We start from the raw sequence: 144179 nt of genomic DNA on the forward strand, positions 1-144179 counted from the left end.
GATTAAATGGTGTTTTAATAGGATCTATTTGATTTGATTGACTTATTGGCTTTCTTGCCAACTGTTACATGCTAAGATCAGTACCCTCCCATGTCTGCGTACTACTAACTATTGATATGGAGCCAGGAGGCAATTAAGCATTGATTAGCACAAAGACTGGAAACAAGGGGAAACAGCTAGCCAGTAGGTCTGAAACTCAGTAATTAGTACGCATTACATCTCATTTGTTTAAGGAGAGTGTAAATCTACATTTCCTGATCCCAAAGCAATAAGGAACCATTTCCAAACAAGTGTTTTGTTGTCAGCACTCACCTCTGAAGGCATACATGTTCCCAGCATGGTCAGATGTGATGGCATCCAGGTGGACATGGCTACAGCGCTCTCTCTCCACGTGCTCGCTCTCTTCACCTGAACAGCAAATATAAGCATAATGGTGAGGATACATATGTATTCATCGTCTTTGTCTATGCTCAGCATGGCTTCCCAACTGGCTCAAACATTCTTACCAGACCATTTCATCATCACTCGCCACTGGGTCTGATTTGGGGGCACATGCTGTTCAGAGATAAACATCGATACAAGACATTGATTCATCACTTACTGAACTTGGAGCATCTCATGAAGTAGTCGCGTGCCTCTTTTGGGTATCTGCCATGCACTTCGCCAGTCTTTGGATCAAACTTGGAGAACATATGTCCATGGAAGCAGTAATAGTGGTCCATAAAGCGCAAAGCAGACGTGCAGTTCGGCATGGACTTGAACTCTTTCTCATCTACAGCCTTGGTTTTGATGTTGTAGTGGTAGATCTCATCTCCTATAGAAAACATTACACATGATGTAAGAACATGGCCTTATCACTCTACATTATTCCATTTGATGTAGATATAACAAACAACAAATAATGTCAAATTAAACCTGAACATAGTCATAGTTTCACTTTCAAAATGTAAAGAACAGGAAGAAGTGGTCTTTATCCCACAGTTACCCAATCAAAAGTATGAGCAGGGCTTTACAGGATGCAGTAACAGTAAATTAAATGTGTGCAAAAAAGTAAAGGCTCCAAAAAATAGGTATTTCAAATGTCCAATCTTTGAATGTTAAGACATAAAAAAGGATCCAAGCCAAGCATTGTCCATTTGCTCTGTGACTTAACCTTTTACCAAATTTCATTAAAACACACTGACCCTTGAAGAAGATGACAGAGTCGTGATCACACTCTGGATTGGGACACTCCACAGCAGCGTCCAGGTGGTCAGGGATTCCAGGGAAGACTTCAGAGATGTTCTTGGGGTAGCCGTCCTCAAGCTTGTGTTGGTAATACCTGAATACCATGTGGTCCTGTATTGAAGGATCACCGAGATAAGTATACACAGTTAAAATACAGAAACATATAAATCTGTGGTGACACCATCATGTGTATACCCTGGGAGGCTTAGGAGAAGTTGATAGCAGAGGTGTCAAAGTTCTTAATTCTCTAAAACTGGGTATGCCAGCCTCAAGATATCTTTTCAGAACCTGCAATTCCCTCCTTGTCCAGCAGTAGTCCCCACTATCATCCAGTCACCTTCACAGTCCCCTGCACAGCCTTTGCTAAAACTCTTAAATTGTAACTTGCCTGTTCTGACTAGTGGCTGCCTGTGTCCAAACAATCCTGTAAACTTTGTTAGAGTAAACTTAATAATCTTAATTTTGAGCTCAGTAATTTACAGTTCAGACTCCAAAGTGATTATCTCTTCAGCAAGATGGTTCACTCTAGGACATGAACCTCATATCTCTAACTCGTGAATTCTTCTGCAGCCACTGCAGGTCTTTACCCATAAAGTTAATTTTAAGCATGAAATGCTTTTAATCTTAATCCTGAGAAAGATTTCACTGTACCAAGAAGAAGAACATGTGGTCGTGGTGAGAGGGGGTTTCCTTGTCGTGCATGTGGAAAGCAGCATCTACATGGCCCAAGTGGTGATGGTCATCCAGCTCAGAGAAAGACTCATTAGACAACTCTGCATGGCCATGGAAGCCCTTGAACAGATGCTCACCTGGTAGGAAACAAAGCTCACAACTTTCAGATAGAACAATCCAAATTTTCTTTGTTGATACTTGAGAACTTGGCATGAAATTATAGAAGTCTCCGCTTAGTAACAATGCTCTGCAATCATTTGATGCATGTTTAAGCATGATTTATTTTTGAGACAAAAGGCAACGTTAATTTATGATGAATCCCACCCATGATTCCTCTATATGTAGCGACTTACCCTTGAAAAAGTATGGGACTCCCTTTTCATTCACTGCAACAGCGTCCATCTCAATGCCATGACAGCGGTCAGGGGCAGCTGCTGAATATCACAGTCATGTGAAATTAAAAGTTCTGAATGAAGTATAAATAGTTTCTCTAATGGCCAAGATGTCAAACTAGTGGTGTCAAAAAGGGTATGAATGGTTTCCATCAACTCACCTGATGCATGGTCATGTTCATGTTCATGTTCATGTTTATGTTCATGTTCATGCCTGATTGAACAGAACAGAAAAAGAAAATTCTTCTCATTTCAGATCTTCTGTTCATTTTGCAGAGTATAAGCTGCTTCACATTTAGGATGTGAGATGCAGTTATCGGTGGTGTCTCTCCAGGTTAAGTGCAAGAATACTTACGACAGAGAGATTGTCAGAGCCAGGGCCAGGCAGAGGATTTGGGCGAGCAGCTTCATGGTGAGCAGTCCGAGTTCAGGAGAGGCTGGAGAAGGCAGTACCTTAGCAGCTGCTGCAGCAACCATTTATATTATAACCCAGTTTACGTGGGCAAGGTCATGTTGGGTACCAAAGGAGGTGGAGCTGAGAATGTGCAGCTGTGCTGGGCTCATCAAAAACGCCCACGATATTTGATGTGCCACTGAGGTGTGCCCCAGAGAGTTGTACCCCAATCATGCCATTGCTCAGACCTGCTTCCAGGAAAGTGAGTCCTGGGGCAGCAGAGATTCATAGAATTCAGGAGGATCCCTTTTCACCATGAAAATCTAATCAATAGATGTGTGTCTGCTGCCCCTTAAATTATGCTATGTCCTAATACATGCATACATCTTCAAATATTTGTCACATTTAAACAAAAGAACTTCGGTGAAGGTACAGCAGCTGTTTACGAAGGAACGATTTCCATGGTAAACGTTTGTTGTCATATTTTAACATTGAGATGATACCAACACACTATATAGATTATATCTGGCTAAAATGAAATATTGTGTAATTTTGCACATAAGTTTGAAAAGTAAAAATACATTTGAATTTGGATTATTTGATTAAAGTAGCCTATACACTATGCTCATAGAAATGTTTGATGTCCCAGAACATTCCAGAAGCAAGACTGATCAAAAACCCAGACCTGGTCCAACTGTGAGAGGTAACTAACCCAGTGCACCAACAAAAATAAATAAAAGCTGCTGACCACTGCACTTCACAGTCCTAGAAAACCAGTGTTGTATAATGTTTGTGGGGTGAACATTAACAGAATAGTGGATTCTTGTCATTGTATGTAATACTGAAATGACAGTGTACACACTCTCATTAAAATGCTTAAAATGTAGGCGCTGTATATTTAGTTTAAACTGTGGACAGAAAACACCAGTTCCATGTTTTTGCATTTCAGAATGACTGATGAAAAGGAATCAAAAAAAATGTACGTTAAGAAAAATCAAAATGCAGCAAAAGAATGCAATTTTTAAAACTGGCAGAATCTTAAATGGAGTTCTGTCCCTGTATAACCCGGGTGAATGCAGACAGTGGTGGTTTTATTTGTCTAGATTTTTGCCACTGCCTCATAGAGGTGAATAGATTTTTTTGTTTTTGGGGTTTTTTTACAATTATTTTTCCATTTTTTCCAAAACTTTCTTTGTGTCTCAAAGGTGACAGCAGCACAGCTCAACAGATCTTCTTTTAATATTAGTTTAGAGCAGGGCTGTATGAAAAGTTCCCCAAGATAACCTCTGTTAAAACTGACTTGACTTTCTGGAGGCATTTTCTGGAAGCACTATTGTAGGAATTTCAGTAACTTTACTTTCTCCTCCCATCTACTCCTGAATTCCCTCCCTCCTGGCATGCTTTTCCCGTTCCTCCCTAGTCATTGTCTGTCGTCATCTCTCTCCCTCTCACATCCTACCTCCATCTCTCTCTTCCCTACATCGATTTGTTTGAAGAGTTCAAACATGGGCTTCCCTGCATGGAAAGTAAATCCTCCCTCCACACTTTTTTTCCATGTTGGTATCAGAGAGGGTACGTATGTGTTCATATGTGTGAAAAATATACAAAGAAAGTAACAAATTGGTAACATTACATTGCAGAGCAGTAAAACCCCTTTCTAACAATATGCCGGCTCAAAAGACAGATGTGTTTTTATTGAAAAGGGTCACCAGTGGCTACAGATGACCATGTTGGGGGAGACAGAACCACACGAACATTCAATGAGTCACCGTTTAGCAACGATATTGAGAGGACTGCACACATGAGTAATGTTGACTTGGGCTGAGACCTTGGCTGACTCAGACAGTACTCCAACTCTGTCACATTGTGCACAAAGGTGCAGCAAAGGTTTGGTGCGCTTTCAATTAATAGCAACACTGTCTTGCGTTTTTTGTTGTTGTTAGTATTTGACAAGTCACGGCAGGACACATGTTGGCCTTTGGGAATTTATTGATCATTTTGGATATTAAAAAAGCAGGTATGTTAGATGAAAAACATTGCTGATGCAAAGATTTGAGCAGCTGCATTGATTATTTATTTTATTTAAACTTTTTTGATAAGTCAGACGGCCTCTAGCTGATTGGCAGCATAACATTTTGGCATTGTTGTTAAATTTGTCTTCGGAAGTGGAAGCATTAACTGAACTAATCACATAAAATATTGTGAAGTTGTCTTGCAGCAGGAAATACGGGAACACAGAGTCTGGATGAAAAACATAAACTTGTCTACTGTTTGCGAAGAATCAGGGTAAGTATGAGCTCTAACTAGCTACTGTTACAAAGTGTCTCGCAGGTGAGTCCAGGGTGTTTTGCGGGCCCTAATTTTCTGGTTGTGATCCTGAAAGATGATGATCTTGTTAATCTTCTATAAAGCTCTGAATGGGTCATTTGTTTTCCAAGCATGGAAACAGCCATCAATGAGCACACCAGACCCACTTGAATCAGTGGAGTATGGAACCAGGGCAGGCCAAAACTAAAGAAGACCCAAGCTGTACAAAAGCAGATTGTCCACTTTAGATGCAGGTAGTAACTACTAACTTATTCATTTATTCATTCCTTCATTCCAGTGATTTCTCTCTTTTGCACATAATTTTGATACATTTTTGCAAAATCTAAACTCATCAAGAACAGAAAGCAGCCTTTCATGTCATCTGGTTGAACCTCCAATCCCAAAACCTCCCCTACCAAACATGTAGAATGTGTCCTTCGACATGTTGAGGTGAAGAAGTAGATGAGCCTGAAGGCAAAGCTCTTCATCTGCCCTCTCACCCTCACCTGTATGAGACTGAGACACACTCAGGTATGCGACTTTGCCAGCCCCCCTCAGTGAACTGCCTTAAAAAACCTTCCGACTCTGCCTGTGTGTCTGCCTCCAGCATTACTGGACCACTATAGTGTGCATCACTGTACAGCACTGACAAGGAGTCACCTGCCCAGGCCTGTAAAAGGACATGTGAGCTGGCCAGCTCACTTTTAGCCAGTTTTTATGGATGAAATTTCCCATTCAGGGATGAACTCGGGTAATCTCGGCTGGATTACTGTAATGCACTTTATTTTGGAGTCAGCCAGTCTTCCCTCGCACGCCTCCAGCTGGTGCAAAACGCAGCTGCTCGCCTGTTAACTGGAGTGCGTAAGAGGGAGCACATAACTCCCATCCTGGCCTCCCTCCACTGGCTGCCTGTGAACTTTAGGGTCCATTTTAAGATTCTTTTATTCGTTTTTAAATCTTTAAATGGTCTCGCCCCGCCTTACCTCTCTGAGCTCCTTCACCTGATCTACTGTACCTGGAGGTACCGAGATCAAAACGGAAGCTCAGAGGGGACAGAGCTTTCTCTGTGGTGGCTCCAAAATTATGGAATGAGCTACCACCAGTCATTAGGCAAGCCCCATCACTGTCCATTTTTAAAACTCGTCTTAAAACCCACTTTTATTCCTTGGCTTTCAACTCCACATGAGACTCCGCTCTTGTTTTAGCGTCTTATGGTTTGTTTTTACTTATTGTTTTATTGCTTTTAATTGTTTTTAAAAACAATAAAACAATTATTTTAGTGTTTATTCCTGTTTTATTATATTTATCTTATTCCACTTTTATTGTTTTGTCTATAAATTGTACAGCACTTTGTTTCAACTCTGGTTGTTTTTAAAGTGCTATATAAATAAAGTTGAAGTTGAAGTTGAACTGGAGTAAATAAAGCCATATACCTTACCTTACCTTACATTAATCTATATCAAATGACACCCAGCACAGTGTAGCAGCATCTGACTGAGCATCAAAATCTGAACTACTGTTTACACAAAACCTCCCAGGAATGTTATTTAAAGATAATTCACTTGATAGAAATAAACCTAGAAGGCAAAAAAGAGCTATGCTCCTCACACACACACACACACACACACACACACACACACACACACACACACACACACACACACACGCATGCACAGGCACACACATGAGGTTATGAGATCATAGCTAGTAATTTATGGAAGATCATTATCGACAGAAGCGTTGAGGCAGAGAAAATGAATCTGCAGTCAGAGCTCCTGGGGACAGATTTGTAACAGCAGAGCAAGTTTTGTGGGCGAGCACAGACAGCATCATGAGCACAGTCACATTTTTCACCTCACAAGATAACAGCGATTAAAGACAGCATCCATAAAATCAGGATTTTAAAAATGAAACCTTGTTAACTGCTTAAAAATCTGTCTTTCAAGCTCTGAAGTCCTGACTTACAGATTGCACTGGATTTGCTTTGTTTCATCACTAATAATATTCTGCAGTTCTTTAAAAAATTCACAAAAACAACAGAGCAGATTGTTCTCTGATTTTTTTTATTGATTTTTTTATTTTTAGAAATGGCATCAATAGTGTTAAGACTGGCAGCATACAATCTCGGAATCCATCAGCTATTATCTTATGATGATTCAGCCTCTGGGTGGAACAAGTATGTCTCAGGGCTTCCAGTGAAGCGGGTGGATGTTCAGATAATGTGTGAGCTGAGTCTTCCTCTTGTGTGCGCTGGTCATTATTTGCCGTCTCGTAAGCAGCTTGACTATCAAACTCAACAACAGCTTGACATTTCAGCTAACCTCTGTAAACAGATATCTGCACAGGAACGAAGATTAACTTTTAAAAAAAGTCAGTGAAAGCTATATAGTTATAATAGCCTATGGGCTCCAAGATTGCTTTTCAGCCAATGTGTTCCATGTCTTTTGCTCTCCACATGGACTGTTTACCTGCATGCAACCAAAACCCACCAATACTTCCTTGAGCTATCCAGACATGCTAACAGTTTGAGCTTATATAAGTGAATAAACACATTGCTTTTGCCTTTTCTCTTGAGTTTTTGGTTTTGGATTAAAAATAGAGACCACTGTTCAGACTCTTTAAATGCAGAGTATCGCTCTTGTTCTACTCCAGAAAGCCAAAGCTTGACGGCATTGTATCCAGCTATACTGCTAAGTTATGATTGTACAATTGCCGTTCAGCAGAAGGGTTTAGCAAATGGTCCATTTGTCTGGCTCTTCCTCTTCCTCATCATCATCTACTTTTACACCTGCTCTTTATTGTCAGTAGCCTTTTAATACATAAACAGCCCACCAGCAGCTCACATTACCTAGCTCACATATCCACATTATTTGTCATGCTACTGAATCCAGCCCTATTTTGTCTGCCTGCATATGTTAGTTTTTGGTTTGCCTTCAGTTCCTTTCCTGTATGCTGTCTCCCTGTTAAACTGCTCTGTGCACCTTCTGCATCCTGCTTTTGGGTCCATACAACACTTACCAGAACTGTCACAAATACATGCATGTGCATCTTACCTGGATATTATTGTTGTGCTCTTTTGTGTAGTCTGTGATCATGGCCCTCCTGTGGTTATGTATATTTCAGAATTTCCTTTTCTTTCTGAAATAATAATGGCTGTATTTACATACATATGATACTTCCATTATGGATCATTTCCTGGAGACTCTATAGGTATCACTGACATCCAGCACTTTCCAAAGCAGTGGCTACATAAGCCTTTATAGAGGAGACAAAGAAAATCTATAGAATAATAAAATCATAAAAACATGGCAAACAAAGTGCACAAAAAAACTAAGTTACAAGATCTCAAAAAGAAGTGTTTTTAAAAATGTGCCCTGATTTGGCATCTGTTGACCTTGAAAACCTTGTAAAATAAAAAAAGTTAGGCAGCAGAATATTTTGTAATTCTAACAAGGACAATGATATTCAGCATCTGTGAATCTGTTCTTTGCAAATAAAGTCTTAGAATTTTGCCATCCACGTTGAGTGAGTCACTGTGTTGTTTGGTGCAGGTATCTCACGTATTTGTGATATTTCTGTCTGTGACCACTTTGAACCCAGATTATCACCCTTCATTTGTTGACTCTCAAGAACAAACATGTCAGCAATGCAAACAGGTCCACAAGTTCATGTTTATGTTGAAGAGGTGTGTATTTGGATAAAGCTGATTACATTTGAAAGGTTCCAAAAAAGTCATGGACATTTTTTTGGAGAAGAATCAGCAACTGTATGGTGGTCCAGTGTTTGATTTTATAACAGAATTACACTCCAATTGTGACCTAAAAAGACACTTTAAACTCAAGAGACCAATATGACAGAAGTACCTCTCCATCAGTAAAGATGAGAGCAGCGATCAAGCAGAGAACTGCTTCATGCGGTGCAAGGAGTGAGTTGTACTAACAGCAGGTAACAGAGTGTCTGAGTCATTTATGTTTGGCAGGTTCAGGAACAGTCTGGAAAAAGAGCAAACAAATGCAAGCCCTCGGATGGCAGTATGTTCATTAATTCTCTTCACCATCTTGTCGCTGTAGTCAGACTGACAGAGAACAGGAGTCTGTCGAGCACGCTCAAAAATGCTCCTCTGATCTTTCTGCACAAAGTTCACATTTCAGTCGTCACTGACTGTGTTATGAAAGAAACATACCTGGTCTGACCCTTCCGTACAAAATAGTGACAAAATGTAGATTTGCATCAGAGGGCAGAACCCTCCTCTCTGAGAACGACAGGAAGGACATACAAAGACAGTAAGGATTAGTTCAACAAAGGAATAACTGCAGAATTGAACCCAGAATCTATTATTATCTGCAAAGTTGATGTTGAGCAGTTTACTATGGAGTCTGAAGTGTGCCATGGGTATAATTACACAGATCAACTATTTCAGCTATTTCTATTAATTTGTTAATACATTGATACATCTTAAAGATCCGTCTTTAAATTTGCCAATAAATATTATGTACATCAAATATTTTCTGCTCTTTCTTCATTGTCTTTGAGTATTGCATTAACATGATTTCTTTTCAGGAAAAGTCATCTTGTTGTTTGTGCTGCAGGATAAAAATCCACCTGAAAACAAAACTGAAAAAAATAAAGTTTCAAGGGCTCACTGTTTGTGTGAGCTGTCGAGCAGGCCCAGTGTACCTGCAGAGCCACAACAAATGCTCAGTGGAAGGTGAGCACCCCATCTTGGATGAGGACATAATCGGGTGGAGTAGAGGGAAAGTTTGATACAGCACTGGGGTAGATACCCGGGCTGTTTATGTAGACTTTACAGGGGCATGAAGGTTCTCTGAAACATTGCCATCTTTTAAACACCACCACAAGAGAAAGTGCCCTGCACACTGTGTGCAGAGCTGTACCACTGAGGACACTGCGGTCATGCATCCTCTGCATTTTTTCAGGGAATCTGGGATATTTAGCAAACTATAATTGAAATGCATTGAAATGGGTAATTCCAACTGATTCAGCTTAATTAGATTTAACTGCTTTTAAATTTAGTTTTGTCTTCACCTGAATAGGTTTGACAGAAGTCTGTCATTACCACAGATATCCAGTAGAGGTCTCCCCTGTAAATGTCGTTGAAGACTGTGATCGACTTCCTTTTTAAAAGAGATAGCGTTGATTAAAACGTATTCTAACGATTTACTGTTTATTTTAGAGTTTGTTGTAGTAGTTCTAAAGTGAAACAGTAGCATTCAGTAAGTCTGAAGATGGAAACAATGCTGGTGTTGTGCGTTTTTGTTGGATGTGTCTTTGGTGTCTCTTTCTACATGTAACTTTGCACAGAGCTGAGCTGCATCATCATATCTTCATGTAAAATCTATTTCATTGATAAAGCATTTAGTGGGAAATATAAAAAGCATTATTTAGCAGGAGATATTAGTGGAATTTCTTATAAGTCTAGAAAAGTATGTTAGAATGTGGAGAATTGGCAAACAGGGTGAAAAGGTCATTTGTCATTTCATTGTGAGTTCAGTTGCGAGCCTGGGGAAGTTTGGGGCCCCTGGTAGCTGAGAGCAGAGTTCACGAGGTTTGGGCGAAACACTTTACGTCTCCAAATTTCTGTGAAATCTGATGCAACTGTTGGAGGATTACTTCAGGAAGAGCTTAAGGCATCTCAGTGGGAAAGTTCAGTAAAGACTGAAGACATACTTACATAATACTGGGAAATAATAACAACAGAAAAAACACATTGCAAATAAAAATTTCAGAGGCAAAGTTAATATTTTGACTTTCTAAGTTAAAATTCTGAGCTAGTAAGTCAATATCTTAGATTATTTTATGTGGTGTATATTAATAATTAATGTTGGAGGTTATACTATTTGGTAATTTGGACACATTTTGTGAATAATACAATATGACATAAAGATTCAAATTATGAGGTACCAGATCACAATTTTATGATACCAAAAGTAAAGTAAAAATCATAAGATACTAAAATTGACTTTCTAAGCAAAAAGCTAAGAGACTATGTAACATTTACGACTAGTTTGGGCAAAAATGGGGAGATTTTAAGTAAAACATTGACTTCCTCTTACTTTTTGACCTATTACCTCAAAAGTTTTATGTGGCAAATCAAAATTTGACTTAGTAAGACAATTTCTTGACGTTTCTTGACCTGTGTATAATGCAATCTTTGATTGTTTTCATTTTTGTCTTTTTCCGGAATCAATGGGCGTCCATACTCATACAGTATGGACGCATGCAGTCCACTCTCACACATGGAGCAAAGCAGCCCTGCAGAAGATGTCGGTGTAACAGCCCTTTATTCCCCCCCCCCCCCAACATTTGAGAGTGTGCAAGGCAAGACAGCAGACCCCTGAGAGACAGAATGAGAGAAAATGACGGCTCTTTGAAACATCTGCACCAGAAATAACAAGTTCACCTTTAACGTGGTGCTATGGAGGCTTGTGGGAGTGGATAGCTCATACGTGATTCAATCCGGTAAAGTGCGGCCGTTTGACGGAAAGCAGGGAGACAGACGGAGAGCGTATGTGTCAGGTAAGATCATGTTTGCTGCTGGTACTACTCAGTCATGGTATTTTGCGGGAAAATAAACGGTATTAATGAGTTTCGGAGCTTTTTTCAAAACAACCTGACAAAGTATTTGGGCAGCGCATTGTGTTTTTGTTTACAATGGCGTCGACTGCTGCGCCTGATCAATGAGGTCAGTTAAAACACACATTATCATGAAGATTATAGTTTCATTATTCACGCCTGTGCGGAACATCATCACACAGCAGCAGCAGCAGCAGAGGAGACAGGAGGACAGACAGGAGGACAGACAGGAGGACAGACGGGAGGACAGACGGGCTGTAGCCGATCACCTGTGAGACGGATGGCACCATGGTGAGGAGCTGATGGGCAGCAATGTTTCAGCAGAAGACAGTTCACTCAGTGCCACCTTCAGTCCCCAGTGAACTGAGTCTTTTATGTTGAGTAACACTGAGTGAGTCGGGGTTAAAAAAATAATAAATAAATAAGTGGCGGGGGGAGAGATTCCAAAAATCATTCCCTTAGCGATTAAAAATCCCTCAAAAAAAATGTGGTGAGTTAATTTAAAACATGTCTTGGTAATGTCTGTGCTTGCTTTCCACAATGCCATTTTGTGGTTCAGGGGGAGTTTTGAGCTGTAACTATTAATTTTTGACAAACAATAGTTTATTCATTCTGTGAAGTGTCAGCCTGCCGGTTGCCTGGCAACATCAGTAGACAATGTCACTGTCTACTGGTTTTTTGTTTTTTTTTGTTTTTGCCAGGAAATAGTCTGTTCCAGCACATATATCTCCCTCCTAAAACCACAAATTGTCATTTTTACATGTGTTGCAGTATGTTTATTAGTGAGCTTTAGAACTGGTAGTAAGTGTATTTTTGAACTTTGGACAAAAGCAGGGTCTCTGCTTCCAGTTATGCTAAGCTAGGCTAATCGCCCCCCAACTTTAGGTTTATGCTTAGTGTATAACTCGCACAAAAAAGTGAACAGACGTTTTCCCAAAATGTCAAACTTCTTTTTCCTTTGAATATGGAGCTAGAGCCAGAAGACCATTAGTGTATAGCTTCGCATAAAGACTAGAAGGACAGGGACACAGCTAAGCTGGGACCAGATGACTAGCAGAGACACCAGGAAGTTAATGGTCCTAGCTGGGAAATAGTCTGGCATATAATCACCCATACAGGAGTGAGTTGCTGGTTTAGAGGTGCTGGTGGTCAGATCCAGGCTAGCTGTTTCACCAGTTTTCAGTCTTTATGCTAAGCTACACTAGCCAGCTGCCGGGTCCACAGCTTCATATTTAGTGTGCAGACATGAGCGTGATATCAAGCTTCTCATCAAACTCTGGCAAAGAAAAAAAAAAAAAATGAATAAGTGTATTTCCCAAAATGTCAAGTTGAGACTTACACAAACAAATGTAAAAAGAAATGCCAATTTGTGGTTTTACAGGGAGTTAAGTGATGTTACTATTTCTTGATGGAAAACAGTTTGTCCTCCAAGTATGTCTGTGCAGTGTCTTCACTGGTTGCCTAGCAACTTCATTCAGTACATTGACATGCACTCAAGTAATCAGGTTAGACTACAGTCTGCTGTCTCTTGTAAGCTGATTTCTCAAATGTGAAGGAAAAACCTGCTTTCCGAACTGGGATTAGAGAAAACTTACTTCTCCCTAGATGACTCCTAGAGAATGCCTGTTTCTTTGCCGTGTACACGCCTTACCAGGTCTCTTATCAGCTTTTCAGAGTGTGCATGTGCTTCACGAAATCTGGGTCAGACTGGGAATGTATTGCCATAATAGCAGGGCGGCAGAATGAAAGTGGAGATCATTACATGTAGCGATGCATCATTGTGTTCAAAAATGAATTCTATCTGAAGTCAGACACAGACACAAAATAGCCTCTAGAGGTCTAAAGAAGTTATTTTCCACTACAGAAGATGTGTCTTTTTGTTAAAAGTGAAGTACAGTACAGTAAAATATGTAATGCTTCCAAACTGAGGTCAGGGCCAGGGGAGAAATCTGACTTCTGCCCTGTTGTATGTACAATAGACAATACATGTAAACATATACAAAAAATAGTAACCACAAAAATTAAATTGACTTGATTTGACTTCTGCAGGCTGCATGTTGGGTGAAACGCTATCTAGATGCTGTTGCTGGCTTTGGTTGCAGCAGCATTTTTACAGGTTTAGAGGGCTTTGTAAATACCACAAGTAACAACAAGAATGTAGACAGCTTCACTGCCTGCTGTCAGTTCTCCTCATTACTGTTTTCAGTGTCCTGCTGAAACAACACATCGCTTCATCTTCCCATTTTCAGTATTTGGTGCTTGTCAGCTGACTTTATACAACATGCCTCCTCCATCTGTTGGAGGGTATATCTTATCAGTGGGAAAACTATATGGGCTAAACGCTGCACATGAGAAAATACATTAGCTTATATGAGATTGAGCTGGCTGTTTCATTACGTTTCCAGCGCGCTCTCTGAATGACAGTCACCGGGCTATGATGTTGTAGACGATGTGCACAGCAATTTGGGTTTTTCTGCACAATTCCCTCAAGTGTTAAATCACAGTTACAATCCGACAAATTGGGCTTGGAGTGGCTGATGTTTGATTAGTCACTGACTTGAAATGTAGACCAGTGTTCACTCTCATTACCCTGTTGACTTTGTCACAGAAGCCTTTGACATTCCTCGTCTGGATTTTTGTCAGAGGTTCAGCCATCTTGTACGGCTTTTTCATTGTCTTTTATGTAGTTTGTTCTTCAAAAGAACTTACAATATAAAAATGTTTGCAGCGTTCAGAGAGCTGAGAGGTGTAGATGCCGCTGTGTTTCATCCTAAAGGCTTTTATCACATTCTCCTCCTCAATTAGAACCACTTGATTCATGTACAGTAAATCACAGCGCTCAGTGTATGTGTGATGGGTGTCCAGTGTGTGCACAATGGATAAATGACAAGATGAAATACAAATAGTCGCATGTAGTCTTAAATTGTTTGAATTTTGAATATGTTATTGGTTGCACATTACCTCAGAATGAAGCACATGGTGGAAATTGCTCACAGTTACTCACACCTGATTATACAGTGTGGAAAATATGTGGATGGTGGTGTGATGCCATGTAAAACCAATTCTTAAAATTTGATGTTGGCAGCAGCTTTCTGAACACTGAGTTTTCTTCACATAAATTGCGGAGTATCATATCCTCTGTAGTCAGACTGGTACAGTGGGTTTTAAGCTTTGTTTATAGTTGCAGGGGACACCGTGGCTCAGGCCTCCCTACTCTGCAGCTACCAGCATGCACAGTGAAGTTTATCCTCAATGCATTGTTTGCAGCAGTAATTCTTTGAAACGCAAGGAGGCGAACAAACAAACATTGTGTGAGGAAACAAGAAGTCAACATGTGTTTACCAAACAGCCCAAAACTCAAAGATATTCCATTTACAATGATCTCGACTTAACATAAATTCATCATCTAAAAGTAAGTCAGAATGATATTAATGTCAAGGGTCATGCTGTGGTGACAGAAGCACCTCAGAAGACTGAAAAGTACATGGAACCATCAGCATAATGTGGCTTTTGGTGGATAAATCACCTTAAAAGCAAAGCTTCAGGTGTAGTATTGACCTATGTCTGAACCTTGACCCCAGGTAACCCCTCCCACCTGTCAGCTGTAGAATTGCTCACAGCCACAGGAGTCCTCCCTCTCCCCTCTCCTCCCTCTCTGCCCTCCTGTGCATGTCTTGACATGCCGAGAAACACCAACGGAGGGAGGAGACAAAAAAAAAAAAAACAAGAAAAACCAGAGAGCACGAGAGACAGAGACGTAGAGGGAGGGAGGTGTGGGCTGTGAGCAGAGGGTTTCAAAGAGCTGAGGGCGTGAGAAAGGAAAGGGAATTTCATGCTAAAGCTGCAGTTTGGGATCGATGCTTGAAATCTGAAGAGGAGTGGGACGGAAACTGAGAGGAGGGAAGACTGTACTGTAGCTGTAATTGGAAGTCGGAGGATGGCTCAGTCAGGGGAGGGGTGAGATACTGTGTCATTATATCTGTGAAAACCATGCTGTCAGTTCCTCCCTTGACTCATTCCTGTTGCCTCTTTCTGATTTCTGACTGCACAGCTCCACCATCTCCAGGAGAAGCATGATGAACAGTGGTAACCATGGATCCCCCTCTTCGCTTTGGCGTGTCAAACTGAGCAGCGAAAGAAACATGACAAATCTGAATAAAGAAACTGAGGAGGTGAACCATTAGCTGACTTTACCTTTCTCCGACTCCTCTTCCTGCCAGCCATACACCTCAAGACCTGCAGGGGAAGGACAGCTACAGATAATAATCACCTGATGCAACACTTTCAGGAACTGACAGTGTAAGGAAATACCCAGGCATTGCCCAGAGCTGTCATCAGCTGCAGCTCTACCTGAAAGTAAAGTTGCTAGAGGAGCATGGGCTGTGGAGTTCGGAGTACTGAGTTGTCCCCTGGATGTCAGATCCCCAGGAACAAATGAGTAGCAGTGGATTTGGCAGCTTGCTCCAGGGCAGGCGTTTCTATTGCCGGGAATGGGCCCTGGACAAGCTGCGGCGCTGCCTGGACACCCGCTCCGTGCCGGGGCATCCGTCGGGGGTGCTGGTGATGGGGGGCCCTGGAGCTGGCAAGACCGCCCTGTGCACTGAGGTGGTGTGGCCCACCTCGAAGTCAGGCCTGGCAGTTGGGCTGGCACCGCGCTGCCTGGCCTCCCACTTCTGCCAGAGGGAGGATCAGAGGAGTACGGTGCTGTGGAGGTTTGTCCTGGGCCTGGTGGAGCAGCTGATGGCCTCACCTCTCCTCTCTCCTGCCTACAAAGACATCCTCAAGAGCCCGTCTGTATCCTCTGCTCTGGAACCTCTCACCTGTCAAAGAGACCCTGATGACACCTTCAAGAGGTTTGTATCTTAATCTTTTACATTTTTATTTCAAAAATTGAGGAGGTCATTTTTGGGGGGGCGGGGGTGATGTGACAGTCTGGATCAAAGGAGGGTTTCTCTTTATGGGAAATTTCAAGGGTGCCAAATGTGAGAGAGTAAAGTTAACGAAAGGTAGCAAGCATGAAACCCATCCAGGCACTCGGCATGTGTGTGCATGTTCCAGAGCATGGCTCATTCCCAGCTTGGCACTGCAGTTTCTGTGTGGTATCACACGATGTAGATGCTGATATTGCTGATGAAAGCAGACGCAAGTGAACGAAATTACTGACGTGTAGGCAGCAGGCAAACGAGTGGTTTGTCAGTTTCATTCAGAATGGAAACACTGATGAAAAACCTGTGCCACAAGTTCCTTTTTCAACATGTGATTGTGGTGACCAAAATGTGTTTGTAGCCATTTTAGACTGGATAAGCCTGGTCACGAGAAAGTAATCTGGTGTACTGTCTGACTGACAGGCTGCGGTTTGAGGTCATAGACACAATGACCCATTTTGTCTTCTGTACCATAAAAGCTAGCTGGACGATTTTAATGCTGCACAACATGGAGGATATGAATTAGATTTGTAGCCTATTGCTGCAGTTCCATTCAGGGCAAATCTGTGTCACAACAAGAACATTTTCCCACCATCAGTAGGGTTGGGTAATATGACATGACACGTGTATATCATGACATTTAATACATTCGTCAACTATTAAAAATTACCTTAATTGATTGATTATATTATATTTTTTAGATATGATGTTGATGATGATGATGATTTTAGATGTGCTCATATGATTGTTACATCAACATGATTTAATACATTGATTTGTTGGGTATTTAATTTGATTGATTTAACAGAAAGCACAGAACACTTTTGGTTTACCATATCACATGTAAGGATATCACAATATAAACTGACATATACTATTATAAGGGATTTTATATTACCTATGTTGGTATGCACTGCGTAACATTATATAGCATATATTGCAAAATGTTGTGTATGCAAAATCAATCCAATTGATGCTCAGTACAGGGAACTATGTTGCATTGTTTGCAACAAAAGAAAACCTGAAGAAAACCTTTGCTTCATTTTGTTGAATGATAACATGAAATTCTGATATCATGGTATAATTCCACTGGATGTTGCTAAACAGTACTATTGAATTTTACGTGATTTGTTTCATGAAAATGGCTTTCTAACATTCTGAGGTGCCTTTGTCATCACAGCATGCCCCTTGAAATTCATTTCATTCTGACTTTTAGATGATTAATAACCTGCTTGCTATGTCAGCAACATTATATCACTGACAGCCATTTAAAAAGCTCAGTCCACCTTTAGAAAAAAAAGAGCAGAACATGAGCAGCAGCTCCAGCTCATGTTGTGGGAAAAAGATCCATAAATGCTTTCAAGCTGCACCCATTTGTTTCTAAATAGAGGTGGTTCTCTGCAGGTGTTTAGATGATCAACAGACAAAAAGTTTCAAGGCCCCCCCTACATGCAGCCATCACATCTCACAGCAAAGAGAGGCCATTACAGTCACAGGAAAAAGACGGCAGCGGCTATTCTTCCTCGTCTTATATTTATTTCTCCTCTCATAATGCAGCCCATTCACTGCACACACAATGGGCCTCCAGTGTGAATGAATGCTACAGTGTTATTTACGACACAGCATCCTTTCAGAGAGGAAAAAAAGACTAAAGAGGTGAAAAATGCCTCCAGTACCACAGTGACCATCTCAGCACCAGTCAGCGAGGTCACTCTCCTCTCCAGGACTTTTTCACTGTCTCCCGGTGTGTTTACTCAGCAATGAGTCTGAGGCCTTTTACACTCCTCCTGTGTTTGCTTACCTCTGGTGTGAAGTACTGAGCTGGATTCCACATTCCCCTCAGACTGGCTCACAACCAGCCGCTGTTTGTGTTTGTAGCTCTTGTGAGAGAAAGTGGCTGCGGGCGAAACATTGTCATGTGAGAACAGCCGTTGACAAACTGATGAAACAGGGGTTTGAACTGTCAGTGAAGGGGCCATGTGAAGCAGCTGGTAGCCGGCTGTGGTCAGCAAGTCATTAGCTCATCGCTGAATTTTTATGTGGTGCTGCTGCCTCTGCCTGAAACCATCAACAGAGATTTAAAGGTCACAAAGTTGGCCTCTTTCTATGAATTTAAGTAGATGGTTTGATAGCTTTAGATTGATGTCATACATCTAGTTTGGTTCACTTGGCCCGGGAAAAAAATGATTGCGTTGTATTTATGTTTCTACACAGCATCCCAACTTTTTGGGAATCAGGGTTTTATGTTGCTTATGCAGATTGTTTGCTTGACAGTTCACAGTTAGCACATGGCAGGAGTTAAGTTTTTGAATTCATGCTAACATCTCATCATGCAACCATGTGGTTAGCCCACTTTGCTTTTAAAGCCCATGCTGATGGAATTAAGTTTAATTCTGACCTTGTAATATTTTCTTTTAACCTTGTTAGTATTCTATTTGTTGTTACTCTTATTGCTGTTAAACGTGTAGTGTTGCAAAAGCAGTTTTACAATCAGGTCATCCCCGACTGTAAAAGAAAAGAGCTGCAAATCTGTTTTTCTCACTGATTTTTGCTCCCAAACTTCACTCAGTAGCAAGACCACAGTAACCTAAAGCACTCTCACCACATCTGGATCTTATATTCTAGGTTCAGTTAGAAAACCACCACCTGATGGTCTGAGAGGTCTGGTTGGATTGTAGACTGTGAGCAGGCCAGAAAGCCACTGAAGTGACATGAGAACGGGAAATATACAATATGTGTGCCATTGACACAACCTCCTAGTTATTGAAGGCTTGATTGTGACATGCTCCCCACTACAGTTCAGAGGTCAGCCACAGACCTGTGTCTGGGACATTGTGGGCTTAATGTAGTGCAAAACCTTAAGCAGCAATAAAAGGTTCATCAAACTTCCTCTTCTGTTGAGCTGAAAGTGTGCCCGGTGAGGGAGTGTCACTTTAATCGGATGACTAAAGCACACAGAGGTATGATAAGATTGTGGCTGCCATGGTCAAGGCAGGGTTTGACTGTGTTTTTAATTACCGGATATGTTCAATGATGTAAGTCAAAGCTGCTGCTACTACTCTAGTTGCATCCCTGAGGAGGTTTTTTATGCACTATTTCACACAGCAAGTGCTGTATGTTTTGCCATATAGTATATGTATCTGGATGTGGATGTGGGTGGCTTAGCACCTCTGCTGAATAATTCCCTTGGTTGCAGTCTGAACTAATATACATTGCCATTAATAAACACCTCTCAATAAGCACCTCTTAATAAGTGACACTAGTCAAAATGGCCATTAAGTGAGGACATTTATGGGCAGTTTAATGGAAGAATAGTTCATTTGTGTGTTTCAGAACCTGATGCTTGCAGTCATGCAAAATTTCTTAGCAGCTGATCAAACAGGACAGATTAGTTGGATTTGCCCTGTTTGAACATTGTTTACCAAAGTTTAATCATTACGGATGACTAAGTTCTGTGATGTTGAATTTTCACGCCCCTCTCTGTAGGCAAGACAGTGAGACTGATAGTTTATCGTTGACCTCAATGTTTTCAGTTATTGAGCCTGCTGCTTTTACTTACTCTTTGAACTTCACACTTCTGTTTGGTTAATTCACCAAGCTTCTGTAGTAAGATAAGATAAGATAATCCTTCGTTAGACCCACAGCAGGGACATTTGCAGTGTCACAGTAGTAAAAGGAGCATCAGTTTTATCAAGAATTATAAGTTTTTTAAAAAAACAGAAGATATGATAAGTAAAAAAAATTGATAAGTAAAACAAGGTAATGACTGAATTTACATTATTGTACATAGGGAATATTGACATTGCACAGTTTAGTATGCGCTGATAATGCACATGAGTGAATTTGTCAGTTCCGGTGTGTTTAGTCTACTGGGAGCAATATTGACTGTAAAGTGTGACAGCAGCAGGAAGGAAGGCCCTGTGCTATCTCTCCTTCACACACTGTGGGTGAAGCAGCCTGTCACTGAAGGAGCTGCCCAGTGCTGTCAGAATGTCTTGGATGGAGTGGGACATGTTCTCCATCAGGGATGATAGCTTAGCCATCATTCTCCTTTCTCCCACTACCTCCACTGAGTCGAGGGGGCATCCTTTTTAACCAGTCTGTTAAGTTTCTTCTTCTTAGCAGTGGAGATGCTGCTGCCCCAGCAGACCACTCCATAGAAGATGACTGGTGTCATCACTAGTTCAATCCAGTTTATTATTCAGGTGAACACTCAGGTACTTGTATGATTCCATCATCTCATTGTCCATTCCCTGAGCATGGTCCATGCTGTGAGGTGGTGGTTCACCCCTGTGCATTCCAGCCTTTCCTCAGGAGACGTCTACTGTGTGGTACTGAAGTCACTGGAAAAATCAAAGAACAGGATTCTCATAGTGCTCTCAGCCTTTTCCAGGTGAGGGAGGGATTCAGATGACAGCATCATCCACCCCAATCCCAGATTAATAGAACTGTAGCAGGTCTATAGATGGATAAAGACCAGCCTATCTAGGGTCTTCATCGGGTGGCAAGTAAAACAGAGTAAACAGAAATTCTCATTAATTTCTGGCATAATATTTTACAGGTTGAATGGCCTCTTTCTAGTGTTACATAAACATTTCTGGAGCTGTTTTCCTCTTAGTAGCAGCATATTCTGCTTTTAAAAGATTGGAAACATTGCTTGATTTGCTATTATTAGGCACCAGAAAGACATATTCACAATACTGTTGATCATTTTGAGGCTGAAAAGATGCAGAATTGTTTCCAGCCTTGATTAAAGGTTCTTCAGGTTTTCTTAAAACCAGGTTTAAAGAAAACATGTTTGGTGACTGAAGGTGACTGGGCCTTCTGGTCAGTCTTAAATACAGACATTAACACTAATAACAGCACACGCACAGACCCACACCCTGTGTTTGTTGCAGGATAGTTGACTGACGTTCAGCCTCTAGGTGACCCATTCAGACCAGACTGCTGTCACGGGTTAATCACTGTTTGTCACCTGTAAAACAAGATTGTAGCTGTAGTTCTGTAACACAAAATTAAACCAGACCTGGTACAAATATTTATTAAACTTTTTGTTGTTGTTGTTGTTGTTGTAACATTTAGGATATTAAATGTAGGTTCTGACTTTTTTGTTCCAGTGGAGTTTTAATATGCTGCTATAGGCACAGTGGTGTGCATTTGTATTTGTTGTATATTGACATTGTCAGGGATAGTGCAATGACTATTTCAATTGTTGTCTCCTTTGTTGGAAACAAAGGACTAAAAAAATGAAAACCACGAAAATAAATTCAGAAGCAAACAAGATGGAGGGTTTCCTAGAGACAGAAACAAGACTTTCTGAGAGACAGAAACAAGAAAAAGAATCTACAGCCATGCTAGCAGCTCTGTGAGGCTATATGAAAGCACATTGGTGCTTTGAGCTAAATACTAACATCAGCAGGCTAACATCCTCACAATGAGAATACTAACCTGCTGATGTGAAACAGATACAAAGTTTACAATTTTCACTATCTTATTTATGCATATTAGCATGCTAACATTTGCTAATTAGCACCCTTTTTTTATATACTTGTTGTGTTTTAACTTGCATGCACTTGTTGTCTTTTTACCATTCTACCCACTTTATTGGTGCTGCTGTTAATTTGGAATTTCCCCTCGCGGGACGAATAAAGGAATATTGAATAATGAATTGCATGGTGGTGCAGCAAGTAGTGCGCGTGCCTCACAGCAAGAAGGTCGCAGGTTCGATTCCCGGGTTGGGCCTTTCTGTGTGAAGTTTGCATGTTCTTCTCGTGCATGCGTGGGTTCTCTCCGGGCACTCCGGCTTCCTCCCACAGACCAAAAACATGCTCATTAGGTTGATTGGTGACTCTAAATTGCCCCTAGGTGTGAGTGTGAGTGTGAATGGTTGTGTGTATGTGCCCTGCGATCGGCTGGCGACCGGTCCAGGGTGTACCCCGCCTCTCGCCCGTTGACAGCCGAGATAGGCTCCGGCCTCCCCACGACCCCGAAAGGGATAAGCGGCATAGAAAATGGATGGATTGAATTGAACACAAAGTACAGCTGAAGCTAGTGAGATTATTATTTGCATGTACTTGGTTGTAAATCAAGTTATTGAACAAATTGACCTCACGGCACCTCTCTAGTGGCACTAGAGAAGCTGTCAAGAGGTCACTAAAGTCATTAGGATCATCCTCTTGGGATCATGATGGAAATGTGGACCAAAGTGGTAGACCAGACCAACACTGCCATCTGTAAAGTCATGCAGGGCAAAAGAAAATGTTAGAGAAAAGATTGTTATTAATTTGATCTCTATGAAAAGTTCGATCAATGTTCTGAAATTCTTGAATATATGTGCTTGGTGATGCTTAAAGTTGTCGTCACTATATGCTAAATTAGTAATCCAACTGCTTTACAATCTTCTCCTAACCTAGATTGAAACAGGCCTGGCACTGTTTGGATTTGTTGGCACAGGGAGGACATGGGTTACTATAATAACTAGGATTACTATACAGTTACCATAACATTATTATAGGTGTCAGAAAACAGTTGTTTTTTGTCTTTGGCTCAGGTGTATTTTCACTGCAGCCACAGTAGCTATCTCATAGCATCCACTTTTTTCTGAAGAACCCCTGCTTCCCTCATAGAAGTTGCACTTTTAGTGCTCAGATAATTCTGCTCAGATAAACTTCCCTCATGTCTTAAGTTGATTCAGGAATGAGAGCCCAGAGGTTTAACTGGGGTCCTTTGTTACTCCCACGCTGGGTTCAGGCCCTTGTTCAGGACATTTGTTGGTCTGTTCTATCTGATGCATTATGTACAAGTGGTATACTTTTTTTAAGCATGTTGTATTGTTTTTACTGTTTTAAGGTTTTCAAATCACCGCTCTGCATAAAGGCTGAAATCATTATAATTATTAGGATTGCTTTTATAGGTAGAGATGTGCAGGTATGCTTGGATATGTTAGGTGTCTGTGTGCTTATAACCTATATACACACACAACAACCCACGTGTGTGTGTGTGTGTGTGTGTGTGTGTGTGTGTGTGTGTGTGTGTGTGTGTGTGTGTGTGTGTGTGTGTGTGTGTGTGTGTGTGTGTGTGTGTGTGTGTGTGTGTGTGTGTGTGTGTGTGTGTGTGTGTGCACCCAAGGTGGAGCAGGAAATTCCAGAAGTTCCAATAACCTGAGTCACCATCAGATCCCAGCAGGGTGTGGGTGCTGACTGTGCTCTTTAAAGGACAGTAACATTGTGATTTAGGTTTTTGCCAAGTGTTGAATCACAGTAGAAGATACAATATTTGCCATGTTTGTTCGCTAACCACTGCTTTATCTCAGTGTTAAAGGTTCAAGATCTTAATATTACTCACTGTTCTCAGTAATGAATAGTGTACCAGATCTGAGCCATGCTGCCTGCTAATGTAGTTGGAAACTGATAGAAGCATTTTTCTTTGATTGTCCATTGGCTCTGTTGCTTCACATCTAGGCCAGCCTCTGTTTCACTAGCTGTAACCAGTGCAATCTCTCATTCAGAATTACTTTCATTTGTGCTTCTGAAATCACGAAGAATCTTTCAGGGCTTTACTTTCCATATTCAGAAACAGGTCAGCCTTCTTCTATGAGGAATCAAAACCTTTATGAATTTAATTAAATGTTTGGCTCTCTGTTCTGACAATTTCGCAATAGAAAATTTGTTACATCTTGATGAAAGAATAAACATCAAGTTTTTTATATACTGTTTGGCTCAACCACAATAAAACAGACTAGCCCCATAAATAGGCCATCGCTCTTTCAAAATGAATATGTTAGTTAGTTACGTATCCTAACTCCAGATTAGAAGAGAGTATAATTGTGGCATTGATAGTGGGTTCATCCCTCGCTCATGTTCACACTGGACTGAAGATTTTTAGGCTATGCCCACTCGATCACTTGTCCCACCTCGGTCTCGGTCTCACCTTGTCTATGAGTTGAGCTGACACTGAACATTCAGCTCCCAAAAACAGTTTTAGAATTTAATAGATCATTGGAATAGGTTGAATTAGAATAAGTTCTCAACGAAACATTTCAGATCTTGAAGTGGACTTGGCTCAGGTCAGGCGTTGATTTAACTTAGTGTCAGAGATTTATGTGCTCAAGAATTTGACCTGCTGTGTTTATCTGTGATGTAATTACACTGCGACTCCTGTGACACATCCATTTCATCTCTTCCTTTGTGTCTGTCTCTTTCTAAAATGTCCTTAGAACAGTGTTGGGACCCCTGTTGGACATTCCTCCTCCTGCCCAGACTCTGATGGTGGTGGTAGACTCCTTGGATGTGGGATATGGGCCAGGTGAAGGAAGTGGGAAGAGCGGCTCCATTGCAGAGCTCCTGGCCGCCAATCAGCATCTGCTGCCCAGCTGGCTGCTGCTGGTCTGCTCTGTCCGCCGCCACAACAAGGCTGTATGCAAGATGTTCTCAGGTATGAAGAAATAATAACTCATCTTAAAGGGCATTGCACTTTTATATTATTATGTTATAAATTTTAGTCTGTGTGGGGCTGGACAGGTACCTACATGAACTACCTCAGGCATGTGTGTGGTGGATATTGAGCAGCCATGATTTGGCAGTGAAATCACTGTTTGAGTGACTGTTATTTATTTGCAAACTAATTTAAAATCATCCTTTTTCCAATCTGATAAAAGGGAGGTGTTGTTTTGTAGCTGTGGATGACCAAATTATACAGTACAGTACTGTATGTGGTTCCTCTCCTCAGGTCTAAAATCACAGGTCTTTAACCAAGGTTGTCTTTATCATAAACAATTGTGCAATGCAGTACATTCCAAAGGAAAAAGAATACTTCATGTGTATACAACAACTACAACAACATGCTGTTGTGTCAAAAAAAAGAAAACAGAGCAGGAAAATACTGGTACCACCAGATGGTTGTCAATACACGTATTAAAGAGAGAAAGAAACTGGACTCTGTAAAACTTGTGTCCAAAATGTGATAATTTGCTCATCCTTTCTGACATATACTCAATTCGAAACACCATAAATATCTGTGTGTCTGTTTGTTTTGTAAATTTCTGCTTATTCTGAATTTGATGGCAGCAACATGTTTCAAACAAGTTGGAACAGGGTCAACAAAAAACTGGGAAAACTGTGGAATGTTCCAAACAGGTATTTTTGGATAGGTAAGCAGGTACATTGGTAACAGGTGATAGTTTTATGATTGGGTATGAAAGGGGCATCCTCGAAAGGCTCAGCCATTCACAAGCAAGAATGTGTTCACAAATGGTTCACCACTTTGTGAGACACATGACTGTGTAAAGGATATTACTACATGGGAACAGGAATATTTCATAAAGCCATTGTTTTTATGTTTTACACAGCATCTCAAATTTGTGAATCAGGTTTCTGATAAAATGTGGCAGATAAATGTTTGAAAATATGGGGTTAAAAAAATCTATCTAAAACTATTTTTGTCTGTGTTGTAGGTTTTCGTAAGCTTTGTCTGGATGATCTGCGGAAGCCCCTGCCAGTCCGTGATGTGCAACAGTACATCCTCTGCCGACTGGATGAAGAAGCAGCACTTCGCCGTCAGCTCACCCCTGACACTGCTGACATGCTAAATCTGCTGCACATTAAGAGCGGTGGCTGCTTGCTCTTCCTTGAGCGTGTGCTGGATGGTGTGGCAGGTGCATTGGTGGGTCTGCGGGAGATCCGGGACATCCCTGGGACTCTCAATGGCCTCTACCTGTGGTTGTGCCAGAGACTGTTCCCTCGGGGCCTCTTTGTCTATGTCAGGCCTCTCCTCAATGTCCTCTTGGCAGCCCCAAGCCCCCTCACACCCCAGCAGCTGTTCACAGCAGTCTGGACACATGACACCTTGCTCAGTCTCCAGGACTTCCAGAACAAGCTTCGAACCCTCTCTCCTCTCCTGATTGATGGCCCCGGTGGCACCAAACTACTTTTTCATGCCAGTTTTGCTGAGTGGCTGACAGATGTTAAGTATTGCACACAGAAATACCTGTGTAGCAAAACAGAGGGTCACAGCATGCTTGCCATGGCTCTAACTTTGCAGGGTCCCCACCTGGACATTGACGACACTTGCCAGCTAGCCACACATTTAGTTTACTCAGGGCACCACAAAAATAATCCCTCATTATTGGCACTGTGGATGCTGTGGATAGGTGTGCCTGCTTTTTCTCCCAGCAGCAGTAGTTCCCTCACCACATCCTTAAACCAGCCTCCTGTTGTGCTCAATCAGGAAGTCCTTCAGTTGTTAATGAGGAGTGGACTAATCTCTGCAGACTTTTTTTCAGATGCTGATCCAAGTGTTGAAGTGCATTGCATAGGTGATGAGGAAACTAATTTACGACAGGCGTTTGAAAGGGAGGTGTCTGTAAAGAAGCTGCTAGACAGTGGGGTGTTTGTAAACCACCCTAGTTCTACAGATAGACAGACCTTGCTTGCCAGTGCAGCCCACGAAGGTTCTGCAAATGTAGCTGAACTTCTCCTGACACGTGGATATGATCCACTGGACAGTGATCAACAAGGTCAAACACCACTGTCTTTGGCTTCCAGGCAGGGTCATGTCAAAGTGTTGTGTGTGCTCCTGGAGTGGGCCAGGAGCCAGGAGCCAGAAACTGCAGTGCGAATGATGGAGCATGTTGACAATGAAGGCTGGACAGCACTGCGCTCTGCAGCTTGGGGAGGACACAGTGAGGCTGTCCGACTTCTGCTGGATGCAGGAGCAGATGTGGATGGATGCGACAGTGAGGGCCGTACTGCTCTTAGAGCTGCTGCATGGGGGGGTCATGAGGAAATTGTCTTGACACTGCTGGACTATGGAGCCCAGGTTGACAAACCTGACAGCAAGGGCCGAACACCACTTATTGCTGCTGCCTATATGGGACATCATGAAGCTGTGGAGATATTGCTGGACCATAATGCAGAAGTTGACTTAGCTGATGGAGATGGGCGCACTGCTCTGTCAGTTGCTGCTCTCTGTGTGCCAACAGCAGCTGGGGTCAAAGGTTATGGTGAGGTAGCCAGTTTGTTACTGGAGCGTGGTGCAGATCCAGGACACAGAGATCATGATGGAATGACACCATTGCTTCTTGCAGCCTACGAGGGCCATGACGACGTAGTTGAGCTTCTGCTAGAAGCTGGAGCTGATGTAGATGAGACTGCTGGCCCGGATGGCAGTGTCTCTGCTGCAGCTGCTGTTACTCCCCTGCTGGCAGCTGCAGCAATGGGCCACATGAAGACAGTGTCACGGCTGCTTTTCTGGGGAGCAGCTGTAGACGCCATTGATTGTGAAGGAAGAACAGCACTCTGCCTGGCAGCAGCAAGAGGCAGCGTCGAAGTTGTCCGTGCCCTGCTGGACCGAGGCCTGGATGAGAACCACAAGGATGACCTCGGCTGGACTCCATTGCACGCTGCTGCCTGTGAAGGCCATCGGGCTGTATGTGCTGCTTTGACAGAGCGAGGCAGCATGGCACGTGTTGGAGAGATGGACATTGAAGGACGCACCCCTCTTATACTGGCTGCCCAGGAAGGTCACTGGAGCACTGTCAGGCTGTTGTTGGACAGACGTTCTCCCATCGACCACAGGGCGTATGATGGACATTCTGCCTTGAGTGGCACCCTGTTGGAGGGCCATGCTGAGGTTGCAGAGCTGCTTATGAGGCGAGGAGCTGATACTGATGTCCGGGATGCGGAAGGAAGGCCTCTGCTCTACCTCCTGGTACTGGAGCGTCGCCTGGAAATGGCTGCTCTCCTCATAGAGAAGGGGGGCGTGCCGCTGGAGTCCAGAGACCCTGAGGGCCGTACAGCACTTCATGTGGGTTCATGGCAGGGATGTGTGGAGATGGTAGACTTACTTCTGAAGCATGGGGCAAACCCCAATGCACAGGATACAGAAGGGAGACCCCCAATACATTCAGTGGCTTGGACAGGACATGCTGAAGTAGGACGTCACCTCCTAGAAGCCAGTGGTGTCAATATAGACCTTGCTTGCTGCCAGGGGGCAACAGCTCTGAGCATTGCTGCCCAGGAAGGACATGCCAATATTGTTGCAATGCTTCTGGAAAGAGGTGCCAATCCTGATCACATGGATAAATATGGCCGTACTCCAGTCAAAGTGGCTGGGAAGCATGGGCACTATAACATTGTCAGGCTCTTGGAAAGCTATGGAGCCAAGCCATATGTAGGCCTGTTGTCTAACTCTCATACTTTCTCCCCTGCAAAACCCACCAAGATCCTCTCTTCAGGCATCTCAGAGACTAATGGAGGTGAAGTCACAGCCACAACCTCCTCCTCTTCAGTATCTTCTCCTGGCTCAACTGCAGAACGATTCCACTCGATGCAGAGCTCCCAGACCTCATCTACCTGCCACTCGCTGGCCACAGTGCAGACAGTGCCAGCTGACAGCCTCAGCTTTATTCAGCAGATCCAACAGCACTCACTGCCCCGCAGTCGTAGCCGTCCTTCCACCCTCCCCCCACCAGGGAGCTCAGGCCTGGGCAGCCTCCATGGAAGCAGCCAGAGGCATCCCAAATGCAGCGCTTCTCCCACTATTTGCACAGTCACTGCGATGGTGCACAACTGTGAATTGCCTCAGAAAGGCTTGTCGTCTGGACATGAATACCACGACATAATGAACAAACAAAACTCAAACTTTATAAAAACAGACAGGACTAATTTCGCTGGTGGTAAATGGCACTCAGTCATGGCTTCCCTGGGGATCATGCCAGGGCAAGACAGCCCTGCAGTAGGTGCTAAAAACAGAGAGAGTCCTCCTTTGGGCTACCCATACAGGCTACAGAGCCCACTTCAAGGGGAAGCCTGGGATTCTCTACCCCAGAAGAACATTTTGCCACCTGCTTGCTACAATTTTACCCCAGTCCCACCTTGTAGTGCCTTGCCAGAAGATGTTATGGTCACTATGACAACTACAGACCCGCAACTTAATCTGAAACAGGCCATCAAACTGCAGTTTGAGGGTCCCACCAGTGCAGCCTTATACAAGAGAGAGACACCCCTGTGACTGGTGTTCTAGTATGTAACCAAATGCTACACTTTCTTGACAAACCTGTTTCTTTTACTTTGGGACAATATGTGGGTTTGTGCTGAAACAATGAGTTTTTGAACAGCAACAGTAATTTTGAAAAAGTAACTCATCAAGCAAACCTGCCAAATACTCTCTGGTTCCAGCATTTCTAATGGGAGGATCTGATGATTTTGTTTCATTTATGTCATTTTAATTTAAAATATTAGGGTCATTTAGTGATTTAGAAAAAAAACAAAACAATTGATATTAATTGATAGTGGTGCAAATATTACTTAGCTGCAGCCCCAATGTGGGTATTCACAGATTATTTTGTGGTATCAAATCTCAGTCTCTGGTGGCAAATATTTAGAGCATTTAGAATTAAAATTCTAATGACAACCCCTTTGTTGTTGGTGGAGTTGGACTTTTTTTCATTTCAAGGAGAAAGTGGTTTTCACAGTGTAAAATGACTTTGTGGGTTCAGATGAGAGAGGAAGTGATTCCTTTCTCCACCCCTCTTCAGAAAGCCAGAGGAAAAGCAAACTGAATGACATGAAAGCTTGCATTCCTGCCTTTCCGTTGCCTGTTGTGTATGTTGAGAAGGACTCTCACAGACAATGTCATGCTTATTCATGTAAAGTGTGAAGCATAACTGTGTTAATTTTCAACTTGGACCTTTTTCCCATTGTGCTGAGGACTTAATTAGCGCCAGTGAATAATACACCCTATTATGGAACACGTGTCTAGGTTGGGGTTATGTTTTAAATTATTTTTTGCAACATCCGTTTTTAAAGCAGAAACCAACCTTGTTTACGAACTTTAAGCTTGTGGCCTTGATCTTTATTGAAGCCTTTGATATTTACTATAAACTGGCCTTCATCCCCCATACAGTAGGTCTATCACTGACAGCCAAATACAGTGATATGATACAAACTATAAAAAACAGCCAAGTTTACTGAATCAGTTTGGCTTGTTCACAGTGTGTCTGTGAACAGGCAGGAAGGAAAGTGAAAATTGGGCCATAAAAACTGAGGGTGGATGTGGGAGGGTTGTTGATTCCAAACTTGTTCTGTTTGTGGCCTAAAGAAATGTCTAGTTCTTTATTATTTTTCAGTGGATTCATATTTAAATACATTAATTCATTAAAATGGTAAACGATGCCATAAGATTGCCTACCTCCCTTTATTTGTGATTGTGTACATGTTTAAATGTTTTATTTCATGTACTTTACATCTAAATGTCACGGAAATCTTCTGATGCCTCCATGGTGGTAGCATCGTGCAGAGATAAAAGTCTGACGGCGGGCTGATGGTGGCCATCTGGGATTATGAAAAGAAACTGTAGAAGGAGGGTCTCTGCGGACAGATCCAATAGTGATTTATCCTCTAATTTTGTGATTCGACGTATCTGTTAAATGCTTCAGGTATTTGGGAACTACATTTCTAAACTACATTTGATGTCATAATAAGGTCTTTTTTCACCATTCGCCCTGATCAAAGTCTAGTGCCTGAAAAGCATTATTATTTAATACTTGTGTTAGACATAAGTGCACAGAGCCTTTATTTCTCCATATTTGATGTTTAGATCTGCTTTCACCACAGCATTGTCATGTCCTCTCAAACAACATTTTGAAATAAAATACTGCTCAATTGCTTAATTAATTATGCACAAGAGTTTCTCACTTACCTGTACTTGATATGGCCAGATACTCGTTGACAGCAGGTTAAATCTTTCCTTTGTCCCTGTCACCACCTCTCTGTAATCACTTATTTTGTGTTTCAGTACAAAGCCTCCCATCTTTATACTAAGCCTCTGGCTATGCTGCTTACTGTTTGTAATTCAGTGTATGTACTCATAGACTGTTAGTTTTCTGTTTTGCTGAGGCATGTTTCTGGGGTCCTTATTCAAATATATGTGTATCTATGTTACTGGACAGTAAAATTTGAATGCTTTGCCATTTTGCTGACAATAACTGACAACTGGCTCACGTTAACTGTTGTTGCATAAGGAGTTAAATTTGTTCTATCCAGTACAGTAGCAAATACCCATTTAGGTGTTGTCACTGACATGTCTCTGTGTTTATGTTGTCAGACAACTGCACAAATGAGCATTCACAGAGTGTTGGAGGCAGAATGTCTCTGATACATTTAATTCTCAACCATGTCTGTGAAGAAACTGAAAGGCTCTTTTTTTGTTTGTTGTTTGTTCACACTGAAGAGCATTTTGAATGTCAGCTTGGTGTGGCAGGAGGGCAAGGATTTATGTACTTTCTTAAGATGTGCTCTTTATTTTAGTGCTATGGTCAGTACTGTCACCAAGGTGACTGACAAAGAGATCGCAAGGTACACAAGCTATATGTTTGGATGCATAGGCAAGTCATGCTATTCCAAGTTGTGCTGACAGCCTTGTTAATTGCTTTTATGAGCTCGAGCTTGAAAGGTCGGCAGTGGCTTTCAACAGCTCTGCCTCTCTTTAACCTCTCCAGGACACCATCTCTAACATAATGAAAATACAAAAGCAAACTTGTCGAGGAGATGTGTTGAATATTTGTGAAAAAGATCACAAATTAAGTAAGGATCAGGTGAGCAGACTTAGAAACTTATGAGCCTGTTATACTGTTCAAACCGCAATTCTTCCTGCACAGTTCATCAATGAATATTAAGGCCACAAGGTTATGACATTTTCATATAAATGCATTTAATGCAAATGCAATTACTTGTAAATTTAAATCCATAATTTAGGCATCTTGTGAGAGAATTGTTCTTCCTTGGTATCTATATATATATAAAAAACTAATGTTATATGGAAAGAATGGACATGGAAGGATGTTTGGTAAGTGAGGAAAAGGGAGGCTATCTAGAAGCATGCAAAGTATCTCCTGTCGAATTGGCCAAGTAGAAAGGGGAATAAAGGGCCATTAGGAATAGGAAAACTGGATGACAGGATGACCAGCTGGCTAGGAGACAAGAAGGCTTGCTGACTGGAGAACAATGGAGAAACAGGATAGTTTCATCAGCTAGGAAACAGGTGGACCTGCTGACCGGGAAACAGGAAGATTTACTCTGCAGAGAAGGAGATGAAGTTTACAGTGAACAGAGCCAATGAATGAGTCCAGACAACAAAGCAGGGATTGGGATCATTTGTCAGAGAGCTGGCCCAGGCTTTAAAGGTACAACTAGAAAAATGCGTTTCTTTAGTAACATCTAGTGGCAGTGGCAGAAAATATAAGGGGAGTTCACCAAACATAATGTCAGTTCTATGAAGGGAAAACAGTGAGGATTCAGAGGGCCTGAGATATACAGTAGAGCAGTTCTTTGCTCAGAGATGGGGGATAGTTGACAGGACGGGACAGGGAAGCAAGGGAAGCAAGTCCTGACATCCAAGGCAATAGTAGATCATACTGAGGCTCAAGCTGCTCGTCATGGTGCTCCAGGAGGGTGCTGACAGCTTTTTAACACAGTGTTTGTAATTCAGTGAGAACATTTTTCATCTTACAGCTCTCTGAAACATAATTTAGTGCTGTTAGATCGACTGCACCTGCTGAGACCACTGAATATTGAAATCTGAACTGTACAGTATAAATCATAATGTTCTGAGACAGATGACTGTAATCAATTTAATAACAGCTTATGTGTTTTATTTGATATTGTTTTTTTTGTAGGGGGTAAAAATGCAATGCTGTTTTTGTTTGAGGGTGAGACACACTGGTCTGACCCTCAAACAAAGGAAGGTAGGAAGGTTTCAAAATGTATCAGAGAGAATGATTTGGTTATATAATGTTTTTTGGCACTGAAGCCTTCAAGTACACTGCTCTTATTTGGCTAAAACCAAACTTCCATATGATGTTTGATACATAACATGGTACATTAAAAACCCCTAATAGATGTAGCTTAGCTATTTTATTTCAAAGAGAGGACAAACTTAGAATTCTTAGAATTATATAACTCTTATTATGACAATAGCTGTTTTACATGAGGCTGCATAGTCCTGGTCATGAGATATGTCCTATAAACCCCTGCATTTATAGCACTGCATGGGCCCAGACTCGAACAGCACCAGCATGGATGATGAAAAGGAGTCTGCACACACTGGCCAGTGGAGAGGTTGGTATCTCTCAGATGTAGAGGAAATTGACTTAAAATACAAACAAAGCTCTTGTGTTATTCTTCACTTGGCAACAGATATGATTACGTGGGTGTGAGACCCAAGAGACTCCTCCTTCAGTTCTTTCCGTGTGCAGGTTCATTTTGTGGTTATTAATTTTTATCAGCATAAAAATTCAAATTATGCTGTACAATTCAACTTAAGTTTTCCCACTAGTGCAAGAGATGGCTGGCATATTGTCTAAGATAAGTGTCAAATGACTGATTGTTAATGTCAATAATGGTAATGTGTATAAAATATAGAGAATGGCAAAAATAATCCCCCCCCCAAAAAAAATGATTTGTAGATGCAAATCAGACCACTCTATAAACAAATTAACTGTGATATTTTTCACACGGTGTATATCTGAGACAAAACAAGCTGTGTGAGGAAAAGATCACAACAGACAAAATTTCAGCCAACATTTTTTTTTTATTTACTCTTATCATGCAAGCCATCACAAATGTAGATTTTCCAGGAGTAAACATGTCTATAACATAATAATATCTCATGATTCATTAGTCATAAAAACAAAAACGATAACCCATGAAACCAGCTTGTCTTTTCAAATAATGGCTCACACCCACAACTATACTCCCTGCTAAGATATCTTGACATGTCAAGGCTTAATCTAAGAGAGCATGGGGACATTTTGGATGTACAGAAGCAGTCCAATTGCTTACTTAGCTTACATGCTTTCATGATATGTAAAAGTCTAGAAAATTGTTTTTCAGATTTTTCAGAAAACTGTCTAACCTCTTTCTGTTTCTAAAATTGATGGGATTAGTGTCTATCTCACACTGAATGAAAATGTAATCTGAAAAATACAACAAGTAACCACAGCGGTCAGATTAATGTTGTGAAATAAAAGGGGAAAAAAATAAATAAAATTCAAAAATCCTGAGCAGTAGTGGAGTAAAAGTAGAATGTTTGCCAAAAATGAAATACTCTAGTAAACTAACATCACCACAAATATACTGTACTTGTGTAAATTTACTTAGTAACTTCACACCTCTGCCTGATCCCAAATAAGCAATGGTCCCTTGAATGAAATATCTGCCATAAACACACATTTCCAGAATAGAATTTGGATGACAGTCTGGTTTCACTGCTGATGATTCACCCACCCTGTGCTTTCTGGCATCAATGTATCCTCATGTTAAATACAGAATCCATCAGAGAGTGGTGGATATACAGCACATGACAGAGATTGCTGGTGAAAGAAGGGAGTGGGAGGAGTGAAAAAAGCCACCGAGCTCTACTCATTGTCTGTGAAGATCAGTGACTGCGTGAAAAATTTTAGAATTTGAAGGAATTACTGAAGCCATTCGTGACGAGATTCCATTAAAACATTGAAACCACCCTTGTTTGAACACATCAAAATAAAAATGCTATACTGGAAAAGGAAGTAATCCCTGCTCCACTTGAAATTCACTTTTTAACTGTAAAAAATTCTGACAGTTGATGTGAGTGCTTTCGTATTTGTCTCTGATGTTGCTGAATTTATTTAATCCATTGAATATTGAATTGATTTGTCAGTGCTAATCTCTGCATGTTAGCAGCTGTGGGTGAAAACAGCTAGTATGTCCTAGAGAAAATTAATGACATCCCACACAGACATTGCCCAGACTATAATTAAGCTATAATATATATATGATCTAGAAATCATATAAGCAATCAGCAATTCTATTTGATTATGAACCTTTAAGATACGCAAAGTAAAATAAAACTAAACTTAACTAAACTAATGCCTCACTGAAATCTGTTTTTGCTCAGTCTAGCAATAGCTTGTTTTTGTCTTTATAGCTTAGCTTCATATCTCTTGCTTTTATGATTAATGGAAAGCCTTTGGCCTTACAGTACAGCTATACCAAATATCATTTGTCTTAATGCTGTTTGTCTAGTTGCAGTTCAGCAATAAAAACTACTCAAATTAGTTGTATTAGGAATAAATGCAGCATACATTAAGTCTCCGTTGTAATTGTTTACCACCTACTTTTCTTTAGACACAGTGTATCTTTAAGCACCAACTCATTCTTCCTAGTCATGGTTCTCTTTGTACTGGTATATCTTAATGCAATGGTGCATGCTGTCTGACACAGCAAGCTGGCCATCAGGTAGCAGAGTAAGACCACGTGGACTACTCAGGCCCTGGGTTACTATGGACCAACCCACTCCCTGTGCTGGGTACAAAAGGACTCTGTGCTGTTCCCCCCAGTCCGCTACCAACACATTACCATCTGTATCTATAGAGATTCCCCAGGGGCAGGCCAGGACAGGTCCCATACCAGCACATACACCCAGAACTCTCACTGTGTTCCAGCCTGGCTCCAGCACTTTGATGCAAGGCACACGACCTGTTTCATTGCCCCTTTCGGAAACAGCTACCATGCCTGAGCTCAAGCAAGCTGCCACTAAGTAGGGCCGGTGGAATCCTGTCACAACTGTGCGCTCGAGACGGGAGCCTGTCTTAGGGTCAAGCTTTAGGGCAATGAGGGTACCTTTCCGGATGTCAGCTACCAAGAACTCATCCAGCCTGGTTACGGTCACACCCCTGGGAGCCTCAAGCTCATCCTTTGTGGAGCCCAACCCTGAGCCTCCAAAAGTCTGGAGCAGGCGACCATGCCGATTGAACACAAGTAGGGCTCGCTCAGCTGCACAGCTTAGAGCAATCAAACCCTTAGCATTAACAGCAAGGTCAAAGTAGTTCCGACATCGTCTGGCAGAGCCTTCAGAAGTTGGGGATGTCACTTGCTGCAAGACATTGCCCCGAGGGTCAGTTACCTGTTTCAAAGTTCAAATTTAGTTTTTACATCAGTGTAAACTTTATCTGCTGTACACATACTGTACGTTTTACATGTGTGAAAGACTTTTAACACAACACATACCTGAATACGTGCATTTCCACAGTCCACAATGAAGAGTTGGCCCTGTGGTGTGGCGTGGATACCACTTGGTAGGGTGAGGTCAGCCCGCCCTGAACCCTGCTTGCCAAACTGTCTGATCAGATGGACTCCTCTGGGGTTTAATTCTGCCAAAGATGCGTCTCCCTCCTCCTCCAACTCCATCAGGGTAGGCTCTCCTCTCTCTCCTCTGCCTCTCCTTGGCTCTTGGGAGGAACCATCTATGACAGACATGGACAGAGACCTAGCCACCAGGGGCTGTTTGGAGCCAGCCACTTTTATTTTTTTCTGTGGCTGCTGCAGAATATTATGACTTCCATATGTGGGGAATGAAAGGGTCTGACTCATGTCAGAGGTCCTCGCCCCCCTACCGAGAGTTGGTGAGGTTGATGTGGAGCTTGACAAAGAGTTAAAGTTGCCACACTTCAACCTCCCCACTCCTTCATGCTGATTTGTCCCACCACTAATCAACGGGCGTGTCTTGTGTGTCAAGTCCACTGCAGACTTTGAAAGACGGCAACTGTAGTTCAGAGAGCCTCTGTTGTGTGTGGTAGTCATGTTGTAGTCATGAGATGGGCTAACAATGAAAGTATAGCTGGAGTCAAGGCTGTCAGTTGGGGATGGTGCTCGGCCAGAGTCGCCATGGGTCCCAAGAGAGTGTTCATCAGAGGACTGGCTGAGACAAGAGTGAGGTCTGCCTCTGCAGGTGAGGTCTAGGCAGCTTTGGCTGATCTGTGAGTCTCTTGGAGTCATCCTGGGAGATGTTAATGCACTGTTACCATACCTCAAAAGTCTATTATTGGAGTCCTGACTCACTTTTCCTTTATCTACATCCTGGCTGTCTAAACTCAAACAGTGCTTAGCATGCTCCCATGTTCGTTCAGATGAAGGGGATGTCTTCCTACCAGAGACCACTGTAAGCGACTTCCTCTGATTCATGGGAGAATGGTGTTTTCCATTTCTATTCATCTTGTACTTGTGATCCTTGCCTTCAGTATCCATGTTTTTAAGTACCGTAGGGACAGTCAGAAACACATCCTCCCCTTGTGGCTGAAAGGAGGCTGATTCTATCTCGTCATCTTGGGATGACTCCCAATCAGATTGTTCACACTTCGGAAGCCAGTGACATGTCTTTGTTGAAGAGAACTTTTGTTCCTCCTCTGATTCCAGGTCACTTCGGTTAGAGAGGCTAATCTTTCTAACAACCCTGCCTGTTGGTGAGGTCCACCCCTGTCCTTGGATGCTTTTTTCTCCCCCAGTTCCTTGATGGTTTCTGTTTTCATACTGCATCTCATGTGAATGGAGAGCACACAGCTGTCCCTGTGGCCCACAACCTCCAACATGCAGGCACAGCCTTTGCTCTTGAAGACGAATATCTCCAAAGCTGACAGCATTAGGCTGGGAGCTGGGTTTGAAGTTCACTTTCTTTAGTGAAACTGAGATTTCCCAGGGTTGTAGGAACTCTGCAACTTCCTTCAGCAGCAGGTTCTGGTTTGTCCCACTTTCGACCAGACCTGACTGTTGACCCACCTCTTGAATCCCCTGCTGAAGTTGAACCAGTTTTTGGAATCTTTGGTCCAGCAGGGACTGGCTGACCCGGGTTGCTGCCATGTTCTCCCTCTGGACCTGCTCCAGATGCTGCTGAGTGTCCCGATGGTCCTGCTCCACCCTTTCTAGCAGACGCTGCTCTTCTCTGCGTGCTCCCAGGATGGCCCGCTCTAAACCCCGCTTTACTAATTCAGTCTCAGTTGTGTGGTGCTCTTGTATGCGACGCAGCTCTACTTCTGCCTGGGCAAGGTCACACCGTGCCTGTGTTGCCCAGCATGGAGGGGACTGAGGCAGGAGTGCAGCGGAATGACTGTCTGATTGACAATCAGCACTGAGGCTGTGGGCTGAGATAGGAGAGGTGGGATTGCTACCCAAAGAAGTTCCTACAAACATCATGATGGCTGGATAGATATTATAGCATTGACTTTGAATTCCTGCAGAAAGACATAATAAAGAGAAAGGTAAGATAAATGCACAGATATTCAACAAAATCCTAAACATAACAAATGCTTAATGAACCATGGTAAGCCAGGTAATTAAGAGGTTAACAGAGAGGTTAATATCGAGTAATCTGTCCACCAAATGATAATGTGAGTGGTTAAAATGATGTTGTACTTTTTCCATTTTTTTAAATGTTTAACTGAATCCAAATCAAGCAAAGGCTTAGATCCTGTAACCAGAGGGATTGTCCCTCTGAAATTTGATTGACTACCCAATAAGGACAAGGGTTCCACTTATTCTGAGTCAGATAACTTTCAGTGTGGCTTACCGAATCATGATCCTGAAGACTTTCACTTCTAACAGTTACAGAGGTATGTAGTACATTAAGCTAGCATTAGCTCCAGTAGCATCAGTAGATCTGTTGAGTGGACCCATCTTTTCCAAAATTAAATCCTGTTCGTGTTTATACTTTGTTCTGTTGATCATGTACTTTAAACAGTGAACAGTACATGGTAAACTAATCCTATCATTTTAAAACTGTGTGGTACAAAAATGTATTGAGTATGGTCACCAAATGTGGCTAAATGTTCAGCTGTGACCCAGTCATATACAGCCCAATTAAATATAACGAAATATCTTTTAGTTAAGAATATAATCTGAAAGCTATTTTTAATGTACTTTTTGAGGCTGGAACTTGGGGTGTTGCAGTATTGGAGCAGAATCATATGCAGCATATTGAACTGTGTACCTGAGCTAAGCATTGTGACACCCAGTATGATACATTTCACTACAATGAAATGACTTTCATCAGGCATCATTTTCTCTATGCAGAAATATGTGACAGACAATCAAAGAGTGTAGTTTACCGAATCTGGCACACTCCAATTCAGCCTGACAAAGGCGACAGCAGCAACCTCTTATTGTACTATTGCTCCAGATAGATCTTTTATTAGAGCAATTTCTCTGCTGCCAAGCCAACAGCTGCTTATGGAAAGGTGATATAAGGAGGCCATAAGAGAGACAAGGCTGTGGGCAGAAAGAACTAGCATGATGGAGAAGAAAGTTTTGAGTTATGCACAGAGCAATCTATTAGCATTTCAAATGACGGGAGACAGCCAGAAGCATCCAGAGTGAGGTGAGAGTGGGAGGTAAATAGACAGCCCAAGTGTCAACACAACAATACTTCTCATCTCCCGAGTTCGGCAAACAGACCCGGCTTTGATATTTTATTCATGAGCAGAACAAAGTGATGTCGAGAAATGGCAGTGAAAGATGTCTGTCTGTTATGTGATGTATTGTGATGATACCAGAATCACAGGGAGCCATCATACTGTATAATAAACAGAAAGTAGCATTCTTACCAGGAATACATTAGGAAGTTAATGGGCCCAAACACTTTTTCTTTTTTTTTTTACAGGGGTGGGTACGGTTACCAGTCCTATGCATGAAAACTATTTCATGCTTTTTTGCTACTTCTGTATTTCTAAAATGGAAAAAAAAACAGCTAATTTAACAAATAAGCATTTGGCACACCTGTACAAGGTATTCGCCTGTAGTAAATGCAGTCTGACACTAAGAAAATGACTGAAATTGCAAAATACCTATTTAAGTGAAGAAAAATAAGAACGTTCAAGTAGTCAGTGACAGCGTTTGGCACTTCTTAATTTTTATTCCTCAATGATTTCGACAGAAGTGTTCAAAAATGATAAAAAAATGCATAAAAATGCACATGGGCTACAGTCCCTAATAAATCTCATATCTCAGACCCATTGTTACAATAAGGGTAGATCTCATACTTCTGAAGGCTTATGTCTTTAAATCTGTTTGTTGAAGCTCAACAAGTAGTTTCACCATACATATACATACAGCTTCAATAACAAGTGGCCAATACTGAAAGGTAAACAACATATTGTATTTGCTTTTATGTCTGCTACATCCACTGACTTAACCTTAACTGGTGCCTTGTGATTGCCAGAAGTTGTCCAAACATGAGCAGATACTGTTACTGACATTATCATTTTACACGTCATGTCACAGTCTTGTGATCACCAAAGCATGAAGCTATTGGTGAGACAATCATTTTACCTTATCATTAGCTTTTGTATGGGCAAACATATGCTAATGTGACCAAAAAAAAAAGAGGAGAAAAAAGTTCATTGTTGCCAAAATGTAGTAGTGCTACTTACATTTGATCAAGTTTCATTTTAGCTGTGTTACAGTTATCAACCACTGATTTTAAAATTTAGGTAAACGTTTTAGGCCATTTGTGATGGACAACCAAGCACCTGCTTAAATGTTTTCATTTTACCTTAACGTTAGCCTTGTGATGGCAAAACTTTGTAATTAATGTTAATGAGATTGGAAAATGAATAATCCATTGGATTATAATGGACAAAGTCAGCAGCCAACATTAATGATACTGATTTATCATTTCATCATTTTAGTCATGTGAATACCAAATACCATTATTATGCAAAAAAACTTAGAGAACACATCAGTGAGCCACACCATTGCCTTCATAACATGAGCCACGAAAATACACACTGCAGATAAGTACATACACTGTCATGATGATGTAATTACTGAATAGAGCACCAAATGCATATTAATCCACGGATGAAAATAGTCCTCAACAAATGCAAAGTTACACATTACTAATTAAACATTCGGAAAGTGTAGTTACTATTTGTATTTATTTATTTTAGAAGTCTTTTATGTTGCAGACAAGGGACAGGAGCATCTGAGACACTGTGCCAGTCCATTCTCTTTGTGTCACAGACCAAATTTCCACTCACATTACCGAACTACATTATAGATGAGGAGGGTCCAGTTGCTCATATTGTGAGTGCTGTGGGATAAGCGCGTCACAATGACCGTCTCAAAAAGAAAACTTTAGAAGATAATAATTAAGCTGTGAAACAAATTAAAATATTTGTAAACAAATAACTTGTAAAAACCATTTTCACATAAAATACATTCAAAATGAATTTAATAATAAAACGCTGAAACCTGATGCAGAATGGAAAAAACATCACTGTCTTACCTGTAGTCAGGCCCCAGTGCTGCTATGACCCCATGCAGTTGCTCTTCTTCACCTCGTCTCCTCACTCCCTCACTCTTACCACCAACCTCTGGACCTCCCTTCGTGCTGTTTCCCCTCCTGTTGGCTGTTGCTAGGAGACCAGCAAGCTGACTTCAGGTCTTCTATATGCAAACTCAAACTGTGCGTCCAGAATTGCATTTTTTCCTTGTTGTTTGTGTGCTTTTACGCCATACTTGGAACCTTGCTATGTGTTTGAGAGAATAACACTTTTAGAGTCAGATGAGGCGCAAATTCATTTCTAACACAAACCACATGGGCTGATGCCTGCGGAACCAACACTTTTTTATGTTGACAAGTACACGTGTGAGCTTTTTGTGCAATGCATGAAGCAGTTGTGTTGAAGTGTTCCTGTTGTGGCTGATTTACTTGGCCATCTGCATTAAATATTGATTTCTTGGGTCGGTTAGTGTTTGGCACTTTACTCGGCTCTGGGTTTGAGCCAGTTCTTTCTGCAGACTTAATGTGTATGCTCAGTGCCATGCTTCTGTGAAGTACTGGTGGCGAGAGCTGCAACTAACAATCCTTTACATTATCAGTTAATCTACAGGTTAATTTCCCACATGATCAATTAATCATTTTGTCCATAAAATGTCAGAAAATAGTGAAAAATGCCTGTCACAATGTTGCAGAGCTTAAGGTGATGCTATCGAAACACAAAATCCTCACACAGGAGACGCTGGAGAACTGTTTGTAATGGATTACTTGACTACTTGTTTTATCTTGAAACATTGTTCAGGTTTCTGATCGTATGTGCATCAGTGCAGGTGTGTCTTGATTCCTCCACATTCAGCATCTTGTTTCATATGTGACTTGACCTCCTTTAGCAGTTTCACTTGTGGATTCTTCACTGGAAATGGGAGATGAGAATGAGAATAAAAAGAATTATCATTTCCACCACATGACCAGGTGATGCATCTTGGCTTCTATCACAGGACCCCATTTGTCAAAACTACATGCCAGGTCTCTGAAACCAGGATGCGTTTTCATATAAAAGACACTCCTGAAATAAACCTGAAACTGAGACAGGCCTACTAGTGTGCCGGTAATCATGCTCACTATGTGCTGGGATGAGCTCCAGCCCCATGGATGAATAATAAATGAATGCTGCTTGGTATTTATGTGGTGAGCATGCTAACATGCTTACTGGTTCAGTGTTTTCAAGTCATTCATCACAGTGGTTTCACTCCTGAAGCTCAGGCTCAATTGGCCTCAAATATTTTTTGCCATTTTCCTTATTAAATGTTAGTTGAGGCCTCTAAAAATAAGAGGGAGAATTTCCTCTTTGGTGTTAAAGCCATACATAATCTGATGAGAGGTCAGAAGTGGTCATGTTGTACAGCACAAAGCTTTTTGGCTTGTGCAACAAGAGGTTGGGAACCACAGTTTGACCTTACTGGAGATCGGATGTTTGCGTGGAACACAGCTGACACTCCTCTCCACTTGAGTTCATACAGTCACAAGACAAGAAAGAAAGGACACCGGGACACGTGCAATATTGCTAGGCAAAGAATTTATAAATTAATAAAAACATTCCCTTTGTAGTGTTCTTCTGACAGCTTTTCCCCCACTTTGTATTTTTGTCCTTTTTTCTACTGATTTCAAAATATAGAAAAATATTTCTGACAACATTCATCATTACATTATTTTTAGCATGATTTTCATTCTGTCCTGTTGGTTGTTTCACACACCTCCGCATTTTCGACCCATTGCTTTTTACAGTATTTACACATTAAATCCACATCGTCGTTCTGCTTCAAACAGGGGACACCAGAGCATGTTTTGCATAGATCACAGGGGAGAAACCAAAGTCAAAGCTTCAAAGAAAAAGCAAGAAGATACTGTACATCCCAAATCAAACATGAGAAACAGATTTCAGACATGGCACAAAGCGTGTTCAGAAATCAGGAGTGAAAACTAATTTTACACGGCAGCTGAAAATTAAACAGTCAAAGCTGTTAAAGTTATATCCATTCTGTCAAAATCACTTGAAGTTAAACTGGAAGCCTGATTTGGCACTCAGCTGCTGCTAATTGCGTTGCTGTTTACAAAGTGAAAGTGTTGATTTTTTACCCACTTTGCGTTGTGTTGGGGTGATAGAACGGCTAATCATAACGCACCTGAAACAAGAGGCTGTGCCATGAATCCAACAGCTGAACGCCTGCTGTTCGCAGTGTGTTTGTGTGTAACCTTAAAGATAACATGCTCTGAAATGTTGTGTTCAAGTACATCTGTCTGAAACTGAAAACAAAAAAAAGAATCTGTGCCAATAGACACTTTCTGAAGCTTAGCTTTGGGTCCACCGCTCATCACCTTCTTTGTCAGTTAACAGAAAATCAAATCAAGTAATAAACTGAGTCTATCTGAGGTGAAACAAGGAAAGTGCAGCCACCACGGCCGAGATGCCTGTTTATCAAGCCAACATTCACAAACTAAGACTGGATGCTTTTTGATGCATCAGTAAATAGACAGAACCATTAGGTTTCCTCTGTGGCTTCATTACCAGAAGATTTTTTTCTGCTGACAGCTTCTGGTGGAACTGCAGTCAGAGACATTTCTGCGCTGGCTTCAGCATTGAGCCGTGCAGCTGCTGTCAAAAGCCAAAATAAAAGAACTTAAAATCAATACTGTGTGTTTCAAACAGGTCGTCCCCCTGTCCACAATCCCGACTGGTGTCTGAACAGTTTGGGGGGCTCACTGTTCTACCGGCACAAGAAGCCGCCTGCTGCAGTTCATTCTTGTGCAGTATGAAAAACAACTTCCATAAAGCTAGGAAATCCATCACAGTAAGCATGCAGCCTTGAGTCTGGCTGTCAGACTCAGCGCTGTGCTAAACTAATCTATGGTCACGGTCTGTCATCTGACAACTCAGGTCTGAAGTCCACGGTGGGAAATAATCCCTTATAAAAGCACCCCGTTACAAACTTTGTCATATCTACGTCTTTGTATTCTTAAAAATGAAATACAATATTGAACAAAATAAAAATACAAACAGTAAGCAGTGAAAAATGACTGCGGGTGATGAAGGTGATGAAGGCAGGTGCACATGGGCTACAGTCCCTAATAAGAACATTTGAGTCTCAGAGGACCAATGCCAACAATTTCAGTTTTGCCACTCAAGGTTTGTGAGCAGCTTCCCTTTTATTTATTTTATTCTATTAAAAAAAAAAAAAAAAAAAAAAACAGAATCTCAAAAACACACCTTGCCCTGTCCAACAACCTTCACCTTTTTAATTCAGATCTTCATAAATTTGGCGATTGAATCAATAACCCCGATTCCAAAAATGCTGGGCTGCTGTCCTTTTTTGACATATACTCAGTTGAAAACAGTCCAAAGACAATATATTTAATGTTTGACCTCATCAGGCTCATTGATTTTTGTAAATATTGGCTTATTCTGAACTTGATGGAGCAACTAAAGACTGGGAAAGATGTGGAATCCTCCAACAACACCTGTTTGGAACATTCCACAGGTAAACAGGTTGATTGGTAACAGGTGATAGTATCATGATTGGGTATGAAAGGGGCATCCTGGAAAGACTCAGTCGTTCACAACCAGGGATGGAGCGAGGTTCACCACTTTGTGAACACATGATTGGATAAAGGAGATTAATGCATAAACACTTTGTAAAACCTTTATCGTTTTGACTGCATTCTATTTTTTTTTTTTTTCATTTCCAACAACATCCAACTTTTTTGGAATCCGGGTTGTATCACCTGTGTTGTAGCACTTATAAACTAGGTGAGTACAATTTTATCATGTTTGTCCTCATATTTGGCCGTGGAACGTTTACTGTTACTGCATTACATTAGGCACTGGCACCTTTCTTCATGGGGTTATTTGAAAGCAACATTTAGTTTATGACTGAGTTCAGCTTGTGCACCGTGAAACTGTCTACGATTGCTTAAACAGAGACACTGGGAGTTTCAGGTACTGTCTTTGGTGTCCATGAATGCATCACAGAAATACAGACGACTGAGTGAAACTGCTACGTTACAACTGACGAAGTGATTGACAGTACGGAGAAGTTGACCATTTAGCATCATGCTCAAAACCCACCTTTAATAGAACGGTTTGTAAAAATAGTTTAGTTAAAAAAGACAATCTTGAGTGTAAAAGTAGAGGAACCTGGTGAGGAATGAGACCCTCTGGCCTTTTTTTTTTTTCCTGTGCAAGGGAAACGTTACACACAGACGTACAGCAGACTAGGTGAACAGATGGACGGACAGATGGCAGTGGGTAAAATACAGAAGTGATTTCTCTACCAATTTAATTAGCCGAGAGGAAACATTCAGTGTGAAATGTGTTCTCGTTGCAGTGGCTGATCTCTGCAGGCACCAGGATGACTTACTAATAACTAAACCCTACAGTACTGCATGGAAGCTAATTTAACCTCAGCCCTATTGCACAAACCAAAGAAAACTTACTCTACACTACTTACTTATCATTTAATTAGAAACCTGGCCTTAATTGGCATGCAGAGACTCTTAACTATGGTGTTTAAAAAGCAAACTGTGGCGTGTTACGAAATGTGTCTAGAAATTCGGTAGAAAAGTGAGTTACAGCAGTAATGAAGTCCTACATTTACAAACTATGGCTTCGACAAGTTGAGAAAGATGGAACAGTCGTCAAAACATGGTGGTTTTCAGTTTCAGAGGTTAAGACTTTGCAGGACGATGGCAGGAGCTTTCTCTACTGTTAAAAGTTGAGAGAGAAAGGCTAGTATGTGCAGAAAACACCAAATTAGATGGACTGCTTTAAACAGATCGCAGTCATGGAGGTAATGCTTCTTTTTACAGGTTCTGAAGTTCTTAATAACCGTCTCATCATTTAACTACGAGAAAAACATAAAGAAATTACAGACCTGTAAACTAAAGAATGACCATCTCACAAAACAAACTCCTGACAATGATTCAGCGCTTCATCAGGTTGCTTCATGCTGAGGAAAAATCAAGAAAGTTGAAAGATCATTTTGTCTTGTTGAAAGCTTTTAACACTGTGTGGCTGCGACTTCATTCAAACCCAGACACAAGGAAATAAATTAAATGCCGATCACAACACTGGCACTGACTCCTCCACACCCTCACATGCACACATTTATACTTGGTACCAATGACATGAGAGATAGAAGCTATCACACTAATAAAAATGGGAGTTAGTGTTCAAAAGTAGCAGCATGTTAAGTTCCAAGTTGAACAAGTTGTATGTTCAGTTTGGACTGTCTCACTCCAGAGCGACACAACATTGAAGCTTAAACAAAAACGGAATAACTGAAATGGAGATCGCTTCTTACAAGCTTCATCTTTAGCTCACAGCTCACAAAGACCTGCTTAAAGGAAAGTCAGCGAATGCCTCACGAGGACCTTTTTCAACTGTCAGTACAAAGCAAACGGAAATGGCACCAACGCTCCCTTGAAATAAAACTCCTTCCCTTCTTGCAGACTCTCAGGTCTTTTACAAAGACTAAACGTCAGACAAAAGGTATGAACTGTAAAGCAGTGCTGTCTTCTCAAGCCCACAGCCTCTTTTCGTGGCAACAGGTGATTGGCTTACTGATAGCCTGAAGAGGTGGCATCACATGATGTCATTCGTTCAAACAAACTCACACACAAACGGCAGGCGCGCCTGCTCGCGCATGTTGCTGATATGTCTAGAAAATGGTGCAAATGCAAAAAAAAAAACCAAACATGTTTCAAACAAAATGTTTTTTTTAAAAATGGCGTCATCCAAAGTTTTCCAGTACATCTGTGGCGGTCGTGCTGATTCACAGCAGAGAAAGTGGCACTCACCTGTGTTCCAGTTTCATCTCGTTAACTGATGACTAGTGCAGCCTTTTAAAAATAAAACAGACACTTGAGATGTTGGTAGGAACACTTGATGTTTCTGTGAGCCTCCATTATTGGCCAGTCCTTGACGGAGGAACAAAAAGCCCTGCGACGACAGCAAAGATGAGCTTGTCGAGCAGGGGTGGCCAGAGCTGACGGGATCACTTTGTTGATTGACCAGCCTACACTTTCAGTGTTTTCCTGCCAAGCAATATTTGGTGTTTGTCATTACTGCGTCGAGGACAAAACCTTCTCCTCCTCTGTGCTGCCTGAAAGCACCCTTTCAACTTAAAAGATAAAGAGGATTGACTAGCACCAATATGTGCACCCAGTTCTTTTATCTGTGGCTTTACTGTGTCTCATTATACCATGACTTGGTATGTGTATGTACAAGCTCCCAAATCTCAAGCATCTACCAAGATTTTCTGTGTATAGAATGTAAATATAATACATGATATGCACAATATCGTATTGTTTACAGATGAGGGAAATTCTTCCAGTCCTATAGGGATCCTATAATGATTTTGGTACAAAAACGCCACTGTTTTCATCTTGCTTTGTGTTTGTGTCACTGCAGACGACCCACTTCAGTGACAGAAAAGTCTCAGTGCTGCAGTCTGTCTGTGGTGATGGGAGAGTCCTATGGAACTCTTTTTACAAAGAGAAATGGAGGCTAAGTTTGATTTCATTGTCTATTCCTCTGCCCCCTGGCTGTGGGGGAAAGGCAGAGTGACGGCGTGCTCTTGAGCCAGGGCAGCCAGCTCCTTAAGGAACTCACAGAAGATGACGGCACAGTACACGGCGTTCTTCACTCTCAGTGCCTCGGCTTGCTTCTCCAGTCCGGAGGCCCCTCCGCCTCCGCCGCCCCTGAACAGAGCGCTGTGCAGCGATTGGCCGCCATCCCGTACATGTGCGAGGGCAAGCTGAGCGGCGTGTCGAGCCCGGGTCGGGCTGTTGGTGTGACGAAGAATCAGGTCTCCGAGAGATGGCTTACGACTCTTCACTGGAACAAGAAGACACTAAATTTTAGTCATGATACTGACAACAAGGACGTGTGACCTGAAATGACTTTTTTTTTAAATGTAAATTGTCGATAATTCTTCTGTTTTCAATTCAAAGTTAAACTGTGTGTAAAGCGCTTACTCAAGAGTATGAATGCTGCTGTATAAATAAACCTGCCTGCAGTAAAGATTTAAGACTAAATAATAGAGATATATCATTTTAGAATTTTCTTTGTGTGGAAATAATTAGATTATATATGAGAAACATATAGTATGCCACACGCGCACACAGTGCTGTATGTGGAAATGCAGGCTCTCTTGTTTCCATCCTCACCGAGTGAATCAGAGCGCCGCAGGGGAGGAACTGCCGCAGGCGAGTCAGTCCAGTCCACTTTGCCTCGGGCCACCAGGTACTGCTGGGCTTTCTTCAGCATGGCTGGGAAGTCCTCATGGGAGGCTGCAAACGCTTCGATGCGGTTCTTCACAGAACCTAGAACCTGAAGTGAGTCATGAAAAAAACTCTTTGAGTTTTGATCGATCTTGAAAAGCAGCTGGCTTGTTTTTATTGATTACTTAGTCTGTAACTTTCACTTTAGACTATAAGGTTTCTGAAACAGTGGATGATACAAATCAGCAGCCCCTAGAGGATGCAAGGCTGATCACAATCCACAGTATTGTGAGTCATGCACTCTACTTAATACAAATATTACCAATACCATGAGGCTTTGAGTGTGAAGCCAGAGAAAAGGCCACGGGCTCATTCATACCGTACATAAAGAAAGTTTTCACACCCTTTCCAGTTTTCTACATGTCATGTTTTAGACTTATCATATCAGTGATTCAATTCATTCTTCCCTCATAAGTCTGCACACAATACAACAGAAAGCAAAAACAGACATCTGGAGTGTTTTGTCCACCTGTGCCATACTGACACACCTGTCTAGATAAGGTCTCACAGGTGACTGTGTACGTCAGCATGAAAAAAAAGCCAAGAGGTTGACAGAACTGTCTGTAGACCTGCCACACAGGACTGTGTCACAGCACAGGACTGAGAAAGGATACAAAAAAGATTCTGCTGCATTGAAAATGCCCTTGAGCAGGACAGCCTCCATCATTATCAAATGGAACAAGTTTAGAACCAGCAGCAGTCAAATCAGATCTGGACACTGAACCAAACTGAGCAACCAGGCCTGAGGGGCCTCAGTCAGACAGGGAACAAAGACGCCACTATGATGGAGATCCTGAGTTCCTCTGTGGAGATGGATGAACTTTCCAGAGGGACAACTATCAGCGCAGCACTCCACCAATCAGACCGTAATGGTTGAATGACCAGCCAGAAGTCATTCCTCTTTAAAAGGCACACGACAGCCTGCTGGGAGTTTGCTAAAAGGCACCTGCAAATCCTATGGTCTGATGAAACAACAAAGGAACTGTGTGGCCACGATTCCCAACAGTGTGTGTGGAGGAAACAGGCACTGAGCATCACCTCATTAATACCATCCCTACAGTCAAACACCTTGGTGGCAGAGCATGATGCTGTGAGAGTGTTTTCTGTGACAGGGACTGGGAGACTTGTCAGGATACAGGGAAGATGGATGCAGAAAAATATAGAAAACCTTTTCCAGAGTGAAACTGATGGCAGGAGTGTACTACACTACAAATGGGCATGATAAAAACAAACAGGGGCCCACCAGTGAAAACACTGCTGCATGGTGCTACAAGTGGTCAAAAGCTCCACAGGATACCTTTAACCAAGTGCTACGCAGGGCTGTACCAGAGTTTGAAGCTTCATTCGTAATATTATTAGTACTACAGTATTTGTAGGGGGCTGTTTCTGACTTGTCTGATCCAATTTCCAATAACTCCAGAGTTTTGTGAAGTCCAAAAGACAAAATTTATTGAAAAACGGAGAGATCCTGTTCTAAGATTGCCATGTTTTTATGTCACAAAATATTTTCCGTTTCTATCCATATTTGTTGTAATCTCGCCTTTCAAGAGCGGCATTTTCAAAGCAGTCAAAAGCTGTTTGCTCTCCCTGCTTGCTGCACACAAAGGGAGGTACACACCTGTATTGACAGGGCGGTTCTAGCAGCAATCTAACAGCACGATAAATTACATTTATAGAACCACAATAACAAAGAAAAATGATTTCTTTACAAAAAAATAAAGACCACATTATGTATCTGCATTCATGTGAGCAGCTTTCCTTTGAGCCTCTTGTTACCGTTTCATCCTAATAGATGCTGAGACCTTGAGACTGTGTCTGGCCCAGTCTTTACTACTGAGAGACATAACCGCAGAAGTCCCTTATTTAGAAACACTAAGAACAGTTAGTTCTTCGCAGTTAGATGTCCCTCGTATTTTATTTTCATTATATTTATTTATTTGAATTTTGACTTTATATGTGTCAATTATCCAAGTTCCATGCAAATAAATAACTTTATTTTACAAAATCCAACTAGTTTTACATTGCTTCCCTTTTCTTGTCGTGATCTTAGAATATGGACAGAAAAGGACTGCGGAAAAGAGACGCCATGCAAACGCATTGTGGGCCTGATGCGTTTGGAAGAGAAGCTTGCACAGAAGTGAGGTGGGCTGGAAGTGGACAACGATGCCTAAAAACAGGACACTAAAAACTGTCATCATTTCAAGTATAAATACAGAAACTCGTTTCTCCAGTTTCCAACGAGAACCTGGTTTAGACGTGTTCAGTTCAGCTGAGAATACGGAAAGCATTCATGGCCAATTAGTGAAAAGTTTTGCATTGTGCAGTTTACCTGGATGAGTGACTTGACGCTGGGCTGGAAGACCATGTTGGTGTTGAGCAGGAAGGAGCGTAGGAGGGGCTGAGGATAGCAGGCCAGCTGGGCCACGATGCCCGTGAGCAAGATGTTGACGTACAGCGAGTTTTGGAGCATGTTCTCCAGCTTGGCAAACAGGACCACCATGAATGGACCTGCACAGAGAACAGCTGACAGATCACTGAATGGAAAGATACAAGACACAACTTCAGCTCAGCTGCATATGAACAAACTACAGATGAAATTAGAGAGCTTTTTTAAATATTTGACGTTGTGGAGGAGACTGAATAACAGGCAGTGTGGTGCTTTAACAGCTCGTAGAGATGAAATGGAGACAATTAAACTCTAAATCTGTGCCTTCTGAATTCAGGACTGTAAAGAAAGGTTTTTACAAAGAAGTGCAGGCAAAGCATGAAGCCAGCAGACTACTCTGGATAACGCTGCCTTGCATGAGCAGTCTTCAAATCATGCAGCAGTGTGATAAAAATCTGCGTGTGGCACCAACTACTTGTTTTAGAGGGCGCTGATAGCAAAGTTACCAAAAGAAGCAGTTAGCCCGAGGCAGGTAATACTAGCGTTAGCAGCTAATGCTAGTTCCAACTGGCCCCTAAACTGAAGCCATGTGGTGATTTGTTATCATCGAGGACATCCGCCTGTACAGCTTTATTGAAAATACCAAATTCAGAAGGATGAGACTGATCCAGGAAGTGAGGTGAACAGCAGCCAGTCAGCAGCATTTTAGCAAAAAAATAGCAAAAGGTTATCCAAAGTAACCATCCAATCTGAACCTAAGTAAACATATCACATTCTAATTGCAGCAGAATTGTATCACATGTAATTGGTTTAGAATCAGTCATTGGAGGCACTGAGAGTGACGAACGCTGTGTACTGTGCCGTCATCTTCTGTGAGCTCCTTGTATTGGATCCTGGACTGTGTACATAGATATGTAACAAATAGAAAGACAGACACACACCACTACAATTGTAATTAAATATCGCTCCTTAGTGTGACCTCATTCAGTATAAGTAAGCGTAAACAACAACAATACAGCCAATAAAGTCTTCCCATTTTTAACAGTGACATTAACAAAGCAAGTCTCACCTGTGTATGGCTGAGAGGCCGGCTGATTTAGGGGTCGGACAGGACTACATAGGCCCACCATAGACCCTTCTCCCTTTGTGTCTCCTGTCAGCTTCCCCTCGAGGGCCGAGGACAGCTGCTGTTCCTCTTCCTGCTGCTCAGCAGATAGGGACTCCCTGGACGTTTCCTCCTGCTGGCATGCTGCTCTGCTGCGCTCCTTCACCCGGTCCTCCAGCTCCTTCAGCTCCTGTGTGAAGGCCTCGATGCTGATGCCCTGGCCGTTGGAGTCTCCGGGGAGCTGTGGTTCTCCTGGCGCCTGCTCCAGCAGCTCCTGGATAAGACTCTCTACAGATTGTTGCGTCTGGTTACCTTCTGGAAGATCTGAGGATGAACTGTGTGGATTTGAGGTGTCGTCGGTCAGCAGTCTGGTGTCAGACGTTGGCTGGGTGATGGAGCTCTGAGGAGGAATCTGGTTTGAGCAAAGAGATTCTGCATCGCTCATTTCACTGTTGCTAAACATGGACTGTGGGAGAGCAGTGCAGCTTTGGGAGGGACAGGTGACAAGGGATCCATTTTGATTTGCGTTTTCATCCAAATACTGCTGCTCCCCCAAGTCTCTCTTCACTTTCTTTACCTCCAGTCCTCTGTCCCGATTGTCTGAGCACCCGTCCCCCTGCCCCATTGTTCCGTTATACATGGCCTGGTAGCTAACAGTGATGGCAGACGTTGGAACGTGAGGAGCTGGGGATGAGGCGGGGTGAGAGGTCAATAAAGGGGTGGCAGAAGACGAGGAGGAGGGGATGAGTCGAGGTACAGGCTTTGGCAGGAGCTCCTCTCTCTGCAGACTGCGTTTCTTGGAGCGCGGTGTGAGGCTGATGCAATTGTTTTTGCCAATGGTAACGTCCCACTCTCCGCTGTCCCGCTCTGAGCTGCTCCACTCGGATCGTGCTGCCGCCACTATGGCTGCCCTCTGCTGTCCTGGAGGAGTGTTGCTGCTTCCTCCCTGCTGGAAAGAGAAGTGCTCAGGGAACATTGCCATGGAGGGGTTGGAAGTAGGGGGAGGTGGCGGTGGAGGGACTGTGGTCGGGGATGGGTTTTCTCCATCATAGGGTGCCGACCAGTCGCGGCAGGCCCAGGAGCAAAACTCGATGCCCCTCCTGGCGTCTTTGAGGTACTCCAGGTAACCCGAATCCCAGTCCAGACACTCTGTGTGAGCCTGCTGCTGATGCATCGGGCTGTCAGGGGACAGGGGGTGGGAGCTAGAAGGACCCGACTGCAGCGGCTCCATGCTGGTGGGGGTAGAGGGACCCCCGCCTCCTGATCCACCCCCACTGCTCTGTTGGCGCATGAAGAAGGCTAAGCGAGATGGAGTGCTGGGTCTGGGTGGGGCTGGAGACTCTGTGCTGGGACTGTTCAGTACTGTGCGAAGGCAAAATACAGACACAATTGGTTAGCTTTCTAACACCACTGGTAAGTTCACGTCAGATCAAATGTAGTAGCCTTCTGCTAACACTCAGGCTGCGCCTCCCTCACTGAACACAGCAGCCACAACCTGTAAATTCAGCTCCATTCATTGCAATTACTTCACCATTGTCAGTCTATGCCTAATGCATGGAGTACGATGTGACAGTTATTGTTTAGAAAAACAGCTATCCCCCCCCCAATATATGACAAAAATTAAAGAATAGTCTTCATATGTCCATAGCTGCTCACTTCACATTTACAAGCACAGCTGTAAGTGTGAATTGTCCCTCTACCTCAGGGGTTCGTTGCTCACCTTTGCCCCAGAATGCACTGTCCTCGTCCCGCTCAGCAGAGGACGCTGCATTGAGCCGGCAGCACTCTGGAATCAGTGACAGGAACTTGTCCGCTGACTTTCCGTACAAGTCAGTCTCCCTGATAGCGCGACGCTGACTCAGCATTACATGTGTACAGGGCAGCAGATACCTGGAGCAAACCCCCGAGACACACACACACACACACACACACACACACACACACACACACACACACACACACACACACACACACACACACACACACACACACACACACACACACACACACACACACACACACACACACACACAAACAAAATGTTTAATCTGGATTTACAGAGTTAATCCCTGTTCAGGCTGAAACATTATTATTTGGAAACCTTAGCAGACTGTGTCAACCATTTTCAACACTGCATCCTCATCAGAAAGGTTGGCTACTCCATATTGCTGTGACATGCCAGCTGGCCAAAGCTGCAGTTGCAACCTTTAGTTTTAACATGTAATTCTCAATCATCCTGGTGATAAAACACCAAGTACAAAGTCACTGTTTCAGTCCTGATGACAGAACTTCAAAGGTAAAACTGGCCTTGGAAATTCCCACCAGCTTACGAATTCATTTAAAATGTGGGCACAGTATGTTCTCTATTGGTGACTTTTTGAGGACAGAGGGAAAGAAAACCATCCCCTTCAATTTTTCAGGGTTCTGAAAGGAGGACACACATTTTCAGTTAATCTGAGTGAGCGTGTATTTTGCATATTAAATGAGCCTATTCAAAATATAACACTTGGGGGACACGCTGAAGTGTGCGGACATACCTGAGAACGAGCTGCAGCATGACGTCTTCACAGTTAAGAGAGAGAAGAGTCCTGAAGAGGCTCAATGATACCATGCAGAGCTGCAACACACACACACACACACAGGAAACCAGAAGGAAACCAGTTAGTTATTATCCGGAGAGATAATGCCAGTTTCTATGTAATCTCATAAAAAATCTGAACATTTTTTAAATAACTTATTTTTGTAATTTTGCACCAATCATAAATATATGAAAATCTGACATATTTAATTTTCCTCTCATTTTCCAGCTTTGTCTCAGTGATGAAAACAACTTTCCAGGACACATGGGAAACTTGTGTTCAGTGGTACCGCCAAAATAAAATGTAAGCAAATAGGACCGTTGTCAACCACAGCTTTCCTTTAAAGCCTAAATCTTTACTTTCTTTACTTTGTTCTGTTTCCATTGTTACTGTCTGAAATGATGTTTGAACTACAACAAAGACAACACACTGAAGTGATGACATCCAGTTTCTTTTTCCTAAATAACACCACTGTCTCGGAGTAACTGAAATGTATTTATTTGGAAGGAACTTCACTGGGGATTGTTTTACCAACTACAAACAATGTGCAACACGATACTTCTGTATTCTGCAGGAGTCACTTTCAGTCAGCTTTTGCTCTCAGCCCACTCACCACCCACACATCTGAGTTCACATACGGGCCTTGAGGCTCTATCACACAAACACACATATTTTTATACCCTCGAATTGCTGCTGATGCGTGTGAGCAGTGTGTCCAGGATAGTGTCGTTATCGTGACGATGCAGCAGGATGAAGCGCAGGAAGGTTTTGAGGAGCGAAGTCTCCGACACACTGCGCAGGAAAAGATCCAGGTAGGCGGTGCTGGCAATCATCTCATCCACCGATGACTACAAACACACACATACACACAAAAATTTGCATCGACGCTGCAAAAGGGGGCAGCGTGACAAGTGTCCTCGGAATAAGATCAAGTCTAAGATTAAAAACAGGCAGTGAGACATTTTCTACTGGTAATTTTTTTGCTTTGACTCACACTGTGCCTCATCTTTTGAAGAAAGTCCAGGAAAAAAATCAGTGCACGCAATTGTTCAAAGTCTTCTACTAATTCAATTCACACACACAATAAAAAATGCCCTCCAGTAACTCATGCCATGCAGAGTTTGTGGAGCTGAAAGCCTTAGGAACTACTTTCTAACATAAAACTCCAATGTAAACTGGCGACAGGGAGGTCTGTGATCTTGTTTCTGCCACCCATCCCTTTTCTACCTTATGCAGCGCAGGGCCAATGACAGGGACAAGGAAGCCATTGTGGAGGTAGTCCAGGAGCTGGGAGCGGACCAGGGGATGAGCAACCTGCACCACAGCGTTGCAGAACTCCAGCGAGTTCATGAAGAGCACGAGCGATGACACGCCCATCCAGTCCTCCCGTCGCAGGGCGTGCCAGTCATCTCCGCGGACCTCAATCTTCCTGGGCAGAGAGGAGTAGAGAGCGCTGAGGCCCGTCGCCAACACCTGAGAGGAGACAGAGACACTTCAAGATAAGACAGCTGACAGCCCCGGTGGGTCAGGAGGTGACTGAAGTGATGGACAGTTCGCAGGTAAAAATCTGTGTGTATCCCTAAAGCATAGGGGTTTTTTTGCAACGACTTTGTAACAATAAAAACTCTGAATACCAAACAAGAACCAAAATAATAAGTTGATCAGTTGATTAGTAGATTTATGGATAATGAATTAGCACCTTTTTTGATAACAGACTACAGGCTTCGTTTTGGCCTGTTGTTCTGACAAAGAAAGCCATTTTAACATGTCACTATGGACTTTGTGATAGACATTTTTTTTATAATTTTCTGACATTTTAGTAGATTGATGACTAATCAAAGTAACAGCAAGTTACATAAAATAACTTGTAATAGGTCCTATGGTCTGGAGAGTAATCCTACCTTAGCTTCCCTTTTTTAGTCCCAGACATGTCATGCTGACACATAAAACTTGTGTTCTCCTGATTTAACACCACCAATGACTCTACAGATAGGTACAACAAATAATTCCCAGTGGGTACAAACATCATTTCACCATTGAGGTAAAAGCCTTCATGTAACTTAGTGTTTTGACAAGAGTTGATGCTGTCTATGAAACTGTGCATTTTTGCTTGCTGGATCAAAAACATATGATGCAGAAAGCTGGACCTGTTCACCCGACTAAGCAAAAGCAAACAATTCATTAATCTAAACGAATGTAAAGAGAGCAATGCGTTGACACTTCAGGATGGGAAAAAAAGAGAAGTGTGTAATGAACACAGCGTAACCACAGTAAACAGTGGCTTCCAACTATCTAAGAAGCTATTGCTCCATCCAAAAACATCAAACAAAGCTGATTAGAATGTGGGAGATTACACAGGCTGAGAATAGTGAGACTGGCAGAGAGGAGCATTTGGTCCTTGATGCCACCTCCACTGGTCCCTCTAGCTTGCAAGTAGGTCAGACTGAAGCTGCTGGAAGGAGGATGAGCGGAAAATAGCTGAGGCAGCTCTTTAACACCAGAGTGAACCAGCAGAGGAAAAGATAACAGTACTGACCACAGCATTAAACTACGTGGTATACAGACACACTGATGTCGCAGCACGTTCACTCTCATTATGCAGTTTTGAAGCTAAAATGTCGTTCCACTGCTGTAACTTGTGATCACATTCTGGCTGTCAAGACTGAATTTAGAAGGATGATCTTGACTGTCAAATGTCAGCACGCACACCTTTGCCACACCATGTCACACCATGTCAGAATCAAATCAAGAGGGGGAGTACGCGCTCATTTATTTATTTATTTATTTAGGTGCAATAAGCAAAATGTGGCTCTTTAGGAACACCTAGTGGCAGCTGGAAGAAACTACAACAATACAGACAGAGCTGCTTGGTCTTCCTGCAGTCTTCAATCATTTTTATCATTTACAGTGAGAATATGTTGAAACACACGTGTGTGCTACATGAGGTGCTGTACTCCATCATGTGGTTTAGATTCAGTTAAATTTAATGATTATCCAGCCGGGCAGTTCAGACATTGATTTGTGTAAAGCAGCAAAATAAAGGAGGATTTTCATTTCATCTGTTTTTCTTATCTTTATCATGTGATTTTGGCTGAGGTGGTTATTTTTTAAGATGTCTACAGGAAGGCCTCCAAGTTAAGACAGAGCTGAGAGGATGTAGATAAGGATGAATGGTCTGTCAGAGTGCATAGTCATGTCCTTCCCCCTCCATTATCACACACCATCATTGATGCATCAGAATTAAGCAACACACACACACCTCTCTTTCTCAACAGCAGTGTTGAAAGCAAGGCAGGACTGCAGGATTATAAGATGTCTTCAACTATCACATCATTAAAGAACAGGTTATATTCCTGTGTGTGTACAACACAGATGGCGCCAAAATTAACTAATGCAGTGCTGCTTTATATTATACACATAATAGTGCAGGGGAATGTACAGTTAAATCAGCTTAAAGCTTGGAGTGAAATAAAAGATGTTGTAGACCATAAAACATAGAGTAAAAGCAGAGGAAGAGATGAGTAGCATATTTCCAGATATTTCCCTTTGAAAGAAGCTCAGTGGGATTTACATTGAGGATGGAAACTGAAAACCTGACAGGATATTGAGGATGTTAATAAACCATCAAACCCGTCGTGAGTATTAAAAATTTAACAATATCATTAATGAATACTTGAATATGAGTCGATAAGAGTAAGATGTTCTGCCTCGAGGACTTTCTAACAGGGTTCAATGAAAGTTTGATTCTGCTCTTATAACGGGTTCAGCTATGAACCACATGCTGTGGCTTCACCAAAGAGCAATAAAGGCAGAAAAACATATATATCAATACCAAAAGCAATACGGCAGCAATAATATATGACAAGCTGTCCTGGCTTTTAAAACTTGGACAACAAACTCCACAACAGATGGTGGAGCAGCAGCATTTCCTTCAATGTGTCCTCCTGAATAAAATAATGGACCTGGTGGAGTCCTTTATGATACACTGACAAACTGAAACTCTTACAGTAACATGCAGAAGTCTGGTCAAGATTTCTGTTATTGTGAAGTGAGAAAAAAATGACCCGTCAAGTCAAAGACAACACATCTCTTTAATATCTTGATCAAGATCACTTTTTTCTTTTCATCTTTAACAGTTTCAAAATGACAAAAAAGGAAAAGATTCAGAAGCAGAAGTTTGAGCACCCTGCATGATCAGCACGTAGAAACACCTCCAATGGCAAATACCACAGCTTGTAAAGGTTTTTTTGAGTCTTTCAGTTGTTGTTTGGGGGATTTTGGCCCATTCTTCCTGCAAAAAGCTTCTAGGTCTGTGAGATTCTTCAGTCGTCTTGCATGCGCTGCCTCTGAGGTCTATCCACAGACTGTTGATAATGTTTAGGTTGGGGGAATGTAGAGGCAACTGCAAAACCATTCACTCGTTATCTTCCTATAGCTTTCTACTCCTTATTTTACATTTCAGAGGGCTCTGCAGCTTAGAGGAGCCCAAGGTTTGAGGGGTCAGATTATTGTTAAAGCTGTGAAATTTGCATCACCTGGCCTTTTCTAAATAACACAGTAATCTCGCTTAAAATGTTGAAGAAAATGCTTCATTGTTACGCCTTTTGAAATTAGGTTATCTGTCACTCCTTGAGCTATTCACAACAGAAATTTGGACCAAGCATGGCCAAACATTTTCATGCCTCTGTAAATCATCATCCAAAGGTTTGCAAAGAGTCTAGACCGTGGCAAGGTTAGTTCACAATCTAGCGTAGCTGCTAATGTGGTATGGAGCGTCAGCAGTGCTGCTAAGGTTAACTGCGGTTTGATTTAACTGCTGACCTGAACCACAGTAAGTTTGAGGTAAACCAATGTCTGACTTTGATACCAGTCAGAAACAAGTATTTTCTGTGGCCATGTTTTAACAGAATTATCTTTTAACTTTCTTTCAACTTCAGACACCAACTTGATAAACTACAAAATTTATAACTAAGTTCCAGGAAATAACTAAGTCCAGTCCAGCTTTTTGTAAAGCCCAGCATCACATAAAATGTCTCAACTGTCAGACCCACAAAGCAACAGTTTCAACTGACAAAAGTCCCCCAAAAAACCTGAGCACATAAATAAAATGTAGGAAACCTCAGGACAGGAAGAAAACCTGCATTACTGGTAGCCACATCCTCTCTTTAAATACATCAATTTCTATGACAACAGAGCTGTCATCAGCACCATCACTCACCGGGCAGAAGTAGGAGTTCTCAGCGATGTAACGTGCCACAGCCTCGTGGCTAGCTGAGGCCGCCATAACCAGCAGCAGCGCGTCTCGGGCCTGCTGTCCGATGGCTCCGTCCCGGTGGATGAATGGCACGAGGAGGGAGAAGATCAGCAGATTGGTGGAGCCCTGCTGAGCCGGCGCCGCCCGAAACAGCATCTCTAGAACCACAGGCTGGCGGGCCATGGACACACAGACCTGGTGGAGATTTACAGCGTTACTATCAAATATAGACCTAGTATTGTCCAAAATAGTGATGAAAAGTCATATCCAATGCAGAGGCAAGAGAACACTTATCATTTCTAGGTAGCTTTTTATAGGTAACATCAAAAACAGGTGTTACACAAGGCCACTTTACAGACAAAAAGAAGAGCTGTCTTCAAATCATCATCCATCATGGATACCTGCAGTGTGCTGTTTGTGCCTCCTGCACAAACTGTGAACGCAACGTAACTCTTGAGGTGTCCTGTTATATGATTTTAATGTGAAACGACCCTTTCCATGGCCACCATGTCATCAAATTAGAGATACAAGCAGGACAGGCGAACGTTCAGACACTTTTTGAACACTTTCTCCTGATTTTAGCGAAGCTTCCAGTTTCAAACTTATCAGCCAGGGAAACCATAAAGTTAGTTGGAAAGACAACAAATTCTTGAGCCAAATTCGAATTTTTTGGATGTCACGTCTCTGATCATTCCAAGTTGGACCGAGTCTATTCCAGTCTGGGTGACTTAGCGTTGACAGCCAGCAGATAAAAACGCAGTGTGTGTGGCTTAATCATTCTAATAGTTTGCCTTCTGATCCAGTGGCTGCTTTCCATCCTCATAAAAATTACTTTAAACAAGTTGGACTTTTAGGACTGGAACAGGGACAGTCAACTGCAGAGCTCAGATACAGCTCACGACCAATCCACCATTTCATCTAAATTTAGCATTTTCTTTCCTTTTGCCTTTTACATGCACATTGCAGCTAATTTAGCAAGGACTCCTCTGCAGCACAAACTTCCTCATAAAGAGTCCTCCTAGACTTTCTGGAGTTTCCTAGCAACATGACTCTCATCTGCTCTACTTCAGTCGTTCAACATCTGCTCCATTCCGACTGTCAAGACTAAAACATCTGTCTCACGGTGGTTAACATAGTGGGTATGTGTATAAGTATATAGTCTGTAGGTGATGTACCTGATTCAGCAGCAGTACCAGGCTGTTTTCTAGCGCTGAAGGACAACCAAGTTCTGGATCGGCGCATGCTCCCAGTAGCCTCAGCAGGGGGTGGAGGACGGCCGTGTGCTGCAGCAGAGGCTGCTGCGACTGGCCGATGAGCATCTCAAACAGCTTGAGCAGCGCCCCCTGGCTGTCTGGGTCCAGGCCGCGGCGGAGATGCCACTGAACCAGGCACTCCAGAATATTCTCGGTGACCACGAGCTCCAGTATGGGGCCCATGGGTGGCACGCTGGCGCCACCCTCTGAGCTCTCAGCGGGCCGCTCCTCTGCCAGCAGACATAACATCTGGTCGGTGTGATTCCTCACTGCCGTCAGGTCATCACTGGAGGACGAAGGCTCGTGCTGCTCCAACACCCAAGAGACCTGAATAATGAGAGAGTGTTTTAGTGTACTGTTTAAGTCTTTAAATTAGTTTTTCTGTGAGGAGATTAAAAGTAATAAGAAAATTGTTACCTCTAACGGGCACTGCAGTTAGAATTTCCGTTTCAATTCAGTTCTGAGCTGATTTTGAATTCAGGGTGATTAGACTGTTTAAATTCATCAATCTTGACAATTTGACGTGTCACAGTTGGAAAAGCACAAGTATAAATAACAAAATGAATGACTGCTGAATTCCATCTTGCTTGCTCAATTGCAGGGTATTGTCTGTGGTTCACCGTCACTGCCATTTTATTCCCATAATGCAATGTGGAGCAATTAATAGATACAAAAATGACAGTCACGTGACACTACAGCTGTTAGTGATAATGATTCAGAGTCAACTATCATCTAACTATAGATCAGTAATGGAGAAATGATTCTGTGTAATTTATTGAAATGGTGGGGTAAGGAAATACAGAACTGCACAAATGGGGAGAGGTTTCACAACATTTATCAAGAAGTCTACCCGTCATGACTTCAACAATGATGAATTTGCAGATCAGAGAGCAGCTTGTTCAGATAAGAGATGTGCTTCTTTGTGCTTTAGCAGCTTGAAGTGTGTTGTAAATGTACGAGCTGGAGGCCAGAGCCCAATGACAAACTATGCTGGGAACCAATCGGCTGAATATACACACACAGTCCCACAAAGCCACTTGTTATCTCTTATGTTCTCACATCCATTTACATGTAACTAATAGAGACGTGTATCTCTAACCTGCTTTGAAAAACTATGAAAACATATATTTTTCTGACAGGGTGCTCCAGTTTCCCCCCCCCCCCCCAAACATGGATGTTAAGTACAGAACTAGGAATCTTGTAGCTGCATGCAGGAAAACTTGTGGATATGTTACAAGAACATCCACCTATAAACACCTACGACAACAGACCAATAAACATCACTCAGTCTTGTGTTGCCTCAGTCAGGCAGAGGCAAGGCTCTGTAACCTATAAAACTTTCAGCCAGTGATTGGACATAATCCAGCCACAGTGCTTAAGGAGACTGACAGCGCTGGTACTGCAAAGTGATCGTGTGAACATTCACACTTGGAGTCTAGACAGAAAATCATTCATTAAAACAAAGAAAGAGGCTTGAAATTCTAACCGGTCTCACTGTCGTTTACTGTTAGTGCAAAGTGACATTCATGTTCAGTGTGTGCCGCTCAACACTAACCAAACAAAACATGCAAATATTTCCTCAACCATTGTGAATCACTGTAGTCATGAGGGGTGTAACAGCTTCAAGGCTGAAATGATTAACAAATTAGTTTACCAATGGAAAATTCCTTTATTCAGAAAAAAACTGTTCAAATAATTACTAAATGAAGTCATTCATCAAGCAAAAGCAGTGACTGCTTCTACCTTCTCAAACATGGAACAAGGATTATCTGCCCTTTCTTTTTTCTAAAAATGTAAACTGAAAATCTGGATTGGACTGTTAGTGGGAGAAAACTAGCAACGTGAAAAAGTCACCAGCTGACATTAAATAGGCTAAATGATTGTTCAAAATAATACAGTAGTTAGAGCAGTACCCAAAACACACTGGAATATAACCATGAATGTACAGACAACTATGACAGGACTATTTTGATACGGCTGAAAACTTCTTTTTTTTCTATTCTAAGAGGATTTTTGGATGTTAATTTGCCATAACATCACAGATAATGATATCGTCAGAAGTCCTCGTGTCTGTGTGCTCATATTGGAATGAGTTACGACTCAGAGAAGAAGGAGCGAGAAGTGGACAACTCTCCCTGGGGAGCTACTCCCCGCAGTTTGAAATCCTCTGGGTTTCTGTTTGATTCGCTTCTTCTGGTCATTATTTCTACCACTCATGAAAAGTTAACTCAATTCCCTGCACTCTGGGGATGCAGCAATGTTGGTGGCAACAGCTTTAAAACAAAGTAGTTGAGTAATGTATTTCCATTCAAAACATGCCCAGTTTGACATAATCCAAAGCACTTATTTTGAAGGGAGACATGGGTGATTACATCATGTTCTACTGCAGGACCACACAATTACAGTAAGTCCTTCTGAATAAGTGGTTTGGATAATAGTTTTTGTTTAAAAACCTTTCTGATGGCCTGCATGGTTGCTCTATACAGCTTATAGTAAATGCCAGTACAGCAGAGATGGTGTGTCTCCATATTTCAGCTATAAAGTTTGTGAGTAAAATGATATTCAGAAAAACTAATATCCATGTTTTAAAAAACAGCAGGCTGAGGACACAAAGTGTACTTAATATAACATGTGATTTCATCAAGATTCAAGAGAAGAGGTGTGTCTCATGCTCACCTGTCTCCAGTGGTTCTCAAACACCATGAGGCAGGTCTCCGGGTCAGCGGTGCAGGGGCTGGAGGGGGCGGCACTCCGGCCCGACCGACTCCCAGGACCCCGTGGGTTCAGCCTGCTCAGCCAGCTCATACTGGACCCAGCAAGAGGCAGGTCAAAGGTCACAAGAATTTTAAGACGAAAGAAGGTGTCCCAGTAAAAAGGTCAGAGTATCGATGCAACAGAAGGCAAAGAGAAATTAGAGAGGGAAGAAAGAGAAAAGATGATGTGGAAAGGAGGAGGAGAAGGGGGAGAGGAGGGTCAGAAAGGGGAGGGAGAGTGTATCCGAACAGAGAGAAGGAAGGGAAGGAGGTCAGCTGCAAACGCGCTGTCACTGCCAGTCAGTGTGCGGCGAGGAGAAGCCCGCTGCTGCTTTAGAATCTGTGTGACCCTGTCCTCCCTGTAGACCCTGTCATCCAGTCTGAAGCCAACACCACTCCATAGCCAGTCAGGACGGGCACTCTGCGCTGTGTGAACAAACAACAAAAACAACACACACATCAGCACGCACACCTGCAAACACAATCTGGAACACATTTTCACAAATATCTCCCAAAATAGAAATATACAATATTTGTCCAAAAGCATTTTTCCCTGAGATTGGCTATGAAAATAAAATGCAATAGTATTTATAATGATGATGTGGATCAGAATCTGGATTCGTCTGAACCAGAGCTGTGTTTTATCCTACGATTAAAAGCATCTGAAGACAACCACGTCACTAATATTCTGAAAGTGTATTTTTCACGTCAGCCGGAGGGAAACATGCAAACAGCGTGCTTCAAATTTCATCATCACAATATCAAAATACACACTGTGAAATCGTAGCTTTTCTCAAAACCTAATGATGATAAAAGATCCAGACAGAAGGTTTGTTCAGCTAATCCAGTGAATTAAATGTGTAAATATCTGGAAAAATCAAACCAAGACACTTAATCGCACTGATGCAGAAAATATAATCCAGTATTTCCATAAAGCAGCCCTACTCTGTCATTTACGACATAGCATGAAATGATACAGACAGACATATTACAGTGACAGCTCCCTCAGCGTAAACCGCTATATCTCTGTTAGAATGCATTGTCTGGCCTTCTGACCCTATCAAACACTGATTAATTCAGAAAAATATCATTTGTGCTGAAGAGCGTCTGTGTTTTCAGTGTGCTTTCCGAAAACAAACACAAGTCAGCCTCTACAGTATGTTGTTACCAGGGAAACCATTCAGTCCTTCTGTGGAAAAGCTCCAGCCAGTCCACCTTCTGCTTAACACAGGAGTAACTGTCTGTCCTGGACTATGAAAGCACATTTCAACACATTTTCTTGCTTCAATCATCAGCCACGTTAACGACAGGCGAATCATTACAGCTTATAAAAGCATGAGATGTATGCTTTTCTTCAATGAAAGCTTAACTTAAACACAAGCATTAACTATTTCAAACAAAAATATGGCTGCACACTCACAACTGCTGGTCCTGCTTCAACCAACCTTTAGATGAACCGCTGAGCTCAAATCATATTCTGTCTGAAAGGGCCTTCTTTCTAAGAGCTGACATGGATTTAAGTAATAGGGTTACTATCAACATTTGGCACTAGCTGGATTTCTTCAACAGTATGTCCACAAGATTTTTTAAATGGATTACAAATTACAGAAACATACTGTTAGAAATCTATCATATACTTCACACCTGAAAGTGATTCATAGTCAAGAAAGCTAAAAAAGAAAAACCTACTTCCATGTAAGGCTATTGGATCCCTAAAAAAATATCTGCTGAAAGTAGTGTATTTAGTAATTTATTGTGAGGATTATTTGGAAATGACTGAACAGATGGATCAACAGCAGACAAGTGGATTATGTTGCAAGAGTGGTTTTGATGTCTTTTTTTGTTGGGACTCTGTGTTGCCATTGCAATCAATGGTAACTCTTGTGAATCCAGCAGCTATTTGATGCTTAAAGGATTCTGCTTGGCATATTCCTTTCAGAGAAACCCAGGTATCAGAGTCAGCTGTCTGCTGGAGAAGCCTGATTTCACTGTAATGCACTGGGTTCAAAGTTAATGTCACACGCAGGGGTGAGTGAAGCTGTGAACCTATTTCTGTGAAAGTTTGCTTTCATCTCAAGTGTTTGACTGAAAGATCCATCATAAGACCCTCTGTCTGATCCAGGGAGGTTCAACAGATTAATTAGTTCAGCGCCATACTGTTATTAAGGAAGTGTAGATTTATAAAAACTGTGAAGTAGATAACAAATGTATTTGTTATTATTTGAGGCCACGTGATATGTATGAAAGTCACATGATTTGGACTTGGGTCAGACACAAGTAACAGATTTGACGACACCTGACTCGACTTCACTAAATCGATAAGACTCCGGGCTTTTCCTTATTGAATTTTTCCATACAGCAGCTGTTGAACATCTACACACAAACGGCAGTGAAAAGAAGGCAGGGAAAATGTAACAGCAACCCTTTTTTAATGATTCACCAGCCTTGAGCTGGTGACTCCAAGTTAATGATACTCATGTTGCTCAGAGAAAATTCTATCTTTTCTTTAAATGCACTGAATGAATCCATATCCAGACATGAAAGACTAAAACAGACACATCTGCATCTGCAAATAACAGGCTGAAAATAAGAGTGTCTGAGCTTATGATTCACCACAAATGCAATTGTGCAAAAACAAATGCCACACGCGGAAATCCAAAGTGTGTTTTATTTCCAGGTCACACAGAAATCATAAAAAAAAAACCACCCATAAAATGAGTTCAAGGTTCAACTGCAGATTCCACTAAAGGGGGGCTGCCTTCATAAAGACAGGAGAGTTTGTCAAAGGTTAGTGATTAAACACATGTCACCACAGCTCACTTCGGCTGTTACAATCTCACGCCACAAAGTCTACAGGCCAAAACACACTCTCAGAAGTCAAAGCAAAGAAAGGCCTGCTTCCAACTTCCTACAGTGAACTGCCCGACAGCCACACCTGTTTTCTGCAGGAACCGTCCAGGTGTACACAGGTGTGAAAGCAGGCTGAGCTCCAACGTCTCAGCAAATTCTCTCCTTCACATTCCTCACATTTCTACTCCTGTCCCTGTCTGCTTCTGCTGTGTAACTTCACTGATCCCCTCTACGTCTGCACTGGCAGAGTCAGTGAGCGTTCATAGCACAGATGGGACGAAGGTGACACAAATCTAGATCAAGATCTGAACGACAGCTGCAGCAGAGAAGAGCCAATATCTCACCGTTCACCTAATGTACATTTCTAAGTCAGTGGCACAGCTGATCGTAAAACACACACCACAAAATTTGGCCACCACCGCGGTACCTGTAGAACCGGTGTGATCAATTCTTGGTGTATTTCAGGTTACAGATCGTTGAAGAATAGAGTGTTTTTGCCACAGATGACAGACTAAAGATGATTGCCGAAGCACTTCCCGTGATTGAGTTTGCCTGAGAACAATATCCACTAATTTAATAAAGTACCTTCACAGATCACATCATGTAAAGTCAGGCATCAATCACTGCAGTGTTTTGGGTCTGACAGATTGTTCGCGCACCTAACGTTAGCTCTTGACTTCAACCACAAAACAGCACGGCCTTGTCTTTACGCTGCATGACTTATTCATACTATCCTTATAGCATTTGGTCTTTCCACCTCATCTAGAAGTCGGCATCCTGCGCCAGATCTTGTATTAGCCAACGGAAGCGTCTTACGTGAGGGTCCACCGGAAAACAACAATCAATGCAAGTTAATGGCGAGATGATGTAGCAAGCTAGTTGATGCTGCAAAGGTAATTAGCTAGCTTAGAAATGTCAGCCGTGTGTATGGTTAATTCGACAAGCTGACGTTCGTGTTAGGTCATTCAGAAGTGACTTACCTTGGATATTTGTCGGCTTCTCAGCAGTTGTTGTGGGGTGCTGTTTTCCACAGATACCTGCTAGCGGTTGCTCGTAAGTTAGCGCTGGCTGCTAACGACGAGCTGCTAATGAATTCCACAATGTCAGAGCAGTGAACGCGCGAGCAGCGCGCAGGAAACCCGGAGACAACAGGCAAGCTAGACTACACCGAGCCGGGGAGGCTGACACATTAACCACTCCTTCATTCGGGCTGCTGTGCATCCTGCTAGCGACAGATAAACATCCCAATTGATGATTTCTCAAACACTCTTCTCCTTCCCGCAGCCATCTTACTTTAACTCCTCCCACACGTCTCCTGTGACTCACACCCACAGCGACGGCGCTCCGCCCGGCGCCATGACCGCGTGAGTGGGCCAAACAGAGTGAGTGAGCGAGCGGTGAGACCCACGTCCACACCAGCACTGACAAGTGTGGAGTGTGGAATAATACAAACTTAAGGTAAAATGGCTAATCAGTGTTGAAACAGACTCGTGATGACTGAGCATCATTCTTCTCCATGACATAATTATTTTATTTTATTTTATTTATTTATTTATTTATTTATTTATTTATTTATTTATTGGGGGGGGGGGGGGGGGGGGTTACCCTTTCGCTTCGTTTGCTATTTATTCTATTCTTCATGTTGTGAGGAAATATGAAAGACAGAAATGAAAGTCAGATACACTTAAGCGAGATGGCAGGATTAGAGTACACACTGTTCGGCAAGTGCGTCGAAGTGCCAGATCGGACAGCGCATCATCTGTCGTTCAGCACGTGGAAACACTGAGGTGAAGTGGGATATTCGACGGTTCCATGCCACGTGACTTACTGACTCAAAATCCATATCAGATATTATTACTACACTGGACAAATAAGACACATCCCATCCATGACGTATTTATTGATCGGCAGTTTGTTTGTTTTTTTTGTTTTTGTTTTTTTTTTTTCGTTAAAAGCTTCCATGTCATGTGACCTATTGATTCCAGACGAAAGGACAAATAAGACACACAATTCGGTAAGACAGGCACTAAAATACACCACAATAGGGTTTCTTGTGGTTTCTTGGAATGGTCAACAACGTGGCCAAGTTGATCCCAGAGTTCTCCACAGCAGCACAACCACTCTGCACTCTCATGCAGCAGCATGGGGAAACCTGTGGCCTACTGCTCCAGGAGTCTGAACAATGCAGAGACCAGGTGTTGTCAAATAGAGATAGAATGCTTGCCTAGTATTTGGCCATGTGAACAGTTTGAGAAATACCTTTTTGAACTTGACAGCTTTAAAGTAATCACTGACCAAAAGTCCCTGGTACCCTTAAGGAACAATAAAGGCATTGAGATTGTCCCAATAAGGTGCCAGAGGCTGCTGATGACACTCATGTGCTTCAGTTCAGAGACTGTGAATGCACCAGGAAAGACATTAGCAGTAGCCAGTGCTCTCTGCAGGGGCCCAATGCAATGTTTTGTGAATGAGATGTCCATTGATGATGTGGCTGCACAGATAGACTAAGTCCTGAGTATCATTAGCTATACCACAATGGATGCAAGAGATCAGAGACCACAAAGCCAAAGACCACTAGGTCCAGGTAGTGACGCACTTAATACATTCAGGTTGGCCAGCTTATGAAAGGAAGGTAAGAGGAGAGTTGACAGAGGTAGATGATTTAGTGGACAGGAGTAACCCCATTGTGATTTCCACATTTATGAGAGCAGAGACAATAGAAAGGAGTCATGATGGTCACCAAGGATTAGTGAACTGCAGAAAGAGAGAGAGACTTTTGCACATTATGGAATTTCTGAAGCAATAACTGACCTCAGCTAGTTTCATAAAGCCACTGGAGAACTTAGACCCACACTGGCCAGACAAGGAAGAAATGTAGCCGCCAAGTACAGACAGCATACCACTACAGCTGCAGGATCAGGATGAGAAATGTACCTTTGCTGAACCCAGAAAACAGTATTCTCATGAAACTGGACGACGACAAACAATGGACAATGCCAGGTCTTGTCTGAGGAGAGAGTTCCACTCCTAGATTTTATGTGGTGGATAAAGCTCAAGGGGGACAGTGCAGAGTACTGTAGGGTACTGTAGAGGTATCCGAGGAAAGTTTCAAAATTAAACTAAACATTAGAATTAATGTGATGAGGATGTGCCTCAGTGGAGCAGGTCAGTTCCTCTATAGACAAACTGATTCATTCTTGTATTCTTACATATGCTCATAAATCCTCAGCAGGTCAAAGTACAGATCCATTAACAGGTGAAGATGTGATGACACTTACCAGACTGAAATGTGACTGGTGAGTGTTTGGATCTTAATCTGAACAAGAAAGTACAGATACAGACTCCAGACAGCTAAAAATCAGGTGGAGACAATAATGGAAAGACTTGTGGGCTCTCAGCAAAACTCTGCTTACCACAAACCCACAGAGAAGGAACAGTGCAGTGACACCTTTCACTCCAGCTCCTTCCCCAGTACCTGCCTCACCTGGGAATAGAGGAACTCATCATGGGACGTCCCTGCAAAGGCAAGAAAACAAATACATGCAATCTCCAGACAAAAGACTCTCTACCTGCAGTGCCAAGACCTGTTATTTCAACAATATTTGAGCTGTGCAGTCAGGTCTAATATTGACTAAAATCAGTTTTTCTGGGTTGTCTATTAAGTCAGTTAAACTGACATAAGCTACTTTACACAGTATCTTCTATCAGTTGGTGCAACAATGAAACAAGAAAGTGTACAGTGTGTCTGGCTGTAACAGAAGCGACGATGACGACATTTTCCTCTTTGCCTCTCTGTGTTTTACACTGTTCCTGTTTGTCTCCTTGTGTTGAGGACTGTGCATGCTCCAGTGCATCTGTGACAGAAGTAGGACCACTGACTGTTCATTCTTACTCTTTTGTTTCAAGCCCTAATCCCCTCAGTGGCCTGTGCTGCAATGGACAGCATTGTTTACATACATGTCTACCTGGGGAGGGACATGGATACGCAGGTAGAAAGGACAGGTCTTGCTCTGCTACTGAAAGTTGCACTGTCACCTGCAAACTGCTTTGCAGGCCAATGTGGCCCAGCCCAGGAGACACTGTTACAGAGCTGCAGCCCAGGTCGAGTCCTGAACGCTCGGATGAAAACAGGGCTGAAGTAAGCAGAGAAACAGAATCTATGAATAAATGTAGTTACAGCAGCATTCAACGGAAGTGAAATGAAACAAAGTGAGTGCATTTGTTTGTCTTTGTCCTTACACAGCCGCTTAGCACGAAGGCCAGCGCAGCTCAGCAGCACCACCTGCTGGCTGACAGACTGAGAGAGGACACAACACAGACAGACACTCAAATGGCACCCCTTTGCCCCACCAGGACTGTACCACTCTTTTAATCAATATTCTATTTCAAAGTACTTGATAATTCGTCTGTGTCTAAAAAAAAAAAGAAAAAAGAAAAAGGGCCTGTCATTTAGTGATAATAGCTCCATTACTGTGATACTTAGTCACAACCTAAGTCTGTCTGTGTACTCATGCAGAATACACTTGTCTCATTAGTTGCTCACAATATAAGCTGCGTTATATGTGATTCAGCTATTTTGTTTTATTTCTCTACCGGTTTAATCAAAGTCTTAAATCTAACCCTATAGAACTCCACTGAGGTAGCTTGTAAGTCCTTAAGTGCCTGATAGAACCACCTGATTTATACACAGAATGATTAAAAGAAAACCAAACGGTGGCGGCTCAATACATCTGTTTATAGACTCTTCTGCATTCTCATAACTGCTCCTTGAATTAGCATCATTTATGCTGTTGCGTGGTGTTGTCATGTCCACGGCCATGCCTCCAGTTATTTCTTGTTTCTCCTGTGCTCTCGTCTATTTCTTTGTCTGTGTGTGTGTGTGTGTGTGTGTGTGTGTGTGTGTGTGTGTGTGTGTGTGTGTGTGTAAAATACTCATATTGAAAACAACAAAATGAAAAATGGAGGGCAGAAAAGGGAAAACATAAAATGATATATTCAGTTCTTAAGAATTAACGTTAAAATTTAATGAAAGCTTTTGTGAGCTATGTTCCCCTTAGGTGTTTCAGTTGAAAGATTCAAGAATTTAAGATACATTTTCATTTAAATATCAAATTAATTTTATTCAACACTATTGTCTCTTTTAATTTTCATTTTTCTCTCTTTATGTTGCATACTTACAATATATTATCTATACAATGTACTGGTTTGTTGACATTGACATATTGTCTCTTGTTTGGGTTCCATACTCCAGTTATTGTTTGTTGTCTCTAGCAGCTTCTGGGCTGTCAAAGGAAGACCTCTTTAGTTTTCTAGGGGAAGGAGGAATTCCCAGAGGACACATGACATCTGTTGTGCTTTCCTTCCATGGAGACCTGCATCACCAGGCAGTGCTCAGTTACACCTGGCTTGTTGTTAGGTGAACCACGTATATTGCCCGATGCAGGTCAACAAGGCTCATGCAGGAGGAAACAAGAACAAGAGCAAAGGCCATCTTCATTTCTAAAAATGTGTTAGTCTAAGGCTACACTTTGGAGAATGGATAAAACAGGGAATTTTGGTATTAGAGGTAACCAGTGGCAGAGACTGCTCAGGTGGCATCGGGGGCAGAAAGTGAATGAGGAAGGAGAAGATGGAGTCAAGGATGAAGGGAAACGTAATATCAATCTGGATGAGAAGTGGAAAGTTAAGTGAGTTGTTACTGGATGGGATCTGTATGAATATTCTTGATCATGTAGTTGATCGGCAGGAGTCATTTAATGCAATTAGATTTTGTGCTACAACATTTCATACTTCGTCACATCTGAATTTATTAGATGAAGAATAAATACCCAGCTAATGTACTCTGCTGGAAAGTATTTTACTTCAATTGTATATTCTACTTTTTCCATATTAATTTGTCAGGGGATTTAAAAAGCATCCGTCATATAGTTTTAAGTTATAGGTAGATGTTAAATGTCAATAAAGAAGTGGGTTAGGCTAAAGTACATTAGTAGATTCTGATACTCACCACAAAATGATCTCAATGATTGTTGTGTTTTGATATATATGAAAGCATTCAGAATCTTTTAATAAAACAATAAAATTATGTTTAGGCAAATGTTTTACAACAACATGTCCACTAACTTTGCAAAATCAATGTTTTTAAGTATTTAAGATATGCTGTGACAGATTTTGGTGACATTTCGTCTATTATTCATTTAGATATGAGGACCATGAACCATAATCTATATGTGACAATTATCATATCACACCAGCATCATCAGGACTGATCAAACTTTGAATCCCTCTCTCTTCATCATCATTTCCCTCTCAGCTGGACAGAGTGGTTGGTTGATCCAGCAGAACAGTTTTATTATATCTGGCTGCAGGTTATGATCTTTCCCATTGTCTACAACTCAGTGATTATCATTTTGAGGTACAAACACGGAATATGATGAATATCAAACAGTTAACATGCATCTAAGTATAAAATCTGTAATCATTTGAGATCCCTTAAAACCCAGACTCACAGGTTATGTTTTCTCAGGACATGCTTCACTACAATTGCACTGAGTTACCTTCCTGTGTGGCTCACACTGGACTATCTGGCAGATATCATGTATATGGCTGACATGATCATCACTGTTCACACAGGTAAATATTTCATTTTTGTCCTTTTTGATTGAGTCTTTGAAATAGAACGTCACTCTTTAAATTCTCATTTTATTTGTCACTCACACAGTAATCCAGCTAGTCACAAACTACCATACTTAACTCCAAATATCCCAATTAGAGTAAATTTCTTTTTTATAAGGAGAGAGTTTTTTTGTCCTAAATGAAAATATTCATATAAGAATACTTACATGAGATCTAAAATGCAGTATGATGACATTTTATTAAAATAACACACATGCACACAGACTTAGCTCGGTCTCAAATATGTCTGCATCAAGACAATGACACTTGAGTACTGCCTGTTATTTTAGTGTTTGTCTTGTGGTGCTGGGATGTAATTTGGCCCCACAGAGTCAATGTTCTGTGGCTGAACACTTAGATTAAAGGAAAAACAAAGCATTTATCCCATACACACCTTTGGTCTTCTGTTTTATTAGAATGACTTCAGACAAACTCAAAATCATGATTACAAAATAATACAATTAATTTTACACACCATTGTACATCAGAAATCTTCACTTACATGAATAGAAAGAAGCGCTAACATGGCCTTCTTCAAAGTTTTGACTTTTGAGCTGAATTTGAGTTAATAATTTTGAGCTTAGTTGTAAGACATTTTGTTTTTTCAGTCACCAGCCACTAAATGGGTTAACACTCATGTCATGTGGGAGTTAAAACTTGTAAATACAATTCATGTTAAAGCCCAATTACAATTACAAATAACAATTAGTCATTTGGCAGATGCTTTTGTCCAAAGCGACGTACATATGAATTGACACACCAATGGCACAGCATGGGGGGAGGTTTTTGGGGTACAGCATCTTACCCAAGGATACGTCGGCATGTGGACTGCCAAGGTCAGGGATCAAACCACTGGCCTCCTGATTTGTGGACAACCACTCTACCTCCTGAGCCACAGCTGCCCAAGTCTGAGACTGGGAAATACAGTACTGAGACTGGGAAATATAGTACATCTGATTTTGTGCTCAATAATACGGAAGTACCTGATACAGCAGATGGCAGCATGGCTGCCTCAGTCCACTGGATATAGTGCCAAATTGGCCATGAACTTTATGTTAACCTACACATGAGCAACTCTGCAATGAATCATCATGAGTTGTCAGATGATGAGAAAGCTTGCAAGTCATAAGCGCAGGAATCTTTCCCATTGTTACATTCCATTCATGATGTGAAAGCACTATGAACTCTCAGAGTCCGATGGATTTGATACTGCCCGAAAGTTGTCCCAAACTATGACTGACTTGACTGTACCAGTGTATGAAGAGTACTCTGGCCTTTTTTTAAACCTTGTTCTTTCCTTTCCAGGTTACTTGGATCAGGGCATCCTGGTCAAGGACCTAACTCAGCTGAAGAAGCGTTATCTGCACTCTAAACGTTTCTTAAAGGACCTTACTTCCCTGTTGCCCACTGACTTCCTCTACTTTGTTTTTGGCATCCAAACTCCGCTGGTGAGGATCAACCGCCTTCTACGTATGCCGCGACTCAACGAGGCCCTGGATCGCATGGAGACAAGAACCTCCTACCCCAACACCTTCCGCATCTCCAAGCTCATGATCTACATCTTTGTGTTGATCCACTGGAATGCCTGTCTCTACTTTGCACTGTCAAGCTACATCGGCTTTGGAAGTGATCGATGGGTCTACCCTAACATCACAAATCCAGAGTTTGCCTCTATGCGTCGTCAGTACTTTTACTGCTTCTGGTTCTCTGCCCAGATTTTCACCACAGTAGGAGACACCCCCCTACCAAAAAGGGAAGAAGAGTATTTGTTTATGATTGCAGACCTGCTCATAGCTGTGCTAGTTTTTGCATCAATTGTTGGCAATGTCGGCAATGTCATCACAAGCCTAAGGGACCGTGATAATGTCTTCTTCCCTAACCATGAGCTGGTAAGTTGGAAGACTGTCCTGTCATGGCTAGGTGCTAAGTTCCTTTGTTCTATAGAAAATATGGTTCTTCATTTCTTCTTTCAGGTAAAGGCATACTTGCGTAGCCATCACATTAGCAAGGAGCTTCGACAACGCATCGACAACTGGTACCAGCACCTTCACATCAACAAGAAGATCATGCGAGAGAACGAAATCCTGCAGCAGCTGCCTGTACACCTGAGGACAGAGATCGCTGTCAGTGTTCACCTCCCCACACTCTCCAAAGTCACCATCTTCCAGAGCTGTGAGAAAAGTCTGCTGGAGGAGCTGGTGCTTAAACTAACACCTCAGGTCAGGGGCAAAAAGATGGCAATCAAAGAGTAAGGGTGGCTCAGTGAGTTAAGGCAACTCTGTAACAAAAGACACCGAGATGGGGATTGGACGGGATTATCTGGCTCCACCAAAAGTCACATGACTGAGAATATAGAATAATAGATTATACAGTGGAACCAGGTAAGCCATGTCACACTGTAGTCAGTCCAATCTTCATCTTAGGTTCTGTTTTTAGAGTAGAGGTAAGGTAAAATTAAGACACACTAACAACCTTAATGAACCTGCTACTCTCAAAACACAATAGCCCTGTGGAATATTGTTGTCATGCAGATTTGATTTCAACCCCACTGCGTTGTATAGTTCATTATCTAATGCATCAGATATGCTTTCAGTAGAAACCTGTTTATGAAGAGGTTTCTCATGCCTTTTGCCTTGCAGGTGTTCAGTCCAGGAGAGTACGTCTGCAGGAAAGGAGATGTAGGCCATGAAATGTACATCATCAGAGAAGGAAAACTTGCAGTTGTTGCAGATGATGGGGTCACAGAGTTTGCTGTACTCAGTGAAGGGAATTTCTTTGGGGAAATTAGTATTCTCAATATCAAAGGTAAGTCAAGCGTCAAGTGCTTTGCACAAAAATACACCCAGAAAAAGAGAGTTAAGTTGAATCAACGGTGCAAAGAGTTAGCCATTTTTCTTTGGTGCTTTTGGACCCTGCTAACACATTCAGGTCTGTACTCATGAAGTAAAGCTCTCACAAATGGTAAGTTGTAGTTGAACTTAAATTTAAAGTCAGTCCTCACCTGACCTATCTGTCCTTAAAGTCATAGAAAATGTGCATGGGAAGATCCTGTAGATGAAGCTAATGAAAGGAACTTGTTAAACAAGAAAGAATGCTGCAGTAATGTATAGTATGTTTAGAGTAGCCTATGAGAGGATGAGCATGAAATGGGCAAAAGTAACATTAGTGCAACATGGTTGTGCTGTCTTTAAGTTGGTACACACTTGCAAATTTCTGTGTGACGCTCCATGACATGTGGAGTCACAAAACATTGTAAAACAGTAGCACCAAACTCTGAGCACATAAACCTTTCAGCCCAAAGTTGAAAGACACAACTGTAAAATACTAAAATTCAAATATTACTGAAATACTATTGATGTTTCATTTAAGACGACAACAAGAATATTTCCCTAATGTGCCTTTAAATTGCCTGGGTTGGTAACATCATATATAACATAGATTTAAAGAAATCACGTTATGTTTCCTTTCAGGTAACAAATCAGGCAATCGTCGCACTGCCAACATCCGAAGCATTGGCCACTCTGACCTGTTCAGCTTGTCCAAAGAGGACCTGACAGACGTGCTGTCCGAGTTCCCTGCAGCCAAGCGTCACCTGGAGGAGAAGGGCCGACAGATCCTCACTAAAATGGGCATGTTAGAGGACAGTGAGGAGGGGGAGGAGAGGGAGGCAGAGAAAATCGAAACCAAGATAAAAAGACTGGAGAGCAAATTGGAAATCTTGCAAACAAAACTCGCTCGACTTATGGTGGAATTAGAGTCCAGCAACTGCAAGATGCAGACCAGGGTGGAGCAGCTGGAGAGGGAGGTGGCAGCAGTGGACTCTCAGCTGCCAAAAGATGGGGAAGAAGGAGAAAGAGCACAGGGAAGAGGTGAAGGGGTGGGAGGGGAGGTTGGATGGGAGAGAGAAGAGGCAGAGGGCGAAGAAGAGGAACGTTCGGATACAAAGGTAAAAAAACAGGGACAGGGAGAAGATGGTAACGAAGTGACCAAAGAAGGAGATGGAGAGAGCACCAAAAGCACAAAAGAGGATGTGGAAAGGATGCGGGAGGGAGATAAATCTGGACCGGAAGAACCTAACAATCAAGAAAAGAAAAAAGAAGATGATGGCGAGAAAAACAGAGAGAAAGGAGATGACAGACCTGGGAAAGGAGATGGAGCTGAAATTGAACCTGAAGATGAGAAAAGTGGAGAAAGAGAATCTGAAGAAGACAGAGAAAAAGCTGAAGAAGACTCAGAAAAAAGAGAGATGGTGCAGAAAGCGGAAGGGCAAAGAAAGAAATGAATTAATAACAAAATAACTGATAAAGAGAATATATATGAAAAAAATCTAAATGTTTCTTTGCAGGTGTTTGTTTTATATTAATAAAGATACTGCAAATCTCGACATCTCATCGATGCACTTTCTGCGATACGACTTTGTACCCCTAGATGGCAGAACTGTGCCCAACACCGTTGATAAATGTCGATCATCAAGACAGAACAAGGTGCTGAAATGACACACTACGACTGATGGTATTCGAATTTTCATTTATTTACACCTTTCGTTCTCAATTTGTTAAAATATTTATAGAGGTTTTCTGTTGGTCTGATAAATTGAATGTTTTTAAATTAAGTTAACACAGGTTGCATGGGGTTTTGTCATATTATGGATACTTTTGATGTTGAAGAAAATACATGGGTTACTGCAGCAGATAAAACAGTCAATAAGCAATACATTTAATTGATCATTAATTTTAAAATGGTTGTGTTTCACTTGTCATTTGAGACATCCCACTGAAAACCATGATTATGATTTAATTCCCATGAAAATACCTGAATTATCATATTCCCTGCAGGCTAATCTTCCAAGACTTCTGTTGTTGAACAGTAAAAATAAAAATGTGATATCATGATCTAATAATTAAACGACGTGAGAAGCCATTCTTCTGTATGATGACCACTTTTACTTTTAATAGTCTGTACATATTACTGATTATACTCCTGTACTTTTGAATGCTGAACCTGGTTACATCCTTAAAGTGGCATTGCCACATTTACTTCAGTAAAGGCTCTGAATGCCTCTTCCATTACTGTAACACAAAGTTACTCTGCTACTTTTCACTTCCAATACCAACTCTTTAATAAAACACCTGTAATGTATGTCATAAAAAGTACAGGTCGGCCCTTTAATGACGCACAGTTTACGCACTTCCCGGAAGTGCAGTGGGGACACAGGCCCCATCGATTGAACACAACTGCATACATAAGCATTTACTAATAATAAAGCTCTGTTTGTATGTCATTTTCATGGAGTACTACCGCTAACACATATGGAGTGTCAAGAGGAAAAGCCTATCATCTACACTATGGAAAACAAGCCGATTGTAACATGTGAGTGTTCATTAAGAGGAGACGTTCAGTCTTATTTTTTCTGGTTTGACAGTTAGCAACCTTAGCTATGTTCATTAGCTCGTTCAGCTAAGCTAGCTGGTACCCTTACATTAACAAGCCTGGAGACACTGCGTGTGTGTGGCGATTGGTGGTTTATTTGTACTTGTCAAGGCTGCAATATGTTCATATTTATGTTGTGCTGCACCACTGTCGCTGCTAAACGTTCTCATGAAAAGCGGTATTTCTCTCTGCTAGCTAGTAGCTACTTTGATGAACAGGCCTAGCTAACGATAAAACGTCACGGCTAGTTGCTGCAGTTTGGGGAAGGATATCACCTTGTTCCCCGCTGGACGGCCACAGTTACTCTGTTAGCACTTCAGACTGTAGTCGCCACATGATGTGTGGGCGTCGGGGTCAGTTTTCCATTCATACATCTTTAGAGTCTCATGGAAGCTTCTTGGAGGGGTTATTTTAGGAGCCGGGCTCTTCTAGTGTTTGGCAGCTCCAGCTCCATTTTTAGGACAGAGTGATCCAAAGGTGCCTCAGTACAGGAGTAGACAGCGGCACTGTGAAGCCGGAAAATTAAAGAAAATCATGGTGTAACAGTTGGCTAACCAGTGGGATTTGTTGAAGGACTCAAAATCTAAGTCACAGGTTGCCCCAGATGGGATCCAGGGAACACCTGCGGGTGTCAGATGTCTAACCCAGTACGCCTCTGAAATCATCATTGTTACATTTGTGACTTTTGCATGGATGATTAGATTCAGACACAAGTATTACTTACAAGTTGTATAACAAACATCATCGGCTTTTAGGGCACATATATGCTCGTCAAAGAGTAACTAACCATGGCGAACAGTGATGCATTCTCTGACCTTAGCAAAGATGGCAGCCTAACAGGTTAACTTCATTTCCTGTTGCCAACTGTTTGTTCAAAGATAACTTTGAATTTGCTGCATTGTGGAGGAAATTATTTTTGAAATAGTCTTTTTTTAGGTTGTGGTTTTCAAGGTTTTCAATGCAAATTCTTATCTCTAAACTGATAAGTGGACAAGGGTGCTTGCAAGTCAGAATATAAAAGGAAACTAGTGGATTTTATTATTAGGTTCACTGTGAAAGTCACCAGTTGTCTAAAGTTAGCTGTGGAAAACGGTTACATATATTACATGAATGACCTCGCTTTACACTCTCTGTGTTTATGATGATTGTGCTGGAGATCATTGATTGAAATCACATGCTGGCTAATTGGCACTCAGAAATTAGCATGGGCTAAAACATTGAGATTCAGGTTTATGAATAAAGAGCTTGCATCAGTGTTCGGAGTGTGTGGCTCTCTGCTTCCTCTGGTTTTAGTGGTGTCTCCAGCAAGAGGAGCAGTGTTTTACTATTATTTGACTTTGTGTGTTAGATGGAGTCACGCAGTCACAGGGATTATACTGTTGTTTGCTTTGCGGCGTTGTTTGGTAGCAGTTTGTAATGTGAACATCCAAAGTTCAGTTTTGTTATTAGTATACTGGAGTTTTAAGACCCTGAAAAGATTAATGACATGCGCTAACACACATGTTAACTACAGGTGGATGTTGTGGCATTTTAACAATGGCGTTCAGCTACCAGTTCCAGGTCAGAACAGTGTTTGCTGGCAGCCAGCTGTGACTAGCTCATATTTAGTTATTTTGTTGATTATACATCTAAATTACTCAAATGTTTTGTCTTATGGCGTATGATGCAGTAATTACATGCCACATAACAAGACTCTACATCCAGTGATGCCTTGGTTTTGTCCAAGTATTAAACAGTGGCCAACAAGACTAATTGATTTACAGTGCTGTCAGATTGTGAGCACAGAGAAATGCATTGGCCCAACTCCAGCACTCTGGATTCAAATAGACCTCACTATGAGGTTGAAGTGCTGACATCTGTCTTGCAGGATGTTTGATGGTGTTTACGTTCACACAGGCTGAACAGTGTTGAACTAGAAGTTGTGTTTACCCTGGGAGGCTATTCAGAAAAGGGGCTTTTTACATGGTGCATTGGATGTGGCCCAGTTTCAGCATAGTTTGAACAAATACCTCAGTGCTACAAGTCACTGTTACCAAGAATGGCAGTTTGAGCATTTCTGAAATGCGCCGGTGGCAGTGAAATTGAAGGGAGTATCTTTACCGTTGTGCTAGATTTAGGTTTCTACCAGTCATAGGTGGTGAGGTGACAGCCTGGTCAACAGGACTTGTGTTAGTTTGGAGGATGGACCACCTTCAAAAGTGGATCTGCACAACACAGAAGGCATGTGGGAGAGAAGACTATCTGGCTCACATTTCAAGAAATTCACCAGCCGAGTCCTACAACGTAAAACCTGACTCTTGAGTCTTTTATAGCTCTTGCTGTGTGTGTGTTAAAATGGCTCAGACTCTGTGCACTTGGGCACATATACCGTGTCATCTCTGTGGCACGGAGATGACACGGTGATGAAACAGTGTCTAAGGATAGAGGGTGTTAAGCTGGCCTCAACTCTGAAACTGAAAGCTCTTTTGTCATCCATCATACAGCAGAGGGTTTGATTCCTGCATCTTAAAGAAAGATTGATCGAGATGATAGATCACCAAGATGTATCACACCATATGAAGATGTGGTGCTATTTTCTGTTCTCAGCGTGAAGCTTGCCAAAGCATGATAGCAGTAGAAAGCATGAAATGTGCCCAGACATGTGAATCAATTGCGTTACAGAGGTAGAGCCAATTTTGGAAGCAGGCGTTTGCAAGTCGGCCATCAGAGAAGACAGAAATAATCAGTATACCAGCAAAGATGAGAAGGAACAATCGAATATTACAATCGCGTTTCACTTGGAACAGTTCCCCCTAAATATGGGATGGTGCTCCCAGTGTTATTTAGTTAATTGGTCTGGGTCTTTATTCAGTTGTAAATGACAAAGCAAGTAAATTAAAAACAGCAACAATTTGGGAACAGGCCGTCGTGTTCCCTAGTCATACAAAAGAGAAGTAGAAATTTCAAAAGCATTTGAGAGGAAATGTGTCTTTGTGTTTTTGGAAGATGAGAATTTATGCTGCAAACCCAGACTTAGACCTCCATCAGTGGTAAAGCTAGTTTACTCGTTCGTAGAAGCGCATCATGTAGCTCCACAGGGCTGTTAAACAGGAGAGAGCAGATAAAGAGGCAGAGTGCTCCACAGGATGTCGCTGCAATGTTTGCTAAATAGATGCACTTCCTGACACAGTTTTTACCCCAGTCATGCTGCACAATCCCATGATTTCTTCCTGACCCATGGCTGTTTTGGAACTTCACCGTGTTGAGTCTGAAAACATCCGCGCAACGATCGAGTGACAAAAGCAAAAAGGAGATGGTGCATGTTTGCACATAATCTGCTCAGTGTTTTCTTTTACTTTCTCTTTGTACCCCTGATTATGTGCAAACTTAAATTTGCCCAAAATATCCTCCATGTCCCTTTATGCTGAAACCTTGAGTAGTCAGATGTGAAGCACGTATCTTTTGCCCAATGTTTTTAAGAGGACATGAGAATGGCTAGAGGTTAGATTTCAGTTTCCACGTGAGCTATCTGGATTCTTCAATTCTGAGCGCATTTGTAAATACTCTTTGTGCTGCCCTGTTCATCACAGGTGCCGGAGACCAGAGCTTGTTTACGTCTCTCTACACCTCGTTGGCCCAGCAGCTTCCCAGGGAGCCAATGGAGTGGAGGAGGTGAGTACTGCCCTGCTGAGCGCATGCCTAGTAATAAATATCACAGTAAGCTCTTACCTTCAGTTTTGCACTGCAGGTGAAAGGAAACTATGTAGTGTCATAGAAAAACGGCTATTTTACATGCTGGGTTTTATTGTCAGTGTTTTACTGTAACAGAAAGTTAACAGCAGTTTGTGAAGTTGCTAATCAAACAGGGAATATACTTCTAAAACAGATGGAATTGTTTATTGTAAATCCTTGATCCCATGAAACTCTGCTTTCTTTTTCTGTGCAGGACGTACGGCCGTGCACCAAAAATGATCCACCTTGAGGCTAATTTTGTCCAGTTTAAAGAGGAGCTCCTCCCAAAGGAGGGCAACAAAGCTCTCCTCACCTTCCCCTTCCTCCACATCTACTGGACTGACTGCTGTGTGAGTAACTTAAAGGCGTCGTTTGGGTTTTTGAAGTGGGATAGTACCAGGTACCTATCAATAGTCAGTATTTTATCACAGTAGATGGTGCTCAACACACCCCCAGTTTGGAGAAGCAGACAGGATTTAAGAAGCTAAGCAATGTTCAGCTGTAGACAGGAGACAAGAAGGCCCGCCTAAAATAATGGTGAAGTTTGTTGAGGCAGACCTTTTTTTAGGTGGATAAAACATATTTTGCTGATGACCTCCTGCACAGCAATACATTGCTTAGCTTCTGTGCCAGCACTTCTCTCTGCTTCTCCGCACTGGGGGCATGCCATCAAGCATCTACTGTAGCAATGCACTGACTATGCATAAAAACAACTCCACTTCAAAATACCTGAACTACCTCTTGCACGCATGCACATGCACACACCAGCAGCCTCAATCATTCAGTCACTCAGTAATGTAATTGGCAACACAGGGAAACATTCAGGAGAGGCCTGTTTTGATGTTTTGTAACTTGCAGCTCTCCCAGAGACACATATTTTGTGTGTCGGTACAGTCGAACACCCAGTACAGATAATGTTAGTGTGATTATTTTCTGTGTTGTCAGACTGTTCCAGGAATAATGATTTGATTTGTCATCAAAGCTTCTTCTTCACTAAGACTTAAAGACTTAAAAATGTGCTGCTGCAGAGAGACTTTGGATTCAGTTACTGTTATATGGTCATTGTCATGAGGTTCTCTGACGGCGTAACTACAAAGACACATCAACGAGAACACTTTCATTGTGTGTTCAGTTATGTTTACATACATACTGATTAATCACAGAGAGTGGTGGCAGCGACACAGACTCTGCTGTTTAGTGTGCTGTTACCTGAGCGTGAATCTTGATAAAGTTTGTTTGTTGTGTTTCCATGTGCTTTGGAGGATAGGCAATGTCTGCTTGTTTACCCTCTAAGAATAGATGAGTTCTTATGGAAATCCTAACCGGACAAAAGTGGGTCACAGACAGCTCCGTATGCAAGATATGCAAACTCATAATAGGAGACATATTCGATATGCAAGTTCACTGAGTTAAGATCATGGCGGTATAATGCTGGCACACATCACTTGAGAAGCCTTATTTCTGCTGTCCACACAACACTCTATGGAAGAGGATCAGCTTTGTGTGGATGGAAAGAGAAGAGAATATGTTTTTCAAATATATCTGCATTATTGTGCACATGGCCTTATTTGATACACCTTAGGAGCCTGCAGCCTTGACATCTACTTGAACTTGCCACTTTATGAGTGCTCAGGGAAAGCAGATGGGAAAAACAAAAAGAAAAAGGGAAGCAGGAACTTGCTGCAGCTGCTGACTGAGCACCTGGTTAGCTGAAGGAAGTGCTGTCATCAGCTCGTGACTCATGACGTTTCCTAAGGACTACTATGCCTCTAGTGTGGCAGCGGTGATCCTGTGTGTGTATGCAGTACAGAAAGAGGAGGACAAGCAACAGATTTATTTGTTTTTGTTGTCCGATTTTCTTTGTGTTTAACACATTCACATTTAATGTGTCTTTAATACCGTCTGGTGAATGAAACATTTTCAGTTGTGTTAAAATTTAACATTTCTAATCTCACTGACAGCAGATTTTTTTATAGTGTATTTCTTAAATATGGTCAAGTTAACAAAACTTTTGTTTTGCAAGAGTTTTTCAAGGTTTTAAATGTAAAGCAGAAAAGTGACAAATGTAATTAGCTTAATTTGTGCACAAACACACACCCATATAGGTGGCGCACATTGTATTAGATTGCCCAGTTTCCCCAACCAGTCCCTTCTCACCAGTACTTCTCTTATTTAAAGGGGGATGGTGTAATTAATTGCATAAACTGTGCAATGTAAAATGTTACAGGTTATCCTGCTGAAAGAGTTGTAACAAAGCTAAATGGACATTCAGGGAGAACATAGTCTGCGCGCATCCACACAGTCTTGACAGTATAATCGGTCTGAATGCGGCAGGAAGTTAGTGCTGCCGCTTCCCCTTCTTTTTCTACAAGGAGCAGCAAATCTGATGCTCACAGCACGATGCAGGTGGTGAGGACAGGTGGGCTGTGACCTGGACAGGCAATAAAAGCACAGTGCACTGACTCATCATGTCTCTGTTTGCATGAAAATAATGTGCATTATAGGCAATTTGGCATATGTGGAAATTAACCTCACATGCAACTTCTCCACCAACTTGTTAACCTTGTGGACACAACAACAACAACAACAACAACAACAACAACAACAACAACAACAACAGCAACAAAGGAAGTAAGCAATAAAGACAAAGGATCCATTCACAGTTAGCTGACTGTGGGTGGGAGTGGCATCCTTGTCAAGTTGGGTCAGGCTGTCCTTTAAGAGGCCAGTCAGACAGAGCTCATCAGTCAGCATCACTGGAAACACCTTTTTGGGGTTTCCACAGGTATGTACAGGCGTTACATGAAAATCAACGCAAATCTTCAGTGGCACAGTTAAATAAATACTCGAATAGAAAACAGACCATCATTTCTATGCACATGTGATGTGACGCTGTGTCATTCAAGATTGACAGCCCAGGATTGATCATACAAACTTCACTCCCAAAACACTGAGCAGCACCAGGCCTTCACTTCCTCTCCTTGTCAGTGGACGCTGTTACATAATAACTGACTCAACATATTATTTCAGCTCTGCTCAGATGCAGCCAGTTTAAAACAACATTCAGCAGCCTCCAGGTTATTAAGTTTACTTATCACAACATAAACTCGCTGGCCAACATTCTTTTCATAGTTTCAATCCTCAGATTTCATCTGATATGGACACTTCCTCATGCGGTTTTACCCAGCGATTATCAACTAGAGTTTTCCTTGCAATTGTCCTTCATGTGTATAATTTTCATGTTTTAACATAATTCTGGGGCCAATGAGACAATCAGAGTGAAGAATAATTATTTTCATTCATACTTACTTCATGCTTCATTGCAGGACACAGAGGTGTATAAAAGCTTGGTGAAGGAGGACATGATGCGATGGCAGAACAGCTTGCGGGCTCATGGCTCAGCAGACTGGGTCATCATCGTCGTGGAGACCAATGATAATAAGAAGAAGAACAAGACCAACATCCTGCCTCGGTCATCCATAGTGGACAAGATCCGCAGCGATTTTTGCAATAAGCAGAACGACAGGTGAGGACAGTCCTCCCCTATAAACGAGATGATTCAGGTGAAATTAGCATGAGATTGAGCAACAGATTGTCTTCCTTCGCAAGACATTGTCAGTGCCCATTTCCTCCTTCTGCTACAGTAACCATAGTCAGTACCTGCTGAGTTTAAGAAAGCATGTTGATTTAACCATTACCTGAGCGTCTAAAGGTGATTGCCCTTTGTCGCAGGTGTGTGGTGCTGTCGGATCCTCTGAAGGACTCCTCTCGGTCTCAGGAATCCTGGAATTCCTTGCTCCTCAAGCTGCGAACTCTCCTCCTCATGTCCTTCACCAAGAATCTGGGCCGGTTTGAAGACGAAATGCGTACCCTCCGAGAGAAGCGCACGCAGCCTGGCTGGAGCTTCTGTGAATACTTCATGGTCCAGGTACCCAGAAAAACAATGGACTTTGACTTGTGATTGGATTGGCTGCCAGGAAAGAGAAGTAGCCGTGTCATGAGTGAAGCTGAAACGGCGTGAAAACTTGCGTGCCCCATCACTTCAGCTACAGATTTTATATTCACTGTTTCTGTATCTTTAAATACAGACAATTAGAATTAGTTTGCAGTTGTGGATTACGGCGCACAGTTCAGTTGTGTCTCACATGTGTATGTGTGATTGTACAGGAGGAGCTGGCCTTTGTTTTTGAGATGCTGCAGCAGTTTGAAGATGCCTTGGTCCAGTATGATGAACTAGATGCGCTTTTTACCCAATATGTCCTTAACTTTGGAGCTGGCGGTAAGTAACCACCCTGCACATGCATTGAGGCTTCTCAATGAAGATAAACATTTTCTGCTCCTGGTTTTGGTCTGACCCGTCTGTTTCTGTCCCCAGATACAGCGAACTGGCTGGGCTCATTCTGCGCCCCAGTGCGCAGCTGGAGCGGCTTGTTGCTTCGGCGGCCCATTGACATGGAGAAGAGAGATGGGATCCAGCGTGGAGAGGCCAGCCTGTTAGATCTGAGGAGCTACCTGTTCTCCCGACAGTGCACCTTACTCATCTTCCTTCAGAGGCCCTGGGAGGTCACCCAGAGAGCCCTGGAGCTGCTGCACAACTGTGTCCAGGAACTACGTCTGCTGGAGGTAAATCGACTCTGACTGTGCCATTTTTTTTCATGTACAGTTTTCCTGCATAGCCAATTATCAAAAAAGCAAAATCAAAATTTGTACTCAAACACCAAAAGTGTCTTACATAAGTTCAGTGTTTAAGTAGGGAATGTTTAGATTTTACTAGACAAAATAATTAGGAATAATCATTATTCACCCTGATGGATGGACAGCGAACCTACATCAAAAAACAAAATTGGCGTGTGTCAGTGTCAGTCATCATACTGTTTGTTGTTACTCATGTTGTTCAGGTGTCGGTGCTGGAGGGGGCGCTTGACTGCTGGGTGTTTCTCAGCTGCTTGGAGGTTCTACACAGGATCGAGGGCTGTTGTGATCAGGCTCAGTTAGCTGCAAACTGCTCCCACACTGTTGGGCTGTGGGCTTATGCGACTGACAAGGTAACAGAAAATACAGAACCCTTAACACCCAACTATGCAGGAACACACAGAAAATGAGACTTATGTCCATCAGTGTATTGCCCCAGTGCATGCTGGGAGGGTTTTTAACACAGCTGCCTCCTGTAACTGTAATCACATGATCAGCACTCATCACAGAAACACTGAGCGTGGTTTCAACTTTACTCATTGTGCTTGTATTTGAAAATAGATTAATGATAAAGCTCTTAACAAAACTTCATCCAGGATTAACAAATAAATCCTCAAATTGCTTTCAAAGAACCACATTCATCGAATGAGATTAAATAGGATCATTTTAGCCTGATAACATCATGTTAGCATGAATTAGTCACATTTGGAGAAGATTGAAGACATTGATCTTGATGGAAGGAAGCTCTCATTACAGATTTTAACCTTTTTGAGGGTTTTTGTGGGGTCTTCACCCCTAGTCTGTCTCTATCAAGCTGTTGTGACTCTTAATAACAAGCAGGCAGTATCTCATAAAATAGTTTGTGTTTTCAAATCAAATTCTTTATTCTTCTTCCTTTCTGCCCTCTCCAGCTGAAGTCCCTGGGTGAACACTGTGGCCTGGTGTCAGAGAAGGGACCCACATCTGAGGACCTGAACAGGACTGTGGATCTGCTGGCTGGACTGGGAGATGAGCGGCCTGAGACTGGTGAGTTTTCAGGCTCAACCAGTCAACACGTAGATTATGACTTGCCCTGTGCATTTACACCTGGTATGGAAAAGTGTGAGCTTGTTTGACCAATCACATTGATTAAGGCCTAATGAGGAAGGCCGACTGAAATGTTCCTCTGTCTTCCTCCATAGTCAACAGCTTGCAGAGCCCTTACAAAAAGCTGAAAGAGGCCTTGTCATCTGTGGAAGCTTTTGAAAGGCACTATCTTGTAAGTCAGTTTCTTTCCACAGCTCGGTGTTCTATTTCAGCAGTTGGCAAAACAGGAAGTTAACACACATTCTCCGAATTCCCATCCATAAATCGTTTTTTTTTTCTGATGTAACATCCTGGAAACCTTAGAGGAAACGGTTCAGTTGATCATCTGTCTCCTCTCCTCTTCCCCTCCCTCCCACCTCTTCCTCCACCACCTCCACCTTGTTGGCCACTTCTTGCATCAGGAACTCTCTCATGCTGCTATGGAGATGTACAGGGCCATCGGCCGGCTGAGGTCTGCCAGACTGGTGGGAAAAAGCCTGGCTGAGTTCTACATGTAAGGAAACCTGCAAGTTCCATCCGGGTACTCATTGGTCTCAGAACTGTCTTAAAGGGTCTACGCGGCCATGCTGGTGTTCTCGTTTATTCTGCCTGATTAGGCCTCTCCTCTAGAGCTGGCAATCAGTCACTGCTTGTAAACACCCACACACTCCTGAGGAGAGCTCTAGTCAGGCAGAATAAATGTAAACACTAATGTAGTACGATGGCTGTGACAGCGTTTTAAAATGAATGCCATGCTGTGAATGTGCAGTAGAAAGCAACATTTCAAACACATTTCTTAGAGGTTTAATTCGTCATGCAGTGACAGCTTTCTTTTTGCTGTGTTTAAACATACTGTAGATTGAAGTGGCTTCAACCCAAACGTATGTGAGGCCTGACAGCTCGTGGTAAAGAAAACAAAGTGAATTGGGCCTCTGCTAGTGGCTGATCTTTAATGTCAAGTGACACCATGTCTATATGTTGTCTGCATTTACTTCAGTCTTTAAATTTGACTTTATTTTACTGCTAAGTAGCATTAAGACAATTTGTAGACAAGCGCACATTCTGTGAGTAACCTCTTTTTCTATAGGTATGAGAAACAAGGTGATGTATTTGTGCATGTTTGTTAGGAGGAAGGGGGACCCTGAGCGGGCAGAAACCTTCTTACAGGAAGCCCTGAAGTCATACGTGTCAGAGGGATGGAGCCTCCCTGTCACTCACACCAGGAAAAAAATCGCTGAGTGTCAGAAACTGCTGGGCAGAACTGAAGAGTATCCTTCAAGTCCAAACACAGACTACAGCCAGATATGTCCAGTTATGTCTAGAATACATTTAAGAGTAACCTGAAGGCTGCAGAATGGGCCTGTGTGCCTTTAAGTTTTAACGCAAAAAAAAAAAAAAAAGAAACATTATTATTATTAAATAGTTTAATGGCATCTAAAGTTGTTCAAATAGTAGAATCTTTAATATTGTGCTGTACATTTGACACATTAACACAGGAGTCAGAAATATGTCTGTGAGCTTTAAGTTGTTGTCGTCGTATTGTGCCAGACAGGGTTTAAGCAGGCTGGACCTCAGGGGGCTAAATGCTTGGGCATTTGAGAGTCAGCGAGGACTTCCTGTGCTGACTGGATGAAGTTGGTGTTCTTGCACCAACGCACTGTAGTCTTTGGTTTCCTTGACGACCTGCCGCAGCTACCTGCAGACCAGTGCCTTGTTGGCTGGTGATGTGAACCTGACCACGGAGGAGAGGAAGTACTTCTGTCAAGAAATTCTGACCTTTGCCGGCAAGTCTGGAGATAAGTGTAAGTGATCATGTTTAAGGTTTTCTGTGTGCCCCCTTTGGCCTAAACCTACTAACCCTATTTCTACTTCAGCTCACACCATTACTACAATTTTGGCTGTTCTTTTGTCTGTGACTGCTTTTAGTTAACAGTTAACCACTGTTCCAGACAGTGTGAGAGCTCAGTTCAGCTGCAGGCTACAACAATGCTTTTGTTATGCTTCAGCTGTTTAATCTCTCTGCAAACACATTTTAATATTGCGTAACAATGTAAACAGTCTTATTTTCTTTGTAGTTGGTGACTACATGACATGTAACGGTGATTATGCACTTTAAGGTAGCTCAGTATTAGTTGGAGGGAAACACCACTTTGTGTTGGAGCATTCTTCGCTCCAGCCTTGACCATTGATTTCTCATATCAGCCCACCTCATGGTGTGTTATCACTTAATACTCATTCCTTAGCTGTATGTGTTTGCAGTATTTTTATTGTAGGCATTAACTGCAAAGCTCTGTACTTCCTTAACACCACATTTTATTTTCCTCCACAGCTCACAAAGTAACTCTCAGCATGGGTGTTTTCACTCAACTCACACGACTACAGTTCCGTCCGGCCACCGCCTCGGTGCACTCTGGAGCCGTCCTGCAGGTGGAGCTCACTCTGCAGTGTTTGATGCCTGTGGCGGTGCGCATACAGCAACTAGCTGCTAGCATTCACTTTGACCTGGAGCGTGGAGGAACTAATGGAAGGTCTAAGGGAGCTCAGAGACAAACAAACCCAGGGACAGTAGAGTTTCTCCAGGCTAACTCATCAGCGGGCCCCCCCACCTCAGCTGCTGGCCCCCCTTTAGAGCTTGATGAGATTCAGGACAGGAGTCCTTCGGACAATTCTCTCAACTCGGCAGGAGTGGTGTGTAAAAACACTCATCTGGTCATGCGGCGTCATGACAGCAGCTCACCACCAGACACGCCCAACTGCGTCAGCCCTCCTACTGTTGCCATGAAGGAAGGAGCGCTGATGCTGAAAGTGCAGGATGTAACATTAGAGCCTGGGAATAACAGCATCATATTCACAGCACCAGTAAGAGCCACTTTGCTGCTGCTTCAAATGAAAAAACAAAAAATGTGACCTTTTAAAAATAGTTATCTGGTGTAAATGGTGTCTTACATTCAGAAGGAGACAGGAAATGATTGTTTTTTAATGCGTGTTTTTCACTCTCCCTCTCCTGACCTTTGCTGATCTGTTTCATAAAATGTATTTTCCTGCCCTCCATCTTTCGCTATCATCTTTTCCCATTTGTCTCTATAGAGTGGACAGCCAGGCACTTACACGTTGCGTCAGCTGTATGCCATGGTGGGTCAGGTGCAGTTTGTGCTGCCTCATATCTACCCGTCGGTTCAGTATGAAGTCTATTCTCAGGAGCCCCAACTGACCGTGGAGCCTCTCTCAGGTCTGAACCTTTAAATAATGTGAGACAAGAATATTAACATCTGTGGTTGTCGTGTGTTGCGTGTGTCACTGACTGCAGTTGTGTTTCTGTTTGCAGAGCCACTGCTGGCTGGTCTGCCACAGATTGTGAAGTTCACTCTGTTGACGGGTCACTACGCTGTGAAGAAAGGAGACGCTCTGCAGCTCAGCAACACAGACACCATGCCCATCCTGCCCTCCACCAGCTGCACCGCCCGCATCAGCAACCCCACTGCTGGTCAGCACACAGTCCACCAATTACATTTATCTTCTTCTAAACTAAAACTATTTCAGTTTTGTGTCGAGCTGAACTTTTCCTGACAGTCGCTCTGTCTCCTATCATTCTGTCCCTGGAGTCTTTGTTGTGCACACGACCACATGCAAAAACCATGTGTGAAATGTGGTTATGCATCTACATGGCCAAGAAATCTAGTTTCTCCTGCGTAAATCTACCTCTGTTAACTGCTTTTCTTGTAATCAACCGAATTTTCTGTGTAGATGTTTATAAAATCAGGTTCCTGCAGAAAGCTGATCACAAGCAGATTTCTGCATGCCTTCAAACACTCTGACTGACACATATACAGCTTTAAAGGTCTCATGGCTTCCTTTTCTGTCCCTTTCCTCTTCAGAGTTGGTGGGAGAAAGCGTCCTGTCCATCCAGTCTTCTGAGAAGGTGACCAGCATCAGCTTGCCCCCCACCCCTCCTTACCACACTCTGGAGTTCCAGCTGGAGGTTCTGTGTGTCATCCCATCTGGGACCGACCGGCCCCCCAATGAGAGGCTGACCAACGGAGAGGTCCGCCACCGACCACGCAGCTACAGTCACCCTGACACACCCATGACCGCCATCGACCAGAGGGTGAGGCCCTCAAACAAATACACACTTTGAGATAAGTTGCTACTTAGTGATGGAGGCATGTCATGTGTCTGTGGGTGCAGCTCACTATATGTTCAACCATGATCTCAAGGCTTGGGCGGTATCTATACAGTATGTGGTTGCTCTATCAATAGAGAATTAACTGTTTTGAACAGGCTTTTCATTTTAGACAAAAAAATGGTGCCCTGGAAGATTTCCATGTCCCAGACAAATGGGAGAAATTCCAGTCAAATATTATCTGCATTTATGGACCCTATTTTCCAGTGTTTTTGTGTCCAAGTGACTAATGGAGACAGTTTTTCAAATTGGTCCAGTATTGACCAAAAGCACTGCAGCCAGCAGCCACAAAAGAGGCTGCAATGTAATTCCTCTGAGTGTGAGTCTTTGCACACCGTCTAGTAAAAGTGTTTGTTTTTGCCACTGACAGGCTCAGATTGGTGTAATAAAAATAATATTAATAAGTGTCTGGCAGCATTAAGAAAGGATCCCTGCAGAGTAAGACCTTGTTATTAAAGAGTAAAATCCTTTTCGTTTAACCAGAAGCAGCCGCTGTGTCGCTCTCACCAAAGCCACCAGACTCCATTTACAAAAACAGTCATTTTATCATCATAAAAGACGCTTCATTGAAACTCAGCAGAAACAAAATAAAAATCTTTGTGCTTTGTTTGTCCAGTGTTCCAACAATCACCAACTCTGGTTTGGCCAAAATAAATCCTTAATTCAGACAATTACAGGAAGAGCCGAAATACTTTCACATCTTACTCGGGAATAGTTTTCAGCAGACATCATGTCCGGCAAGATTTAAATATGTTGGACCTCAACCCCTCAAAACCTTTTCCCAGTATAGAAAAAAGACACACCAAAAAACAACTAATTACCAGATTATGAAAACTCTGATTTTGATCAGTGATTAATTAATACGTTTTTCAATCAAAATGCCAAAAATGTGATATTTCAAGGTTCTCAAATACTTGCTGTTCTTCTTGGTCTTATATTACATTAAATATTTGGGGGTTTAGGACTGAGTACACGTGCGTCCCAGCAAGGAGGTTGCCGGTTCGATCCCCGGGTCAGGCAGGGCCTTTCTGTGTGAAGTTTGCATGTTCTGCCCGTGCATGTGTGGGTTCTCTCCGGGCACTCCGGCTTCCTCCCACAGACCAAAAACATGCTCATTAGTTTAACTGGTGTTTCTAAAATTGCCCATAGGTGTGAGTGTGAGCATGAATGGTTGTCTGTTTGTATATGTTGCCCTGCAATTGATTGGTGACCGATTCAGGGTGCACCCCGCCTCTCACTCGTTGACAGCCCCCCACAACCCAGAGAAGGGATAGTCGGTATAGACAATGGATGGATGGATGGGTTTGGGACTGTTGATGATGCCACTTTGGGTTCTAGGATGCTGAAACATGTTTTTTTTCAACTAACGGATTCATCACCCAGTGATGAATCCGTTAGTTGAGAAAATAATCAGCATATTAATCTGCAACAGAAATAACAGTTACAACATTTCAGAGGCTTAACCATCATCAACCAGATGAACTACCCTCTCCTTGTAACTTGGCTAGTTAGCTGTTTTGTCGCATGTTACTGTGAGGGATTTGATGGAAGTCTTGCTGTTGTCCGTCCTCAGATGTCCATCGATTGTCCATGGTCGATCTACTCCACACTGCTTGCCCTCACCTTCTACATCCCCTTCAAGACCAAACACTCACTGCTTTCTGCTGGTAACAGGTGAGCCTCCATTCTCATAGAAATGCCTGTACGTGTCACAAAATAAAAAAATCACATTCACGCTAACACTGGCTTTCCTACCTAACCTCGCTCACAAGATGGTGTCATTTTCTATTGTTGAACCGACAAAGTTTATGTCATTCTTCGTGTGTGTTGACCTGGCCCCACAGGAAGTACATCCAGGTGTGTGTGCAGAACGTGTCGGACGTGAACTTCACGCTGGCAGAAGTGACGCTGACAGAGAAGCAGCACACATCACTGGAGCTGCAGTCCCTCAACACTAAGAAACAACAGGTGAGCGGAAAAATATACAGTTTTGTTCTTCACCTGCAGAAAGAGGAGCAACAGTTCTCCGTCTGTCACATAAACAGCATTTTCAAATTCATCCACATTTGTGCTGATGCTGTCAATATATCTTTCATGTGCTGATTTTGTGTATCTAAGCTCAAAGCTGCATCAGCCATGGATTCATCTGGAGGTCTGCTTTGTTTCTGTTTGTGTGTGTAGCTTTTGTGCAGTAAGCACAGCGTGTTCTGCCTGTGGGAGGTGAGGTGGAAGGACGACCTGCCCTCCTGTCTTCAGTGTGTTTTCTCAGCTGACTTCTCTCTGCTCAACCAAGACGCCCCTGCCTTCAAACCCTTCCACTACCAGTTCCAGCTCGAGAGAGTCACTGTGAGTCCACAGCTCAGATATCAAGTAGCGATAAAGCTAATGTCGCATGAAAACATGCATATACTGTACTGTACTCTAGATTGTCTAAGCACCAAAAATAACCTCTGTTTGATCTCGTCAGACGTTGTACAGCGTGCGAGCTGAGATCTTGCCTCCTGCTGGTGAGCAGCACTGTCGCTCTGGTTTCCTCTGCGGGCTGCAGGTGTGTATAACACGACTGACTGAGCCTGCAGAGGGAGAGCTAGCAGAGGACAGCAAGACTGACAGTGATGGCCTCAAAACCACCAAGCTGATGTATGAAGGTATGTCTGGAGGGCGCCTCATCGTCTCAGTTTGTTAAAGGACGAATCAAATCTGAGCGGAGGGAAGGGGGATTATATCAGCGTGAGTTACCAGCTGATAAAGTCTTTTTCCAGGAACATACGCAGTGAATGAAAACTTAGTTACAAAACATCATTTTAAGCTCTGGTCATTTGTGGTGAAGTGATGAAAAGAGCCTTTATTTACTAAAATGTTCTGGAAATGTATGACCTGAGAACAATAAACTGATTTGTTGGTGCATTGATTAGTCAATTGACGTAAAATGAATCAGCAACTGTCTTAATAATGATAATAAAATAAGCTGTTGTTCTCGATTCAGTTTTCATTATATCTGACATCTAGTAGACACAATAATCCGCTGAATGAAAGACATCATTGAATTGGCTAATCATTAAAGGAAGTAATCATCAACTGCAGACAGATGTTTATATCAGATGTTTGCTATAAGCGCAGCTAAGACTCATCATTGCCAATTAATTTTCAAATATTTCTTGAAGATTGATCTGTGTAGACGAACTTGTTTTTGTGTGTGTATGTTCATCTTTTAGAGCCATTAGTCACCAACTGTAGATCAGACAAAACATCAGTTCTTTGTGACTTCAGTGTGTGTGTGTGTGTCCGTGTGTCCACAGTGGCTGACAGCAGCAGTAACTGGGCAGTGTGTGGGAAGAGTTCAGGGATGGTGTCCATGCCCCTGACGGCCAGCGCCACCCACAAGGTGCAGATCGAGGTGATGCCTCTGTTTGCGGGACACCTGCCCTTCCCCAAGATCAAAGTGCTGAAGTACCTGCCTCACACTGCAGCAGTGGCCATCCAGCCAGACGCCGGTAAGACCACAGACCCTGTGTTCTTTTCGGATTTGCTGTCATCCCACGTGTTGAGTTGCAGAAAAAGCTGGGAAGACCACCTTCACACAAACCTCCTGCTACAAAAGAAATAATGAATGTGGCGGTTTTCACAGAATTCAAACACATTTTGACTTGTCTGTTTCTCGCCGCCCTCAGACAGCTGCGTGGAGAACGACAGTCTGTCCCTGCTGGACAAGACGCTGGACGACCAGGCGGACACAGCGAGCATCCGCAGTCGGGGCAGCGTGCACTCTGTGGGCAGCGGCGACCAGCAGCAGAAGGGCGTGGCCATGCCGCGTCTGGAGCCCTTCAGCCCCGGACAGGTGTTCAACCACAGCCACACACGGCAGGTCCTGGTGCTGCCCGCCACCGACGACCACATCATGGAGGTCAACGCTACATGACCCCGGTGGCGAGACCTCCCGCCCCCTTCTTACAGAACTGAACCCAGGCCCTGGTGGGACTCTCCTGAGCTTTTGCTCCAGGGCAAATCGGGTCCATGAGTCCATGTCGAAGACCGCTGCAGGTTGCCGGTATGGGCTCACCCCTAAGCATGAAACGTTCACATCACTGGAGACATTACGGACTAGACAGTGACGAGCCAATGACATCTGCTGATAAAACGTAAAGATTTTTCTTCGCCATACTTTGTACATAGCTCATTGGATGGATTTATAGTTATAAATATATAAATATATATGGACTGATCGCTCAGATCAGCCCCTGTCGTGCTCCTTCGAACTGAAGAATAACAGTCCTGATTGTCCCATGATGCACCAAAGCCCTAGATGTGTGTACGCCTCGATCAGCTACTCAAGTACTGTAACTTTGACTGAGTGTGTCCAGATGTAGGCGCTGTCCCTGTGCCTCTCAAGCTGTCGTCACTTTTACATTTGACACTTCGGCCTTGATGGTTATTTTCAAGTCGCTGAAATAAGCTGCTGTTTACTTCAGAAATGTAACACAAGTCAAAACCACAGGTTCACAAAGTTGAATGGAGCTTTGGAGACATCTTTGACTTTGTTTGGGTAACATAAACACAAATAAGCCTCAGCAAACATGTTAAAATTGACTTTTCTTTACACTACAGGAGATATTTTGGTATCAGCAGGATGGAAGAGGTTGGCAGGCTGTCATTAGTGCCAGTCTACAGAAAGGTTTTTCATTGTTGCGTTGTCATGTGAAGAGTCCCAAATGGATAAAATGGAAACATTTAAACTAAAACAGCTGAGTTTGAACTATTGTTAGTGCTTGCTAGATGAATCAAACGCTGCATCCAAAGTCGGCTTGCCTTCTTCATTGATAACTAGAGCCTCAGTCAGCAATAACTGAAAAGGTCAGAAATCATCTGATTTGTTTTAATGATGAATTCTGGAAGCATTCCTAAACTATTTCCTGTAGTGAGTTTTATTCAGATTAAGCATTCTAAAAAGTGTTGCTCCTGCTCCACAGCGTCCAGAGTTTAGGTAAAATTACGATACTATATTCTACATGTTGTCTGCAGGGAAGAAAGGTCTCTGGTGATTATGGCTAAATCTTCAAACATGCTGTAAAATTTCTGGAATAACTATTTATTTGGAATGAAAACAGTGGCTTATTTTCTGACTCGAACGCAAACATGGGCACAGAATTCTCCAATATAAAAGCATTGATGACCAGAGGGGCTCAGTCTAGCGGTGTGTGTCGTGTGTATCTGTTCAGCTGTAGTTCTGTGTATGTGTGAGGGTCTGTGTGTGTCTGTCTGAGTGTGTGTGATCAGGTGAGACTTTCAAACAAGGATCAGCCAGTGCACATTACTGTCTTACCTGTCAGTGAATTGTTCATATACAGTGTGTGTATATTTATTCTGTGTGCGTGCGTGTGTGTGCGTGTGTGTGCGTGTGTGTGCGTGTGTGTGCGTGTGTGTGTGTGTGTGTGCGTCGCCAAATCCACGTCCGAGCTATGCACACATACTGTTCGGTGTTTGGTAGATGAATGAATCAAGTCATTACTGGATTTTTTTGTTTCATTCGTTTGAGAGGATGAATGTCAGCTACTATTGCCCCCCACCCCACCCCCTGCACACACACAGTGTAACTACAGCCTCCTGCTCTACTTTGACCACTGTACATACGGATCTGTAAATAATGAATCAAATCAAATCATCTTTGATTGCCAACTATATTAAAAAATCATTGGAACTGACTCCATATATGTTCATTTCAGCCTGTGAGCTGGAGGGCGACTGTTGAACGTCTCACTCTAAAAGCAGGATGCTGCTGTGACACTCCAGTTCCAGCAGCATCCTGTCTGCAGGGATTTGCTCCCATTCAGGCACAAGAGCATTAGTGAGGTCCAGCACTCCTGTTGGGTGGTAAGGTCTGGCTCACAGTTGGTGTCCCAGCTCATCCCAAATAGCGCTGGGCGGGGTTGAGGTCAGAGGTCTGTGCAGGCCAATCAAAACTGTGGAAAGTCCTTTGTGCACCAAGGTATTACGTATGTGGACAAGAGTTTCAAAGTTTTGGACATATTTTGGAACATAAAGACAAAACATGCACTGCTCAGCGGGTGGAGCAGAATTATCTGTGGAGGTTCAGTGAAAAATCAGCTGTTGGAAGTCCAAGTGTCTCATATTCAGGAAAGCTTTGCAGCTGCTAAAGAAAAGGTCGAGCTGCAGTTTTAGCGTTGTGTGACGTAAGCGGGAATCAGTTGCAGTTGAAGTAGAACAGTGATGACGCTTAGTGGGAAGGACTGAGCTCAGTACTAAAATCTGTCGCTCTCAACGGGGGGGTCAGAGCCGTCTGAGAGGTCTCAGGATGAATCAGGGATGAGAAAGAAAAAACATGCAGTCTAATTTTTTGTGAAATAATGGATGTCTTTACTGCTTCAGGCACGTGACAACCTGTCAAACGTCACTCTGAAATGCTTTGGTTGAGTTATGAACTGGACACCAGGTGGCGTAATAAACTCACTTCTGGAGCAGATGAAGCGGTGGCAGACCTGTTGAGGAACACACTGCAGACCTCAGCTCTGAGCCGGAATATTGGTGAATAGACAGTCAGTGAAGCATCAGGCGGACATGACCTGCTCTCCACCTCCACGTGTTTATTTTTTAGACTTTTTTCTTTTGTGTTAAGTTTGGAGCTTCTCTCCCCTCATCTCATGTCTCATGAGTTCTTTGGCTGTGGATGAAGCAGAAGCACTGAGCTGTCTGCACCACTGGAGGAGCCAATGTCCAGTTTCCATTACTTTTTTTCCCCTCTATTCTATTTCAGGGAAACTGGCAGTATATGTTGTTCCTGTCTTTAAAAAAAAAAAAAAAAGCAAAAACTTTTTAGGTATGTGGCTGAAAGTGCCACAGAATTCAGGAGACAGATCTGTGGTCTGCAGAGGATGAATCCTGATGATGTTCATGCAGTGCCACTCACTGATAACATCCTGATTAGTCCTTTGTTCCCAGTGAAAACTGTTAACAGTGAGGTCTTAAGAACAACCTGAACCACCAAGGCCACAGAAATGTACTGATGCTGCTTTATTATGGCAGGGACAGAAGATCTGAACACTTCAGACAACAACGGTGGTATTTTGAAAATGATCAGTTACTTTATGTGTTTATTTCAAAAGGAAGTATCTTCTTTATTTGGGTGAAGTGACCCTTTTATCAGTTGAACAGCCTGTATAATTCAGACTGTGGGCTTTTCCGTCATATCAACAAATCTCTTTGTTTGTTGATATCTGAGGACCTTCGGTGAGAACCCGCCCCTCTCACCTTAGGCCCCCTGTCTGTCTGGCCCCTGCTCATTAGCATAATTATGCAGCTGCACACCGGGAGGTTTCACAGGTTAAAACGAGCGTCCTGCGTTACAGACGAGGGGCCAACAAAGCTGAGTGCAAGCAAACATGAGGCCAAACCGGACTTCTCTGGTGCTGTTAGCGGTGTGTTTCCTCGGTGTGTGTGCCCCTTCACATGTGGAGGAGATGAAGACCCAGGAGCGACTCTTCCTCAGCTCCCTGGGGCTCTCCGGGCCGCCCCGGCCGGCGGGGAGCCATCAGCCCCGGCGCCGCGTCCCCTCCGCGCTCTGGAGGATGTTCCGGAGGTCAGAGAGCATCCAGGCCCAGGAGAGCGACCCCTGCACGGTGTCCGAGTACGGAGTCCGCGGAAACATCATCCGATACGTGCAAGACCAAGGTAGCGTCACTATATTTAGGCTGATGCCGATTGGTTGTGAAGGCCTGATATGTGCAGAAATCCAGCAGTTAGACAAGTTCTCATGTGAAGTGTGTTTGCCCGCCCCCTCCCTCACAGAGTAGATCTTAGCCCCCCCAACTTCCCCTGAAAAAGTCATTTTTTTTAATTAATTAGCTCATGCTTTTCAGATACAGTTCTTAGATTCTGCACACTTAATCTTTAAATAATACATTCATAATTATTCATTTATTTAAATAAAGTCAGAGAAACCCCTAAAAACGGTTTTCTGTTCCATTACAGCAACATGGCAAACCGTCTGAAGTCTAAGACTACACACAGTACACTGATCAGTTTTGGTTTAAGTTGAGTAAATAGTATACTGTGTGTAAAACTGCTCTGTATATCAACAGCTTTAAGAACTGTTGAACGTTTTGAAGTAAATTAGATCAGTAAATTTCAAGAAAGTGGTGAACAACTTGTGGACTTTGTTGTGCTCAGCTCTAACATTCCTTTCATTTTAGCAAATAGCAAAGGTTTTTGACCTGTAGCACAAATGGACATTTTTGTTTTAATAATCATGATGTTTTTAACTGTTAAATGTGTAAGTGGCCCTATAGTGGCCAAAATATTCACATATTCTATGTTTGATGTGGTTCTCTAATGTGTCTCTCTGCAAAGCTTCTTTGTTCATAACAAATCAGGTTCAGTCAAAAGAAGTGAAATAATGACTAAGATCTGCACACAGGTGTGAGACAGAGAGAATATACACCATTATTTATTGATCAAAGTCTTATTCAGTTGCATAGCACAGCAATCAAAGCACATTTTTATCCAAGTTTCTAAAAAGGATAATAGATGCTCATAATAAAAGTTCATGACAACTCAGAAGAGTTTGTTATTTGAAGGTGTTTGAATTAAATTGTACTTCAGTGTGCTTCAGCAGAAGTCAGCTGTACAGATAAAAACGCAGAGTGAAGTCATCGGTCATGACAAATTCTTCTTCATTATTTAGGTTTTCATGCAGCCAATCTCCACTTGAATGAAACTCTGATGAACTGTCATGTCCTTGCTAAAATGCTGGTGTTCTGCAGGCCGGCTGGTGTCTGGTTGGAGCAGCAGCTGCCAGGCCTGTCTGGAGAAGCAGCTTTTCTTCAACATGTCCGTCCTGCAGCCTGTGGAGCTGCTGTCGCTGGCTCAGCTGGAAATCAAGTTCCACTGGAAGCCCTTCAGATCTGCAGAGCTCCTGCAGGGGCCCCGGACCCTCAGCGTGTCTCTGTATAAAGTGATTCGAGCCACGCTGAGGGGAGCCAATCCGCAGGCCAACCGCAGGCTCCTGCTGTCCCAGTCAGTCCGGCTGCAGCCTGAACCCACCTCCATCACCATGGACCTCACCCCGCTGGCAGAGAGCTGGCGCAAACCGGGACGCAACTACGGTTTGGTTTTAGAGCTGCTGCCTCTCAGCGCAGATCCAGAAGAGCTTCTTCCTTTTCACCCCGGGAACTCCCTCCCATTGGAGCCAGCCTTCAGCCTGCCGCTGATCCAGGCCTCGCTGGTGGCCGTGTCCCTCAACCCCCACCAGTGTCGTTCCAGACAGAGGAGAAGCGCCGTCCACCTGCCCGTGACACCCAGTAACGTGTGCAAGGCCCGCCGCCTCTACATCGACTTCAAAGACGTGGGCTGGCAGGATTGGATCATCGCTCCGCAGGGCTACATGGCCAACTACTGCCATGGCGAGTGCCCATTCCCGCTCAGTGAGAGTCTGAACGGCACCAACCACGCCATCCTGCAGACCCTGGTGCACTCCCTGGACCCACACGGCACACCACAGCCCTGCTGCGTCCCCATCCGCCTCTCCCCGATCTCCATGCTCTATTATGACAACAACGACAACGTGGTGCTTCGACATTACCAGGACATGGTGGTGGACGAGTGCGGGTGTCGATGAGACTGGACTTTTCTGATCAAATCAAATATCCACTGGTTCCTTTTAAGCTTCTTGGTCCAAAGTCTTTATTTCTCAATGTGACTTCATGTTTGATTTGTCAGATTAGACTGAATGTACAATGTTCTTTACAGTCAGTGATTTTAAAGCATTTACACAAAGATGTAGACATATCTTTTAATATGAAGGCTGGTGTTAATAAAAATTCCATTTAAACCACACTGGGGTACATAGTTTTTAGATCAGGCCTAATCTAAAGATGAGCAGCTCCTCTTTCCCCCTCCTGTCCCTTGTACTCCTGCAGGTTTAGTGCAGTAATGCTGCTGAACTAAGTGACTGCTCTAAAATAAAAGACATTTCAACGTGGGAATAAAAGAAATTGGGGATAGTAGTTTAAGACGACTGCGCCGGCTAAAATGTACATTCTGTGTTTTACCAGTTAGGAACTGCTCTGCTATAAAATGGGATTTTATTACAAAATGAGCCAAGAAATATGATCGCAGCCGTGCTTCTTACAACCATGCAGAAGAGAGTCCTATGAAATACTGCAGGGCGCAATATTAAAACGTTACAATCTACATGTTGTAATCATTTACTATTATTTCTAATTATAATAACTACATGGCTTAATTACAATAATACTGCATGCTATACTGGGACCCTTGTTCATGATCAAATCTGCTCATTTCCCTCCACAGCATTAAGGCTGCAACAGACAATTTTAGGGATTGTCAATTCATGGTGATTCAAAGGATTTTCTAGTTTAGAAAATGTTAGAAAATAGCACCCATCATCTTGTAGTCTGTAACCTAAAGATTGTCACGTAACAAAGATACAAAACAGATGGTTTTGTATCAGTAAATGATTCTCTTCATCAGCTAATAGATAAATCAGCTGTTCAAATCATAACACAGGTTTTGGCAGGTAGTATTCACATTTGCGTTAAAGTTATAATCAGCAGTTTAAACCTTCACATTGACAGACAGAGAGACTTCCCATCAGCACAGACTCGTGTGTACACAGTCAGTCTTGGCCCTTTCATGTCACCACTGTTTTCCTGAGGTGTAAATGTTTCACTGACGGAGAGCAGCGACTCTTTTATCTACTAAAGGAGAAATGAACTCTCTTATCTCACCTTCCTGCCTGATAACACCCCCACCGCCACCGCCTCCCTCTCCGAGACAGACAGACCACTGTGGTTGCCATGACGATGGCTGGTCGCCACAGCAACCACGAGAGGCTGACAGGTTGTAGTAATTAGTGAGAGAGACGGGGAGAGAGTTTGGGGTGTGAAGGAAGAGCGAAGGGGAGACGCAGTAATCAGTCTTTGGCTCCCAGAATGTTCGATGGCTTATGGTGACGTCGCTTTGAAAACCATCTTTGTTTTGTAGCAAGTTTTTTGAGGTTTCTCTTAACATCAAGGCAGGAAGGTAGAGCCACTAGAGGGCACTGGTCCTAAAAATAATTACACAAAAGGGACACTCCAGCCTGCTAATGCGCTTCCATGAAGTTGGCGGGCTCACAAGAGACTGGCTCAAAGACGAACGTCATAATCTGTCCAGCTCAGGCCAAGATACCTGAACCTTTAGTCCCTACTGTGGGTCAAGCTCCAGAACACTGCATCCCACGTTGCTCCTAATGCAAACGATTAGGATGGTAAGACGAACTATGACCTTCATGTGTAAAACTGGTGGAGTGCCTCTTTAAGCATGATTTATCCACGTAAAAGCAGGTCAATTTAAGAGAAGAGAATCCTTCATTGATTCCCCCAGAGGGGAAATTTGGGTGTTACAGCAGCACAGAAATATGTACTGATAAATGAAGAAATAGAAACTATACAAGAACAAACAAATGCAAATTACAGGCAATAGTCTTACAAATGTTGAAAATGTTTTACATGTGCAGACTTCATCTAATTGTTGCTTCAACAACTTTTAAATTGCAATATTGCAACATGTCGTTAGGTTTTATGGCATTTTTCTGCTTCATTTAACCTGGAAAAACATTGAGAGATGCTTGATCTGAAAGCATTTAGGTTTGTATACGTTGTGAATGCATCTGTTTTTATTGCTTCCTGTTTATTGCTCTGCCAGTTCTCTTTATCATATGTCTTCTTCTTCTCTTCTGATGTGAAACATGACTGAAGTGAAACAGGAGATGAATGAAAGAGAGAGAGTGGAGCAGTAGAGAGATAAACAGGGAAAGGAAGGAGCCTCAGGCTCTTCAGCAGCACTTTGCTGTCAAAGTCATTTCCACTTTACCCTCTGGGGTCCACAATACACACTATCTGTAACAGTCAGACTCAAAGAAGTGTTCCTTCCTGTCTCTAAAGCTAAAACACTGCATCTCTCTCCTTCTCCCAAACGAATCTGATAACTTTAAGATAATCTTTAAGCTTTACGGCAGCGGTGCTGCCAGAGGACGCCCTGAGCTGCTTCAACAGAAAACAGGATGCAGAGTTGAACCTTTTGGCAGCGCTCTGGAACAAAGGGTGCAGGTCTCTGTGGATGGCAGTGCTGGTCGGTGCACCACTTTGGACCTGAAGTATCTCAACAACTGTTGGGTGGATTGCCATGAGACTGATAACCAAGGTCCCCGGAAGATGAGCCACTTTGGTGATCCCCTGACTTTTGCTCTCATGAGGTTCACATTTGTGGCTTTGTGAAATATCCATGGGATGGATTGCCATGAAATTTAGTTCATATATTCATGCCCTCAGGATGAATTGCTATAACTTTCTTGTTGACAAGTGGCATTCCCATCAGCCTCAGTTGCAGTGCTAATTAGCAAGTGTTAGCATGCTTAAGAAAAATAGTGAACATGGGAAACGTTATACCTTCTAACATCAGCTTGTCAGCTTTGCCACAGCGAGCACTGCTGAGCTGCCAGCATGGCTGTGGCTCTTGGTCTTGATCTGAGACTAAAGAAGTCTAATTTGATTTCAGTTAAAATTAAGCCACTGTTTTTTTTGTTTTTTTTATGTATAATATAAATATACATGTATCTTACACACTGACCCTGGGATAAATAAGCTCAGAGCAACACAGCACCACTTTTCACCACTGGATTGTCTCATTTTTCGAGAAACAAGCAACTAATGCCATCAGAATTAATAATAAGAAAAATAAACAATCAGAATCCTACACAATAAAAAGATGATGAAGAGACGGTGTTCAAATACGTTTAACTGGAAATGATTCCAGGGTCGGTTAGAGCCTTAACACAAAACCAAGCTTCCGGAGAGAGAAAACAAGTGTTCTGCTGGGTTTAATACTGCAGGATTCTTCTTTTAACTTGCTCATTAGCTACATTTAAACCCTCGGAAATGAGGTGATTAAGCAAAGACAACTAACCGAATTTCTGCATGTACTGCTCATACCTTTTCACTGCAAATAATCAGTGTCGTGACCAGAGTTCACATGTGAGTGGACACAGTGGATATCAGCTTGGCTTTCTTTCTCTCTTTGCAGCTTTACTCTCCCACATGTGCACAGTCAATGAGAAATGAATAATCAATACCAATGGAGAGAGAGCCCGTGGAGCCAGTGTGACTCAGCGATCCTGACTCGATATGGCCTCTTCTGTCTGTCTGTATTTCTGTCTCCAGCCCTCCTATCCATTTCTGTCTTCTGTTGCGGATGTGAAACAGAAGAAAATGAAATTAAATCTCAATGCAATAATGCTTAATGCTTCTTAATGCTACAGAATACAGTGGTATTACTTACAACAGTTCAGGGAAGGTCTAAACTTGACTGACCTGCTTAGAGCCCTGACCTCAATCTCATCGACACCTCTGGGATGGACTGGAACTGGACTGGACTGTGAGACAGACCTTATCAGCCAACATCAGTGCTGGACATCACTAATGCTGTTGTGTCTGAAAAGGAGCAAATCCCTGCAGCCAGGGTCAGCATCTGGTGGAAAGTCTGAAAGCAGAAGAGTGAAGGCTGTTACAGCAGCAGATGAATGCCCATGGTTTGAGAATGATAATGATATATGCGGCATATAGGTCAACTGTCTGCATACATTTGGCCATTTAGTGTAGCTTGTGGTTGCCATTGTTGTTTGCAGATATAGAAATGCAGATAGACCTTTTGAATGTTTAACTTGTGCTTATTTCGGATGAAGTTTTTAGTTTAAATGTAATTATGAATGCAACACTGTAAGTGCAACAGCTTTGCAGCGAGTGTGTGCTTGTTATAGGATTCATCCCTTCTCTTCCTGCTCTGACTCTCCATAAAACCAGCAAACAGGCATCATCAAATGATTCCCTTTCTCTTTTAAGAGAATGTATACAGACTCCTCTGGTGGAAGGCATTCAATAAAACAATCGTGAAAAAGAAAACAAGAAACCAGAAAACGACAACCACATTTCACATAATTAACCACTTATGTTAATATTTCCATTTTATGCTACTTTTTACTTCAACGTAACTGCATTTCAGAGGAGAATATTGCACTTCTTACTCAAGTACATTGTTCTAAGAGCCATACTTTTACCTCACGGATATAGATTAAATAAGTAAAAGTAGCACTGAATAACACACTAAGCATTGATTTTGAAATATCAATCAGTAGGAGTAATAGTAGAAGGCTTGCAGCAGTCACAGTGATTGAATGATTGTACTGCCTCTGTTACAAATGAATTTAACTCTCTGAAAGAAGCCATTCTTCATAGTGAGTAGAATTTCTTCTGTTTACATATTAATGCAAATACTTGTTTACTTTTACTTGACTGGAGGGCTTAGTGGAGTTGGTACTTTCATTTTTGTGAAAGGTCTAAAAGTGTCTCACGCTGAGAAGAAATCTTCTTCTATCAACCAGCAGGAGGGGGCAGTGTGGCTTCAGCAGAGCGGATCTGCTGTAGCTGTCTTTGTGTCCACTGGTTTGATGTGTGTGTGTGTGTGTGTGTGTGTGTGTGTGTGTGTGTGTGTGTGTGTGTGTGTGTGTGTGTGTGTGTGTGTGTGTGTGTGTGTGAATATTCTCAGCATGAGGTAGCTGGTTAGCAGTGGGTAGGTGCTGAGCTGACCACTGCAGAGCCCATCAGTGCTGAATCTTTATGAGGATTGGATGTGTGAGCGTGTGCTTTTGTGTGTCTGTGTGGGGCAATTTTTTTTTTTTTGTTATTTCGTAATTCTGTTGATGAGGAAGTGTGTCAATAAAGCAGTGGGTCAATAAAGCAGAGTCAAACCTCATGTTTGTCCTAGTGACCACTGGTGTTGCCCCATCATTATAATCAGAACACAAGAGGCAGCCTGCCATCATTTCCATGCTGATTGACGGGTGGTCAAACACATACACTTATAAACATTATAATTAAGATTTATTCATACTTAGTGTGTACACACATTTTGGGGTTGGGGGCTGGGGTTGATAACTGTGGAAAAACCAGCAAGAATACGTTAAATTTTCGAAGTATCCAACCAAAAAATCCCATCCGCTCACAACTGCTGGAGGATGAGTCATCACTGAGTGCACCATTGTCATCGCTAACCGTATCCACCTGCCTCATGTCTAATTCAAATGTAAGAAAACGTGTAACATTATCATAATGTACATAAAGAAGATAGAATGTTAGCATTGGGAAAATTTGGTTGCACTTTCTCTGCAGTGCATGTGCAACTAGCACGCTATTGCCTCACCAATATATCTGACTATCCTGGAAGACTATGTGCAATGAGCGAGTGAGCACGGGTAGGCAGGTACACAGGTAAACAGGTAAACAGGTATCCAATTATTTCATTCAAGTCAAATGAACAGACACCTTTCTTTTTGACAGAGCATTTGATTTATTGATTACTGTTGGAATGTAAAGAGAATTTAAACAAGTTATGTTAAAAAATGCTTCTAAAAACATAATTACCCTGGCTTTAAAACAGACGATGCACAAAATGCAGACTGTCTGTCTGAGTCTGGAACTCTTCTGCTGTGTCAATCACGCCTCATACACCACAAACTGGCTAACTTAGATTCACATGATCTTTTCTCTAGAGCCGCCCTGGTCAAGGACAAACTTTTAGTGGGAAGGCGTTAAGCATAACTGAATGCTCAGTGTGCTCATCTCATTAGTCTCAGGTCCATGAAATAGCTGTGGTAACACATGATTTCATCAGCAGATGAAGTTTTTCCAGTTTGTCAGGGGAATGCACATGCTCAAATTTCCATTTTTCTGATGTCATTCATTCATTTTTTTCATTCAGGCTAATATCTGTGAGGTCTTCAAAATGCACAGAAAACAATAGAAATGTGAAAATCTACAATTCCATAAAAAAATAATAAATTGGCAAACTCCATCTGCTAATGAAAACCACGGGATACACTTGATACACGTGCCAGAACAGTTACAAAATGGACCTTGAGGTGAGACTCTTTTCTCGACGTAGGTTTATTGCAAGCAAAAGTTCTGCACACACAACTTTGCTTAAGTAAGAGTATTCCATTTTATCAGTATAATATACATGAAAATTGAGGTCCCTCTCACCTGATTCTAGTGTTTTCAGTCCAGTTGCTTTGACTTTCCTCCTTGAGAAATCTGACCGCTCATATGAAGCCTTCACAGGGGCTAAGCTGTTACCTTAACTGTGAAATCTCAAATCTTATTGAGTCTTATCTTGTTTAATCCAGCCTCTCTTTTTTCACTTTCAATACGGTTTAATTGATTCATTTCCCTGTGAGTGAATCCAGTCCAGCAGATTCTGCTGCTCCTCTCCGCCTGGCTCTCATTGACATCAGTGTCAGAACCAGTGAGGACAGCCTCCTACGTCCCAACACCGCTATGACATTTCTCATCGCTACAGTCAGAGATTGATTAGAAGAGCTTCACATCAGTCTGTCTCTGGGACAAAGACCTGATCCTCCAGACACGCTGGTGGCAACCAGTGGATCCAGTATGAAGATGGGGTGTTTCCATCATAATCAACTACACCCAGAGGGGTGGAGTTCAGCTCACTGGAGCGTACAGAGCAGCTGGTGGATGTGGCTCTGAGGAGATGAAGAGTGTTTGTGTGCAGATGACGGTGCACAGGGTGACAGCCTGACTCAGCTGGAAGGGTCCAGTGTTTAATCTTCTGCTGTTTGGAAAGCTTCATCACTGCAGCTTCTTCTGGTGGTCTTTCTCTGTGGCTGAAGACCTCATGATGCTTTGCTGGTGATGAGCCGGGATTGGATGGTTCTGAGGCAACATCTTCTTTCTATTCTGCCGTCATGTCTTCATCTTCCAGAGGGACAGGGTGCAGAGGGTCTGTCACTGTCTCTTATATTCACGTCTAGTTAAGGGTGCTTCACAGGAGGAAGCTGTTGACAACTACGTCAATAAAAACTAAAGCAAACCTTATCTTTGTGCCTGGCAATGACCCAGGGCTCCAGCACCATGAGTCCTTTCTTCAGACTTATCAACAGCGTCTTCAAACCAACGGCCACCGTGACAATGAATATTTCCAGTATTCTCTCTCCCTCCCCTTTGCTCCATTTCCACTGCGCAGGAAACACATTCAGTGCAGAGCAGTAAATGAGGAACCACCACTGTTCAAATAACCGATACCTACAGCATTATTACAGTCATATTAAGGGTATGTGATGGATCCCATTAAGATTAAAACACAGTGACATTAGTTCTGATGTTTGCTGGAGAGACTATGGAAGCTCAGATCGGCTGCAGTCTTTTTAATTATCTAAAGTAAATGGGCTTGTTATTTAAGGATAACAACTTGTAATAATGGATTAATTATCTTGAAACAAAAGACTGTTTTCCCCAGAAAACAAGATAATTATCCTTTTTATTTTGAGTAAGAAACGTATCTTTAGATAATGAGATCATTTTATCATTTCCTTCAAGTTGTCCTCTTTTAATGAGAGGATTACAGGAGCAGCTATACAATTAACAACTTTTTATTGGAATACATTTTGTTTGATAATTAACTTGTTATCTCAACTAAACCACGTTTGGGTTTTGTGAAAATGAGATACTTATCCAATTATCCTGACAAAACAACTACCTGTTACTCACATGATAACCAAATAACTGACCTACTGTTATGAACTAGTGAAATAACTCAAAATGAGATACAAACAGTGAAACATTATGGCCACAGTCGCTTCCATCCATCGCAAACCGTTTTCTTGTGAGAACAGATTATTAATTATCTTGAGAAGATCAAAGGTTCTCTTATGGAAGCTCATTGTATTAAAGTTTTTTTTTTTTCCCTCACAATTATGACTTAGCAGCTCATGATTGATAAAAATCTTGTAATCAAGCATTTCTATATGAGAAGACAGAGGCATGACATCACCTGATTCAATTTGCTTTTTCCTCCTTTGTTTGAGGCTTTGGAAGATATTGATGTCAGCCAATACAACATTAGACAATAAATTAGAGAGAGAGAAAAAAAAGGCAGTTTCCTTCTTGAGCTGCAGTGGTGGAAAGTAACAAAAACTGGGACTTCCATATTAAAAATATTTGTTTTAGAAGATAACCACTTTCCATCACACATTGCCAAAGCTTTATATTAACTTCAGATCAACTTAGAAACTTTGGAATATATTTCTATACAGTGGACTGTGGATTTTGTTCCCTTATGCTGGCAACTAATAACTGACAACAAATAAAATGTTAGCTCTGGCTACTTGTACTTCACAGGACAGATTTTGAAATTACACTTATACACAGACGCTTCTCTCTGTCTCTTATGAAGGGTGATAGTGGCTGCAGTGGCGATACATATCTTTTTAATCCCATTTTCTTAAGAGCCTTGCAATGCATTTACCAAAGAGAAAAAAATGAAACATTTTCTTGGAGCAGTGATTTTTGTATCTCATTATTATGAGATCTGTTGACTGTCAGATCAATCTGACTCTAGGAAGGAGAAGTATTCAGATCTTTTCTGTAATTGGGTGCATGTAGGAGCAGATCTGAGCTGATCTGGACAGAGTCAAGCTATCCTTTTCCCCCTGCTTCCAGTCTTTATGCTAAGCTAGGCTAAACACATCCAACTCGAGCTCCACACTGAACACGCAGACGTGAGACTGACATCCATCTGAACATCTCACTCATTGAGGGAAGGAGTAAGCACTGACAGCTTGAGCTGAGCCACTTTTTATAGCACCTTTAATGTGAGTACATGATTGTATGAGTGGCGAAGATGACAGTGAGGCACTTATTCTCTCCCTCTCTCTAACACACACACACACACACATACACACACACACACACACTCATTGTTCCATTGACCTCCATCGTGAGTGCAGTAATACGACAAGCACTCTGACTAATGTTCTGTCACCACACACACACACACACACACACACACACACACACACACACACACACACACACACACACACACACACACACAAATAAGTCGTGTTTCCACCACTTCGGAGGACATTACATTGACTTACATTGATCTCCTGGAGACTTACCCTAACCGTGACCATGACCATGACCCAAACCCAACCTTATGAGCCCTCATGAGTCTCCTGCAAATTATGTTTATATACATAATATATATAATTAGAGACTTTTATTAGCAAATACATTTTGAAGGAAACATAATGCTGACTAAATTACATTTTCCATTAATATAAAGAAGAAATGTTAATTAACATGCAATGCACTGTCGATCATCATGACTCCAGCATTATTCAACTGTTCTATGGTTATACTAAGGTGTAGACAGCACTTGGTTCGTCTAAGGGAAAGATTATCGTCTGTTTTGATTAAAAAAAACTAAAAAAAAATCAATGGCAAACATGATTTTTCCTGAACCTTCACCAAAGTGCTTTTGTTGCTTAAACCTGACCAAAATCTGGACATGAACCCTGGATTCAGGTGTGACAGAAAAGGAAGTTGAGTCTCCACAATGTGACTGTGTAAGCAGGTTAATGTTCCCACAACATGAGTCACACACACACACACACACACCCACACACACACACACACACACACACACACACACACGCACACACACACATACATACACACACACACTTCTTGGCTACCATATTTCTAATCCTTTTACAGTGTGGTTCACACTCATATACATTTGGCACACACACACACGCACACACACACACACACACACACACACACACACACACACACACACACACACACACACACACACACACACACACACACACACACACTCTGTCAGCTAATCAATGATAATGGAATCACAGTGTCTCCTGCCTAGTAACACAAGCCTCTGTGTCATTAACATGCTAACCTACACTTCCGGTCAACACATACACATGTTTGCATGTCGGAACATGTGTGTGCATTAAACAGCGCACTGGGACGGTACGTCATGCTGTTACTGTGCTACATCGCTAAAGGGTTGGGGGAGAAGGTTTAAAGCTCCAGATATCATAATGTAATATGAATAATGAATCAAAAGTGCAACATTAGCCACATATAGTTCTCAGGAGTTGGTGGAGACCAAAAACGAGCTAGAGGTAAGAAATAAATAAATCCAGCCTTTTATGTTGTGCCCAAACAAGCATTCATAACAGCAAAGTTCTGTGCAGAAATCAGTTCATTTCAGTACATTCACACACTGCTGTCAGGGAGATTTCAACTCAGGTGAACACTGAGATGCAAATTTACATCTCTGACAAGTTAAACTGTGCTGATAGTGATGACCTTTGAGGGAAGTGAGAGAACCAGAAGGTTAAAAATGGAGAGAGCTATTATATTAGCTTTGCTGCACGACAGAAGCAGCCACGAAGATTCCAGTACCACTTTTGCAAGGACTCGAGGATGAACTTAACTTTGCTGTTTTCTGGTGTGACTGGACAATCTGCTGTGCACTTTAGGAGAAAATGAATGTTTGAAAAAAAGGCACAGGGCAGCAGCACGATGGTCAGTAAAAGACGATAACCAGAGACCAGCAGCAGTAGAAATGGATCCTCCCTCACCCTGTTAGACTGTAAATTGGATCAGGCCTGCATCAGGTCTGGATTGGGTGTTGGTTTCTGGGAACTGAGTGAGTCCATGAAGACCTCTAATCCATCAAGATCAACTACAACTAACAAGAACAATAGTGGTTTTAACCATAGTAGGGGTTAGCCTGTCCACTGTCACATTTGAATGCTATCACATGTATTCCAGCGAATGCAGGATGAGTCATACTTTAACTTTCTACAGGAAGTGAAAAGAGAGGAACTTACTGATAATACTCAAAAATATTTATTTATTTATTTTATTTTTTTGACATTTGTGAGAGTAGAAGGATAAGATCACTGAAAGTATCTTTTATTGAACTGTATTTCAGACTTTTCTCCATTCCCCGGTGAAAGTTGCTCCCAGCAGCTTTGTGAATGGGTCTCAAGAGGAAAAAACTCTTAGCTCAGAACTTTTTTGTGCCATTTAGGAGAACTCCTGGTGGTAAAATAAAATACTCTGTGAATATGGCCCCTGGATGTCAGCGTGAGTGGTGGCCGGCAGTGTCCTGTAATGAGGTGACAGCAGGTTCCACCAACACACACTTGAACGCCTCACATGGACACATACACAGACACACAGTAGACAGAGGTGACACCATTACCCCTGACCCTACAGCCTGCATCTGTGTGTGTGTGTGTGTGTGTGTGTGTGTGTGTGTGTGTGTGTGTGTGTGTGTGTGTGTGTGTCCAGGTGTGTGTGTTCGCAGTGGGAGGGGCTGTGGCAGTTGGAGTATTTAATTACAAGCCATACGGCCGAGCTCCGGCTTCACGCTGATACAGTTCAACACATTCACATTAATTCTTACACAAATATGATTTTAATGAGAGTCTAACAACAGTGTCAGACACATCACACTCTTCAGGTCACTGACCCTCTTCAGGTTAATGTGTCATTTTGCCATATGTATGAGGAATGGCTTTTGTTCAGTGAGACAACTCCATGACAGGAAGTCTAAACTCTGTCTTGACCTCCATTTCTATAATTGTCAGAAGGTGAATCTGCTCCGTTGATCCCCTGTTGCTATGAATTCGTTTTGCAAATCAGTAAAGGAAATAACTCGAGGTTATTTTAGCTTTTGTTAACTTATACACTTGAAATGAACACATGAAATGATTCTTGCGATGGGATCACACTCACTGCAACACCCATCAACATGTTGACGTTCCCGTGAATATTTAGTACTCAGTACTACTGTATTACAGCACACACGGGTCAAAACACACCCATATTCGGCCTTCATTTTGGTCTCAAATACACACCTGCAAAGTTTCATGGCTGCATCATGCACAGTTGTGATGCTAGTGAACTGACAAAAGCAGTCCACAGACAGACAGACAGACAGACAGACAGACAGACAGACAGACAGACAGACAGAAACAGCTGCCAAAGAACTGAAAATCCTGCTATAGTAGGTGTCTCCAGGACCAGGTTTTGCCACGCTGAGACACACACACACACACATCAAAAGATTTATATCAAATCCACCACTAAGACTCTTAGTATCATCTTTGATCAGTTTATGACTTTTGACCAACATGTTACTGAGCTCGTTCAGTTCCTAGCAAAGAAATATCACAAAAAAATCAGATGTATGTTGTCTTTACACACGTCTCAGTCAATCTGCTCTAAAGTACAGTTGGCTCAGAAAGTAGCTCCCAGCCTGTTAGCTAGAACTAGCTGATGGTCCCACGTTACCCCTGTTCTTACTTTCCTCCATTGCTTTCCTGTAAAATTCAGAGTAAACTACAAAATCCTGTTGATTACATATTAGGCTCTGCATGACTTCACCCACAGTTACGTTTCTGATCTCTTCTCTCCGTGTTCCACTTCTCGGTCACTCCGATCCTCTAATCTCGGCATTTTATCCATCCCCAGCTCTAACTGAAACATGAAAGGCGATGGTGTCTCTGGAATCATCTTCTCCATCTGTCAGATTTACTGAATCTTTGGACTGTTTCAAGCAGCTTCGAAAAAAAGGCTTTTTTATAGGTGAGCCTTTGTCTTCATTTCCACTTTGGCCTTTGTTTATTTATGTATTTTCTGTCTGGTCTGCCTCTCATTGTGCTCTGTTTTATATTGTATTGTACCTTATTTGTTTATTCATTTTTTTTGTGAGTGTGAAACACTTTGTAAATGTGACTTTTAAAATTACACACTTACAAGGTGAAGACAATACTAGACATGCTATTGCAGCAGTTAATAAAGCAACCGAAACACACAGCACATTCTTCAATTTGATCCCACTGGAAATTCATGTTTTCTTGTTTGACTTTGGCCTCTGTTTGTACTTCATTGTATTTTTCCGCGATGCACATGCTGCACACTCTCCATGCACTGGTTTCATATTTGTTGTCCTGCCCTCTTTTTCTTCAGTGTCCTTGTCCAAATTGTGCTGAATGTTGGTGTTAACAAGGTGGCATTAGGTTTTCAAGGTCTTCTACCTGTCTTCTACACATAATTCAAAGTAAGGGCTGATGTGATGAAACTGACAGGATGCACATCAAAGTAAATAATGCACAAAAAGTAAATAATACAGTTTTATAATGCCCACAGTCTGCTGCTACTGTCTGCCCACAGTATTGTCCACTGTTCCCAGCAGCCACAGGTGTCCATTCCTTTCAAAATCTTAAAATCAGTTAGCAGACTCTTGAAATGTGTTGTGTCCATCACAGCGATCATCCAGACTACATTATTCACTTGTCAAAGTTACAGCCTTCTAAAATATATCACAGCAACTTAGTCATGTTTTATGGGAGTGCTGCATGTTTTTATTGTCTACTGTGTGCAATCGAATTGAAAGCAATGGCTGGCATACAAAAATCTAAACCACAACAGCATGGTTTACAAAATGGTGATTAGCTGTAATGTATAATATATGTGATTTTTAATAAACAGGCTAAAATATGCAAAAGCGCTGTGGGTGCAAAAAAACCCCCCCTACATTTAACATATTCTGGACTCTAATCAGGACGGGAACAAGGTGAGAAAAATCACACACACATGCTCCGGACAGGATTAAAATCACTGATCAGCACATGCAATATTAAATCACAACCTCCCCTGGAGAAATAAATCCTGTCTGAATGAGGCTTTAGTCTGTCTGAGTCTGAGCTGATGGACGGGAATTGCTGCCAGGAAACATTTTCCGATCTTCACACACACAGACACAGAAACAGACACACACACACACACACACAGAGAGAGAGAGAGCAACATCTGACCAGAGAGACAACAGATATAGAGATGGAAAGACCTATATATAGATCTGGTACCCGTTGAACTTTGTGTGTGTGTGTGTGTGTGTGTGTGTGTGTGTGTGTGTGTGTGTGTGTGTGTGTGTGTGTGTGTGTGTGTGTGTGTGTGTGTGTGTGTGCTGGTGAACACACAGCTGCAGTGTTTTTCCCCCCTGCTGGCACTCTCAGACCAGCATGAGTAAGCAACCAGTCGGATTTACAGCATATTGATTAAATTAGCATTCGTTCCACAACCTGAATATTAACTCATCCAACACACACACACACCCATGCACACACATTTACACACACACACACACACACACACACACACACACACACACACACACACACACACACACAAACATGCAGTAGGTGCACACACCAAGAGGTGATTAATTTCTCTTCACAGAAAAAAAAAATTGACTGTACAGAAAAAAAATAAATAAATGTTTGTCGTGAGGCCCGAGGAGCTTCTGGTTTGTAGGTCGGTGAAAAATGGCAGCAGACGATGATCACCTATCCACTCCCTGAGGAAGAGAATGCTGTTTTTTTACCCTTTTATTTCTCCAGGGAATATTGACAAAAGCTGTTCTCCAGAAACATCCTGTATCACATTTATGCAGGGGGCTGTACCGTCTTTGAATACACACACACACACACACACACACACACACACACACACACACACACACACACACACACACACACACACACACACACACAGATACATAAATACACTTAGTGTTAGCAGAAACAGTGCAGCGTTCAGACTCTGAGTGAGAGCAGCCCAGTGGTCTGCCTTTGCTGTCTTTGTGCAGCATACAACACTTTCCATCCGATTCATTTGTGTTAGAACAACCAATCGGGCAGAAACAAGGAACTACCTGGCCTGTTCTCTTGTCCTTTGTTTCCTCTTTCCTTGATTCACTCTGCTGTGGAAGAAACACTTACATCGACATAAATGAGTGCCCAGCATTGCAGCCAATAAGTCTGATTCTTTGAAGATGAACAGTTGGTCTGAGAGTTGAGAAAATGTGTGAGGTCCTGCGAGGAAGGCAGGAGTGAATGGAAAAAAAAACATGATGCTTTAAGAAAATATATCATGGCAACAATTTCGTATTTTGGACAAATACTAACACTATTCTGACCCAGAAATTACAGAGTAGCTTTGACCATTTGTTTTTAATGGCTGATGCAGATTTTTAGTTATTAAAGCAGATTATGACCTGATGCGGCAGATGGTTTGTTACTTAGAATCGGTTAAGAAGTCGTCCAGGGAAAGTGTTTGGAAAAGGGCAGGCACCTTCAAAAAAATACTTGGCAAGTGATTTGATGAGCCATCTGTCTATGACCATCTATCACAGGCTAACTTTGACCAATCAGATCAACCAATCATATGACATGGTAGGACTCTTACTCGAATCCAGTTGGGAGAAGAGCAAAAACTTTTTTCTGTGGAGAAAAACCTTCATTGTTGTTAAGAGTTTGCGGTTTGTTGTAAATCATTTCTCTGTAAATTGTTGTTACATTATAAAAGTTATCCTGGCCATTCAGATCGCACCATTTAGTGTGACGCATTTATAGACTGACCTCTGACACTTAAGGTAACACATATGACATGGTCACAGCAAAGTCACAACAGGCAAACATCCAAATGTTCTGACTGTGTCCTGTGCATGGGCTGATACTGATGATGGAGAAAACACTGACATGCTTTAATTCAAGTGAGGGGGCTCGGTGAATGAAGCGAGGGGGCCCCCACGGAGCCAATGCTGGATGCTAATAGTTCCTCACAGGATGCTGATTGGTCTAAAATGACTGTGATTTGGAGAGCACAAGTGCATTGCTTGAAGCGAGACAAGATGGATTGCAGTCTTGGGTGATCTCATGTGATCTTATGTTCTTGCGAATCCAGCTGACTTGCAAGGAAAGACACTATGTGTTTGCCAATTTTCCAGGCCTGATGAATGCTCTAGAAACAGGTTGTTTGTCCTGTCTACAGTTTTCATTCATAAACATCCCAAAAATTTTATCCTTTTAGCTCTGGTCTGGTGTCCACCACCTCCAGAGAGGCAAATTTGCCAAAAACATTGAGGTCACTGATCTCAGGACCTCAGTCATGTGCTGCTTTTATTCATTTATTATTTCATGTATTCATGCACATTCTGTTAAAGGGGAACTTTGGTATTTTTCAACCTGGACCATATTTTCTCATTTTTGTGTCAAAGTGACTAATGGGGACAACTTTTTTTTTTTTTAAGAGTTAGGGTTAGGGTTAAAAAATTATTGTGCCCATTAGTCATTTCGACACAAAACACCCAGGTTACACTGTAAGAGGCAGGTTGTGAGCTGGTCCCAAGCTGCTGGCGCTCTGTTCCCCTGCCACAGCCACGCCCTCACAGGACTGCAGCAGCAGTGTAGTTTTCCATTAGCGTTAGCAGCTAATATTTACAGATGAATTAACAGCACATAGTGCAGCGGGCTCTGCTTGTGAAATCAGACATCCGCGTTGACAGAGCACTAAGTGTGTCTGTTGTGTTAATGCTAATAAGTTTAATAAAATACTGTTTAGGCACAGTATATCAGGCTCCTGCTCCTGCTTTCTGCCATATTGTAAATATTCAGCCTACGTGGTGTGCATTTAACGAGTCATGCTCACTAGTGTAGCCTGATGAAGAGAGACAGAAACGTCGAGACCAAATTATGAACACTAAAAAAACAAAAACAAACTATTATTATTTCATGTTTTCATGTAGACATGACTGATATAGATGATCCTCATCAGGTCAAAGTGAAGGAGTGAACACATCTGTATTTCATAGGCAATTAATTATGAAACATCACAGCATTATCTCTTAATTGGCCTGAGTGAGTCATCTGATATGAGGCATTTTCAGACAGATAAGAGATGATTTGACCACTTCTCTAATCTTACTGTCTTCATGGGATTAGAGAGACCTGGATGTGCTCACACCTGTCTGTAGCTGTCTGTTGTGGGAACTGGGACATCTATAATTGTTGTGGCTGTGATGTTGGTGATCTGCTCCGACTCTGTTTTCTGTGCGTTTTCCAGGGCTGGAGCACGGCAGGGGCGGGGCTGATCCTCGCTGGGGTTGAGCAGCTACCTGGCACACCTGTCGCTTATCTCCGCTAATTAGGACTCTCCTTCTTAAGCAGGCTTCTCCCATACTCTGGTGCCAGATGATCCTCTTGCTCATGCTGCGTGTCTCGCCCCAGTTACGATCTCCTGGTCCCTGCCTCGTGTTCTCCAGTCGTCTTGCCCTTGAGCAGCGCTGTTGTTTGTGTGAGTTTGTTTTCCTGCCTGTGAGCTCTACCCATTACGGAGATTTTTGTTATTTAAGTGTCTGTCGAGTTGTTCTCCAGCACTTGTTTTTCCTTTTGTATGCCTGTGTGCTTTTCCCCCCAGCGGAGTTTTTTTGTTGCCTTACCTGAGACTGTCGAGTATCTCCAGCACCTGTCTCCAAGTCCGGCTTGTGAGTGTTTTCTCTGAACCGTGTTTTTGGGTTTTTTCGGTATCTGTCGAGTTTTTTCCTCCAGCACTTGTTTTTCCTTTTGCCTGTGAGCTTTCCCTAACGGAGTTTTGTGTTTTTTCATTAGAAGCTGTTGAGTGTCCTCCAGCAGAGACTGCCTCCTTCGTTCCTGCTATTTGACCTCCTGAGTTGATTTTCTTTTGTTGTTACTGTTCAAATAAACTGAGAAATCTGATCCTCTGCACTTGAGTCCTGCTTTCCAGTATCCGTCACAATAATGGAATTATGAAACTTTAAAGATGCTGGGACATGTGGCCTCTCTTTGTATCTACTTTTTGACAAGTAGAGAAATGATTATTTGTTCTGCACTTGTTTGGTGCACCACCTCTGAAGAGGATAATTAATAACCAAATTAAGTCAGTGAATCCACTTAATCAGTCTGTTATCAGAAGTCGTGACTTCGTGATTAAATTGATCTCCGTCTCTACTTCAAAGGAATACACATGACAACAACTTGGTCTAATGAGAATTTATTAACCTCCCATCTATTAAGGCAGGATAAATGACATGACTGATAATCACACTCTCATGGTCAAAGTGAAACTACAACAACACTGATCTGTGGATGATGATGTGTACTATGCAATGAATTGGGCAATGGTGAAAGAGAGGATATGATTACCTTTGGGTGCTCTAATAACTAACGCAAGGATATCTATGGTGAAATTTGAAGGTTATGAGCATCTGCAGGAAGTAAGATGATGTTGCACCCATTGAGCTGCATTGGCTGCTGCTGGAGACCCTCTTGGTTGTAACCCAGAGCAGTGGATATTGCAGCAGTGAGCCTCTTGATGATGGACTCCCGGGTGTCTTTCCCTGAGGCGATGTGTGGCTTTATCATTGTTCTCTCTCAGCTGTTCAGATAATGAAGTCAGAAGGTCCATGGCTTGGTTGTCTGTGTAGGTCAGGGTTGGGGAACTTTTTTGCTGTCAAGGGCCATTTCAATTTTTCAGGTTTCAGCTTCTTAGCTATTAGCTCGCTCACTACAAAATGCCTGCATAACAAGGTCTCACCGTCAGAATGTGGTCTAGCAAAAACTCCTTGCTGGACATCCAAAGTCCACTGAAGAGCATTGACTTTATCCAAGCGCTTTAGTCCTTGTAGCTCATCCAGTTTAGCATGTTTGTAGCTGTAATGACTCTTGAAACTAGCCCTCTTCATCACTCTGACTACGTCCCCAGCGCAAACTAACTTAGATATACTGGCTTGCCTTCACTTCAACAACAACAACAACAACAGCAAATGAATAAATAAGTAAATAAATAGTTGTTTTTCTGTTTCTCTTGGACAGAGTGACACTCCACACCTACATTTGCTTGTTGAAAGGCGGCGTGATGCATTATCAACTGAAACATGCGTAGACATGGATCGCTTGCTAGTTGATGGCAGAATAACTCACCATTTTACTGTTCTTCACTTTAGCTAGGTAACTTTGGAAAGACTTGCTGTTGGCCAGATGACACACAATCTTCAAAAGTCTTCAAGTGAAACTGCAGTAATGGAAAACAAATGAAGACATTAATACCATGCTCTGAGGTACTTTCGTACTTCTAGTTCAGACTTGCAGTAAACTGACTTGTAAAAATAAAGAAACAAGTATCACCCAAGGTTACTCTGGAGCACAGTTGGCATCAGATGTGGAAAAAGAGCAGAAGAAAAAAAAAGAATAATGAGTGAAAAGAAAGATAAAGCAAACAAGAGCAAAAAGATGTCACCTGTTTTTATCCTCAGGTAATGCTGAATGTGCATTGTGGGCGTGGTAATGGTTGTAACAGCCAATCAGGGATCTTCCTTCTCTTCCTGCCATTTTAACTGGAGACTTGGAATTGTTTAATCTGTCAAACATCTGTCCTCCACCATGATCCATTATCATGGGTCATCATGTTCCCACTTTTGTTAAATAACTTGTAAATATAAGTTATCATTTGCTCCTTCTCCTTCATTTTTCCTTTCCTCTTCAAGGATAAGAGAATGCAAACCTTCATCATATGTCACTGTCTCTCTGCACTTGTGCAGATTGCTGACTAATGATTTAACTTCACCGGCTGCACTGGTGGGACTTACACCACTGAGACAGCCCCTTTATCCACATGCACAGCGTGTAGAAAATATTTTTTCGATTACTTTTCTGGGATTGACTGAATTTCCCAAGGCAAGATGAACGTTCAAGCAGTCTATCTTGAAATCAGTTATCCCTGCCCATCTGCTAGTCCTGGCAGCTTTAAAGCAAACAATCAAACTGAACATGATTGTTTGTGAAATCTGTGAAACCATGTGCCACAGAGAACCGGATGATTTCAGGGAGCAGCAGAGCTTCAGCCGGAGAGTGAGGAATTAATCAGATGTCTCACCTTGACTGTCACATGGGCCGACACCTCTGTTTGAGCTGTTGAAATGAAATTGTTGTACTCGTAGTGTAATTTAGTCTGTCTGCTCTGACTAAACAGGGAGTGCAACAGCCTCAGACAGGAGCACAGACAGTCAGGTAAGACACAAAAACTCACACCCGAAGTAAAGGTAAATGAACACACAAGAGGAAAAAGCAGAGATAGTTCCTCTCATACAAACGCATGTTAATACCTCAAAGCACCCCACTAAGATAAAAACTTAACTTGTGGAGCAGAGGTGAGGCCAGATCATGACTTTGGCTCTCAAAGGTTGTACACTCCATGACTGCAGTGGGTGACACAGTGGGCGAAGAACCACCTGATGCACAGTGTAGGTGGTTTTGTCAATCAAAGTCTTTCTTGTCAATCAAACACATTCAGCCAATCACATAGGATGTTTTTTTACTGTACTGAAGTGTAATTTAATTCTGTTCACAAATTAAATATTCACATAGACCTATTTTATCTATATTCACATATTCAACGCACACAAGTCTTTCTACTTCATTTGAATCTCATGTCTAAATGTGCATGTTGTGTTGAAACTGAAGCTCTTCCTCTGCCTCCCACGTCCATTCACAGCTTTCCTTGCTGCTCTAAGATGTGTCCTAATGCAGTTATCACCATGGAGATCACTTGGAGATGGACCCTCTCTGGACAATGTCAAGAGGCTCTGTCTCTCGCTCTGTCTGTAGATTTGATTCCAGGCTTGAGAGCTGCTGAGAGCCAAAGCAGATGGACGACTCCTCAGCGCCTACACCACAATCTGAAAAGTCAAACTCAAGGGCAGGATTTTCACCAGTGTGCCTTAGAAAAAACAGAGTGAATGCTAAATGATAAAGCCTACATCAAGATTAGCTCAGCAGCTTTGAGCAACCTGGTGGACTTCAGCTCTTCCATATGAAGAGATGTGCACTTGGTGTAAAAACACACAAACTGAGCTTTTGTTCAATATATTTCTTGCAGTAGTTTCAGTGACTAAATCATTTGTTTTATGCTTACACTACACCATACTATATTTTTTAGTATTTTTGTTTTGATGGACATTACCTGAAGAGCAAAACGCCTTCACATTGTTAACATCTGAGGGGGTGTCCAGAGTATTTTGTTTTCAATAACTGCAACACCAAAGGCCTGTGGCTTGCTTTCCTCTGAGTTTTGACACCTATACACACACACACACACACACACACACACACACACACACACACACACACACACACACACACACACACAGCTGTGAAACAATGAAGAACATCACACACATCCTTCTAATATCTAATTTCTCAATATTAGCCATTAGGGCAGATGAATTTTGATACATATTGAAAGACAATTTTTGTGTGATTCATTCCTTCAGGTTACTCTAATGTTCACATACTGTGGGCCCACAGATGTAGAAGCCTGAAGTTCTTCAACAACAACATTTGTTGATTCATTCGAATGAATGGGAGACAACAAGTCCTCCAATTTAAAAGACAAGAGCTGATGCTTGTAAATGGCCAGTACCCAAGCATTACTTTGATTGAAGGCAGCGATCAACAGGTCAAGCTTAGATGAGCATCTTGGTTTTAGTTAAAAATGATTATTCATTAAGATGAAGGGACCATCCAAGACTGATTTCGTGGGAGGGCGTCCTAATTCAAACAGCATGCAGCTCTTTTAATGTGTCTGTGGTTTGGTCGGTTGGCAGGTATCAACTAAAACTGTATGCTCGAACATCTGAAGACTAGAAAGTTTAACTTTAAAAAACATCATGCTGTAAAATATATTAATCTGCTGGTAACCATAACAACAGTACAGATGCTTATTATTATTTTGCAATTGCTATCATTTTGTTGATCCCTCTTTTCCTTTGGTGTGCCCTAACCTTACTTAATTTAGCAGCGTGACTGGGATATTTGCCTCGATTTGATTGGTTCGGCTCCTTTTTATAGACTACTGTAATAAAGCATTATTAAATTAAAGTCTATTAATGGTACTCTGTGAGATAATAGGGCCGAGGGTTTAGACATCTGTGAGCATGTTCTTGTAGCTCGGGGAGAACAGAGATGGAGACAGAGATTGAAAGAGAGAGGAGAATGAGAAGGAAATAAGGTCCAGTGCGTCCTGGAATAGAAAAAGAAAATCCATTTATTCTGAGAGGCCTGTGGGGCTGGAGGTAGCAGGAGTCCACTGTTACTCTACACACACACACACACACACACACACACACACACACACACACACACACACACACACACACGCAAACCTCTCATCGTAGTGGGGAAAATGAATTCTTTTCCTCCTTTTTCTCTTTTTTGCCCCTTTTACCTTTTTGCCTCTGTCAGCGCATCCACCATAACTCCAACCTGGACACAAATCCCGTCTCACACACACACACACACACACACACACACACACACACACACACACACACACACATACACACACACACACACACACACACACACACACACACACACACACACACACACACACACACACACACAGAGTCACTCACCTGGTCACCTGCCTGAGGGGTTGTGATGCTGTTTCAGTCTTTGCAGGGGTCTCTGTTTCCTGTCTGCCTGACCACAGAGAATAGGAGGCCATCAATAATCCTGCTGAGGGGAGAGGAAAAGGAGAGGAGGAGAGGACAGAAAAAAGCAGCAGAAAAAGCGAGATAAGAAGGTGAAACAAAGAGAGAGAGGAGAAAAGGGAGCAAAAAGGAGAAGAAATGTAAAACAAGACTAAGGAAGAGACATAAGAGAAAAACAGAGGAAGAGAGGAGAGCGCAAGAAACAATGAGGGGAAACAGTTTAAGAAAAGGAGAGGAGGGAAGGAGTCGAGAGAGAGGAAACTGAAAAGGAAAGAGGAAGCAGGAGGGGAGCCGAAGAGTAGGAAACAAGAAAAAAGGAGAGGATAAAAGGAAACAAGGAAGAGGAACCAGGCTACCAGGATAAGGACAGGTGGGAATAGATGACATGAAGAAGAGGGGAGGGGCGTGCAAGAGGAGGTGAGGAGAGGAAGGAGGAAAAGTGAAGAAGGGAGGAAAAAGCAAAAAAATAAGATGAGAGGAAAGATAACATGAAAATGAGAGAATGGAGAGGAGAAACAAACAGTGACAGGAAATGAAGAGAGAAGTGGATGATAAGGAAGAGAAGAGATGAGAAAAGGTGGGAGAGGATGAGGAGAGGAGACAAGGCGAGTGAGTGGAGAGTATTAGTGGTTTGTGGGGGATGAAACCAGAGGTAACTGAGGCCTGATCCTGCTTCCTGTCAGGTTAAGACTGACCATGGTACAGGTGGAGTTTCTTTACACCTGTTTGTCTTTCTATACCTGTGAGGAAAATCACTGATGGGACACATTCCCTCTTTAGATTTATTATGAACCTTCGACCAAGTCTGAAGCCTCGAGCAGCCCTTTATGTGAGAGGTTAGCACTGACAAAAATGTCCTCATGTGTCCTTAATATCCTTACTGTCCTGTCGAGGCATGAAACTCAAACTGGTCCTCACAAATATAGAAACACAAAAGCGCGTGCGCACACACACACACACACACACACACACACACACACACACACACACACAGGGGAATAAATAAGGAGACAAAAGTTAAAAATCAGCTTTTTTGCACTCTCCTTCATTATACTCCATGCTGAGCTGATTCTCCCTCCTCTCCATTTCACCTCAAATCCTCCTCTCTGCTCCCCTCTCCTCCATCTGCTTGTCTCACCCAAGCTAAATCATTTTCCTCCTCTTCCTCCTTCATTTTCCCCATCCACCTATCCCTCTGTCCCTGTCAACCTATTTCCTTCCCCTCTAATCCGCCAACCTTCAAACCACCTCTAAACCTTCCTCCAAAGTCCAGAAATACCTTCTGTTCTCCTCCACCTGCTGAAATATCACCTGTCAACAGTGATATTACCCTTACAGTACCTGAAATTCACACCAGAAAAGTCATGTCAGCGGCAAGTTTCCACCCGTCTCAATGCATACTTTCAGTTTAAGCATGAAAAAAAATAGGCTGGGAAATAGCAGACGTTTGAGAAAAAAGCTTTTGTGCTTGGCTGAGATATAAAAGTTATATCAAAAAAGACGTGATAAAAATGTTTGGAAAGCACTTTTACTTTGACATTCTTGCTCCTGTTTCCTCTGCTGGTGAATGAAGTATTCACGCCGAGCTGCCACCGACTGCCCAAAAACAAAGACTGAAAAGAACAGGAGCGTCAGCAGTGCACATGCCTGTTTTCAGTCCAGATGGGCAGCTCTCATTACCATAAATATAATAATATTCATGATAAAAACTCTTCTGGTAAGGAACAAATTCATTCATTTAAGAAAATCCAATACCAGGTGGGAAGCAGTACAATGCAGCAGTTACTGGTGATCCATTAATTATATCTGGTCACGTCCTGATTGCCATAAAGTTTGTTGATGGAAAAACACTGAGTGACATTTTGCAGAAATTGCCAAAAAAAAAAAAAAAAAAAATTAAAGTAGGACAATATTTTAATGGAAATTACGGACTATAACTTCTGTCTCTGTACCAGCAGTGCCATGTAACTAAGTACATTTACTGAAGCAGTGTACTTAAGTATGGTACTCTATACTTCTGCATTTCAGAGGCAAATAATGTTTTGTCATTTTTCTCCTCAACACAGCTAGCTTCTCTGCACGTTAAGATTTTACATGCTGGCATATTATCATCTCATTAAGTACGACGTGTTGTTATGAATTAAGCAATCCAATCTATATCTAAACTATGTGCTTTGATTAGCTACAACATTAAAATGCTGCTTACACAATAGTGCAAAATAGATTCATAATAATCCAGTGTTATATAAAAAGTATTTTTATTATTTGATATAAAAACCTTTGTGCTGATCTCGACATTTTGAGAAGTTGCCAGCTGTGAGCGTCACTCTGTTGTCTGCTGTCATATGAAAGCTCGCTGGGCGGCAGCACGTCGCTGCAGTTCCAGATCACTGCCGCTCTCTTACTGAAAACAGTGAATGCAGCTACACGAATTTCACTCAGCCCTTTTAATCATGTTCATTGGCCAACATCAGAGCAGCTTCAGGCCAACTTTTTATTGCTGACCTCACTGAAAGTCCAGTTTGCCGTCTGCCACAAACCAACGCAGTGTGACTGCAGCCTGAGACGGATCATTTCATTTCCTTTTAGTCCCCTCTGGCTGTTGCTTCTGATGGAATCCTTTTGAACGACACTTTGGAAACAATTAGCCATCTGAAAGGAAAACTTTTGAGAGGACAAATGGAGTCGCTCCTACCTCTGAAGGTCTGACAGCTATATAAACACGTCCATCCACATACAGGACTCTGCCTCTGCTTTGTGCAGACTAAACCATATATACAAGAGACGGACACACCAATGACCTGTCATTCATTCAGTGCATTATCCTTGAACTAAAGTCCACCTCCGTGAAGCATTCGAAAACACATTTGGGTTCTATTTTGTGATAAAAGTTGTTTTTATTTCATCTGCGGCCTCAAAGATTCACCACCACAGTCTCATTGTGTATCAAGACACACATGGCACAATCAAATACAAAGAAACACAATCGACTGAAGAAAAGCTGCAAATAAATACAACACAAGCAAATAAAAAAAAACACATTCCCCCATGTAACAACACACACACAAGGTTTCATAAAGAAGCTTACTGTAAATGATGTACAGAAAACACCAAACATGAAAACACACATATATTTTTCTTTGGATTCTCTGTGTGTGATCATTCCCTGTAATTCTTGCTGTATTGTGGTTTTGTGTTTTTATATGCACCTGTGGGGTTACTGCAAACCCACAAATTCAGCTCCACACAGATGAAGATGCTCTTCTTCATTTATGAAACTGACATATTAAAGTCTGTAATGAGTTGAAAGGGTTTTAGTGGAAGCCTGAAATCTTGGTGGGTCAGAATTAGCTTAGCTTAAAGCATAAAGACCGGAAACAGCTAGCGTGGCTCTGTCCAAAGAAACAAAATCCTCCTAACAGCAGCTCTAAAGCTTACTAATTAACGCCTTATCGTTTGTTTATTCTTCACAAACAATGCAGTGTGCAAACTACACTTTCCGGTTTTATGTGAAGTGATGGAATATTTCTTGGCTGGGGAACTTCCTGGAGTCTTGTTGTCAGCGTGAGGTTGCCAGGCAACCATGGAGACCATCACTGGCATGACCACATGCTGAGTTTCCAGCTTATACAGTCCAGCTGTAGATGAATAGTTATAGCCAAAGATGTAAGTTTAGCACCATATTTTTCAATTCCTTCACATTGTTAATGCCAAATTTTGGACACACATATGCAAATGCTTTCAATCCTCATCTAGTTTGTTGCCTTTGCCTCCACAAACACAAATGCTCTCGCACTCTTTAAGCATTATGAAGAACTACTAAGTGCCTTACTAGTCTCGATACTCAGAATGAACTCATATAAATCTGTCATTTTTATTTATTTTATGTATTATTTACCTATTTGTTTTCAGTTGTCTACTCTCTCTATTGATTTTAATGCAGAATTATATAATTTGACTTTTTTTTTTCTGTTGTGCCATTCATGTTGTTGTCATACATTTCTATTGCTGTTCTAATGTGTTTTTCTTTCTCTCTTTCTACATTATATTCAGTTGTTCTAATGAAATAAGTTAAATAAACTTGTTTTCCACTTCACCTGACCTGTATGTCTTTTGTGATGGGACAATGTTAACTACTGAGCCACCAAGCCCTTCTGATTCACTCATGATGACTCGTTAATTAAAATGATTTGTCTCATTAACTAGAATTGCATTTGGGGTCTCGGAGGTGCAATAAAAGTTATCGCTTGGGAGGTCATCAGTTCCTCCACGCAGGGAGTCCAGATAGGTGAGAAAAAGCCTGTATGCAGCTCCGGGCCTGCAGGACTGGCAATATTTAATGTTCAGGGCCTCAAGTGAGCTGTTTCTGGGCGACCAGGGGTTCTAACAATGCCCTGTCTCAATATATTGGTCTTTGACTGTGCTGCTGGTTCTGTGATGGAAATAGATTGTTATCTGTGACTAACACTCGAGGTAAATTTGGCTTGAAATGAGCCTGAAAATAAATCTGGATCTTGTGAGGAATGATAACCTGTTAAAATGGCTGAAGTTGTCCCTTTTATCATGCTGCTAAACTACAGCACTGATGCAATAATTTTCAATAAAAGTGAAAGAGATATATATTGTCATCATCTCAGACTCACACACACACACACACACTGACTGTAGAGACAAAAAGAGGCGATTAGGGAAATGAAGTATATATGGGCAATTTGTCATATTACATTAGTGGTGTGAGGTAATATGAGACAGTGTTAGTAAAATTATTAACCATAAAACTCAGAAGAGACTTAGTCTGGATTAGAGAGAGGGAGACAGACTACATTGGCACCACTATATCCTGGACCTACTGACACATTGGAGACGGGGAGGAATTAGGTCAGGGCTCGAATGTAGAAGGTAATAGATGGCTACAGAGGAGATTTATGTGCGACACCCTCTCTCTAGAGAGAAATAGAGAGGGAGAGACAGAGAGAGAGAAAGAGAGATGGGAGGTTGGTATTGGAACTAAATCAGACTGTCAGTTGGTGCTGAATTCTTCCTGAGGCGACAGAGGGAGGGAGGGAGATGGAGGGAAAGGAGAGCAGAGCATTGGAGAGAGAACTGGGACATGGAGAAGGTGAGGAATAATGATGGAGAAAGCAAAGAGGCTGAAAGAAAGATCAGGGTGGTGGAGTTCATGGGGCAGAAAACAGCACAGCCACAGTGAGGACACAGCAGAAAGCTTTTAGATGATGTAATACTCCGATCTAGTGAAGGAGGAGGCGTTATTTCAGAAGTAAGAGCCCCATTCATTGTCTTCATAGACATAGATAGCAATGACTGACAAGTGGGGCACTTCCAAGGCCGAGATGAGGGTGTAACTCACCTGGTTGAAATATCTGTACACAAAATGAACTGCTGTGTAAGAGGTACAAGACTGTGTTCATAAAACTGTATGAGGGATGTAAACTGTGCATCCTGATGAGCACATTGGTGTGAAACATCCAATCAAAGAACTTCAGATGTTGTTGCGTGCACCACTAAGAGCAGGATGAAGCTACAATTTCTGTTGTCACTTTGTAGAAGACGTCAGGATCTGCGTCAGTTTTAGATAAATATAAGCAACTGTTGGACAATTACAAAGTGAGGGAGCTTCCTGGATTTGGTACAACAAATGATCAATCTTCAGCTTAACAATGGCTGCTAAGGCTGATATTTACTGTATTTAGAGGCAACCACAGGACCAAACTCTAGGATGAACGTCATTTATAGTGGAAACAGTAGCTTTAGCTGTGGTTGCTGGGTGTAGTTAACCAAAGGTTTTTCACAACCATCAAAGAAATCTAAGAATTTGTAGTGAATTTATGACCATACAGCTGAATAAATCTAAGCCATAGGAAAATGTGTCTATACTTGCTGCTGCTGCTGCTAGAAACAGCTGTCAAAAGATGAGGACAACACCAGACCAGTTCAAATAAATTAAAAAATCAAATATAGACTACAGATTATTTAGATTTTATCACAAAAGCTGCTTTGACTGAAGGTTCTTTGGACCATATTAGTAAAATTCTGCAGTGTACTCAGTGCTGTCTCCAGATTTTGATACTGATAAAACATTAATGCAGTGTGAGTGGAACCTGATAAAAAATGTCACTGGATCAATCGGGGTCAAGGTCTTCCGTGTAAAACAAGTATTGATTAGTTTTACTGTAGCCTATATATGTAATCCAATACACTGCATCTCATCCATCATATCCAAGCTGACATTATCCCATTTTAATACAGTACACGTATGTCCGATGCACGTAATGTTCTAACCTCAACATGAGCAGGCTGTACCACAGATGGTCTCTCCTTCACTCAGGACATCAACATCAACCCAGATTCACAGGCTGCTGTTCATTTCAAATGGCTCTTTTCTACTTGTGCATCGTCCTCCAAACATAAAGATGTTTGTCTATTTGAACACCAAAAATCAGTCACAAAAAGAGTTGAGGATGATTCCAGTCATGTCTGCCACCAACTCTTTGTCCATCCAATCCTTTATCAGACTGTGGCTAATGCTAATCTTTTCAAACGGACAAATGGACTGTTCAGCTGCAGTTTGGGTGTCTCTGAATGAACATTTAACAAGTGAGAACACTTATTATTGACATGAAAATGTTTTCATATTTGCTTGCATTACAGACAATTTTTGATACACCGACAGATGAACAAACACCCAGAAACACACTCATTTTACTCTCTTTCATGCTGTTACTGAAGCACATTCTGCACACACACACACACACACACACACACACACACACACACACACACACACACACACACACACACACACGCACTAATCAGCATTACACTTGCTGCCAGTGACCCTTATTGAAGGTTGTGTTAATGATGACTTAAACAAACAGTGTGTCTTTAGCGCCAGTCAATAGCTCTAAACAGCCACGAGTCACATCACCCATTACAATTAGGGTAGAAATATTACAACTCCTGCTATTGCACACATTGTCATTGTGTGTGTGTGTGTGTGTGTGTGTGTGTGTGTGTGTGTGTGTGTGTGTGTGTGTGTATGTATGTGTGAGCTTGTGCTAATGAAGGTATTGAAATTGTCATTAATGTGTGTGATGACTCAACACTAGGAAAGCACTTGGGTTTATGAAAGGCTCATTTCTCCCCATATTTCAGCCTTAAGCAATATAAATGTTTATGTGTTTTCTCATTGACAAGTCCATTTAAAGCAGCTTCCAAAGACCTGACAGGCCATAACTAATTCTTTGAAGCAGCTGCCCCACCAGGGTTACGCTGACACACTGGGCTCCTCATATAATGGCCCAACATTTTCCTTTTGTCTAACACACGTGCAGTCCACCCTTGACGCACAACAAGGCCAAAAGTATGTGGACACTTGAACAAGGCAGCCTGTGTGGTGGTTGAAAATCACATCCCAAAACAAACTCTTCTTGTGTCAGCCTTGGCAGCAGATGTTGGGACCTGTTCGGCAGACGTTTACGCCCATTCAACCACAACAGCTTTAGTGAGTTTGGGAAAAAAAATACTTTTTTATGGACCTGGCTGTGTGGGTGTCATGGTGAAACATTAAGGGTAATTCCCCCAAACTGTTGCCACAGATTGGAAACACATTATTGTCTAATTGTATGCTGAATCATTAAGAGTTCCCTTAATTGCAGCTGAGGGACCCGGACTTAAACTATGAAAACCAGCCAACAGGGCACAAAAGTGTATGGACAGCAGAGCAACAACAGTATTGGTTCTGTGTTCATTGCACTTCAAACAACCTGTGTTCACAATTCCCTGATGAGTAATTGTTCCTGTAGTGTGAATGTGGACTGTCTATGCAGCAAAGGCAGATAGGTAAACAGATGCAAAACCTCTTGCGTGTTCAAGCTGAACAGGAAGTGAATTTTAGATCCAGCATGATTGCATACAAAGCCAGTGGAAGCCCAGCGGACACAAACAGATGCAGATTTGGTAACACTAAGCAAAGTCTGGTTGTATAGACTTTTGTCCATGAGGATGAGAATATTTCAACCGAAAAATCTGCAATTATACCAAAGCTGTGTGATCTGAAAAAGGAGAGAAACTGGAGGAAACTAAGAAGTGGAGTTCCTGGTAAATTCTGACATCGTAGCGCTGCTGTCGGTACACTGGCTTTAATGAAATTCTCTTGGTTAGATTTAGTAAAGTTAGATTTGAAGAACTGAGCAGCATCTTATGATTGCAGAGGCGATTGCCTATTTATTGACAAGCGCAGTGCCTGTACAAACCTGGCCCTTCAGAACAGGCTGATTGCTTAGCCTCCAGTGTTGCCACGTGCATCTTTCTTAGTCTTAGGTGCAGCAGTTCGAGACCCACAGTTTTAGATGAGCGCATGGGCCACCATTATTTTCCCTTTTCAAATGTTATTAACAATACAGTAATATTACAATACACCACCATTTTTACACAGTTTATTGAGGTGATCCCAAAACATGAGCTACACTTACATTTTTATTAATAATAATCATCATTATTGTTATTTCTGCTTTTTTGTTAAATGACATTTAATTAACTGGATGGAGGCCAAAGACACACACAGGAGAGGCAAAACTAACAATTGCTCTGTGTATTAAAAATGTCCAAATATGCAATTTAAAAAACAGTGATTGAATGAAACCTTCGTTCTTCACTTACTGTTGATAAAATTAAAGAAATCACGCTGAGGCTAGTGAGCTACCCCAAGTTATAGCTGGTTCCCAGGGCATTACAAAGGATAAGTTGACATTATTCATTGGAAGGTAGCTGGCTAATGTTAGCTTAATAACATTAAAGGACCATTGTGTAGGATTTTTGTGGAATCTAAAAATAAGGTTGTCGACTGGAACCAATTAAAAATAGCGCTTTTGAGAGACAGGTTGATCCTTAACCCTGTCTCTCCATGTTTTTTGCTGTATAATATAGTTACAGGCTGACTGTTATTTAATCTCATGTAGGCAGAACAATGTTTCTCTTTTTCTGTTTCTTGAGAACTGCTCATCCAAACTGCTTCACACTCTGCACTGCACCTCATTGGGCTCTCACCAATACACTTGCCAAGTGTGATGTCGATCGGATGAACGGTTGCAGAGAAAGTCGCAGAACATGCAGACAGATTCCTTTCATTTTATTTAGATAAAGGTCTTCAATGAGGTTTGCAGATTAGATTAGTGGTACAGTAATTAGAACATTATCTTTATAAAGAGAAAACATTGCTGTTGAGTTTTAAATGTCATTTTAATTTAATGAGTTGAATGCTTCATGACATGGGATTCCATTTAACTCCACTGTATTGGGGAAATGGCAGAAGTCTCGCTTATCTCGAAAACCTTAAATTGCAAATAAAACTGAGAGTATCTGCATAACTGGAAACCACTGAGCCTAAGTGGTAAAATATGTTTTTGTGTGATTTCAGAAGCCCTTAAAGGAAATCTCTACATCTGTGTGTGTGGATGTGATAAAGCTGCAGAGTTGGAATGGTCTCAGTTCACCCAGTGTTTACTTGGCCTCCATTATCTTTTATTTGTACACTGATAGTGTCTCTTGGCAGGGAATAAACGGGCTGTAAATCAGAAATGTATTTGTGCATGGGTATGAGGGAATTCAGGCATGCACAAACACAAACATAAATATGCAGGTGAGGAACACGAATTCAGGCGAGCTCTCTCTGGTTTCTTTTGCTGTGAAAATCAGAAAAAAAGCTGAAAACAATTAGCCTGATGCGTCCTGTGCAGAATGTGAACACAAACCCACTATGTGAATATGCACGTTGGACAATCAGCCATGGCAAGCATCACTCCTCAACAAAATTTGAATATGCAAATGTTTCCCAGCACAAAAAGCCTTGACAAGCTGTTATTACATGATTCCTGTGGGTGCAGACACAACAGCCTGAAAATACATTATAGGAGGCAGAACAAGAGAGAGGAGAGCAGTCCCAGGCAGTTGCCGGGGAGATGTGTGCACGCTGCTTGCATGCATGCTTATGTGGGTGCTCGCATGTGTGTTTGCGTGTATCCACAGAGGAATGTAATAATGGTGGTGGTGTTTCTTTACTGCTCACCAGAATATGAGATGTGCTGGGTCATACTGGTTATGAAGAGGTTGGTCACAGAGGGCATGAAAATGCCTAATCACAACTCAAAACAGCAGGCAGCTATGACTGTCAGACGTTCAGAGGTTGTAAGTCAACAAATGCATGTCCAAGTCTCCATGATGGCTGCGCTGAAGCAACAGTAGCTGTGTCTATGAATTATATTCATACCTCAGCAGTAGGACAACAAATAGGGATATAAGGGAATAACAGTTAGATGGACTATAATGGATAATGACCGTTTTCAAAATGAAGCACCTCAGGGCCAGCTCCAGCAGCTGAAAGCAATGTTGTTAAAGTAGAATGTAGGCAGTCATCTTTGGGCTGGATTCTGTACAGGAAACCTTCAACAGAATCTGTTCAACCAAGAGTTTTTATGTCCGTGAAGCCAGAGGTTACGCGTTAATAGAAAATAAAATTCATGTATTATGTTTCCTCAAAAATGTTTTGCTCTTGCTAATCAGTTCAAATAAACATAATTTCTAGAAGACAGGGCTCCTTTTTCCATCAGCAGGGCATCGTATTTGACCAGTCTGTTGTCCACTGGAGGACTCAGGTGTGTCTTCTTCAGAGGGGATTCAAAAGAAAGCACATTTGGTAGACCTGAAGCTCTGTGGAGACTGTTTAAGATTTAAGGCTGATAATCCTGTGTGTTCTGCCGTTTCATGGTCGTTGCTTGCTCTGTCCAGACCCACCATGCAGCACAGAACTTCTACATCACAGCTGAGTGTGATTACGAGTACGAGAGGCCAACAGTGTGGAGCTCCTCTTTAGAACAAGACAAAGATCACTTGATGTTCATGTAAAAGTCGTGCAAATATAGATAACTTTCTGAAAAAGGTGTTTTCAAAGGGTTTTTGCACACCAGCAGCTTAGGTTGTGTTATCACAGTTACTGTACGTTGCGTTGACTTAACTTTAAGCCAACATGTTTAATCATTTTCATTACAGTTACAACAGGACATCCAAAGAAAGAAACACCCATTCTATTTGCCATTTACATTTCTGGAGTAAATACCTAAAGTCGTCTTTCAGTAGTGTGTGTTGACTGCACCCGAGCATCCTTACCGAGCTGTGGCGAGGCAATCGGACAGCAGTGAAGGTCAAATGATAATTTGGAGGAAGAAGCAACAATGAGAAAAAGGAAATGAGTACACCTCCCATTTCCTGGTCATTTTGTAAAGGTCAGTGGGAAATGTTAAAAATCTACAGGGAATGAGAAACAGCAAATGGCAGTGGTAGAAAAAAAATAAAACAGTGAATTTGGCGACTAGCCAAAACTCTTACCTTGTCTGTTTAGATGTTGGCATTGACTTTTGGGGGTTTTTAAACTATTTAGGTCAAGCCACTACAGACCAGCATGAATCTTGTAATCAGAATCCTGGACCGGTTCTTATCAAAGTGGAATTCACGCACGCTGCTTTAGTGACATTGAACAGGTCGGAGAGTTTGAACCACAAAATTATAATCAATTTTTATTATATAATGATTATAATATTATAATTATAATTATTATTAAGTGACTGTGGTAAAAACCAGCAGGTATTATTCTGAGGGATGTTGTCCACTGTTTGGATCAATGAGCAACAAAAACAAATGTGTGTGCCAGATAAACATGTTATAACTTACGAGATTTTCATTTAGTCAGTTTTCAACGGACTGTTTCAGTGCTGTGAGATAGTGCCAGGCGAAACAATGATAGACTTAAATTACGCCTTTCGAAGAGTGCACTACTACATTTTTGCCACCTCCAAGATTACGTTACTGTACCACTTGAGTATAGTTGAAGTTTAAATAGTATGCTAAGTCAGCACAACTTTTAACAAACTTTAAGCGTACTGAAGTACACCGGAGAAAACACACTTCCTGTACAGTTGTATAACATGACCAATGTGTTGGAAATATACTTAAAAATGAAGTGAAATTAACTAAGTGAAATTAAAGTCCACTTTAGTTAAGCATGCTAATAGTGTGTTACCAACAACTTGAAAATAAGTATACATTTTATTAGTATTCTTTATTACTATTAAAAGTATTCGTAAATTAGTACATTTTTTAAAAGTACACTTAAGTACAATTTTAAAACACTTACAATAAAAAGTAAGTACTTTGAAATAGCCCTTTAAGTACTGCAGAATTAGTGTATTAGAACTTGATTTGGAAGTACTCTTTTTCAAAGTATATGTTAAACATAGTTTAAATCAAGCACAAGATTTTTCTGTGAAGTAAAAAATGTAAATGAAAAGAAAAATGAAAATGAATAAAAGAGCAAATGAAATAAAATGAGAGCTTGGTCACTTTATTTAGTTGGAGTCTGACTGGAGGCAGGGTCAGCACTGCTCTGAGTGACCTTCTCTCTCGGGTGGATTCATCGTTCTCCTCCACCCGGATTTCTCCATCTCTTGAATGCAGAGGTTTTTTCTTCCGCTGAGCCTGAAGCCTCATCGTCCCTCTTCCTCTTCTTGAGGTGGTGGACCGGGTTTGAGGTGGACCAGGCTGCTGTGCTGCTCTGCAGTTCTGAAACAGAAAGGATGACTGATTGTTGACCAAGTTAAGGCAGGTCAGAGGAAAGTCACTGTACAAGATCGATTCATTCCCATCAAACGCCCCCCAGGTTCAATCTTCAGCATTCAGTTCAGCATATTTGCAATTTGGCATTCAAAGTTAGCGATTCTGCGAAAGTTAAATGTTTCCATTACAAGCCATCATAATACAGAAGACAAGACTTTAAGTGATTAAAATAAATGGATCTCAGGTGTGTGTGTGTCGCCATAGATGAGCTCACTGTTGACTCTGTCTGCCAGCTCTTCAGTGACGTTCATGCTCCTCCTCTTCTTTGCAGGGGAGTCGTCATCTGAGGGTGCGCACAGATCAGCATCATCCCTCTGTCGTTTGAGCTGTGCTGACTTTATGGCTGCGTCCCTCCTTTTCTTTGCTGGCTTGGTGTCTTTGCTTCTGTGTCCATTGAAAAAATGTTTGAACCTCTTGAATCTTAAAGCAGTAAAGGATTTCCCAAAATGTAAAACGATTCATCTAAAAGATCAGCACAGAGATGTTTCAAACACCTACCTGTTGCCACGCTCTGATTCATCCACACCCCGTTTTCTCTTCAGTGAGGGTTTCCCACTCCCACTCAGCTCAGCAGAGTGACCCTCAGCAGGACGGCTGTGGCAGGGTGGGCCGGCAGTGCTGTCGGAGGTCTCACCTTGACACATGCTCATCTTGTGTATGCTCAATTTCACACTGGAAGACAAAAATCGCTGAGTCAAACAACTTCACCTGTCTACATCAGCACAGAGGTAATACACACAGCAGCGGAGCACACACTTACTAGGAGCTGTTGTCAAAGGTGGCAACAAGGTGGCTCATTGTGATGAAGGGATGCTGGAGGATTTGGCTCGGTGTGATTCTGTCAGCCGCGTCCAACTTCAGCATCTTTGAGAGCAAGTCCACGAAGCATGCCCGGTCACATGCGTCTGCACTCGCCTCTTCTCCCGACAGCCTCTGACATACCTTGTGCAGATCAGAGAGAAAGGATATGTCAGAAAATCTGAAAGTTTTTTTTTTGTTTTGTAAATTTCAAAATCTGCTTTCCTAAAGAGACATCCTACCTGCTCCAGCTGGCTCAGGCTGGTGATGGTCTGTGGATTCCAGGTGAAGTTTCTCACTTCATCTGGTGACTGAGGAGAGGAAATGTTTGAGTGAGCTCATTTGTTCTCAATGCAGTGAAAGACTAAAACAAAGAAGCAAATATGTTAATATAGACACAGCCAGACGAAGACTAAATGTGTCACCTTAAATGTCCACAGGGCCAGCTCACGTCCTGCATGGAAAAACAGCTTTGTGTACAGTCCAGCGTTCAGAATATAATCTGGAGGTTTTCCAATAGTCCGGACGATATGCCTCATCTGTGGGGACACAATGCTGCGTTACAAAGTCCATTTTTAAGCTTTCACAAGAGAATTTCTCCAAAGGTTAAAGTAGCTACAAGTTAGAAGCATCTTTGTTGATGAGGCAAAATATAAGCATATAAGTCATGATCTGTCTCATGAAAAGATATTTTCTTTTTCTAAAAGAAAACACTGAAAATAAGTTGAACTGCAGTAGATTATTGTCTCTTACTGTTCCCCAATATGGGACTTTTAAGAAGACAGAATGCAGAAACGTGGTTTACATTGACATTTATGTTGTGTTTTAAGTGTGATTTTGTTCAATTTAATACTAACCAAATTATATTCATCTCTGGCTCTGAAGAGTGCAGTGCCCATCAACATCTGGGCGGCAATACAGCCCAGAGACCACACATCAATTGCCTCATTGAACGGACATCCCAGCAGAACCTCTGGAGCTCTGAGACGAGCAAGAGAAACACAAACACATTAGTGTGGTTATGAAGACTAACTATTTCCACAGTAAACAATGTCCTCATCAGACAGAAGCCTGAGTCCTCTCTGACACAGCTGTCCCAGACACACAGACGTGCTGTCAGTTACCTGTTCTTCCATATGGACTCACCTGTACCAAAGGGTCTGAACAGTGGATCCTATCCATTTGTTGGGATTATCACAGGCTAAGCCAAAGTCGATGACTTTAACCCTCAGTGGCTGACGTACATGATCCACCATCATGATGTTTTGAGGCTTTAGATCTGCGTGAATAATGCCTGCTCTCTTCAGAAACTTCAGAGCTGTCGCCAGCTGAAATAACAGATTAGAGGAAAAAACAGCTGTACTACAGAGTTCATCAGCAAAACTGACAAAACATCTTTATTGACGGATTTTTTTCCACCAGGAGAATTCAGCCAGAAAAAAAACTAATCTGTGCTTTTGTCAATGAAAACTTTGAGAGCAATTATAAACATGCACAGCCAAATATATGAACACTTAAACAGCAACAGCCAGCATTTGTAGCCACAGTGATCATACACACGAAGGATGATGACCACAGACACTTTTACCTTCATTTGAAAGAACTGAAGACATTAATGTATCAACCATCTCTGACCTCTGGGGACATTATTCAATGATGATAATAATAATAATGCTTATAGAAACACACCTGTTGCACGATGGGGCGGATCTCTGCCAAGTCCAGAGACTGGAAAAGGCTCTGCTGCAGGAGGTCACAGAGACTGATGTCAAGCTTCTCAAACTCAAGACAGAAATGTCCCCTGAAGGTGAAGGAGTCTTTCCAAGAGACGATGTTAAACCTGTCCGAGTCCAGCTCTTTAATCTTTTTCAGCATTGCCTCCTGAATGGATGAGATGTTAGAGGGAGATCTGATGTGAATGCAATGTGTTACTGAATTATTACACAGAAAAATGTTTGTCAAACATAAATTATGCTGCACCTCTGCCTTTGCCTCCCTAATGCAGTCCTTGGTTTTGAGGATTTTCAGAGCCACTGTTTCATTGGTGGCTACCTTCCTGCACTGGGAGACCAGGCCAAAGGTGCCACTCCCCAGGATGGCCTGCACCTCATAGTCAGTGGTGCTGGAGGAGATCACGCCTCCAACCATGAACTGAAAGCACTGGTAGGCAGTCATGGTGCAAGATGAAATATCTTGTTGATTTCACACACCTGAGAGTAGAAAAGAAAGAATTTAGACACATTAAGTCGTGTTTCTCCTCTCAGGGCCCTGAAGCCATGAACACAGGAACATGTTGACAGGTGGGATTCATCAGGTTTGGTCAGGATCAATTAATCATTTATCATTTTAGCCTTAAACCTGATCTGAATCCAAACAAAGCTCAGCTAAAGACCCAGAAATAAATCTTACTTCTGCTACTATTCCTTCAATAAATATACATTTTCGTTGTAAACACTATTCCACAATGATCCCACACTGGAAGCTAAATAAACTTTTGCTTATATTAAAACAAAATCTTAAAAATACATGAAAATAAAAATACTGATCAGCGAAGGAAATATCACAGGTTTTTAGTCCCTTCACTCTCACTGATTTGATTTTTCCTGCTGTTGTTGCATTCATGTTCACATCCCCGCTCATCAATAAGATCACATACAAAGCTGCATATTATTGTAGATTACCTTTATTTAATTTTCAGTATACTTCAAATACAGATGGAAAATTTAACATTACTGTTTAAGCTGAAAAAAGTAACCAGGGGAGATGAGATTCAACTAATTTCCCAAAGTATCTGCTCCTTGTATTACTCATAATACTAATAAGTAGTGCTGTCAATCGATTACAATATTTAATCGCGATTAATCTCATGAATGTCATAGTTAACTCAACATGGAAAAGTGGATAGGCTTGCTTTGTGCAAATGTTTTTTATTGAAAACGTGTAGTTATATTTCACACTGACATTCTCTCTTTGAGCAGTCATTCACATTTGAATGAATCAAATCTCACACAATTTAACACTGTCAATAAACAGATGACAAAAAATAAATACTTGGTTACAAAAAAGCCCCTTCAACAACCCTTTCAAGATAAAGTTACAAAGTGCACATCATTGTAAACTAGGACTCAGCCTATAGTGCAGTTAAACCATGGCTTAAACTTTCCTTTCTTAAGTTTCCTCTGAACATACAAGCAGTCAGACTGTGATGCTCTTCTGTTTATTCACCAGAGGCTGATCAACCCAGCCTCTTATTTCTCTCCAGAAACAATGAACATTACTTGGCTATGGCTGCAGTAAGCTTGTTCTCAGTTGCGGTATCCATACGCCTCTGTCCAAACTTTCGACAATGGATGGCTTTCGACTCGAAAGCCATCCATTGTCACCTGGTTTTGACAAGGAGGCGGAGGAGAGTTCACATTCGCCGTGTGTTTGGCCATCAAGTGTATTTCAGACTGGATGTGCTACGTTAATAATTCAGTTCACACCAACAATACACACAGATAACTGTGGTCTTGTCAGTCGACCCATATACTTTTTGAAACTAAACTTTCCATTCAGAATCTTGTTCGCATCCATTTCATCGTTTCGCTCTTGACATCCACACAAACCGGTAGGCTACTCTTTACAGCTAGCGAGCAGGGAAGACCACACACGCGCGTGGGGCGTGCCTATTGTTTTGTTTCCGGTTTACAATCGGATCCTGTAGTTTTTCTAACGATACTAGCAGTGGCCACAGCTTATAAAAAACTACAAGTTCACGAGGATACAAAGAGCGTTAATCGCGCGATAAAAAAAGAAAAAAAAAAGACGCCGTTAAAATTGATTTGCGTTAACGCGTTATATTTGCGATATTTTTCTTTACTAATAAGCCATTTTCACTGTTGCTTCTAAAAACAATCTGTCACTGTCAGCTACATTAACTGTGAACCAAGTGAAGTAGTTATATCTGCAGAGCAGCCAGATGTTCATGAAAACTTGACTGCAACAGGAGACTTTTCTCTGCATTAACATGTGGCTTGTGGAGAAGTGAATCAACTTACCAGACGTCCAAAAGTGACTTAATTTCAGTGATGATTTGTCTCGATCTTCAGTGAATAATGACTGTTCGCAGACAAAATGTTTCAGAGTTGTTTGACAGGTTCACCAGCCAACAAACAGGACTGAACTGACTGAACTGATGAAGTCTAGCATTTATATACTCCTGTGACATTCTACTGATTCTGTTCCATCATTCTGGCTTCATTGTGACACACAGACGGAATGGAACTCTGTCTACATTCTATACACATGCACAGTATGTTTGTGAGGTACACCAAGCTAAAGCTAACAGATACCTCGACGGATACTTTATATCCCACAGGGAAAATTTCTATGACACAGCAGCTTCACCTATACAAACTAACAGTACAAAGAATGGTGCAAAACAAATATCACACATAAGTACTGACGTAACAGTAAAAAGATGCTCTTTTAAGCACATGCATACATGTGTGCAAATTGCAAAATGCATGTAATTCTCAGTGCAAAAGTTCATAAGATATACTGCACTGTGCCAGAGGTTACAGAACATGCAATTAAAAAGTTTAGAGAGTCCAGTAAGACATCAGCATCAGCCCACTCCACTGAAGTCCATCGTGTGACAAAGCAGGGATGAGGTCTACAGTTTGATGGCCATGGCAGGATTTCTTGTGCTGCTTGGTGGAAGGTGTTTGGGATATAAGTCTTTGGCTGAACACCCTTCTCTTCTATACCAGCATGTTGTGGAGGAGGTAGACTTTGTTCAGGATCTTCTTCTCCAGAGCCAGAAGTCGAGCCTGCTCTGGTCCCGCTTGTACAGGGCCCCTGTGCTCCTAGCCCACTTAATCCTATCATCCTGGTGCAAAATCTCAAAAAATGGTACAAATCCTACCTTCATGGGCGTTATAATGTTCATTTGCTGTTGAAACTGTTTTAGCGAGGTGCTGATTCAACTGTCAGATCATTTTGGAGGATGTAGTTTGTGGTGTTACTGAAGTATGTTGCATTACACAGAGAAGTGTCCCTGTAACTCGATTTCTTAAACATTACATAAAGGACGAATCTGGTTTCCTTAGTCATGATTAGGCATTACAGAAAACCATTTAAATCTGATGGATTTCTGCAGAAGAACCCTAATTTCTTGATCATGTAAAGACCACTGTTCATGCCACATCACAAAGACTTAAAAAAAAAAACATTAACAACGCATCCTTGTATCCAAACAAATTAAATCTAAACAAAAGCCAAAAAGAAAGACATCATGTGTTTTATAGATACAAATATAAATAATTTAAGCAACTTTCCAGACACAACAATATAATGTGATGACAAAGCCTGTTTTTACTCTCAACTCCTCACTCAAAGAAATACTCCACTCCAATAGTGTAACGAGAATAGAAATGCTATGTTTACATGCTCATATCTAAACCTCTATAAACATGGTGAGCAATCAAACCGGGGCTCTATTTTCGATTCCGCCGCCGGCGCGCGCA

At 42.1% G+C, this 144179-nt stretch overlaps 6 protein-coding genes across 7 annotated transcripts in view; 4 read left to right on the plus strand and 2 right to left on the minus strand.

Annotated features, from left to right (window-relative positions):
• The window catches only part of hpxa (hemopexin a), a 3996-nt gene extending 1294 nt beyond the window's left edge, over window positions 1-2702 (minus strand). Inside the window, exons 1-7 of the mRNA XM_070976528.1 lie at window positions 2647-2702; window positions 2453-2505; window positions 2253-2330; window positions 1879-2036; window positions 1185-1338; window positions 598-814; window positions 313-398 (exon numbers count right to left, since the gene is read on the minus strand). Coding sequence (XP_070832629.1) covers window positions 313-398; window positions 598-814; window positions 1185-1338; window positions 1879-2036; window positions 2253-2330; window positions 2453-2505; window positions 2647-2702 — 802 coding nt within the window. The remainder of the gene's footprint in view (window positions 1-312; window positions 399-597; window positions 815-1184; window positions 1339-1878; window positions 2037-2252; window positions 2331-2452; window positions 2506-2646) is intronic.
• Window positions 2703-15343: 12641 nt separating this feature from the next.
• ankrd50l (ankyrin repeat domain 50-like) lies at window positions 15344-30680 on the plus strand. Its single transcript, XM_070976395.1, has 4 exons — window positions 15344-15543; window positions 15638-16439; window positions 24727-24944; window positions 25963-30680. The coding sequence occupies exons 2-4, from the start codon at window positions 16000-16002 to the stop codon at window positions 29517-29519; spliced, it is 4215 nt and encodes a 1404-aa protein (XP_070832496.1). The 5' UTR covers window positions 15344-15543; window positions 15638-15999; the 3' UTR covers window positions 29520-30680.
• A 14158-nt stretch (window positions 30681-44838) lies between these two features.
• Window positions 44839-68418, minus strand: fhip1b (FHF complex subunit HOOK interacting protein 1B). Of its 2 annotated transcripts, XM_070975530.1 has the most exons (12): window positions 68093-68418; window positions 64186-64688; window positions 61432-61836; window positions 60221-60451; window positions 56230-56475; window positions 55683-55850; window positions 54961-55040; window positions 54144-54313; window positions 52388-53785; window positions 51262-51440; window positions 48819-48981; window positions 44839-48486 (listed from the first exon to the last, which is right to left on the minus strand). In XM_070975530.1, exons 2-12 carry the CDS (start codon window positions 64312-64314, stop codon window positions 48176-48178), a joined length of 3480 nt encoding a protein of 1159 aa, XP_070831631.1. In that variant the 5' UTR covers window positions 64315-64688; window positions 68093-68418; the 3' UTR covers window positions 44839-48175. The 2 variants fall into 2 exon arrangements, with proteins under 2 accessions (XP_070831631.1, XP_070831632.1); XM_070975531.1 differs by lacking the exons at window positions 44839-48486; window positions 48819-48981; window positions 51262-51440 and adding an exon at window positions 51650-51980.
• A 5050-nt stretch (window positions 68419-73468) lies between these two features.
• On the plus strand, window positions 73469-78069 carry cnga4 (cyclic nucleotide gated channel subunit alpha 4). Its single transcript, XM_070976529.1, has 6 exons — window positions 73469-73527; window positions 73639-73745; window positions 75093-75676; window positions 75761-76006; window positions 76427-76592; window positions 77258-78069. Exons 1-6 carry the CDS (start codon window positions 73484-73486, stop codon window positions 78067-78069), a joined length of 1959 nt encoding a protein of 652 aa, XP_070832630.1. The 5' UTR covers window positions 73469-73483.
• Window positions 78070-78960: 891 nt separating this feature from the next.
• Window positions 78961-98563, plus strand: trappc10 (trafficking protein particle complex subunit 10). The gene is made up of 23 exons (XM_070976174.1): window positions 78961-79157; window positions 82787-82868; window positions 83143-83278; window positions 86255-86454; window positions 86661-86856; window positions 87096-87207; window positions 87304-87551; window positions 87827-87973; window positions 88532-88646; window positions 88802-88878; window positions 89108-89199; window positions 89813-89953; window positions 90378-90487; window positions 91015-91544; window positions 91773-91914; window positions 92011-92169; window positions 92561-92790; window positions 94439-94539; window positions 94710-94833; window positions 95047-95211; window positions 95333-95513; window positions 96165-96359; window positions 96537-98563. Exons 1-23 carry the CDS (start codon window positions 79097-79099, stop codon window positions 96782-96784), a joined length of 3792 nt encoding a protein of 1263 aa, XP_070832275.1. The 5' UTR covers window positions 78961-79096; the 3' UTR covers window positions 96785-98563.
• A 1696-nt stretch (window positions 98564-100259) lies between these two features.
• gdf3 (growth differentiation factor 3) lies at window positions 100260-102493 on the plus strand. Its single transcript, XM_070976401.1, has 2 exons — window positions 100260-100548; window positions 101640-102493. The coding sequence occupies exons 1-2, from the start codon at window positions 100260-100262 to the stop codon at window positions 102491-102493; spliced, it is 1143 nt and encodes a 380-aa protein (XP_070832502.1).
• Window positions 102494-144179: the final 41686 nt, after the last annotated feature.

The sequence above is a fragment of the Chaetodon trifascialis genome, chromosome 12, assembly GCF_039877785.1.
Source record: "Chaetodon trifascialis isolate fChaTrf1 chromosome 12, fChaTrf1.hap1, whole genome shotgun sequence".
Lineage (NCBI taxonomy): Eukaryota > Metazoa > Chordata > Actinopteri > Chaetodontiformes > Chaetodontidae > Chaetodon > Chaetodon trifascialis.

Coding starts and splice junctions, on each gene's coding strand:
- ankrd50l (XM_070976395.1), top strand. CDS start 16,000: ATGTCAGATCCCCAGGAACAAATGAGTAGCAGTGGATTTGGCAGCTTG. Junction 16,440..24,726: donor CCTGATGACACCTTCAAGAG/GTTTGTATCTTA, acceptor AAATGTCCTTAG/AACAGTGTTGGGACCCCTGT. Junction 24,945..25,962: donor TGTATGCAAGATGTTCTCAG/GTATGAAGAAAT, acceptor TCTGTGTTGTAG/GTTTTCGTAAGCTTTGTCTG.
- fhip1b (XM_070975530.1), bottom strand. CDS start 64,314: ATGAGCTGGCTGAGCAGGCTGAACCCACGGGGTCCTGGGAGTCGGTCG. Junction 60,452..61,431: donor TGGTACTGCTGCTGAATCAG/GTACATCACCTA, acceptor AATCTCCACCAG/GTCTGTGTGTCCATGGCCCG. Junction 56,476..60,220: donor AGAACTCCTACTTCTGCCCG/GTGAGTGATGGT, acceptor GTCTCCTCTCAG/GTGTTGGCGACGGGCCTCAG.
- cnga4 (XM_070976529.1), top strand. CDS start 73,484: ATGATCTTTCCCATTGTCTACAACTCAGTGATTATCATTTTGAG. Junction 75,677..75,760: donor TCTTCCCTAACCATGAGCTG/GTAAGTTGGAAG, acceptor TTCTTCTTTCAG/GTAAAGGCATACTTGCGTAG. Junction 76,593..77,257: donor TAGTATTCTCAATATCAAAG/GTAAGTCAAGCG, acceptor GTTTCCTTTCAG/GTAACAAATCAGGCAATCGT.
- trappc10 (XM_070976174.1), top strand. CDS start 79,097: ATGGAGTGTCAAGAGGAAAAGCCTATCATCTACACTATGGAAAACAAG. Junction 86,857..87,095: donor GTGAATACTTCATGGTCCAG/GTACCCAGAAAA, acceptor GTGATTGTACAG/GAGGAGCTGGCCTTTGTTTT. Junction 91,915..92,010: donor GACCGTGGAGCCTCTCTCAG/GTCTGAACCTTT, acceptor TTCTGTTTGCAG/AGCCACTGCTGGCTGGTCTG.
- gdf3 (XM_070976401.1), top strand. CDS start 100,260: ATGAGGCCAAACCGGACTTCTCTGGTGCTGTTAGCGGTGTGTTTCCTC. Junction 100,549..101,639: donor CCGATACGTGCAAGACCAAG/GTAGCGTCACTA, acceptor GGTGTTCTGCAG/GCCGGCTGGTGTCTGGTTGG.